The sequence below is a fragment of the Mustela nivalis genome (assembly GCF_964662115.1).
Source record: "Mustela nivalis genome assembly, chromosome: 6".
NCBI classification, from domain to species: Eukaryota; Metazoa; Chordata; class Mammalia; order Carnivora; family Mustelidae; genus Mustela; species Mustela nivalis.
This window is the reverse complement of record NC_139025.1, coordinates 10,862,896-10,966,622: the sequence shown is the minus strand read 5'-3', so window position 1 is coordinate 10,966,622 and position 103,727 is coordinate 10,862,896. Positions and strand designations below refer to the sequence as shown.

General features: G+C 48.4%; 4 protein-coding genes and 2 long non-coding RNA genes across 24 annotated transcripts; 3 read left to right on the top strand and 3 right to left on the bottom strand.

Moving 5' to 3' along the window:
* Nucleotides 1-1,136: 1,136 nt before the first annotated feature.
* Nucleotides 1,137-20,546, top strand: OTUB2 (OTU deubiquitinase, ubiquitin aldehyde binding 2). Its single transcript, XM_082733317.1, has 6 exons — nucleotides 1,137-1,353; nucleotides 10,702-10,797; nucleotides 12,176-12,294; nucleotides 15,537-15,621; nucleotides 16,397-16,591; nucleotides 17,598-20,546. The coding sequence occupies exons 1-6, from the start codon at nucleotides 1,351-1,353 to the stop codon at nucleotides 17,802-17,804; spliced, it is 705 nt and encodes a 234-aa protein (XP_082589443.1). The 5' UTR covers nucleotides 1,137-1,350; the 3' UTR covers nucleotides 17,805-20,546.
* DDX24 (DEAD-box helicase 24) lies at nucleotides 19,981-55,868 on the bottom strand. 13 transcript variants are annotated; one of them, XM_082733304.1, is made up of 11 exons: nucleotides 55,436-55,831; nucleotides 48,899-49,066; nucleotides 45,370-47,067; nucleotides 43,464-44,180; nucleotides 32,232-32,744; nucleotides 31,035-31,188; nucleotides 30,249-30,764; nucleotides 27,842-27,917; nucleotides 25,925-26,113; nucleotides 24,505-24,634; nucleotides 19,981-23,022 (listed from the first exon to the last, which is right to left on the bottom strand). In XM_082733304.1, exons 3-11 carry the CDS (start codon nucleotides 45,542-45,544, stop codon nucleotides 22,742-22,744), a joined length of 2,751 nt encoding a protein of 916 aa, XP_082589430.1. In that variant the 5' UTR covers nucleotides 45,545-47,067; nucleotides 48,899-49,066; nucleotides 55,436-55,831; the 3' UTR covers nucleotides 19,981-22,741. The 13 variants fall into 13 exon arrangements, with proteins under 13 accessions (XP_082589430.1, XP_082589432.1, XP_082589424.1 ...); XM_082733306.1 differs by having other exon boundaries at nucleotides 45,370-47,062; XM_082733298.1 differs by having other exon boundaries at nucleotides 45,370-46,683.
* A 39-nt stretch (nucleotides 55,869-55,907) lies between these two features.
* On the top strand, nucleotides 55,908-63,074 carry LOC309866067 (interferon alpha-inducible protein 27-like protein 2). Of its 7 annotated transcripts, none has more exons than XM_082733322.1 (5): nucleotides 55,908-56,043; nucleotides 60,028-60,120; nucleotides 61,753-61,782; nucleotides 62,249-62,410; nucleotides 62,851-63,074. In XM_082733322.1, the coding sequence occupies exons 2-5, from the start codon at nucleotides 60,090-60,092 to the stop codon at nucleotides 62,925-62,927; spliced, it is 300 nt and encodes a 99-aa protein (XP_082589448.1). In that variant the 5' UTR covers nucleotides 55,908-56,043; nucleotides 60,028-60,089; the 3' UTR covers nucleotides 62,928-63,074. The 7 variants fall into 7 exon arrangements, with proteins under 7 accessions (XP_082589448.1, XP_082589452.1, XP_082589453.1 ...); XM_082733323.1 differs by having other exon boundaries at nucleotides 55,921-56,016; XM_082733324.1 differs by having other exon boundaries at nucleotides 56,001-56,188.
* On the bottom strand, nucleotides 56,717-60,021 carry LOC309866070. The gene is made up of 2 exons (XR_014312404.1): nucleotides 57,094-60,021; nucleotides 56,717-56,876 (listed from the first exon to the last, which is right to left on the bottom strand). It is a non-coding gene; the product is annotated as an uncharacterized lncRNA (long non-coding RNA).
* A 3,190-nt stretch (nucleotides 63,075-66,264) lies between the features above and the next one.
* On the top strand, nucleotides 66,265-68,709 carry LOC309866068. Its single transcript, XR_014312402.1, has 2 exons — nucleotides 66,265-66,631; nucleotides 68,313-68,709. It is a non-coding gene; the product is annotated as an uncharacterized lncRNA (long non-coding RNA).
* Nucleotides 68,710-71,431: 2,722 nt separating this feature from the next.
* On the bottom strand, nucleotides 71,432-73,340 carry LOC309866064 (interferon alpha-inducible protein 27-like protein 2). The gene is made up of 4 exons (XM_082733316.1): nucleotides 73,156-73,340; nucleotides 72,933-72,962; nucleotides 72,211-72,372; nucleotides 71,432-71,658 (listed from the first exon to the last, which is right to left on the bottom strand). Exons 1-4 carry the CDS (start codon nucleotides 73,157-73,159, stop codon nucleotides 71,450-71,452), a joined length of 405 nt encoding a protein of 134 aa, XP_082589442.1. The 5' UTR covers nucleotides 73,160-73,340; the 3' UTR covers nucleotides 71,432-71,449.
* Between the last annotated feature and the right edge of the window lie 30,387 nt (nucleotides 73,341-103,727).

The window sequence follows — 103,727 nt, the reverse complement described above, 5'->3', positions numbered from 1 at the left end:
AGGGAACACTGGGCTCCGGACCAGCTCTAGACTCTGCCAGAGTCAGGCTGCCTGGGATTGAATCCCACAGCATGCTAGGCGAATTTGGGCACGTACCTTAATATTCCTGTGCCTCAGTTTCCTCATCTGTAAAACAGGGATAATGGGGATGGTAATAATAGGACCTATCCCCATAAATTAGTTGTGAGAACATTAAGCAGGATAATACAGGTTGAGAGTTGAGGACAGTGTTCAGTACACAGTGAGTACTCAATAAAAATTAGTCTTTGTTGTTCTTTCTCCTTGAGCCACGATTAACCCCCAAATTCCCCATCACAGTAAATGATATGCACTTGGAAGACAGATGTTTGTCCAAGAGTCAAGCCTGATGCCTGGGGCGGGACAGCGAGTGTGGGAATGGGCAATTGCTTAATACACGCACCTGGAAGTATTAACACCTGTAAAATGGGCACATGCAATGGGCATTGGATTGGAAGGGGGCAAAGGCACCCCCTTCCCCAGAAACCCTCCCTCCCCCAACCACAGCATCTCCTCCAGGGGGTGAGGGCTGGTGAATGAATGTTTGAATAAGACATATTCCCGTGTTTGATGTTCAGTATTAATGAGCTTGTATGCAGGCTGAGTCACCAAACCTGACTCACGTCTGTGCCATACATAGATAGCCATACAATTTCAGAGGCACAGCATCAACGATCCTGGAAATTCATTCATTCAACAACCATTAATTGGATGCCTGGTAACCTACTGATTCATGAGTTGGAAGTGGGTAAAACATTATTTAGAAGCTACACAAGGGCAGGCAGTTTACTTAATGTTATTGGGCACGTGTTCCCTAAGCACCTGTCCTCTGATCTTGAACAAACTATTTAAACGTGGCCCTGTTTAGGGATTAATGAGAGCCAACTGATCTTTCAGAAGACCTCAATTTGCAGTTTTGGTCAAAAGCCCATCAGCCTTTACAAATGAAGACCTGTCTTTCTGGGTTGGGCTAACTCCTTTGCCAGTTAAAAGCTTTCTGTGTCTTTAAAAGGGGACGGCACCCTGTCAAATGAACCCTAAAGCATAGGCTGAAGGCACGTGAAGTCCCACCCACTTTCTGTGACGTCCTGTGTCCCGGCTTCTGATTGCCCACTTCAGACGTCAATCGCGGGGCGTGTGTCTTGCTGGGACACAGTGGAGGTCTACCCTGTGGTTTGCGGAGTGGTCGGGTGTATTCTCCGCTCGCCCCCACGCCCTCGAGGCCCCCGCCGCCCGACCCAACGGCGGAGCCAGCCCGTGGCTTCCGTGGCGCCCTCCCGCACCGGATCGCTCCTTGTTGGGGCGGGACCTGGCCCGACGGCTCCGGTCACTATGGTCAGTGTCGTGGGGGGAAGCGGTGGAGGAGGAGCTGGAAGGGGGGCGCGGTGGGCGGGCTCGCCGCTGGGGCGCATGTGCGCTCGCGGGACAGGGGACAGCGTCAGGCTCAGCCCCCAGCGCGGCTCCCGCGGCGTTCGGACCCCTCAGAGGGGTGAATCGGGACGGATGCTGGGGGGCCCCGTACTTCCTGGGAAGGCCCTGTAAGGCCCCGCCGTCCCCCGTGGACGCCCAGCGAAGGGGACCCAGCCTGGCCTCTAGGACCCCCGTCCCTGGAGCTCTCGTCCCCGGTGTGTCCGAGGGTGCCGCCCGACGGTGCAAGGTAGGCGCCCTCGACGGGAACGGGAACTGGGAGGCTTCAAGACTAAGGATCGTCCTCTTTGTTAAGTAGCCCTGTAGTAGGCAGCTCGGGAAGCCACCCACTCAGGGCCTTGGCCATCGGACACCTCCCCTCTCCCCCAGCCCCACAAGTGACTTAGGAGGTGCAGGAGCTGCGGTCGGGGGACATGCTCTCCATCCCGCACACCAACAGAGGGTGTGTGCATTAGGACGCCCATTGAGAGGCCGCCTCAAGTTGTGAGGCACACGAATTAGGGGTCTAGGCAGAGTGAAGACTAGGAGAACCCCTGATTCAGAGTCTTCTTGGAGCAGAAATGGCCCCACAGACAACCTGAGCCAGGTCAAACTTGGAACTTGGGTAGGTGGGGAAACTGAGGCCCGGGTAAGGAGGGGACTGGGACTGATTGTGGTGGGTCTGGGACTTGAACCCAAGCCTCTGGACTCCCAGTCCAGTGCTCCTTCAATCCATCTTCAAGGGCATGGGGGGAGGGGTCAGGCAGTCTGCAGGGGATTAGGTGTGAGGATGGCCTAAAATCCCTTAATCCTGAGCCCCCTGCTTTAGTGTAGAGTGTGAGGGCTGGGGACCCTTATGGTGGCTTGGTGTCGCACAGCTCTGAGTTCAGATGCCTCCTCCAGCCCTTGGAAAGCCAAGAGGCTTTGGTTGGTCTTCCCCCCTGCCCAGCTCCCCCTCACCCAGCACTATTTTGTGTGTCTGTACAGTGGGCGCTGTGAGGACCCACGTGGGCTGCTTGGCCCAGGTAACTAGCTGCAGCTGCTCCTCTGACAACAGAGTCCTGGAAGTCGGTGGGCACAGGTGTCTGGTTCTTCTTGGCCTCCTCCCTCCCGCAGCTGCACAGGGAGATGGTCACCCCTTCAGGATGCTGCCGATGGGGAGGGGGCAAGAACTGTAACATACTTCGGACGCGTACGAGGTGGCTGACTTGGGTCATCTCTCTGGCAGTGTGGCAAACACAGCGCTGGAGGCTCAGGCATTTGTTCGCCCGTCCACTCAGTCCGCATTTCTAGAGCATGACCGTGTGCCAAGTACTGGGGATCTGGTCTTGACAGGCATACAAAATCCCTGCCCTCTTGTTGTTGACATTCAAGTGGAGGGACAGACAGACTGCAAGGAAACGAGCGAACCTATGTGATAGCCGGTGCATTGAAGAAATAAAGCAAGTCAAGGTGGTGGGGGAGGGGTGACATAACACAGGGCGCTCAGGGAGGACCTCTCTGAGGAGGTGATGCCACCTGAGGCTTAAGAAGAGGAGCATCTGGGCAGCAGGAATAGCATGTGCAAAGGCCCTGAGGTAGAAATGGGCATGTCTTGTTGGAGGAACACAAAGAGGGTGTAAGGCTGGATCCCTGGGAGCATGAGGGAAGCAAGGCTGGCGTTGTAGGACTTGGGAGGTTGTCATCAAAAGGCTGAGTCCTTTCCTACATGAGGGAGCCCCAGGAGGAAATTGAGGACAGTTGTGCCCTCCTCTGGCTTGAATGTGCAGCAGCCTGGAGGATGGTGGGGAAGGGGGGCAGGAGCAGAAGCCAGTGCTATTGCAGCCTTCCTGAAGGCAGATGGCGGCAACTCTGGCCTGACCCAGGAACAAAGCCAATGGGGAAAAGAGAACAAGAGGGGTGCCGGGGTTCGCATAAGCTCTGGCTGGATGGAGGGGGGAGCTGAGACCCCTGGAGGGGAGGCAGGTGTGGAGCGAGAGAGAAGTTGCAGCACAGTAGCTCAGGGATGCTGGTCAGACATCCTGGTGGCTCCTGGCTGTTTTAAGCCAGAGCATCAGGGGGAGGTCAGGGCCAGAGACGAAAATCGGAGGCTCCTTTAGGAGATGTGTGAGTCCAGGCGTCAAATGAGAAAGTGGCTGGGGTCTGAGTTCAGGGTCTCTGCAAGGCTAGCGAATAATTGTGACCCAAGAAGGGTGGGCACCCAGACGCAGGGTCTTCCCTGTTTCCTTAGCTGGACAGCACAGAAGGGGCATGTGAGGGGGCAGGCTGAGGAACAGCCCCCCAAGGATTTCCACATCTGATCCCCAGAGCCTGTGAATAAGGTCTCTCACGTGGCAACCAGGGCCTCACAGGTGTGGTGAAGCTACGGGTGCTGAGCTGCGAGAGGCCCGGATCACCCAGGTGGGGTCTGGGATGGCATCACAAAGGTCCTTCTAAAAGGGCTGGGGGCAGAGGCAGGAGGGCTCACGCGAGGATTCACGTGAGGAGCGGTGGAAGGAGGGGGATCATGAACCAAGGAACGCAGGTAGCTTCTAGAAAGTGAAAAAGGTAAGGAAATGGGTTTTCCCCCAGAACCCCCAGAAATGCAGGCTAACAAATCCGTGTGGTTATTAAGTCACAGAATTTGCTCTCTTGCCATAGCAACAACAGGAAGCCAGTTCTGGACACTAGGTCTTCCCTAGATCTTTTGCCTGCAAACATTGTGATCACTCATCAGTAAAAAATGGATTATTCTATATCTTCGTGTATCCTCCATCCTGTCCTAATGCGGACCATTCAAAGGGAGCTTCCTTGTAGCTCCAGCGGCAGCCCACCGGGGAGACCCCAGTCCCGGGCAAGCAAGACCAGGGCTGTGGCCCCGGGGAGACTTGGGAAGTGACAAAGAGCTTCTGAGAGGAGAGGGGCGGTTGGCCAGGTTCTGAGCCCTGTCCCGGTGACCCTGGAAGCTCTGGCCTCTACTGGGAAAGAGCCAGTAGCTTGAGGTCAGGCCACGCGGTGAGTCGTGGCTTCTGGGGTACTGGGCCTGGTTGATGAGGCTGACTCAGCCTGCGGTCAGCCATGCCCCTGGAGCAGCCTCGGAGGAAAGTCAGGCTGGCCGAGGGCTGGCATTGCCCACTGGGGCCCACCAGCACCCCGGAGCCTGGGCTCGGGGCTGTGCACAGATGCAGTAAAGGGTATGTTGAGAGGGGCTCTGTAGGCAGAAGTGTGAGTCCTGACCATTGAGGAGGTGGCAGGAAATGACAAGTGGGCACACATGAGGGTCAAGTGGGTTCTGTTCCTGGAGGATAAGAAGGTGCAGGAAGGTAGCCAGGTCTGTCGAATACTTTTTTTTTTTTTTTTAAGTACACCCCAAGCCCGGCATGGAGCCCGATGCAGGGCTTGGACTTTCTGGACTCTGAGATCAGGAGTCACATGCTTTATCAGCTGAGCCCCCCAGGTGCCCCTTGTTGAATACTTTTGATGGGCTGGGTGAGCAGGGTCTGAGTCCCTACCAAAGACTGCCTCACTCTGTGACCTCAGGCAGATGGTTTGACCTCTCTGTGCCTCCATGTCCATTTGTAAAACATATTTCAAGGCTTAAAGGAGATAATCCACAGCACATGCCACAGTGAATGCCCAGCTACGGTGGTTTCATTTCATTCAGCAAGTGATCACTGAGTACCTGCTGGGCACCAGCTGCTGGAATGTTCCAAGGGCTTGGGGTACAACCTTGAACAAAAGGGACCAAGGACCCTGATCTTTTGGAGCTTTATTGTCTTACTGTTTTGCTTCTCATGAAAGCCCAGGGAGACTGAATTCAGACCTTGAGCTGTACCGATTCCAAGAGGAGCCTACTGAGAACTCATGGGAGGGCAGGGGTTTTGCTTGGGGTCACATGTCATCTCCTGAGACAGGCCTTCAGGGCCAGCTGGACTGAGCTACCGGAGCCCACTCCTTCTGGCTCTGCCCCTCCCTGTCCCGCAGCCTGTCAGCCCATCCCATCATCTCCCAAGGATACTTGGAGATCCTTGAACAGCTGGGCACATGGGGCTCCCTCAGGCAGGGAGGCAGAGCTGTGGGGCCAGAACTGCCCCATCACCCTGGCGGGGGCCGCTCCCTGTCCCCACTTGGAGGCCTCTTCACCAGAAGCTTTCAGGGTTTTGAACCAAAGTGGTTGGATGCGCAGATTGGGCTACAGATGTAGGGCTGGAGGAGCCTGGCTTTTTGCTGGTCTGAGGCTGCTGGAGCAGTGCTTGGGGTTACATGGCAAGGTTTTCGTACTGCAGGGGCTTTGGAGAGAAAACCAGAGGAAAATGGGGAACCTGACTCTCCCCGTGCTTGGAGGGGGTGTGGGCTCGGGCTGGGATCCGCTTTGCCACAGTATGTGCTTGGATTTCCACCCGGGGTTTTAAGGCTGCAGGAGGAAACCAGGCCAGGCTCCCAGTGAGGACTCAAACCTGGTCTGAATGCCGAGCCCACTCGCGAGTGCATGGGGCTGGGTCCCAGGATTGCCAGGGAAGAGCCAGTGATGGCAGAGATGTCCTTTTCTCACTCTGAAATGCAGGCCTCGACTTAACCTGCTAAGTGTGGTTTCCAAGCCGACTTGCCCTCTGCCTGACTTAATTAGCATGTATTTGCACACCAGCAATTAAAGGCTAAGATCCTTTCAGGTGTCCTGATTAGGTCTGACAGGACATTGCCAGGCCTGTCCTTTCAGCATAACATCCTGGAAATTTTCAGCCACGATTAGAATATAATAAAATAATACCAATTAAGAGTCAGCCAATATCAAACCCAGAGAGCATTGTGCCAGATATATGGGCCAGTACTTTGAGGCTATGCCCAAGTTCTCCGTGGCATTTGAGACTCTTGTTTTTCCCCAGAGCTGTGATGAGGGCAGTGCTGCTGAGGAGGAGGTGGTGGTGGCGGGTCGGGGGGCAGGGGTCGTGGGCAGGGACCTCAGACTTGGGACATTCTGGAAAACCCCATGCTCCACGCTGCCCCAATAAATCCACCTACGGCCACAGGGGGGGCGCTAGAGCGAACCCAAGACTCCATCACCTGTGGTGGAGGAAACCGACCCGTGAACCGTTTGCAGGAGGGGCAGATCTTAAAATAGTATTGTGTTTTTGTGTGTGGTGTAAGGAAATGGTCCAGTTTCATTCTTCTGGATGGACCTGTCCAATTTTCCCAACACCATTTGTTGAAGACACTGTCTTTTTTCCATTGGAAATTCTTTCCTGCTTTGTCGAAGATTAGTTGACCATAGAGTTGAGGGTCCATTTCCGGGCTCTCTATTCTGTTCCACTGATCTGTGTGTCTTTTTTTGTGCCAGTGCCATGCTGTCTTGATGATGACAGCTTTGTAATGGAGCTTGAAGTCTGGAATTGTGAGGCTGCCAACTTTGGTTTTCTTTTTCAACATTCTTCTGGCTATTCGAGGTCTTATGGAGGGTCTTATGCTAAGTGAACTAAGTCAGTCCAAGAAAGACAATTATCATATGATCTCCCTGATATGAGGAATTTGAGAGGCGGGCAGGGAGGGATGGGGGTCATGGGGGAAAGGGCAGGAAAAAAATGAAGTAAGATGGGACCAGGGAGGGAGCCAAACCGTAGAGACTCTTAATTTCAGGAAACAAACTGAGGGTTCCTGGAGAGGAAGGGGTCTGGGAGGGATGGGGTGGCTGGGTGATAGACATTAGGGGGGGGGCATGTGCTATGATGAGCGCTGTGAATTGTGTAAGACGATTCACAGACCTGTATCCTTGAAGCAAATAATACATTATATGTTAATAAAAAAAGTTGGGTGAAGCAAAATAAAAAGGCCACAGTATCTGTAGAATAATCTGTGTGCACATATAAGACACGTGCATACATAAAACAACTCTAGTTTTAAGAACAATGGATTCCACTTACATGAGGTCCCTGGGCTAGGCAGATTCAGAGACGGTCAGATGGCGGCAGCGGGGATGGGGAGTTCATGTTTAATGGGTGGAGTGTCAGGTGGGGAGGATGAAAAAGTTCCAGGGATGGAAGGTGGTGACAGTTGCACAACCATGGGTGTACAGAATGCCACAGAACTGCACACTTAAAAGTGGTTATGGGGGAATATTTTATATATACTTTCCCTCAGTTGATTCCCTCAGTATGAAGGAATCAATAATTTTGAGGGAAATTAGTATACTGTATACATTATACTGAGTATACTCAGTGCTGTGTCAATATCACTAATATTTGATATTGAGGTAAATTCAAATATTCCCTCAATACCTCAGTATTTGATACTTTCCCTCAATCAATTATATCAATAATATTGAGGAATGAAGTACCTCAATAAAAAGGTACTTATTGAGGGGTGCCTGGGTGGCTCAGTGGATTAAAGCCTCTGCATTTGGCTCAGGTCATGATCCCAGGGTTCTGAGATCGAGCCCCGCATCGGGCTCTCTGCTCAGCAGGGAGCCTGCTTCCCTTCCTCTCTCTCTGCCTGCATGTCCTCTCTGTCAAAAAAATAAATAAATAAAATCTTTTTAAAAGGGGGGGGGGATTTCCTTTAAAAAAAAAAAAAGGTACTTATTGAAACGTGCCATAGAAACTACCTATGAGGGGGACATGGGAACAGGGACGAAGGGGAAGCCAGTGTTGACAGTCAAACCCCGAGTGTGATGGGCTCCATCCTCAGCGGCCAAGAGGTGCCCCAAACTGCTATTTAATATTTTTCTTTTAAATTCAATAGCCTAAGGAAATTTGCCCCACAGGCCAAGTTTATATGGCCAGTGGGAAGACCTGGATCAGCTTTCCTGGTCCAGGGTGCGTGTCCCTTTCCCTGATCCAGTGCTATATTCTCATTTTGACTATTGATGGCGCTTTGTCACCATCTTCATTATTTCTCTTTACATTGTTACTCCTTTCCACGCCTCCGTCACTGTCCTCTCAGAAACGACGGAGTATGGCCAACTACACTTTCCCCCACCTGTTGTCTGCTGGGGTTTTGCTTGTAGCAGGCCAGGCAGAAGCAGCACTAAATACCGGTGGTACTGCTTTTAATGCACATTTAGAAAGACCTGAGCCAACGTTTTAAGTCCGCGGTCTATAGAAACAAGCCTTTTGTTAGTGAGGTGGGTAATGGGAGTCTGGAATGAAGCGAGAGTGTGAGGGAAGAGGGTGCTGTAGGGCCGGCACACCGGCTGTGTTGTAACCTAGCTGAGGGTCACCTTACTTTCTCTCAAAGCAGCAGAAGTGGATTTTTTTTTTATTCTGAAACTTACAGGGTCCTTTTTTAGCACAGAGTAGTAGGAGTGCAAAACGAACCGTACAGCAACAGTTGTTATGCCAATAATGGAACTCTTCCATGATTTAGAATAGATCAAAACATGTTCACATCTCATAAAAATGCCAACCAAGTCAATAAAACAGGCTTTTTTGTTTTGTTTTGAAATAAGTTCTGTGCCCAATGGGGGGGGGGGCTTGAACTCCTGACCCAGAGATCAAGATTCTCAGCTCTACTGACTAAGCCAGCTGGGTGTCCCCCAAAGCTGACTTGTTTTACATTTAAAAAGTACTGCAAATGAAAATGGAACCCTTTGGGACACCTGGATGGCTCAGTAAAGCTGTGACTCTTGATCTCTGGGTTGTGAGTTCAAGTCTCATGTTGGGTGTAGAGCTTAAAGAAAATGGAACACTTTTAGGCTCCCTGCTCACTGGCCAAAAGACACTAGCAGAGTGGAAAGGATTTAAAGGTATGTTGGAAGCTGCCTTTCTTCTTGGCATGATTATTATAAAAATTGAAGGAAACTGAAAAGAGAACAACTTTTCCTCCAGATGTCCTGTCTTTTAACATGTCCAGACATCACCTATAAATCTTTTGTTCCTTCTGTGACAAGTGTCTTCAGACTGGGGACACTGCTGTGGGCACTGAGCTGGGTAGAGAGCTAGGCTGTCTGCCTGGTTGGGACCCCAGGGGTGGGAGGTTAGGACCTGGCCTGATGATGCCGAGGCCCTAGTCTGCCCTGTACACAGTGTTCCTGTAAGGTCTAGCAGCTTTGTTCCCTCAAGAGCTAGACTCTGAGCTCTGTTTGCCTAGCAGTTTGGCTTATAGAATTCCCATGGGTTTCAGAGCCAGAATTGGATTAAATCACTTCCTGGCCCAAGGAACCTGACCTTGTCAGTAGAGTGGGTATAATTGCTAGTGGGGAGTAAATGAGATAATGGGGATATGTATGTCTCTGTCCCAGAGCTTGGCACATCATAGATGTACAATCATGGCATCTGTTATTCTCTACATCTTGGACTTAGGATAGCAGCAGATCTTCCAACCATTTCCCACATACTAGCTTTCAGCGTCATGGTCACAGGATGGCCGCTGTAATATAGACACTGCATCTGCATTGAAGACATTGAAGGCAGGGAGGAGGAGGAAGGAATAGGACATGCTTTGTCTCTGTTCCTTTTATCCAAAACCGAAAGCCTTCCCTCAGCTCCCCAGAATACTTGTCATGATCTGGTTGGCCAACTCTGGTTACTCGTACGGTATTGTGTAACTGTCCCCTTGAACACTTTACTTCTCTTAAAGTAAATGACCTGGGTCATTGGCTTTAATACCGATTCCTCGTACATTATTTTCATGCTGGAATCAGAGCACGTCTAGGGAGGGAGTGGAGGCAGGGGTGCATCTGCCACTTCTCTGGGCAGTCTGGGCAGAAACAGCTTGAGGCTGCAGGGAATTGACTGTTAGAACAGAGATGCCTCCTGCACTTTCCCTGGCTCCGAGGGCGGCTCCAAAGCCGCCTCCTGCCATTACCTGCTCCCTGCGGATTTCTTCTCAGCCCTCCAGAGCCCTGCCTCTGGGCCAGGAAGCTGATCTCTGGTTTGGAACTGACCAGACTCCAACTGGGCTGCAGTATGGACTTGCGCCGGTAGGTGGTGCCGCAGGTAGAACACCCGCCGGATGTTCTAACCTCTTACTTCCAGCTTATCCCACAGTGCTTAGTGCAGGCTGGATGTTCAGGAATTGGTGGCAAATGAAAGAATGAATGAGTGAGACAGGAAGGACAGGTGACAAGGAGAGAGCTCATACTCCAGCATGAAGGCTCAGAGGTTAAGGGATTATACTCGAAAATGAATCCATTTGGATGATCCCGTACACGATGGAGCCGACCGTGACTCCTTGTCCAGGGAACTGACATCCAAGATAACTGGTAACGTGCCTTTTGTGGCAAGGTCCCATTCCCTATGTTATGGAATTACGTGATGGAAGCCTATCCGTGGCTTTAAAATTGTCACAGCTTTGCTTCTTTTTCAGAGTGAAACATCTTTCAACCTAATATCAGAAAAATGTGACATTCTATCAATTCTTCGGGATCATCCTGAAAACAGGATTTACCAGAGGAAAATCCAGGTGAGAGAGGTTTGCAGGGGAGAGGATCTTAGAGCTAATGTGCTGGAGCTGGGATTGGAGTCCGAGGTGCCACTTTGAAAGCAGAATGTCCTAGCCTTGGGGCCAGGCTCCCGGGCAAATTCAAAGGCTCCCAGAATATTTTGATGTTGGTCATTTGCCTCAGTGAGAAATCTTTTAGTTGCAATATATATAGCAATTTTTAATTTTTTTTTAAAAGCTAGGCACTATCCTAAGTGCTTTATTTACTGAGACATTATGTTGCAAAGCCAGTACTTGTATTATCCACATTTTACAGCTGAGGGAAGGGAGGCACAGATATTAAATGGCAGGCCCACAGTCCTCCAGCTCATCCGTGAAGAAGGTAGGATGTGGACAAGGAAGCCAGATCTCGTAAGCTGCGCCCATAACCATAGTGCTAGGGCATCTCAGCAGCAAAGGGCCACTCCATTGGCCTTTGCAGAAGGGGTTTGCCAGAAGCGTGCGGGGGCACAGCTCACAAAACCAGAGCAGGAGCAGCAGCCTAGGCTCTGTCAACCTCAGGGGCAGCATGCCTTTGCTTCTCTCTGCTCACTGGGAAGACTGTCTCCTGCAGCCGCAGGGCCTTGTGTACCCTGAAGCCCTCTCGGGAGATGAGATGCGGTTCTCACGGAGCATGACCTTCCCTGCAGGGCTGAGAGGGGGCCCCATCAACCCCAAGCCTTCTCACTGCTGTGGTGGGAGGAGGGACTCCCCGACACCTTGAAGACCGTGCTTTGCTATCAAAACCTTGCCCATAGCTCCAGGAGGCACCCAAGGAGACTCCAGACATTTCAGAGGGAAATTGGCAGCTCAGAGCAGAGCTGGAGGTGGGTGGCCTGGGGAGAGCCACGCCTTTTGAGACATGTCTGAAGGTCTGGCCAGACTGCTTCGTTATGTCTGAGGAGGCCTCTTCTACAAACTCTGCAGACTCCTGGCTCACTGCTCAGCTACACCCCACCCCCCCAAGGGCTTTGCTTAGCTGTGCCTCCCCTGTGCCATGCATACCACTTCTGCTCCTCTCAGTGCTACTCCTCCAGGAAGCCTTCCTAGACTTCTGATGCCACTGCTCCGAGGCACCCCCGTGTTTCCCCTGTCCTGTCCTAGTTGTGTAATGGTCCATCTTCCCCAGACCATAGGCTGCCGGAGGCTGGGCCGTGACCCGTTCATCCCTCGGTGCCTGCCACAAGGACCGGCTCAGCGTGGTTTTACGTGCGATGGAGGGTAGCTGGGAGACTGTGAAGGCTCTCAGAGGAGGCAGCAGGTGCTACCTGGGGGAGGTAGGGGCCCTGGCCCCCCCACAGGACGCGACACGATGGGTGATGGTGGTGCAGACGTCCACATTTCCTTCTCTGCCCCACAGGAACTCAGCAAAAGGTTCACCGCGATCCGCAAGACCAAGGGGGATGGGAACTGCTTCTACCGGGCCTTGGGCTATTCCTACCTGGAGTCCCTGCTGGGGAAGAGCAGGGAGGTCCTCAAGTGAGTGGGTGTAAGGGACTGCTGGGCAGGCTTGGGTGCCCTGGGTCTCCCTGATGGGGTTTCCTAGGCACAGGCCTGCCAAACCCGGAGAGTGAGCTGCCGTGGGGGCGGGGTGGGGGCAGCCATGTGGTCTGGGATGGAACCGTGACTTAAGTTCGCCTAGGTGGGTTGCATTGGTTGCCTCTGAAGACTCACTCCAAGAGGAAAACAACGCTTTGCCTATTCTGAGTAATTTCAGCTGCCCCTGTTCTTAAAGGTGTGTAACCGGGTATCTACCTAGTCAGGCCTTGGGTCCTGACCCAATGCTGAGGAAGGTCTCTGTCCAGCAGCAGCTCCCAAGAGCGACCCTTTAGACCTTTGTGTTGAGGTTCAAGTCAGGGCCCCTACTGTGTCAGCATTTGCTCAAACTTCTTGGACCTTTAGAATGTGGTACCAATTCGGTCCATCTAGGGCAGACTTCTGTTTCTCCCCAAATCCCAGGAGATGTTGCCGGTCTCAGAACACAGCAAGGAGCTAAAAGACCTACTTCTTGATCTTGGAGCTCTCACTGCCCTGAGAGGATCAGATGAAGCCCTCCCCACTCCCCCCACCACACACACACACAGAGTGGCCGTAGGTCAGAGAACTCGGGCTTGATCCGTGGACCCTGGTGTCAGAGCTGCTTTGTGAGGGCCGCTTTCTCAACAGCAGCACTACTCTGGTATTTTGGGCTCGATCATTCTTGTTGTGGGTCGGTCCTGGGTGGTATAGGGTGGTTAGTAGTGTCCCTCGCATCCACCTACTAGATGCCCCTAGAGCACCTTCCGCCCCAAGCCATGACCATCAAAAATGTCTCCAGATTCCATCAGAAACCTCTTTGGTTGAGGAAAGTCAACCCTGATTAAGAATGGCTAGGTTAAGATAATCATCTCCTGGTCAAAATACAGATTCCCTCAAAAGGGATAGAAATTAGGCCACCTGTTCTTTATTTAGAATGTCATTCTTGGACAGACGGAGTCCCTTTTGATGGCGTCCCCTATCTCAGGTCACTTTCCAGTGCAGGGCTTTTCTCCCACTGTGTCCCCCAGAGCTGTGCCATGCTGAGGTCCGGGGCTCTGAGGCCAGACCTCACTCAACCTTACTTGCTGTGTGACTTTGGGCAAGTAACCGCAGATCTCTAAGCCTCAGTTTCCACATTTGCGGAACGTGGGTAATCCTGCATACTCCGTGTTTGGAGGACTCAGCAAGGTGATGCTCGCAAAGCCCAGCCCTGAATGCTGGGCTTCACCCCTGCACTCCTCCCAGGGCACCCTCCCTCCCTGCAGTCATCACCCAGCAGGACACCACACACAGACCCCCCTGTAGGCCCTGGGGATGCAGCAGAGAACAAGAGAGAAACTTCCTGCCTCTGGAGCAGGCATGCTAGCAGGAGAAAACAGACCGCATGGGATGTCAGATGGCAAGACGTGTTGTAGGAAAAAACCAGATGGGGAAGGTGGCCAAGTTGTTAGGATGGAGGCGGGGGGTGGGGGTAAGTGGGGAGTGCCTCATGGGCCTCTATAAAGACCCTGAATTTCAGCCTGAAAGAGATGGATCCTCTAAGGGTCTGAACAGAGCATCGCCTGGCCTGCTGGCCACTATCCACAGGACAGACTGCGAGGGCACAGCAGGGGATGTGCTCGGAGAAGGGAGAGGAGAGTGGCAGCAGGGGCAGGCGGAGGGGCTGGGCTGGATTCCAGATTCCTGGAGTCAGCAGGACTTGCTCATGGTTAGGTGGGGTGCGCGAGCTGAGAGGAGTCCAGGGTAACTGCTAAGTGTGTTGCCAAAGTGTTCTCAGGATGGAAAAGCCACTTGTTGCAGAGGGGGACTGGGAAGATTGGGAGCTCCGTGTTGATGATGCTGAGTCCAGAATGTCTGCGAGCCTTTCCGCAGGAGTGTTCAGGGTGGTGGTACCCCATTTTACAGTTGAGGACACAGAGCCTTGGGAAGGTTACAAGCCTTGCCCAAGGTCACAGTGAAGCTGGCGGTGCTGCAGAGAGCGCCTCGCCCAGTGCCGTCCGAGTGCCGTCCCCCTTCCCCGCACTCATCTTGCCGGGTGGGAGTCCTGGCCTGGTCTTGGCCGGGCCTGTGTGGCACTCATCAGTCCTCGGTACAGGGGTCAGCAGTCATAGGTGAGCAATCGATGTGGGAATGCAGCTGGGGTTCAGGGAGGGTAAGGGGGGGGACTAAAGCCCAAGGGCAGCTGAACAGCAGGGCTGCCAACTGCCAGCACAGGGGGTCCCCCCCACTCACTCTGGACAGCATTCACCTCCCCTCCTGGTTTAGATGTTTGCGCACCACACATGCCACCCCTCTCCTCTCTGTCCCCTCCCAAGACAACTGAGCCTCCCCCTCAGGCCTTTAGTCCCTTGTGAAAACCCCCTTCCTGTCCCATTAGGAGGCCAGCCTCCATTCCCAGGGGATAGACTGACTGCACTACAGCCAGTGGCAGCTGCCCCCCCGCCCCCCGCCCCAAGCCTCCTGCTGCTTGGTTCCTCTAGCACGGGCTGTTCCCTTCCCTCCAAGGACCAGTTGCTTGTTCTGTACCTCATGTCTGCTGCTAAACGTGTCCTGGGGCCAGGGGCTGCTAGGGCTCCTCACCATGCCCCCAAGTGCCAGGGCTGGTCTCGGAAGGGGGCGGCACCGTGAGGGGCCTGCCGGGGAGCAGAGAGAGATGAGCCAGCGCTGACAGAGCAAGGGCCACTGGACCAGGTTTAAAGGGTGGCCAGTGCCAACAAAGCTTTCACAGCTGTGGGGCACGGAGGCCTGACTGGTGGCGGTAACCCTTTCTGTGGTATAAATACTCCTTTCGTGACTGGTTTTCAGGCTACCACCGCGGGGTCACTGAGCAGGGAGCAAGGAAGAGATAAACACAGAGATGGCAAGAACTATGGGGACAGGAAGGACAGATTCAGGAGGCTTTGGAAGCTAGAAGCAACATGTCTGGGAGTGGGTAGTGACGGCCTCAATCTCCTAATCTGTGAAATGGATACTGTATATGCTGGGGAGGACAGAACTCCGTGTGTTACCCAGACTGTGGGGTGGAAGTGCTCTCAAAGGGAGAAGGCAGCTGAGGAGGGGTGTGTCCCTAACGGGGACTGCCTTCTCCCGTTAGGGACACACCCCTCCTCAGGTGTCGGGAGCATCGGCTGAGAGGGGGAAGACATTGTCACAGCAGTGTTCCATCATCACTTCCCCATAAGCCATCTGTCTAACCCCTTTAGGTTTAAAGAACGTGTCCTGCAGACCCCAAATGACCTTCTGGCTGCTGGGTTTGAGGAGCACAAGTTCCGAAACTTCTTTAATGCTGTAAGTTAACCTGGGCAGGATGGCTGAGGGTCCAGGTGCTTCTATGCTGGCAGAGCAGAGAGGAATGGGCAGGGGCTGGAGCCCCCCACAGCCCATGGCTCTGCTTTTGTGTCCCTGCTCCTCCCAGCTGGAGGACAGCTGCTTCCTGCGTGTTGGGACAGGGAACTCAGGGCCCTGCCCTCCCATAGGGAGGAAGTACCTCCTTTGGGGCAGTAGCTCTCAGGCCGGAAACACCCCCCTCCCCTTTATCCATTCCCTCTCCACCCTAATCCCGATCCCCTTAGTGAGGGAGGTGGGACTGGAGGGTTATAAATAAGAATCCCAATCACCACAGTGAGGGGAGGAGACCCAACTGCTGTCCCCTAGACAGGACTCTGGGCTAAGGTACACACTGCAGGGCATTTCCAACCCTCTACTTAGCTTTGGTCCCAGACTGACTTGGGTAACTCAATTTGAGGATTTAAAAATGGAAATACAGGGCGCCTGGGTGGCTCAGTGGGTTAAGCCGCTGCCTTCAGCTCAGGTCATGATCTCAGAGTCCTGGGATCGAGTCCCACATTGGGCTCTCTGCTCAGCAGAGAGCCTGCTTCCCTCTCTCTCTCTCTGCCTGCCTCTCCATCTACTTGTGATTTCTCTCTGTCAAATAAATAAATAAAATCTTTAAAAAAAAAAAAAAATGGAAATACACACTGAGGAGAGGGTCCGATGCAGAGAGCCCCATGGGGGAGGGTAGGTCTTGCCTGTGCCTGCCAGCTGACAGCCCGGCGGGGTCCAGTTTTACAGTGTGGTCGAGCTGGTAGAGAAGGATGGCTCAGTGTCCAGCCTGCTGAAGGTGTTCAACGACCAGAGCGCCTCGGACCAAATCGTGCAGTTTCTGCGTCTGCTCACCTCCGCCTTCATCAAGAACCGCGCGGAATTCTTCCGACACTTCATTGATGAGGAGATGGACATCAAGGATTTCTGTACTCATGTAGGTGCTCGGGGTCTCAAGCTCTGAGGACTCAGCCCACAGCCCTGGGACCTGCTGTGTAACCCCCAGCTCCTGCGCTTGTACACACTGGGGAGGACGGGGCAGTCAGTGTGTGGGCCATGGGGAAGTGCCGTGAAAGCCCCTCTCCCCTCAGGAGACTTGAATGCCATCATCCCTAGCCAGGGGACTTCATGTCACATCTGCATTTGTAATTGGAAGAACAAGATTAGCAAGCCAGAAACAGATCCTACTTAAACTGCCTGAACATGTGGCTCTGGGCAAGTACTTCCCCCATCCAGGCCTCAGATTTCCCATCCGAGAACCAAGGGCCTTGGACTGCCCTGTTTACAGAATTGGAGAGTAGCAGCCCCCGTGTCACATGTATCTTAAGATGTGTTTTGTTTATGATGGACGGTATTTATCTAAACGGATCTGCCAACATTTAAACCCTGGGCAGCTCTCTTGACTCTGGATTTCTGTTGGGATCCAGCTCCCAGGGCCTTATTCTGCATGGCTGCAATCAGCAGGAGTGGAGTGGCGGCCGCCCTAGGTGGGACAAACTTGCCAGCCGCCACCATCTCTGCCTCTCTGTGGAGAGAGGCAGACTCACTCACTCGCTAGCCCTCTGTGAAGTCCCTTCATGACCGTCCTTGTCTGCTGAGATTCTTTGGTTCTGTGCATTACCAAGCCAAAGCTTAAAAATTCTTGTCTACCTCCATCCCAATACTTCAAAGTAGTGTTCTCTTCTCACATACCACTAGAGTCTGGAATCTAAAAGATCTAGATTCCAGCCTTGCAGTGCTAATGCGTTTCTGGCTGCTCTTCCTCAGTCTCCTCTTCTAGAAACTAGGCATGGCAGTACCACCTGATGAGCTGTTGTGAAGATTATCTCCCAGCATAGATGCTTAGACCCAGGGCCATGAAAGCCAGGGATGGACTTCTCATTTGTCCTCTGCCAGGCCCCCTTCCTAATCTGGGTTTGTTTTTTTCGTTTTGGCCTTTGCAGGAAGTGGAGCCCATGGCCATGGAGTGTGACCACATCCAGATCACAGCCCTGTCTCAGGCACTGAACATCGCCCTGCAGGTGGAGTATGTGGATGAGATGGACACGGCCCTGAACCACCACGTGTTCCCTGAGGCTGCCACCCCTTCCGTTTACCTGCTCTATAAAACATCCCACTACAACATCCTTTATGCAGCCGATAAACGTTGATTACTTTTAGGCCATGCAGTGGAGCCTGTCACCTAACGGGACTGCATTCTCAATGGAACATTCCGACTTTTCAATTTTTTAAACAACTTAAAACTATAGTTAGAAAATGTACAGCCTTTTGGGCAAAGTCACTGGGAATGAGGACTACCCATCATGGACTGGTATAACTTAGTGGTACTGTTAATATTTATTTTCATGGAGGATCAAATGCTTTCTAACTCAGGGCTACAAAGCCAGAACCTCTGGCTCTGCTCCCAGTTCCCTGAGACCCTGGGCAGGTCCCCTCCCCTCTCTGGACCCATTTCTTCATCGGGACAAGGTTCTTGCCAGTACTGACATTCTGTTGTATAAAAAACAGGGCCCTCTGGTTTCCTTTCTGTGCCTCTCTAATGGGGAGGAAAAGCTCAAGGTTAGCTGTCTTCAGTGACTTTCCAGTTCTACAGAGAAGAATCCAGTCCAATCAGCTGTTAGACTGGACTTTGGTGGATGGCTGACTGAAGTGTTGGCTAGTTGGCCAATGTGAGGGCTTCAGCATGGTTCCAAACATTCACCAGGGGAGTGTTTTCTTACCCTAACCTAAGGAGAAAAGGACTTTTATGCCAAAGTTTAAAAAGGGGCCTTCAGCATGAAGCTCAAGTTGTTGTGGCCTCCCCTCCTCTCTACCTCTCAGGGCCAGACCTGCTTGCTTTTGGGCAGGCCCGTCAGGATTCTGCAGCTTAGCCTCACCTAACAGGCTCAAGGAAGGCTGGGGTCTGGGACCAGGAAGCTGTCTCGCCATCCCCAACAGCCTGGAAGTAGAATCTAGGTAATCTGCCAGGTGGAGACAGCAGTACATGCAGCCACAGACTCCAGCTGGGCAGGGCAGACATGTTTTGCAAGGTTGTCTGCAGCTTCTTTCCCTTTTCCCCCTTCTGCTCGGTGTTGTGGACTGGCAGGAAGTTAGGTGGGAAAGAACAGACAAGCTGAGGTAACTGGCAAGGAGGGAGATTTGCTGTGAAAACTGCCTAGAAGCCAAGAGCCCAGGCTGGCAGCCTCCTTCGTTTGTCCCCCTAGACCTTCCCCTTAGTAACAAGCCTTGTCACCTTGCTGCCCCAAGGACCTTGAAGAGCCCAGCTGATCTGGGGTACTGCTAGCAAGCGTTCTTCCTCTGTGGGAGGAAATGGAGACCGTCCAAGTGTGGAACTGCCCATGGGGCACTCCCCTAACCCAAGGTGTTTTCTCGCAGGTTCTCTTCTGCAGGGATTTCTGAAAATCCACACTGCATGTCTGCTGGCAGCCAGACCATACACAATGACTGGGTAGCAGACTGCTGAGGCCTTGTATACAAACGCAAGATTTGTATCATTCTTCTACCTTTGTGAAAACAGATATTAGGGTGCTTAATGCTAGGCAGGGACCCAGGTTCCCCTACTGCATTAGCTGGAGCTTAAACCCAAGGGTTCACACTAAGTGATCATGTCACTTTTCCACAGGAATGTAAACCTGACCTTGATCTCTGAATTGGTGATATCCCACCCTGCTCTGGGTAGGAATGCTAGATCTGCGACAAACACACTGGAAGACTGGGGGAAATATTATGTGACTTGTGACTATCAGGATTCCCAATTTTCAAACCAAAGGGTATGAACATGGCACATGCCCGTGGCTGCTCTTGAGGGTCTGTGGGACGGTCCATGCCTCCACCTGGGCTCTCACACCTGGCATAAGCAGCAATGGCCACTTCTTGGCATGTTCACAAAAGTAGAGATTTCTCTTTGGCAGACTGGCTGGAGAAATTCCCTCTCAGGCTTCCTATGTCGTGCTTCCAGGTCTAAGCCCACCAGTGCTCCCATGGAACCCTCTTCCAGAAGAGTTCCTATCAGTTTCAAATCAGAATGCCACAGGCAAATTATTCTCAAGTTCTTACAATGTGCTTCCCCCTTTTCCCACAAAACCACTGGTCCAATCCAAGCCATGGCTCTCTGCCCTCACATCCAACCTCAGATGGTCTGAGGCAAGCACCGATGCTGAAAAGGGAGTGACGGAATTCAGGAACTTGTTCAAATCCAGCCATCTGGGGAGGTTACTTTGCTTGTCTACAGCAGCCAGTTCTGCTGGCATTCAAACCTCCTGGACAGGTCTGCACCCACCTCACCAACCCCTCTCTGTCCAGACCAAAAGGAGGCGGGAGAGTTGCTTTGACAGTCTGTATAACTGCACATTTATTACTTTCTTTCCAAAGGGAACTTTATAAATGGGAACGTTTAGCAACAAAAAGAACAAACTGTCCTAGCTTTTGACTGGGTTCCTATTATAAGCACAGAGGGCTTCTGGAGCCAGACCCGCCTGGGTTTGAATCTCCCCTTTCCACAAGTTCTCGGCCAAGAACTTCATCTCTTGAGCCCTAATTCCCACGTCAGTGAAACGGAGACAGCACCTACGCAGCACAGGATCACTGCTTAAAGTGTAACAAGATTATGTGCGAGACCAGACACCCAGTGCTCTACAAGCCAGGAAGCAGAACACTTGCTGCAATGCGGGCAGGTACTTCCTTGGCAGGGAAACTCTGGCTTCCCCAACAGGGAAGTGTCAGGACCCATGAGACAAGTGTAAGAACTGTTCTCACACTGCGCAAAATAGGGGCAGCAGCTGTGGCTCAGTGAGCAGCTGGTGGGGGGAGGGGGAGTGGGATGGGCAGGGCCTACAGCTTCTCCGGGCAGTTGGTGGAAACATTTTCCTGCATTAAAATGGTTTCCATGACAACCTTTGTCCCGGTTTCTTAGTATTTGGTATCTGACATGCACTGAAGATCACCTCTCTCCCATGGGGCTTATGTGTATGAGTGGATTAGCAGAGAGCGGGTTCTTGTTTCGTGGAAGATCCAGATACTCAGGAACTTCTGCCTTTGGGCTCAAGATACCAAAGAAACCACAGGACTCACCAAAGCTTTACATCATCAGGTCAAAGAACAGAACTGCCAAGGATGCTATCCTTACCTTTAAAACTAACTCTCCTTAACGTAGGACTTGCCCTGCAAAAAAATAAGAGTATGTGCTGTTAAACGACGAGGGCTGCATGTCAACAGACATCAGTGGGTCTGTCTGGCCTGTAACCAGTAGCCTCAGGCCTCTCATGACTCAGGTACTGCTAAGGTTCCTGAAGGCTGCTCAAACTGCCACTGTATCCTCTGGATAATGGTGAGTCCCCTACCACCGCAGCTCCACCAGCTGTCACCCAAGAAATGATCTCACAGACTAGGACTGTTTTCTACTTCATTGTCCTCCCTGGGTCACTGGTGACCCTGGGGAGACATTCCTTGACAACACTGCTGTCCTTTTAAGACTGAAGCAGTTTTCTGAACATGCCCACAAGGAAATACCCACGGTTTTAATCGCAGGCCCGCCACTTGGCCGCTCTGTGATCTGAGGCAAGTCTACATCACTCAGTGTCAACTTTCTCAACTACAAAAAGGTATTAGGACTTGTATTTCGGAGGCCTGTTAGAAACTAAATGATGGGGGCGCCTGGGTGGCTCAGTGGGTTAAGCCGCTGCCTTCGGCTCAGGTCATGATCTCAGGGTCCTGGGATTGAGCCCCGCGTTGGGCTCTCTGCTCAGCAGGGAGCCTGCTTCCTTCTCTCTCTCTCTCTCTCTGCCTGCCTCTCTGCGTACTTGTGATCTCTCTCTGTCAAATAAATAAATAAAATCTTTAATAAAGAAAAAAAAAGAAGAAGAAACTAAATGATGAAACAGATGAAAATGCCTAACAGTGCTTGGTACTTCATCAGCGCTCAAGGACACTTGACTCTGTCCAACTGTAGTTACCCAGAGGGGCTGAGGGAACACTACTGCCATCCTGCCAACCTTGCCAACGATGAAGTCAAGGGGATATGTGTTTAGAAATCCAGACTTAGCTGTGAAGAAATGTATGCTTCTCCAGCAATTGTGGCTACTCACCTAGACTTACCTAGAGAAATCTGGGTTGGGGGAGGGGGCAGATGGGACACCAAGAGGTCACTTATTACCTCAGCACATATTTACATCATGCCCTGACCTAAGCCCAAGGGCTACAAGGGCTAATAAAGCAGCCTATGCTGTCAAGGAGCTTAGACAATACAGTCTGCCAAGTGCTACAGCAAGGGTAAGCACAACTACTATGGACACTGTGCCCTCCTGGAGGCTTGGCGACCTAGGGAATATGTGCTCAAGGATGAGCAAGCAGGCAGAGGGGAAAAGCTTGTATAAAGGCTCAGGACAAGAGAAAGAGCACATGGGACTGTGGAAAACCACCACTTCAGGACACAAGAGGAGGGGAAGGGAGACAAGGCTGCAGAAACTGGCTAGCACCAGATCCCAAGTGCCTCACAATGCCAGACTCTGCACACTGTTACTGGCTTCGCTACAGACAGCTCTGATGTTAAGGAAGCCGGTGTTCTCTTGAACCCAAGGACGCAACCTCTTCCCTACCCACCCGGCAGCGTGGCTCAGACAAGAGAATGTGAATGGCAGAGAGCTAAAGAGCTTTTAGTGGAGTGCCGTGGAGAAAAGCAGAACACAAGCGAAGACCCAAAGCTCCATCCCCACTATCCAATGGGATGAGATGTACCCCACGTGAACCCCTTGTGCAACCTGCCACCAGAGGATAGGACAGCTATATCTGGCTAAAAACTCTGGATAACACACTGGTTCTGACTATTTTTAATTAACAAAAACAAGCTGAACATACAAGAAGCCTATACACACTGGAATACAGAAAGATATAAGCTGCTGCACAGAATTCTTTCTCCAAAACACAAATGTGCATGAGGTCTCTCTTGCAATGGAGGCTGGTATGGAAGAGGGTTTTTGTAACCGGGGTTGACAGTGGCATGAAAGGCAAAGTGGGAAGATTATCCACAAAACCAGAGAAGAGAAACAATGTGCCGTCACTAACAGACTGACCTGGAGGGCAGTTAATCTAGCTAATCTGCACTTGTACTTGGCTGAGGTTGTTCCTGCTGCTGCTCTTTTGGCGGCGGCTTCTTCTTCTTCTTCTTCTTCTTCTGTTTGGCAAGGCAGCTCAAAGCAGACTCACCATTTCTTGGGGTAGCCATGAGTGTGGGCAGCTTGCCAGACTGAGTTGGATACTTCGTTTTCAGGTCCTCTTTGAATAAGGGCTGGGAGAGTAAATGGCGCAGCTCCTTCTTCAGGACCTTCATCTGCTTTTGTCTCCTACGCTCTTCTTGTTGGTCAGTTTTTCTTCCTTAAGACACAATACAGAACAGACCATATTCGCTATAATTTGTGGAAACTTTTTGTTTCCCTTGATGGATACTTGCGATGGAAAATGTTCTGGAACTCTTGAGGAATCAAGGTCCAAAAGTTCTCTAGAGAAGCTAGTATTGGCTAACTTCTAACATAGCTGGGGAGGGATACTCAGGGCCATTATATCCTTCATTCCTCAAAAAAAAGCCTCTAACACAGGAATGACCTCCCATTTTACTCGAGGGCACTTGCTGATGGTCACAGAGCTAACTAACTAGCTGTTAGTTAGTTAGTTAGTTGCTGTCAAACAGATTAGAATCCAAGGCTCCTGACTGGAAGATCGGTTTTCTTCCTATGACCCACTCAACTGCTACTTGCTAGTCGGGGTATGGTGACTCGACAGGTACAAAGACCCCGGGAGACTGTGAACACCGTCTGGGAGCCCAGCTCTCCTACCCCTCCCCACCAGCACTGTGACTGCACCTGTAGAGGTGGGCACAGCCAAAGAGCCCCAAGCCAACCAGTCCTCAGGGAGCAGAGCTCAAGCCCCAAGCTTGAGCTATCAGGGGGAACAGCTCATCGTCACCACGCCCACTGGTCTGGTTCCCAGCTTCCATACTAAGCAGACAGCTTGTCAGCTTCTGAATTTGTTGGCTTTGGCACTGAGATGCCAACACCTCAGGTGGGCTGCCCAACTGTGGGATGGAAAGAATACCGGATCTACTGTGATTATCAGTTCAAGATCTGATTCCACCACTTTTTAGATTCAAGAGCCTTCCTCGAGCAGGGACCACAGAGATTCATCCCTGAATCCCTAGGCTCTTGCCCAGGTTCAGAGTCGGGCTTCAGTAAAGGCCTGGTAATGGAGCTATTTCCCTGCACAAACAGCTTCTCTTCCATGAACCTCAAAGTTTCCATATGTAAAAGAATGATAATTCCTGCTCTGTTCATGTCATGAGACCATAGAAGTCAGATGAGATGATGACTGGTGTAGTAGAAACAATAATGATCATAAATAATAACTTAAAATGTATCAAATCCTTCCATTTGCCAGGTACTGATTAAGGCACTTTATATACATCAATTCAAGCCATCTTTTGCAATAACCCCATGAGGCAGGAACATTATGACCTGCATCTTATATATGACAGCCTAGGTATAAAAGCGAGATTAAGGAGCTCGACCTCGTCACACAGCCAGTTAAGTGGATGGACCAGCACTGGCCGCACAGCCTACCCCTGATGTCACTACCTTTCCACATGAGGGAAGCAGCTGAAGCTCCTGACAAATAAGACAGAGGCAACAAAGTCAAAGATGGTAGGCTCATCTGAGAGTAAGGCCTGTCACAAAGGAAAAGGCATCCTGCTGATTTTAACAGGACCTATGGTACTGGCGAAGTTCCAATAGGATAAAAGTTGAAGGAAAAAAAAATGAAAAATGCTGAATGTATTCTTCAAGTCCTGGAATCCAGCCCACTCACCCTTATACATCTCTTCTTCCAGCTCAATCTCAAGGGCGGCTGCTGCCTGTTCAATCCAAGAGTTGTGCAGACAAGCCTGGAAGTTCCGATATTCGGCCTTCTCAATCTGTCGAGCTAAATGGATTCGTTCCTGGGGGAAGGGAATAGAGTATTCATTTGACAGTGCTCAGGCCTCAGAATAAAAGCAGTGAGAGCAACCATTACATGAGTGTATACAAACGAAATCACAAGAGCCAGCTTTCCAAATGATAAACCTGAAGAGCCCCACCTGTGGGAAGCCCACCTCGGTTGGATGCCAATTTACAGGTGTCCGAAGAGAATTCTTCCCTAGACACCACAGATAGTTAGCATAGCCGAGCTAGGACCCTGACACACCCCAACAGCCCCAAGTTAGAGCCACACTGTGACTGATCACAGGGACCACAAACTCACAGAACCACCTTCCTTCTCCTTCCATGTTGTCCTTGCCAAAAACATTTCAACTCTCCTGCTCAAGGGTGCTGGGGTCAGACCGCAATGAACGGAAACACGGGTAAAATGGATGAGATACTGTAGTGTGGGGAAAGGAGCCATGACAAGCGAAGAGTACCTCCCAACACTTCTTACTAATGGGAATTCTCTGTCCTCTCCATCCTTCCAAGCTCCTCTCTCATCATATTTTCCCGCATGGGGAATACTCCTTTTAAGTCAGAGGAGCCAGGAGTCCTTGACCTGTTCCATGCTTTTGCTCCCTCATTTCCTGGAATTCCATCTCCTTTCCACCTCTCCATATGCAGGAGGCTTGGAGGAAACCTTGCCTCCTACCAATATAAGCATAATCTCCACCAGTCCCATGGTGCTCTGTTTGTACCTGAAATTCAGCATATGGGCTCAGCCTCCCTCACAAGCCAGTGGACCTCTCTGGAGGAAAACCCGCCTGGCTTTGGTACCTGACACACGGTGGCCCATAGTCGGCAGCAGCTACTCCACTGAATGCTGAGTTAAAACAAAACCACAACGGTAGAATTACTGCCATTTGCTTCAGGGATGTGGCAAAGCTTTAGTATCTGCCTCAGCAGACAAGCTGACCTTACTTCCCTACAACCACTGATGTCCAGGCAGCCACAATGTCCTTGTCCAGTGGAGGGAGATGGTGGTAGTGGAGGCTCCACGGGTAGGCAGTGAAGAAAGGGCTCAAGAGGAAACTCCTCGTGTTTCTGACCACTCACCTGTCTCCCTTCTCCCACCTACAGTGCCCCCATTCCCTCCATTTTGTTTTTCTCCCTCCCCAACCACTTTTTTAAAAAACAAATCTCCCTATTCAGCTGTTGGCAGAACCCTTAATTTCCAAGGGTCCTACTGCCAGAGCCTCACAGCAGGTCTGAAGGCACAGCATGATTCCTTCCCTCATGAGTACTAGATTTTTAACTTTTCTTTTTACCTTGACTGCGTCCATGTACTTAGTCTGCACAGGAAACAGTGGGATGTCCTCATCTTTCTTGAGGGTTTTGTAAATCTTCTTAAAGTTGATCACATCCTCAGGCCCAATCAGCATCAGGCTGAGGCCTTCATTAGTGGCACGAGCCGTTCGACCACTTCGGTGGACATAGATCTCCGAGGTGCGCGGGACCTACCAGAGTAACCAGGACATCAACGCACGGTTATCACCAAACAGTATTCTTCCCCTCAGGACCAGCTTCCCCGAGTTAGGCAGCTAGAAACCTCTCTAACACTGTGGACAGATCCAGCCCTTTTCCCTCAGTCCTAATTCTTCAGCCCATTCACTGTGCAGCGTCTGCCCTCCCGTGCCCTCTGCCCTAGTTTCAGGTGTCCGAAGAACACTGTTCAGCAGAACAGTGACAATCACTTATTTCATCTCTAGTCTTTCCCATTCTGCTTGACCCAGCCCGAAGCTGCCACTCCAATCTTCGTGAGTCAAAGCTCTGACCGTAATTCCCACTCTAACTAAAGCAACTCCACTGATTCTTCATTAACTCAACATGAATGACTGAGCATGGTAATTACAATGAACATTTACTGAGTGATTACAATGGGCCAGGCAATTCCAAGCACTCTACATGCACTTTTTCCTCCCAAATAGTAACACGAAGTGCTTTCATGATTATCCACATTATGGACAAGGAAACTGACATACAAGAGATGTTAAGCAATTCCCCCTAGGTTGAGGAATTAAATAGCGGAGCCAAGATCTGACCTGAAGCAGTCCAGCTGCAAAGACCACGCTAACCCCTAGGCTCCACTGCTTCTACTCTAAGATATGCTGGATATATTGTGCACGGGTGTGGCACGGGTGCGACAATCCCTCCCTCCCCTGCACCCGCGGCACATGCCAACCAAGAGCAGTCTTTTCCACTGAGCCTAGGTGAACACAACCACTTCCAACGCAGCTCTAAGCACTTAACTGTTCAAAATGGTGCTAGAAATGCGGTCTATTGGCCATTTTTCACTTTCTTCTCATCACATAATCCCCCACTGCAGCCAACTGCCCACTTCCACATGCCCTCCTCCTTCCCTTCCACCTCTACATGCCCAGATCCTCCCCATCCTTAAATGCAAAGCATCTTTTAGAAAGCCCTTTCCAACTTCCCAAACTCAAAGTTACCACTCTCTCCCATTATATTTTGCAACTTTCTAATATCTTCTGCCTTAAATGATGGCTGTGGTCATCTCATCTCCTTTAGTTGGGCTGATACTTCTCAGGGGCTAAGACTGTATTTTGTTCATGTGGATATCTCCCACGAAGACTGGTCCAGCCTCTTCCCCAAAAAGGAGGAAGAAAGATTTGCTAACTGAACTGGTACCCTGGAAGATTTTTTTGAAGATTTATTTATTGGAGAGACAGAGAGTGTGTGCTTGGGGGGTGGGGTAGAGGGAGAGAATCCTCAAGCGGACTCCCCACTGAGCTCAGGGCCCCACACTGGCTTGACCTCATGACCCATAAGATCATGACCTGAGCCAAAACCAAGAATTGGATGCCCAACTGACTGAGCTGCCCGGGCGGCGCCCTTACACCCTGAAAGATTTTTAAAGCGTGAGGGATTAGAAATGAATTAATAATGTCAGAATAACCATATCTTACTGAATATTTAACACTGTGCTAGGGGTTTCATCAGCAGGAGCTCATTTAATTCTCACAGTAACCCCAAGGGTTAGGCAGCATCATCACTCCCAGTTTACAATGACACTGAAACCAGAGATAATAAAAAACCAGATGCCAGTGGTACTCTGCGGCATGAGGCCTTGGGACTAATAATTCTTCTCCCTCCCACTCCTCCCTACCCAAACATTTGCTTGAAAAATCCCCCATTCGATGCAACAAATTCCCTAATGCCCCTACCTGGTAATGGATGACATGCTGGACTTTAGGAATATCCAGGCCCCGAGCTGCGACATCTGTTGCCAGGAGGACACAACTGTGGTAGAGAGATGAAGTTCATTAATAATAACTAATAGCTATCATTAATCAGATTCTTACCACCTCTTGAGTATGCCAGATGAAGCAACTGAGGCTCAGAGAGATTAACTTCCCAAGGCACAAACATGTCTATTCACTTGTGGAGCCAGGATCCAAAGCTGGGTCTCACTGGCCACAGTCAACCAGCCACCCTCTGCCAGTAATAAAAGACCACCGCCAGTGAATTAAATGAGGTCATACATATTCAGTGACCTCATTTTCTATCACCCTCCCACTCACTTCCCTCCAGTCACACAGACATCCTCGCTTTCTTTCCAATTTGTCAGACATGCTCTGGCCTCTAAGCTTCTGCACTTGCTACACCACAGGCCCTACAAGGCTTCCTCAGACATTCATGTTTCCTTGCTTTGTCCACACTCTGCTGTAACCCCTGCCTCTCAGGGAAACCTCCCTGACCCCGCTTTTGCACAACTCCCTGCACAACTTCACTCCTCAGCACTCAGCACCACTTGACAAACTACATTACTTGCTTTTCAATTTATGATCTCCCTCCACTGGAACGTAAACCCTGTAACAGCAAGGACTTTGCATTACTCACTGTTCTATTACCTACAACGGTTCCTGGTTTCCAGTAAACACTCATAAATTTCTTAATGTATGTGTAGTTCAAGAAAAGTCAAAAGCACCTGATCTGTGTCTTAAAAACTTGAAGATTCTGGGCTCTTCAGAATCCCTGCTCCCTATAGTTCTGAGGTAGGGCTGAAGAATGATGCAAATGCAAGTTTTTAAAATATTCAACTACTGCTCTAAGTCAAAAGCAGTAACTTTTTTTATAAAGGGCCAGACCATAAATTATTTTGGGCTTTGCAGGTGGTAAGTCTCTGTTGAAACTACTCAACTCTGCTACTGCAAAAGTAGCCACAGACAATACATAAATGGGTCTTGCTGTCTTCCAATAAAACTACTTGATTTAGCCCATGGGCCATAGTTTCCCATCTCCTGATTGAATAAAATGTAGAGGCCATTTGCAGGCAAACAGACTTGAGGAATGGAATGTAGAAAGAAAGGGCCCACAGCTACCACCTGGCTAGATACAGACAGACCCATCAGGGGACCCACCTCAAAATACCCACAGGCCCTAACTGACCAATAGGCTACTTACAACTAGGCAGTTACCAAGAAAGGGAGAATTCCGTACATGGCCATAATTCCTCATCTTCCCCCTCTAGAAAGAGCCCCATCCACTGCCTCACTGCAGAAAGCCTCTCCTCTGCTGTCCTGCTTGCCCACTCCCTTGTGGTATAGTCAATAAACTTCCATCTCCTTTGTTCTGCCTCAGGTGAATTCTTTCAATACCAGCGCCTTGGCTTCTACCAGATTGTTGCCCCACATTTGGGGTCCCCCATCCAATTAGACAAACACCACCATTTAGACACCATATAAACCACTAACTTCTACCTAGCAATATTCCAAGGGAGGTAAACCAGACATTTGTTCTAGAAATTAATCACTCTGTAACCTGACAAAACACAGGGCAAAAGTCAATCTACATTTGACCTCAATTTTTCCATATCCTGACAATATGCACACTGGTGAGCATCATTGCGCCCAAAAGGAGATGCACAGTGGCAGCATAGCAGGACAAAGCAAGAGCTCTGGGTCTGATCGGTCTGAGGCCGAGGGTGCTCTGACATTTTCAGGCTAAGAAATCTTGGGCAAGCTGATTAGCTTTTCTAGATCTTATTCTTATGAAATGAAAATAATGACAATATATGCTACATAGTATTAAAACATTTAGCAAGTACCTACTGTGGGCTAAACATTTGTTCTAAATGCTTTATATGTATAAATTCCCTTACTCTTCCTAACTAACCCTCTCAATTAGCTTCTACTATCATTCTATTACACTAATTATGAGAAAAATGGAACACACTGACGTAATTTGGCCAGCTTAAAGTGGCACAGCCAAGGTCTTAATCTCAAGCAGTCTGGTTCCAGTCTGTGTTCTTAACAATAAATCTATTCTGTTTCCTCTCAAAGATGCTAGAACTGAATGAATGTGATAACGTATCTAAAATGTCAACATGATACTTACTCTATTGTTAACATGTATTATTGTCACCGTTACTCATTAATAAGAGAGTTTCTGTTGGGCATTATCAGCAACCAAATGCATCAGATAAGAGTAAGCCTGCTCATGATGTGCAAAAAAGGGTTACCATCTACTGATAAGGCCTCCATGTCAGAAGGCAGCTTCCCATCATCTCCCCATCCTGGCAACCTTGATCTAATGACTAGAAACTGGGCTCTGGGTACAGGCCTGACTTACTCTTCCAGACGGGCAAACTGCTCCAGGTTCCTGAGCCTCTGCTTCTGGTGCATGCAGGCATGTAGGGTCAGTGGCATGATATCCAGGACTTTGAGGAGCCCAGAGAGGCGTTTGATACAGGAGATACTGTTGGCGAACACTAAGGTGCGGCCTGGATACTGCATCAGGAAGTAATACAGATATAAGTCTTTCTCATCCGTTTCACAATGAATCTTGGTCTCTGTCAGTGTCTCCACTGTGGCCTCATTTCTGGTCAGGTCAATGACTTTGGGCTTGCCCCTCATGCCAATCTTCTGCACGAGGAGGTCAAGTTTGGCAGTTTTGTCAATTTTCTTTATATGCTTCTTATGAAGGATTCGAGCAGGAGCTTGATGTACCAGGGTCAGTGTGGCAGAAAAAATAAGCGTCTGTCTCTTTGGGTTGTACTGGGAGTCACTGAGCATCTCTAGCAGCTGAGAGAGCTCAGCAAAGTGGCCTTTCTCAACCATCCGATCAGCCTCATCAACCACCAGACACCTGCAGATGCAGAGAGACCCACATAACCTGAGGAGTCATTTCCACAGCACACTCGACTACCAGCTCCACCCCCAACACACAAAGACATACACACACCACCACAAGGAGGGACTCCATCCCCTCATGCCCAGCTTTCTAGAGGCCAAAGTCCAGCTGGTACCACACCATGGCACTTAGTGACAGGGAGAAGGTAGTGCGTACACTATGGTGCTACCTCAGGCCCACAACAGAGAAGGGAGTGAAAGGGAAAGGGGAAGTACTGTCACTTACCTGAGCTGCCTAAGGTTGCTCAAATGAGGGTGCTTTTCTTTAATTAGCTCCCACAGCCGGCCCGGAGTGGCAACCACAATCTCTGGCTGGCGGTTTAGCATCCTCTGCTGTTTCTGCGCTGACATTCCACCAACCAAAATAGCAGTTTTAATTCCTACGACACACAGAATATAAAAGACCCTGTTATCCAGTTTGGCTGTGTATTTTCTGCCAAAACTAGGACAGGTGCCCCCAGATTGGCAAAGGCAATCAATCACCAGGACAGTTCCCCTTTGTGGGGGCGGGGAAGAGTGGAAGGCTAAAAAGCGGGCCTAGCCTGATTCTCTGCGCTACTCCTAGATCTGGGCCTTGCCTACTTCCCCAACCTCATTTCTTCTTAATCCTTCCCCTTTATCAACAACAGAAGAGCTGGATTTGAACCCAGGCATGTTTACCCAAAGTTCCAGGAAAACTAAGCAATACTGCACCACAGTGCTGGGAATGAGCTCACTCTGCAGCTGTGACAACACCTCCCTAGAAAGCCCTGCCCATCCCCTTCAATGAGAATTAAGATGAACCTCCTCTAATGCCAACTGTCTGTTCTGTTCTCTGATGGAGAACAGATTCTCAAGGTATCCAATGTGGAAAGAAAACACAGGATCATGTCAGCAAAGTGCTTACCAAAGCAGAAGCTTGGTAAGTAACTGTTGCTTTTATTATAAAGATAAAATTCTCACTGTGCAGCCCTTCCCGAAAGGAATTCCCTGAGAGAGTAAGTTCTAGTACCCCAAGGCAGAGGTTGGCATACACTTTCTTAAAGGTCAATATAAGCATTTTGGCCTTGTGAGCTAAATCTGTCACAACTACGAACTTTACTTCATTCTACCTTGGTAGTGCAAAAGCAGCCACAGACACTATGTTATTAACAAATGGGTGAGGCTACACTTTATTTACAAAAAGAAGTACTTTGCCAACCCCTGCCTTAAGCATCCATCATATCCAATAAACTAACTTCTTATGCATCTGAAGTGGCATAAGCTATGCGCATCCTTGGAAGAACTGAGAAAGTATTAACTCAAACAATTTTCTGTAAGGCTTAATTCTCTGGCAGGTGAGAGAGATTTCCCCTAGAGGGCAGGAGCCATAGCTTATTCACCTTTGCCACCCCAGGTTCTAAGATCCTCTCAGAAGTATTTATTAAATGGAATTAAACCTCACCTGTAAACTTGGCCACAGCATCAATATGTTGCTTGACCTGGACAGCAAGCTCTCTAGTGGGAGTCAGAACCAGCCCAAGCAGAGGGCGCTTTGGATGTGCTTTACAGGTGGCAATTTTGCCATCCAACTCTTGCTTCAACCTTCCAGTCTCCTCTTCATCAAGCTTTTCCTCTTCGTCTTCATCCTGTTTGGGGATGGCCTTCTCCCTCACCAGAGAAGAAGGTCCTTCACCAGCATCACCATCACAGAAGGGCAGCACCTGGTCAGGGACAGCAGCTCCGGACTTGACCTTGCTGGGTGGTGCTGTAGCCTTCACTCCAGCTTCACTGGGCAGGACTTCGCCCTTAACTCTAATCTCATCAGGCGGAACTCCAGACTCTGTTGTCGCCTCAGTTCTAGTCTCAACAGGTACTGCTCCTGTGTCACTTGGAGCTGAAGTAGGCTTCTTCTTCATCTGCCACTGGAGCACTGCATGGATCATTGGAATGGCAAAGGCAAGAGTTTTTCCACTTCCTTAGAAGTAAAACAGAAAACAAAAACAGTGTGAATCAATAAATACACATACTTTCTGTTTGGGCTTCTTTCTTTACCCAGAATAAGGGGCCTTTATTCTGGGTAAAGAATATAAAGAATATAGCCGAGTGCTACCCCAAACAACCCAAAGCTCCTACACTCAGCACAGGCTTCCCGACAGCACTGCAAACAGCGGGTATCTATAATTAAGAGCTTGAGAAAAAGTCTAGCAGATAAGCACTGAGGCCTGATATCACCAATATAAACTACACACAAAATCCAAGCACTGAAACTCTAGAAATAGACAAGTTTTGTGTGTTTTGTCATTGCTGTAACATACACTACCACATTAGTATAGGGAACGGAAATCTCTAATTTCCTAGGTGGAGAAGATGGGAGTAGAGGATAATTTTTTTAGTTTTTGAGAAAACCTAAAATTAGCACAATTTTATCTATGCTTGAACATTTTCAAACTGATCTTTGAATGTATATGAAGTCCAAATTCACATCTTCTGGGTAGTTAATACAAACAAATAAAACAGTTCAAGTCGAGAATTTATAGTAGTTCCAAAGTTATGTCCTCAACAAAAGCAAATTAGTGATCTCTGGAGGAAGAAACCTCAAAGAATTCTCACAAAGGGCACCTGGGTGGCTCAGTCTGTTGAGCTTTTTGACTCTTGGTTTTGGCCTGGTTCATGGGATTGAGCCCCAAGTCAGCACAGGGTCGACTGAAGGGATCCTCTCTCTCCCTCTCCCCCTGCTTCTTCCCCAATTTGATCTCTTGCTTGCTCTCAAATAAAAACTTCTTTTTTTAAAACCTATTAAGAAGAGAGTTCTCACAAATAATCTTTAAAGGAAAATGAGATCTCAGTTAAAAAAAAAAAAAAAGCCCACAAAAAAATAAGCATAAGAAAAAAAGAGAGCAAAACAGACCCTTAACACTTTAGATAAAACAGTTCTTTTTATCAAAAACCATCAAAGCTAGAAGACATTACTACATCTTCATTTGAAGACCTGAAAAAAAAAGCCAACCTTCAACTGTCTACTTAGCAAAAATTCCTTTCAAAACAAATGCAAAATAAAGACATTTAAGCACCCAAAAGCTGAATAATTTATCCATCAGCAAACCTGAACTACAAGAAGTACTAAAGGAGTCTTCCATGCAAAAGATGCTACCGGATGAAATTGTGGATCTGCACAAATAAAGACTACCAGAAACAGTCATGGTAACATGGGTAAATATGAAAGATTTTTCTTAAAACGTATTATTTAAGTTTAAACTAAAAGTTATTAAACATAAAAATGTATTTTGGATTTTTAAAAACTTATTATTAACATACACTGTATTATCTGTTTCAGGGGTACAGCTCTGTGATTCATCAGTCTTAAAAATTCACAGCAGTCACCATAGCACATACCCTCTCCAATGTCCATCACCCAGCCTCTTTATCCTTCCTGCCCACCTCCTCTCCAGCAACCCTCAGTTTGTATCCTGAGATTGAGTCTCTTGTGGTTTGTCTCCCTCTCTGGTTTCATCTTGCTTCATTTTTTCCTCTCTTCCCCTATGGTCCTCTGCCTTCCCAAATTCCACATATTAGTGAGGTCATATAGTAACCGTCTTCTCTGATTGACTTATTTTGCTTAGCATAACACTCTCTAGTTCCATCCACATCATTACAAATGGCAAGATACCTGTTTTTTGATGGCTGCGTAATAGTCCACTGAATATATACACCACACCTTCTTTATCTATTCATCTGTTGATGGACATCTAGGCTCTTTCCATAGTTTGGTTATTGTGGACATTGCTGCTATAAACACTGCAGTGCAGATGCCCCTTTGGAACACTACATATCTTTGGGGTAAATACCCAGTAGTGCAATTGCTGAGTCATAGGGTAGCTCTGTTTACAACTTTTTGAGGAACCTCCATACTGCTTCCAGAATGGCTGCACCAGTGTGCATTCCCACCAACAGTGTAGGAGGTTCCCCTTTCCCCACATCCCCACCAACATCTGTCATTTCCTGACGTCTTGATTTTAGTCATTCTGACTGCTGTGAGGTGGTATATCCCTGTGGTTTTGATTTGTATTTTCCTGATACTGAGTGATGTTGAGGACTTTTTCAAGTGTCTGTTGGTCATATGGATGTCTTCTTTGCAGAAATGTCTGTTCGTGTCTTCTGCCCACTTTTTTAAAAAAGATTTTTTTATTGGACAGAGAGTGAGTGAGAGGGGGAACCCAAGCAAGGGGAGTGGGACAGGGAGAAGCTGGCCTCCAGCTGAGCAGGGAGCCTGACGAGGTCCTCAATTCCAGGACCCTGGGATCGTGACCTGACCTGAAGGCAGATACTTAATGACTGACCCACCCACGCTTCCCATTCTGCCCATTTCTTGATTGGATTTTTTTTTTTTGGTATTGATTATCATAAATTCTTTACAGATTTTGGATACTAGACCTTTATCTGATATGTCACTTGCAAATATCTTCTTCCATTCTGTCAGCTGCCTTTTGGTTTTCTGTTTCCTTTGCTGTTTAAGTTTTTTATCTTGATGAAGTCCCAGTTCATTTTGCCTTTGCTTCCCTTGCCTTTGGCAATGTGTCTAGGAAGAAGTTGCTGTTACTGAAGTCGAAGGGGTTGCTGCTTGTATTCTCAAGGATTTTGATGGATTCCTGTCTCACACTGAGGTCTTTTGTCCATTTTGAGTCTATTTCTATATGTGCTATAAGGAAATGGTCCAGTTTCATTCTTCTGCATGTGGCTGTCCAAGTTTCCCAACACCATTTGTTAAAGAGACTCTTTTTACCATAGGACATTCCTTCCTGCTTTGTCGAAGATTAGCTGACCATAGAGTTGAGGGTCCATTTCTGGGCTCTCTATTCTGTTCCACTGATCTATGTGTCTGCTTTTGTGCCAGTGCCATACTGTTTTGATGATTACAGCTTTTTATTTTTTTTTTATTTTTTTTTTTTTAAGATTTTATTTATTTGTCAGAGAGAGCAAGCAAGAGCGAGCACAGGCACACAGAGTGGAAGGCAGAGTCAGACGGAGAAGCAGGCTCCCTGCGGAGCAAGGAGCCCGATATGGGACTCGATCCCAGGACGCTGGGATCATGACCTGAGCCAAAGGCAGCTGCTTAACCAACTGAGCCACCCAGGCGTCCCTGATTACAGCTTTTTAATGGAGTTTGAAGTCCGAAACTGTGATGTTACCAGCTTTGCTTTTCTTTTTCAACATTCCTCTGGCTATTCAGTGTCTTTTCTAGTTCCACACAAATTTTAGGATTATTTGTTCCGTTTCTGTGAAAAAATGCTGATGGTATTTGATAGAGATTGCATTAAATGTGTAGATTGCTCTAGATTTTCACAACATTTGTTGTAGATTTTCACAATATTTGTTCATCCAGTTCATGAACATGGAATGTTTTTCCATTTCTCTGTGTCTTCCTCCATTTCTTTCATAAGTATTGTATAGTTTTCTGAGTAGAGATTCTTTGCCTCTTTGGTTAGATTTATTCCTAGGTATCTTACAGTTCTGGGTGCAACTGTAAATGGGATCGACTCCTTAATTTCTCTTTCTTCTGTCTTGCTGTTGGTGTATAGAAATGCAACTGTTTTCTGTGCACTGATTTTATATCCTGACACTTGACTGAATTCCTATAGGAGTTCTAGCAGTTTTGGGACAAAGTCTTTGGGTTTTCCACATAAAGTATCGTATCACCTACAAAGAGTGAGAGCTTGACTTCTTCTTTGCTGATTTGGATGCCTTTTATTTCTTTTTGTCTGACTGCTGAGCCTAGGACTTCTGGTACTATGATGAATAGCAGTGATGATAGTGGACATCCCTATGGTGTTCCTGACCCCAGGGGAAAAGCTCTCAGTTTTTTCCCATTGAGGATAATATCTGCTGTGGGTTTTTCATAGATGGCTTTTATGATATTGAGGTATGTGCCCTCTATCCCTAAACTATTAAGAGTTTTAACTAATAGAGGATGCTGTACTTTGTCAAATGTGTATTTTGGGTTTCTAACACATATAAAGTGTAAAACAAAAAGCACAATGTAAAGGAGAAAAGGAAATACAGTCTTTAAGATTCTTGTACTATATAAAAACAATATATTATTACTCGAAGATATCACATTAAAGATATATACTATGAACCCAAAAACAACCACTAAAAAAGATTTAGGTATATAAATGTAACAACAGTTACAACTAATAAGATCAATAAAGGATATAAAATGCCATCACAAAAAATAATCAGTCTAAAAGAAGTTAAAAGGAGAAAGAGTATAGCAAATAACAAAATAACAGATTACAACTTAACCATTATCAATAACCACATTAAATGTATATGACCTCAACAAATAAAAGACAGACTGTCACAATGATTAAATACCAAGACCCAACACATGCTCTCTACAAAAATGCCATTTTCCCCCCTTACAAGTCTGTTTAAAATAAAGTATATGATAAAGGATTCAGATGGAAAGCCAGATGAAGAGGTACATAAGGCAAGGTTTGGAAGGGTTCCAAAGGCTTCTGTCCCTGTGGAACTGGGGGTATACCACCCTCCCAGCACAAGGATGGGTTCACCAACTGAGAAGCTCCAAGAAACCCACCTAAAATGCAATGACATGAATAAGTTAAAAGTACAAGTATGAGGGGCATCTAGCTGGCTCAGTTGATAGAGCATGTGACTTTTGATCTTGGGGTTGTAAATTTGAGCCCCACCCTGGGTGTAAAAATTACTTAAAAATAATCTTAAAAAAAATAAGTATGCAAAACATACCATGCTAATATTAATCAAAATAAAGCTAAAAAAGATACATTAGTATCAGATTGAGAAGATTTTAGAAAAAAAAGTACTTTGGGGATAAAGAAGGCCATTTCATAATTAAAGGAATAAATTCATTTAGAGAATGTAACAGTCCTAAACATTTATATACCTAAATATAACAGAGCTTCAAAACACATAGAATAAAATCTTATGGAACTGCAAAGTAACCTATCACTCAAGAAAAAATAAGTGACACAAATACTTCTAATACACTGAAGCAATTAAATCTGTAAGTTAAAACCCACCCTATAAAGCAAAGTGTATCCAAGCACAGATGAAATCTACCAAATATTTAAGGAAGAAAAAAAATACCAATCCTATACAAACTCTTTCAGAAAACTGAATACTTCAAAGTCATTCCAAGGCCTGCATTACTCTCATTCGAAAAACCAGACATTACTAGAAAACTACAAACCACTATCCCATAAATAGAAATTCAAAAATTATCAACAAAACTTTAATAAATCAAATCCAATATATAAATGGAATAATAGCACTGTAACCAAATTTGGTTTATCCCAGGAATGTAAGTTTAGTTTAGTATTTCAGAATCAGTGTAATTTACCATAATCAACAGATGCTAAATGAAAACCCTTAATAAATGCATAAAAAGCATTTCAGAAACCACCATTTCTGATAAAAATGTTCAGCAAACTAGGAACTGAAGAGAATTTCCTCAATCTGATAAAGGCCCAACTATGAAAAACCTACACCTAACATCATACTTAACGATGAAAAACGGAGTATTGTCCCCCAAAGATCAGGAACAAAATAATGGTGTCCACTCTACCACTTCAAAATTGTATTGGCGGTTTTACTGCAATAAGATAAAAATAAACAAAAAGCATGTGGACTGGATGATAACTATATAAAACCTGATACAATCTTTAAGAAACTACTTCATGGGAGTGTGTGGGGGATTGGGGGCATATGGATGGTTCAGTCAGTTAAGCATCTGACTCTCGATTTTGGTGTGGGTCATGATTTCAGGGCTGTGAGATCAAGACCTGTGTCAGGCTCTACGCTCAGTGGAGAGTGGGCCTGGAATTCTCTCTCTCCCTCTGCCCCTCCCCATTTGCACTCTTTCTCTCTCTCTCTAAAATAAATGAATAAAAATCTTAGAACAAACAAGCAAAAAAAATGACTTGATGGTACCAAGTTGCAGGCCACAAAGTCAATATACAAGTCTTCATATTTCTATTTATTTTTATTTAACAACAATCTGAAATAGAAAACTTTAAGTTGCCATTTACAGTAGCATCAAAAATACGAAATATTTAAGGATAAATCTAATAACAAATGTGTATACAGTATAAACTACAAAACACTGCTAAAAAAATTAAAAATCTAAAAAAAGGGAGATATACTACAATCATGGGAAGATTCTGTATTATCCAGATGTCATCTGTCCTCAGTTTGCTTTATAATCAAAGAAGTCTCAATCCAAATACTATCTGGCTTTTTGTAGAAATGGACAAGTTGATTTTAAAATTCAAATGGAAGCATAAAGGACCTATAGCCAAAATTCAAATGAAAACATAAATGACCTAGAATAGCCAAAATAACTTTTTTTTCCCCAAAGATTTTATTTATTTAACAGAGAGAGATCACAAGTAGGCAGAGAGGCAGGCAGAGAGAGAGAGGAAGGGAAGCAGGCTCCCCGCTGCGTAGAGAGCCCGATGCGGGACTTGATCTTAGGACACCGAGATCATGACCTGAGCTGAAAGCAGAGGCTTAACCTACACTGAGCCACCCAGGCACAAAATAACAAAAACGACTTACTCTACCTGATTTTAAATTTATTCTAAAGCTGCAATATCGACGCCTGGGTGGCTCAGCGGGTTAAGCCTCTGTCTTCGGCTTGGGTCATGATCCCAGGGTCCTAGGATAGAGCCCCACATCGGGCTCTCTGCTCAGCGAGGAGTCTGCTTCCTCCTCTCTCTCTCTGCCTGCCTCTCTTCCTACTTGTGATCTTTGTCTGTCAAATAAATAAATAAAATCTTTAAAAAACTAAATAAATAAAGCTGCAATATCCAAGACAGTGAAGTTTTGATGTAAAAAGACAAGTAGATCAAAGAGGGGAAAAAAAAAGACTCCAGAAAAAGAACCACACCTATATAGTCACTGATTTTCAGAAAAGATGCAAAGGCAATTCAGTGGAGAAAGGATAGTTTTGTGTTTTTGTTTTTGTTTTTTTTAACAAACAGTGCTGGATGTCTGTATGCAGGGGAATAAAAAGGAACTCTTGATCCACACTTCTCACTGTAAACAAAAGTAAGCCCAATAAAGATCAAAGACTGAAACATACAACCTAAAACTAGTAACACTTCTAGAAGAAAACAATGGAGAAAATCTTTGTGATCTTGGGCTAGGCAAAGGATTTGGAGATAAGCACACCTGCACAAAGGACTGTGATAATTTGAACTTCATCAAAATAAAGAACTTCTGATCTTTTGAAAGACTGTAAAGAAAATGAAAAGACAAGCCACAGACTGGGAGGAAAAAAATCATAAACCATGTATCTGATAAAGGGGGTATACCTAGAATATATAATGAATTTAGTAATAGGAAAACAACAACCCAATTAAAAAATGGGCAAGAGGACTGAAAAGACACCACCAAATAATACAGAAATAGGCACTTGAAAAGATGCTCAATGAGTCATTAGGGAGATATCAATTAAAACCACAAGGAAACCATGCTAAAAGTTTAAAAGTCTAAAATAAAACTGAAGGGGCGCATGGATGCTCAGTGGGTTAAAGCCTCTGCCTTCAGCTCAGGTCATGATCCCAGGGTCCTGGGATGGAGCCCAGCATAGGGCTCTCTGCTCAGCAGGGAGCCTGCTTCCCTCCCCCCACCCCCTCCCCCTGGCTGCCTCTCTGCCTACTTAGGATCTCGGTCTGTCAAATATATGAATAAAAAAATAAAAAATAGGGGCGCCTGGGTGGCTCAGTGGATTAAGCCGCTGCCTTCGGCTCAGGTCATGATCTCAGGGTCCTGGGATCGGGTCCCGCATCGGCCTCTCTGCTCAGCAGGGAGCCTGCTTCTTTCTCTCTCTCTCTCTGCCTGCCTCTCCATCTACTTGTGATCTCTCTATCAAATAAATAAAATCTTTAAAAAAATAAATAAATAAATAAAATAAAAATAAAAATAAAAAATAAACAAACAAATACATAAGTAAAATAAAATGAAGACTGAACATACCAAGTATCAACAGGGACAGAGACCCATTCAAACTCTAACTGTGTGGGTATGTAAAATGCTATAATCACTTTAGGAAACTCCTAAAAAATTACATTTACCTTAAGACTTAGCTATTCCAAAGGTATTTTTACCCAAAAGAAACTGAGGCATATACCCATACAAAGACTAACACAACAATATTTACAGTACTTTTTGTTTTTAAATTTTATCTATTTATTTATTTGGGAGGAGACAGTGTGGGAGGGGAAGATTGGTGGAGAAAGGGAGGGAGAGAGACAAAGAGCTCCTGGGCAACACTGTGCACAGGCACGGGGGAGGGAGAAGTAAAGGGAGAGAGAAGCCTTTTTTTTTTTTTTTAAAATATTCTCTTTATTTATTTATTTGACAGAGAGGGAGAACAAGCAGGGGGAGCGGCAGAGGGAGCAGGAGAAGCAGGCCCTCTGCTAAGCAAGGAGCCAATGTGGGGCTCGATCCCAGAACCCCAGGATCATGTCTTGAGCCAAAGGCAGATCCCTCAACCAACTGAGCCACCTAGGTGCCCCAAGGGAGAGAGAATCTTAAGCAGACTCCATGCTGAGTGCAGAGTCTGACAGGAGGATAAATCTCAGGACACAGAGATTATGACCTGAGCTAAAATCAAGAGTTAGAGGCTTAACCAACAGAGCCAGCAGCTGTTCCTATGAACAGTTTTATCTGTATAGCCAAAAACTATACAGAACAAAAATATCCATCAACAGATGAATAAACAAACTGTATTATATCTATACACTGGCATATTAACTATCAATAAAAAGGAATGAACTATTGGTACTTGCAGTAACATGGTTAAATCTCAAAGCATGCTGGGTCAAAGAGCCAAACACCCAACCCCTCTCAAAAGTACCTACCTAGTGTATGATTCCGTTATATAAAATGCTGGAAAATGAAAATTAATCCAAAGTAACAGAAAGCGTATCAGAGGTTGCCTTGTGGATGAACAAGGAGCAGGACCCAAGAGAGGCTTCAAAAGGGACTCAAAGCATCTTTTGGGGCTGATGGAAATATTCATTATCTGTATGGGAGTGGCAGCTTGTCCACGGACCCAAAAGTCTTTGTGAGTCTTGGACCTGCAGATTCACAGCATTCCACTGGGATAGCCTGAAAGGAGCAGTGGTATGAATCCAAATGTGAGGTTCTAGCCACAGTGGCTCATACAACCTTGGCTCTGTTTCCAGAAACCCACTTCCAGGCCTCTGCACAAACCAAAGCAATGTAGCAGAATGCTTAACAGCACACAGACCTAGTCCAGAATCCAGGCACTACCACTTTTCAGCTGCTGTTTTAGGGATACTGTCGTCTGTGAGGCTGTGTTTCCTCATGAGTAAGATGATAATAATAAATGCAACCTATTTCAGAGTGATTTTGAGGACGGAGTTCATCAATATGATGTACTTAATACAGTGCATGACAGATTTTAAATGCGAAGAAAATGTTCTAACTTACTATTACTTCCACTCCCGAGGCTTCCTTACTCTTCCATCTACGTGATTCTTCTACAGGATCTCACCTGTATTTTCCTGATCACCCTTTCTAGAAACCCAAGGCACACAGTGTCTAGATCGTCTACTTCTATCTCATACAATCTAACAGTCACTAGCCATGTATGAATGGCTATCAAGCACTTCAAATGTGGTTACTCTAAATTGATGTGCTGCAAATTCAAAATACATGTCAGATTTTGAAAACTTAGTATAAAAATAAGAATGTAAAATATCTCAATAATTTTAATTAAATATTGAAATTTTTATAAACTGATTAAATACAGCGTTAAAATTAACTTTTACCTATTCTTACCTTTTTAAAATATGGCTCCTAGAAAATTTAAAATTCCTACATGGCTCACATTATATACATATAATATTTCTATCGGTTACTGCTGGTCTAGTTGGATTTTAGTATGAGGCAGTACAAGCTCTATCGGTTACTGCTGGTCTAGTTGGATTTTAGTATGAGGCAGTACAAGCTCCTCCCTCCAATCAGTAACTTAAACTACTGAGGTCAAGTCAACCCGGCATTATTTCACAAAGTCTTAAGATGGCCCAGGGAATGAGAGAACTTTAAATAATGCCTAGTCCCAACAGTCACCTCAGGCCAACATCTTCCTACAAAATCCACCCAATGGTTACCTACCACACACTCAAACCCTTCCAGTAATGATAAACTCAGCAATTCCCAAAGCAGCCCTTTTATCTTTGGACAACTCTTGAGAATTAGTGAAGATGTACCTCTTTAGAGGGTTAATCTTAGTCCTACTTTACCCCTCTGAGTCATTTAGGAAGGCTCAAGAACAGGAAAAAACTACCATTTGCAAATCACTTGCAATGTACTGTGTACACTTTTCTGTAGCATTTACATTTAATCCATAAAGAAAGGGGAAAAACAGTAGTAGGCACTGGTGTTATCTTTATTTTATAACAGCACCTATGGGTGTCAGTGAGATAAAGCGACCTGTCCAGGGTACCAATCATAAAGTAGCAGATCTCAACTCAAGAGTTGGATGACTTCTAAACACCTTCATTCAACAATGCATTTGTGGTTTGGTTCCCAAATTCCCCTCTTCCCAAGCCATCCAACCTGTTAGCAGCCACAAGGTCAACCCAAAAGCAATCTTACCCTGGCCAGCTAAGGACGCCCTTACCTGTCTCAGCAGCCCCAAGGATGTCCAGTTTGTCACGGATGGCAGGTGCCAAGGTGAGAGCTTGGATTGGTGTGGGTGCAGAGAAGCCTAGAAAGCTGAGTGCTCGGAGAACTGGCTTGGGTACAAAGAGATCTTTCCATGCTGTTACATCTGCCTTCTGGTCATGCATTTCAGGCACCCATGTCTTTGCTTTCTTGGGCACTTTTGGAGTAGTACCCTGGGAAGGCTCCAATTTTTTTTTCCCTTTCTTTTTTTTCTTTTTTGGAACAGTCTGGGCTGAGCTTTCTGATACCATCTCCTCTACCTGTGGATTAGGACAAACTGTGCCATCTCCCTGAGGCTCTGGTTCAGCATCTTTGACTTCAAACTCTTCCTGGGCACTGATTCCTTCAGTTTCCATGTCTTTATTCTTCTTCAACTTCATCCTTTTCTTTGAGGAGCTGGACTCTCCTTCTTCCTTTCCTGAAACACTTTGTGCCTTTCTCTTCTTGGGTTCCTCCTTTGAGAAGAGGCTGGAGGAATTCTTGGCAGGGGAGACCAACTGGTAATCCGTCAGTTCCTCAAAGCACACCAAGTCATCCATCTGTCCCTCTGCAAACATATTTGGGTCAATCTCCACCTGCTTCCATTTTCCCACAACTTTGATTCCCTTTGTCTGAAATCTGCCAAAGCTTGGTGCCTTTGGCTTTGATTTTGTCTCCTGCAACTTCATGGTTGCTGAAAAGAAAAGGAGAGAAGCATTCCATTAGGTTGGCAACTGAAGCGCACAGGGGTCTGAGTCAACAAATATTTTCTAAGCAGCCTATAGTATCCTGTCCTGCAAAGAGGTGAGGACACAGAGACCCTGAAGATCAAAGAGAGGAAATATACCAACAGAGTAGGCCGCTTGGCCTGGAACAGAGGGTACACAGGGCATGGAAGGGCACAGACACATGAGCTAGATCTGGTTGGGATTCCAGACCCAACACTTACTGCTTGGGTGTCACTGGACAGTAGTGTTTAATCCGCCCTGAACCGCAGTGCTCTCATCCTTTAAATAAGGGAAAGGGTCCCAATAATATCTAAGGCACAAAATGTTTTATGCAAAGAAATAAAATTATGTAAAGCATGGAGCATGAAGCTCGCCATTCCCAAGTCATTTTGAAGGCCGAATTAAGAATGCGAAGGAGTGTTGCTGCTGTTGTTTTTTCTTTTTGGTTTGGGGGTGGGGGTTAGGGGGCCAGCTTTATTGCAAGGGCTCAAGCCTTGACCCAAGAAGGCAAACGCCTATTTCACCATGCTGGCCTTGGCCCATCCAGCATTTTTGTCACATTTTGAGCGATTTAACACACATTTCAACAGAGACGTTTGACTAGCACTCCATCCGCGGTCTCCCTTTCCAGAAAGACTAAGGAAAATAACCGGTCCCGGAGGGAAGCCCCAAAGTAATACGTGGTTGTTCAAATGCGGACCGGCTCCGCGTCCGTGGCGGACGTCTGAGCCTGTGAACCCCTGTCTCCTCGCCTGTAAGTGGGGATGATGAAGGTATCTGTCCCAGAGGGTCGTTACACCGACGCGAAAAGGTGACGCACTTCAGAACCCGCTGGGCATGGCGCCTCACCGGCTCTGCACGTCAGCGCGCACAGACGCTTCACCCCCGGCCCCGGCTCCACCACGACGGCAAACCACCCGCTTCCACCGCGGCGCGGGTGGTCAGACACCGGGGGCGAGAGACCCAGAGCCGCGCCTCGCCTGGGGCTTAACGGGCGCTCGACGCTGAGAGGCCGACGCCACCGGGCCTGGACGCCCACAGCAGGGACCCCCAGCCGTCCTCTCTGGACCGGAGAACTGAGGCCCATGTCCTGCACAGGCCCACCACGCCAGCCCCGGGGGCCGGCCCCAGCCCCGCTCCGTCTCCCGTACTCACCGCATGGAGACGCCGTCACGGCCTCCTCACACGCCGGCCAACCGCCGCGCACACCTCCTCTGAAGTCCCTCAGCTGCAGCGTCGACCGCAGTTCCGGGGCGGGGCTCGCATTCACGCACGCGCGCGCCCCTGAGATAGGAAGTCGCGCCCCGGAGATAGGAAGTCCCGCCCCCATCTAAAGGCTGCCGCGTGATTCGCTGCCGCTGCGGCGGTACTCCTCCGCTGGGCTTAGGGAGCCGGTGGAGCTGCTGAACCCGCGGTGCAGCATTCCCGCTCAGTGCCCGCTGGTGCACCGGAACGCGTTTCCTTCAAGTTTTAGTGCAGTGGCTGTCCGCGAATGAAGTACCTACTGGGTGCCTGCGAACCTTGCAAACGTTTTAGCCTCTAATTTATAACCCAACCAGCCAGTATCAGAGGTGCTGTTTTCGCTGTTTTTTTTTTCATGCCTCACCTATTGCTCACTGATAGGTGAGGTCAGGCTAGATCCACCTGACTCCAAAGCTCACGTTTTCACTGCCAAACTGAACTGGTTCCTTTGTTATATGCAGAGAAATCACCTTCACAGTAGAGAGTCGCCTTTTCAATGTGGGCGTCACCACACCACCTGGGAAACCTTTCCCACATGCTGTCTGGCTGGTGACCTTGAGAAGTCTTAAAGTCATTTCTAAAGTTTAGGTCAAGTGAGCCTCCCCACCCTGCTTTGGAGCCAACATGGGACAGAACTTGCCAGTGTGTCCCCAAGGGCCTGGGTGCATAAAACCTGTGCCCAAGTAGTGTCTGAAGAAGTCTGATGACCAGACACTGAAGCTGTCTGGATGGTAGAGTGAGGAGAAAGGGCTGCACGTCCCTACGTGGAAGGACAGGGTTTCTGTCCCCTCTGGCCTAGTTGGAGGATTCCAGCATTAGTCCTGACAACCTTGCCTAACAGGGCTGTTTGGTGGCAAAAGGGTCCTCAGCAGAAACCTACTAGAAATAGGACCCCTGCAGTGGTACTTAGGGTCATAATGGGGCATGGTGAAGATTCTCAGTGAAGGTCTCTGAAAAACTGGCAAAAGCATCTGTATTAGTTAGGATTCTCCAAAGAAACAGAAACAACAGGATATGTGTATGCAGAGAGAGAAATTTGTCTTAAGAAATTGGCTCACAAATGATTGTGGAGACTTGACATATCCAAACTTGGATGAGGTAGGCCAGTAGGCAGAAGACTCAGGGAGGAGTCTAAAGGCAGTCAGCTGGCGGAATCCCTTCTTGCTCAGAGGATGTCAGTCTTTGTTTTATTAAAGCCTTCAACTGGTTGAATGGGTCCTCCCCATACTGTGGAAGGTAATCAGCTTTATTCAGAATTCACAGATTTAAATGTTCATCTCATCCCAAAAAAACCTTCACAGAAACGTCTAGAATAATGTTTGATCAAATTTCCACGCACAGTGGACACATAAAGTTAACCACCACAGCATTCTAGGAGAGAAAAGAATAGTTTTTGATTGGACATCCCCCATGTTGGAGGAGACAACTCTGTTGGACAGCCAAGAAAGATTTGCAGACAGCACTAAGTTAAAATAGCTTCTCGCCCCTTTATCTCATGGTTTTGTGTAGTTGAAAGCAGCCATATGGAGAGGAAGTAGACGAAAGAGAGGTGAGAGCGGATTACGTCCCCTCTTCCCAGCTCTGTGTTTCAGAGCCCGGATCAGACCTAAACTGGGGAAAAGGGGGAAGTTACAAATTTGCATGTGAGATGGAAATTTTGACATCAGATTAGATGGTGTTTTTGTTTACTCACTATTATTTTTCATGAGGGGGTGTTTTCCCCCTAATTATTACAGATGAAATTTTATTTTATTTTTTTAAAGATTTTTCTTTTTTTTTTTTTTTAAAAGATTTTATTTATTTATTTGAGAGAGAGACAGTGAGAGAGAGAGCATGAACGAGGAGAAGGTCAGAGGGAGAAGCAGACTCTCCATGCAGCTGGGAGCCCGATGTGGGACTCGATCCCGGGACTCCGGGATCATGACCTGAGCCGAAGGCAGTCGTCCAACCAACTGAGCCACCCAAGCGTCCCAAAGATTTTTCTTTTTTTAAGATTTTATTTATTTATTTGACAGAGTGATCACAAGTAGGCAGAGAGGCAGGCAGAGAGAGCAGGGAAGCAGTCTCCCTGCTGAGCAGAGAGCCCGATGCGGGACTCAATTCCAGGACGGTGAGATCATGACCAGAGCCAAAGGCAGAGGTTTAACCCACTTAGCCACCCAGGTGCCCCTACAGATGAAATTTTAAAATGGCATTCTTTCCGAGTCAGTTTTAGCGGAGGCACAAAGATGGAAAAGAAAACAGTAAGAGCACAGTTTCCTTGCTCTCCAAAGCAGGTTTCTTAGAGAGTATTAGACCTGAAAAGGAAATTGTCTCCAAACAAGTTACATGCCACTTAGCTTAATATCTAGTTCTAAGTCTGAAAGGATCAAAATTGAAGAGGCTGAGAGAGAGCATTTTCTTGCAGAACTTACAACTTGTGGCTGAGGTTAAATAAAGTATAATTTGGACTTAAAATAATTTATTTCAGCAAGCATCTCCTTCTTCAGGATTCCCAGAGTGTCCTCTATGGAGTATAGCACTTTCTGCTCTGCATTATACTGGGAGATTTACTTTCTTGTCTTAGTTCTCCTAGATTACAAGTTCCTCAAAGAATTGCCCTCAGATTTATCTGGGTGTTCCCTAACATGCGTAGTCAGTGTCTAGATGATGTAGTGAGTCATAAGTGTTTGTTGAATGAATGAATGAGAAAGCCATTGACCTTAGTCTGAGGGTTGATACCCTCTGCCTATTTGTGTAGTTGAACCTGGCACCAGAAGTGATGACAAAGGCTGACTTTGTCCTATGGCATCTGTTCCTAGTTCATAGCAGCTTTTTTGGTTATGTCCCCAAGCTGGATACAACCAAAATGTCCTACGGTAGGTGGATGGTTAAACTGTAGTATGTGGATATATACATATATTAAGTCATCATGTTGTACACCTTAAGCTTACAAAAAGTTGTATGCTAATTATATCTCAATAAAGCCGGGAGGAATACCTATGGTATGTCTATTCAACAATAGAAAGCAATGAACTAGTAGCACAAACAACTTGGATAGATTTAAAGGGTATTATTTTGAGTGAAGAAAGCCCTTGTCTCCAGGGCATGTAGGACATGAAAGGACAAAATCACAGGATGAAGAACAGATTGGTGGTTTCTGGAGCTTAGGAAGGAACTCGTGGTTAGAGTGTGAGTATTTGGAGTATCTTACACAGATCTCCTAAATCCGTTGGAATTTCCTAGGTGACAGGAACATCTTTTGTTGTAATGGGTTGATTCTTAGTGGGACCCTCAGTGGGGGCTCATCACCAGACACTTGGAATGTTAAGCCTCACCCTCCAGAGAGGGGAAAAGGACAGAAGTCTGAGTTGATCATCCTGACATGAGGAAGCCTCTGTAAAGTCCCTAAAATGTGGTGTTCTCAGGACTTCCGGCTTAGTAAACAAGAATACCTCCTTACCAGGCACCTGGGTGGCTCAGTCAGTTGGGCATCTGCCTTTGGCTCAGGTCATGATCCTGGACTCCTGGGATCGGGTCCCACATCAGGCGCCCTGCTCAGCAGCAAGTCTTCTTCTCCTTCTGCCCTTCACCCCACTTGTGCTCTCTCTCTCAAATAAATAAACAAAATCTTAAAACAAACAAACAAACAAATCTATCCATGGGAACACCCAAACCATAGGACAGAAAGAAGTTCTGTGCTCAGGGCCTCACCCTATATAACTTTTCATCCTACTGTTCTTTTGTACCCTTTAATAGCCTTTGTAATTAATCAGTAATAGTCAAATCAATAATTTTCCCAAGTTCTATGAGCCTTTCTAGCCAGTTGTCCAAGCCAAGGAGGGGGTCATGGGAACCCCCAATGTGTAGCCAAAATGGACAGAACTTGTGGGTAACCTGGGACCCATTTCTTAGGATTAGAATCTAAGGGAGGCAGTCTTAGGAGCCTGAGCCCTTAACCTGTGGGGTTACTGCAGTTAGTACCAGAATAGAGTTAAATTGCAGGACACTGAGTTGCTGCCCACAGAGAAATAGAGCAGTGTTTGGTATGGAAAAACCCACACATCTATGTCAGGAGTATAGCAGCAGTACAGACACTGTTTGCAAATACTCCACTTCACTGGGCATCAGGGAAATACAATTCAAAACCACAGAGAGATACCACCTCACACAGGTCAGACTGGCTAAAATTAACAAGTCAAGAAATGACAGGTGTTGGCCAAGATGTAGAGAAAGGGAAAGCCTCCTACACTGTTGGTGGGAATGTGAGCTGGCACAGCCACTCTGGAAAACAGAATGGAGGTTCCTCAAAAAGTCAAAAATAGAGCTACCCTATGACCCAGCAATCACACTACTGGGTATTTACCCCAAAGATAAAAATGTAGTGATCCGATGGGGCACGTGAACCTGAATGTTTATAGCAGCAATGTCCACAATAGCCAAACTATGGAAAGAGACCAGATGTGCATTGACAGATGAATGGCTAGAAAAGACATGATATATATATATATATATATATATATATATATATATATATACACACACACACACGCACACACATATACGCACAATGGAATATTACTCAGTCTTCAAAAAACCGAAACTTTGCTATTTTCAACAACGTGGATGGAACTAGAGCGTATTATACTAAGTGAAATAAGTCAATCTGAGAAAGACAATTACATGATCTCACTCTTTTGCGGACTTTAAGAAACAAAACAGACTCACAGGGGAAGGGAGGGAAAAATAAAATAAGACAAAATAAGAGAGGGAGACAAACCATAAGAGAATCTCAACCACAGAAAACAAACTGAAGGTGCCTAGAATTCTGTTATGTGGAGGTACAACATTTTATTTACTTGATTTCCTGTTATTTCAAACATTTGCTGTCATGAGTAACACCATGGTAAACGTTATGTGCTAACATTTCGGGGTGTGTGTCTAATTCTTTTCTTAAATTTCATTTATTTGACACAGAGAGAGAGAGAGAGAGAGAGAGAGAGAGACATCACAAGTAGGCAGAGAGAGAGGGGGAAACAGGCTCCCTGCTGAGCAGAGAGGCCCACGTGGGGCTCGATCCCAGGACCCTGAGATCATGACCTGAGCTGAAGGCAGAGGCTTTAACCCACTGAGCCACCCAGGTGCCCCCTGATTCTTTTCTTTAAAAAAATTCCAGAAAGCAGAATTTCTGATCCAAATAGAATGGAGGCTTTTACTACATGTTTCTGCTTCTGTGGCTTTTGCTTTGGTTTTTGGTGCAGCAGAGAATTCCAGGGTCCTGTCCTTACCAAGATGCAGCTTTATTCTGGTGTACATGTTATCAGAGGCACTTTGGTCCCACAGCCAACAGGTAGACAGTGGCTTTCTGATACTACAGTTTTGTTTTGTTTTATTTTGTTTTTAAGATTTTATTTATTTGAGAGAGAGAGAGCGTGAGAGAGCATGAGCAGGAGGAGAGGGAGAAACAGGCTCCCCACTGAGCAGGGAGCCTGGCATGGGACTCGATCCAAGGACCCCAGGATCATGACCTGAGCAGAAGACAAATGTTTACCAACTGAGCCACCCAGGTGCTCCTAGATACCCCAATTTCTTTTTTTTTTTTAAGATTTTATTTATTTATCTGATAGAGATCACAAGTAGGCAGAGAGGCAGGCAGAGAGAGAGGAGGAAACAGGTTCCCTGCTGAGCAGAGAGCCCAATGCGGGGCTTGATCCTAGGACCCTGGGATCATGACCTGAGCCGAAGGCAGAGGCTTTAACCTACTGAACCACCCAGGTGCCCCTATACCCCAATTTTTTGATCATGGTAGCGGTTGCTGCACCCTTGGTGGTCTAGGACTTCAGCATCATTCTGAGAGGGTGTCCTTCCTGGAAATTCAACCTAGAACCTCCTCCTCCAGTCTTGGAACAATTTTGAAGTCACCTGATTCCCTGTGTTAAAATTCACTCTCCTTAAGTTAGCCCGAGTGACTTCTGTTACCCATGGCCAAACCCTGACTAATGGGTGGATTCACGGACTCGTGAAATACCCACACTCACTCACAGTTATCTCCTTTAACAAATTATTTTACTGTTAGTGAGATGGATCATCTTTTCAAATATTTATTGGCTATGTGTAATTCTCTCCTTCGGAGCGACCCCTGCTAGTATTAGAGTTTCTTTTTAAAAATCATTTTTTAGAGGCTCCTGTGTGGCTCGGTCCTTAAGCATCTGCCTTAGGCTCAGGTCATGATCCCACAGTCCTGGGATAGAGCCCTGCCTTGGGCTCCCTGCTCAGTGGGAGCCTTCGCACTCCCACTTCCCATGCTTGTTCCCTCTCTAGTGCTCTCTCTCTCTCTGTGTGTGTCAAATAAATAAATAAAATCTTTTAAAAAAATAAATAAAAATCCCTTAAAAAAATTTTTTTTGGTGCCTCTGTGTCACCAAACTAAGGCACATCAAGATTAATGAACTTGCCCAAGGTCACAACTAGTAAGGATTCCAACCCAGGCTACTGGTCAGAGGTCATGCTGTTCACCCCCAATGTGCCATAGAGGACTAGGGCTAAGTTCCTTTTAGTTCTGAGCTCTGCTCTCTTTGCATTGAGCTCCCCCTCGAACTGGTTCTTCAGTCCTGGGTTTAGTAGGTCGGCTTTCGCTGGCAGACCATTCTGTGCAGAACCTGAATCCCCAGCCCTTGGTTTAGTTCACAGTCCCCCAGTTGTTGGGGATTCCTTTCCCGGCTCCAGCCTGCAGTCTCCATTTACTAGTCTGCCGGGTTAGCCCACGCTGAGAATTGCTGGTGGTGTGCATGGCCTTCTCTTGGCCAGTCGCAGTAACATTTCTTGGGTACTGTTGGTATGTTGAGATGCATATATTTGTCTTGTGTTATATAGGTAAGGGTTATTGCTAACAGGGATCTCCAAAGCCAAAACGCCACAGAAATTGGTGGTCACGGGTCAAGAACTTAAGAGCTATTAGAGCAATTGCCCCCAAACCCAAAGACTCCTAATGTTAGGATAATCTGATCACGGAACAGGTTAAATTGACACTCTGTCACTCACCAGCCTCAAGAAAATTGCTATGAAGCAAAGTACGCTATGAAACACTGCACAACCGCAACCTATCCCTTTTAGCCCTCAAAACCCAAGCCTTGGCCAACAAGATTGTTAAATGTTAAAGAGTCAAATGTCTCACTTTCTGACATACCTGCTTATTCTGTGTCCAAGAACAAGACTCCTGTAACCTATAAATATCTACAAAGATGGCCAAGTCCTACTATGCTTGTTTTGTGCCCTGAGAACTTTCCTGGTAATCATCAGGTTGGGGCCCCAAAATACGGCCCAACTGAAATGTGGGTTGTACCTCACTTTCAGGTAGGGTCTTAGCAAACTGCTGCCAGTCCTTGGGGGCAATTATAATGATCATCATGAGGAATGTTCCAATTAGATAAGATCATTTAGGAAGTGCACTTAAAAGTCCCCAAATTAAATAAACAGAATGCTATACCTATTTTAATGGGTGTACAAACCCTCCAAAAGGCTTCGAAATTCCAAAATAGCTTTACTGAAAGATGTGTTGCAAAAAGTTAATGAAAAAGTTGAGGTACCTTGGGTGGCTCAGTCAGTTAAGCACCTGACCCTTGATATCAGCTCAGGTCGTGATCTCAGGGTCCTGGGATTGAGCCCCATGTCAGTCTCTGCACTGGACGTGGAACCTGCTTGAGATTCTCCCTCTCCTTCTGCCCCTCCCTGCGTCTCCCCCTCCTGCATGCTCTCTCCCTCTAAAATAAAATTCAAAAAAACTCCAAAAAATAAAAGATGATGTAGGTACTTAAAAGAAAAGATGGTTACACCCATGTGACTCCTACTGCTTCCTCCTTCCTCCTTTGTTTGAGGAGGAAGTAGTCTAGTGTTAAAAAACAAAACCAGGATGGAAGGACACCTGGGTGGGTCATTCAGTTAAACATCAGACTTCAGCTCAGGTCATGATCCCAGAGTCCTGGGATCAAGCCCCACAGCAGGCTCCCTGCTCAGCGACAAGTCTTGTTTCTCTCTCTCTCTCTCTCTCCCCCTCTCCCTCTCTGATCCCCCCCTCAAATAAATAAATAAAATCTTACAAAAAAAAAAAAACAAGAAAATTTGAAGATCTATTCAATATTCAAATATTCAAATATTCCTGAATAGGGTAGCATCCCATCTAGCTAGCAGAAAGGGGCTCTGAGGCACTATATGGGAAATGGGAGACTTTTACAGGCAGAAACAGGCATGACAGGAAGTTATTAGTGAAAGAAAACAAAAGATTGTTTCAGACCAGATCACCTTCCTTTGGAGGATAGGGAGGCAAGGTGGGTCTTCAGGAATTTCTAGATGGACTGCTTAAAGGTCAGTCACATCCCTGCAGTTAAGCTTCAGTTCAGTGTCATAGAGGCAAATGACTCCACTAGAGGCCTCTTGTTTCACTTTCTCACTCCCCCTTTATTTAGAGAACTCAGGAGAGAGAGTGGATCGTTGTAAGAGCAACGTTTGATCTTTCTGAGTAGGCAAGAAGGGACGAAATCTGTAGCAACCAGAAGTATAACCAGAGTAAACGGATACAGATGCTGGGGTTCCGTGGAACTGACATGGGGAAGAGAAATCTCTTCTGATTGCATCTAACTTCTTGATGAGATAATAAATAGCCATCTGAGAGTCAGTTGGGAGGAGACAGTGGGAGAAGTTTTAGGAGAAGTTGAATTTACTGTTGACATTTTGCAGAATTGTTGGATAAAAACCATGCCGACATGCCAACCATGTGTCATTCCATCTAGAAGTGACTAGAAGCCTCAGTTCCCATTCAACACCCCTGAAGAATCCAGGTGAGCTCCCCCACCCCAAATGTTGTTGGGATGTTGAGACTCATGACACAGCTTGCATACACGAACGTGCACATACAATCACACACACACACACAGACACACACACACATTCTTCCTGTGAATTCTCAAATTTCCTGCTGCCGAATGTAGCTGATGGGGAGAGTGTAGGTTCCTGAACAGGGCTTGGAGTGTAGCTTAATCCTCAACAGACTGCCATCAGAGTGTAGCTTAAGCTAACAAAAATAAAGTGTTTATGTCATGCCATCCATGCTGAATATTTAAAGCACACAAATTTCTTTTCAGTCTGTTCTTGGCGCAACAGCTGTTGTGAATCTGATGGTACCATTTCTCTCTCAGCCTCTCTAAGAGCTTCCCACTTTGCTCAGAGATCAAGACCAGGTCCTTGCCATGGTGTAGGGAGCCCCAGATGGCCTGGCTCCCTGTCAGCCTCTGTCTTTAGCTCCTGCCTCTCTCCCTCAACCACCTGCTGCAGCCACACTGGTCTCTTCCCTGTTCCTCTCATACCTGGTTCTTTGCCATCTCTGTTCCTTTTACCTGGAAAGACTTTCCCCCACAATTCTACCCGACTCCCTCCTCCACCTCCTTTTGCCTTGGTACTTCTTCAAATAATAGATCGCATAACTATATAGTTGTTTATCTTGTTTCCTCCTCCCACCACACTGGCTTATAAACTGTAAGGACAGGTACTTTGATCTTATCTGCCTTGTGTACTATCTCAGTGCCCAGATCGGTGTCTGCCATGATGGGCCTCCAAATAGCTGAACACTGGCCACTGCAAGGCTTAAGATTATTCTGAAAACCACCTCGCCTTTATTAGAAATCAATATTCATCCTTTTTTTTAGAACTTTCATCAGATTTCTTATGACCTTTATTATGCAGGGAGTACATCCTGTCCCCAAATTAAATGACAAAGCATTTTATATTAGCCGATGGTGGTGGATACAGTGACCAGATCCCCTCTTTATAATAACTAGATTCTGCCTTTGACCGGTGTAGGAGCCAAAGGCAGGCTGCTGAAAATGTGCTACTTGGGTACATCGATTATTTTAAATAAAAACTACTGAAGAAACAACGTATGTAGGGACATTAATACCCTCCTCTGTACACCTAAAAGTGTTACTGAACCCACGATCGATCTGCTTACCTCACGGCTGTCCAGTAAGTTGAGTGACAAGCTGTTGAAGCAGGCATAAAATCTATTTGAGAAAGCCCACTGTCCGGATGGCAGACTAATGTCCCAGATAAAGGTCTTGCCACGGGCAGTTGCTTTTCCAATGTGATCAGACACAAAAGGATGGGCGTCTGAAAAGTCTGCCAGTTTGCTACAAAAATCCTCACCTTCTGAAGGGATTTAATCAGTCTTGGACCTTGGCAGACCTCTGGCTCTGCTGGTTCTCAGTTCTGGGTGTGTCCTCAGCCTGTGCTGGTTTTCGGTGATGTCTGGTCTTAGAGAGGCAACACCCCTGGCTGCTTACATCCCTGCTTGACATGAATGACTCCATCTTGTTCTCTATATCCAGTCCCCACCCCTACCAGGTCAATTTCTATTAGTTGGCCAGCCCCCAAACCCAAACTATTTCTTGTTTCAGTTTCCAGTTTCGGTTTCGAATTCCCAGTAAAAATAAAACCTATCCCATTGGTTGTGCTCAAAGGGGGAGTCAAAGAGGAAGTTGCCATAAAAGCCGAGAGTCTGATCTGGAAAACACAGCCAAGCTCAGACCTCAGGTCGGTTACCAGAGGATCTGCTTCTGGGTAAGACAGGGGGTTGGGCAGAGGGGGTTCCTTCCTGAGACCTCCAGCTCTAGTGGGTGGTAGGCTCAGTGCAGGCAAGGGAAGGCCACGGGAATCCACTCCCAGAAAGCTCTTTTGTTCCTCATCAGGTCAGTCGGGAGGAAGGGTAAGTCCCTGCCATTTGACCTGGGGACTCTGGGACAATGAGCGTTGTTCAAGCCTGGGTGGCAGCGGGTGAGGCCAGGGGAGAAGACACATGTCAGGAGGATCAAACTGGAATCATTCCAAGCCCAGGCTTTAGAAGCAGCTGGACTTGGGATGTGTCACTTACCCTCTCTGTGCCAGAGGGGTTTCCTCATCTATAAAATGGGGATAGTCAGGGCGCCTGGGTGGCTCAGTGGGTTAAGCCTCTGCCTTCGGCTTGGGTCATGATCTCAGGGTCCTGAGATTGAGCCCCACATCGGGCTCTCTGCTCAGCGGGGAGCCTGCTTTCCCCCCACCCCCGCCTGCCTCTCTGCCTACTAGTGATTTCTCTCTCTGTCAGATAAATAAATAAAATCTTTAAAATGGGGGTAGTCATCTCTTTGTTCTCACTATCTTAAGTGGGGATAGTGCGGGATCACTGAGCCCAACAGTCAAGAAAGAATTCTTGAAACATTTGATGGTGCTAAAAGGTATTTTTCTTACAGCACAGGGACAGGACCCATAAGCAGAATGAGCTGCACTGGGATTGTGAGGAGCGACTGGTTATTATATATATTGTAATTAGTGAGGATTAAGGATAGTGTCTCTAAGGAATTTAGAAGCAAGGCTTTCAGAATTTTGAGGGGCCAACTGCTGTTAAGATCGGGTTACTATTGGGCGCCTGGGTGGCTCAGTGGTTAAGCCGCTGCCTTCGGCTCAGGTCATGATCTCAGGGTCCTGGGAGCGAGTCCCGCATCGGGCTCTCTGCTCAGCAGGGAGCCTGCTTCTCCTCTCTCTCTGCCTGCCTCTCTGCCTACTTACAATCTCTGTCTGTCAAATAAATAAATAAAATCTTTAAAAAAAAAAAAAAAAAAAAGATCGGGTTACTATTAGTCCTTAATAAGACGTACACAAATTTCAGGGTGCCTGGGTGGCTCAGTGAGTTAAAGCCTCTGCCTTGGGCTCAGGTCATGATCTCAGGGTGCTGGGACTGATCCTCGGCATCGGGCTCTCTGCTCAGAGGGAGTCTGCTTCCTCCTCCCTCTCTCTCTCTCTGTCTCTCTGCCTGCTTGTGATCTCTGTCAAATAAATAGATAAAATCTTTTTTTTTTTTTAAAGTACACACATTTCTTGAGGATTGTCATGTTGTACACATTTCAGGTATCTGTCAGTGAGCTCCAAGCTAAGGAGATTGAAGTTACATTTCTCTTGCTTTTGTTTCCCTCATCAAGGGGATGGCATGAGAACAGGAACCCAGAGCAACTGGACGACAGTTTATACCTTAAAACGTAACTGGTTCTTATTTCCTAACTCTGGTGCCTTTTAAACCGCTCTGTGGGATTTCCAGGACGCAGTGCTGCGTCAGGCTTCCCTGCTTAACAGGGAGCCTGCTTCTCCCTCTGACCACCAGCCCCTCCTCGAGCTCTCTCTCTGCCTCTCTCCCTCCCTCTCACTCTTGCTCTCTTGCTCCCTCTCTCTCAAATAAATAAATAAAATACTCTGTGGAAATTTAAGAGATTCCCAGAAATAGCTAGGAAGTTGGCGCTGGGCTTTTTGGGAGGAAGGAAGCAGCCAGCTTGGAGAAATCAAGTCCACTCCCCACCCTTCCTTCACCGTTTCCAGGACCCTTTGCGGACATCCAGCCCTGGCAAGTTCAGAGAGGTCTCTCTGTCCATACTGGACAGAGTTTTTCAAAGTTGTGGGCATGATCCCCTTCCTTCCTGGGGTCCCCTCCCTGCACCAAAGCTCCATCCTGCTCAAAAAGAAGGAAGCCCACATTGGAGTCATTGGCTCCCAACCGCAGCACACCAAGACTTCAGAACAACGTCAACCTGTCCCAGGAAGGTGACCTTTGGACAGTCCACCCGATCTGTCCTGCTCAGCACTAGTGAGGTCATTTGCCATCGGCCTGATACAAACCCTGTTTCCCCTTGATGTCCGGGCCTGAAACAATCCTTTCTTTCCTTTTACTGATGACTCCTCACCTTCTATTTTGCTGCTTAGGAAAGCCTTCATTTTTGCACAGCTTCTCCAAGCATCTCTCTACTTGCTCGATGGGCTGCTGTCCTGTAACCAGGAGTCAGGGCACGGGGCTAACTGCTGACAAAATCCAAAGGCAGAGAGAGAGAAAGAGAGAGTGTGCGCACACGTGCAGGGGTGGGACAAGAAAGGGATTTATTTCAGTTGAGGCCAACATGGGGAAGACAGTGGGCTAGTGTCCCCAAAGCTGTCTCCAAAGTGCTGAAAACATGGCCAGGTTTATATAAGGAAACTGTGGGACAGTCATTGAGTACTGCAGACAGGCAGTGAAGGTCATGGCCTCGGGGTCAGTCGCGGGGGTTTTGTTTGTTCGTTTGTTTTAGATTTTTATTTATTTGACAGAGAGAGAGATCACAAGTAGGCAGAGAGGCAGGCAGAGAGAGAGCGGGGGATGCAGGCTCCCTGCTGAGCACCTGAGCTGAAGGCAGAGGCTTAACCCACTGAGCCACCCAGGAGCCCCAGTCGTAGGGCCTTTATTGCTGGGGAGTTGGGGGTAGTTTGGTTTCCACTGCGGGATGCTTTGCCCACCCAGGCTTCTGCCCGAGTTAAAGATAAGCTGTAAGACGAACCAAATCAATTAGAAAGGAAAAGTGAGACAAAATGGAGGTGTTGGGCTCCTTTCAGCCTGACACACGCATGGCAATTTCTGTGCCATGCAATTCATCCAGGTGGCCACCTTGTCCTCTTCCCTGGTCTCTAAGCTAATGGGATCCAGAGTAATGACACGAGCATGGCCAAAGCCACAGAGGTGGTTTCCGGGGGTGAGCCCTCCTAGAGGGGCTGGTGGGGGGGGGGGCGAGGAGGGCGATGGGGAGGGGCGGAGTCTATTTCTAGCTTCACCTCCTTGGTTCTCACTGACATGTCCTGATGTTAACAAAATTCTTCATTCCGGGCCCGTTTTCTTCATTAGTTTGTGTGAGCTCCCTCTCCAGTCTTAGCTGTTTGTTCTTGCTGTTTATCTTCCCCCTTTTCCTCCGTTGTATTAGAAGAATCCAACCAAGGACATTTTAAAGATCTAATTGACTTTATTGGTAGTCAACTCATGCATTGGCCAGCTTCCCAATGAGCAAGGAGAGGGGAGCTCCCGAGGGCTACAGAGGATCCAAGTTTTTAAAAGGTAGAGAGAGCAGAAAACAAGAAATTATTAGGAGAGAAACCATTGTTGTAGGCAAGGTCACCCTCCTAAGGGGAACGGAGGGGGCCCATCAGGAAATTTCCTAGTGCTCCCTGGGAAGTCCCACATTGACTGGTTAAGGGATATATTCCTGGGGGACTGAAAGTGCAGTCAGGTTAGGTATTAAGTCTCAGTTTACACTTGGGGCCTTAACTGAAGGGACACCATTGTGGGACCTGTGGTTTTCTTTTTAACCACACGCCTCCCAACTACCCCTGCAATACTTCCCTTCCTCAGAGTCAGCCTTTCCAATATGCTTAATGTGTATCTGTTTTTCATATGTATTTTTGCAAAATGGGTGTTGGCTTTTTGTTTGCATGTGTTTTAATGTCTGTATAGAATAGTGTGCTGTTGAACTCATTGTATTGCTTTTTCCACCCTGAGATTGTCAGGGTCACTAGGTGAGTGTCTAATACTGGCTTCCAATTGTTGCAAACATGCCACTTCGCTTTTGCTCTCCTGGTGTCCACCCCGGGGTCCTTCTTCCTTCCCCAGCACCAACAGCAGCAGAGTATGGAAGGGGAGGGCGGGGCCTCTGACCACTGCTGACCTCTGACCCCGCGCACTCATCCTCTGTTCTTTCTCTGGACTCACCCTGTCATCCACAGTTGCCCTGAGCCAGGCTACAGCTTCCGTGGGATCCCTGCTGGGGACACTGAAAGCCTCCAGCATGGCAGCATTGACTCTTTCCAGAGCCGGAGGTAACTGGCCCAGGGTGACAGAGTTCTGCTTCTCGGGCCCCCACCCAATACTTAGACCGGTGGTGACAAGTCTCCAGCCAGCAGTCCTTCCTGTTTACCAGTAACACAAAGGACTCCTAAGCTTATGATAAGCAATCCTTAAAATAGTAAGGACAGATAGATTTTATTTAATGCTCTGCCGTCCTAGTCACTCTGCCAAACACTTAACATTTATCAATTGTTTTCATTGCCATAGCAACCCCAGGAGGTAACCTTTGTCCCCTATCTACAAATGAGGGAATTGTTTTTGGCCCTGGGCCTTTGGGCAGGGAGGTGGGGTTACTACCAAACCTAGGACAGGAAGTAGAACCAAAAGGCAGAGAATCTGGTGTAGGGAGGAGGCTTCAGGACAGAGTAGGTTCTGAATAGCCTCGAGAGACCAGGCCACCCTCCCACGGATCACCGTTGGGGGTGCCCCGCAGCAGGTTAGCAGGGGAACAGCACCTCTTTCCCATGGGCCTTCTGTGCACATCGAGACCCAGATAGGCCAAGCTGCCGGCCAGCCCGGCATCACCCTTCCAGCCAAACCATAATGTCCAGTTGCAAGGGTTTGACTCTCACCTTTTAACTTCCCTTCCTATCCCCGGAAAGCTCTCTTCCTGGGGAGCTGGCTGAATTCATTCCTGCACACTTTTGCAGGCCTGACCCCTTTGGGGGCAGCTGACCAGGACCTCTGCCCGCCCCCTAGGGACCCACATGTTGGAGAGACAGGCCGGTGCAAGCCGAAAGGGTCTTAGTGCTCTGAGAAGCTGTGGTCACAGGGGGGCAATGCTGAGTTCAGATTGGCTGCCTTTGGGGGCTTCTCAGACAAGTGGGCAACAGGTCCAGCCTTGACTCATCTCAAGTAGAGTTCAAGTGCTCAGCAGTGCTTGCCCTGACTTGCTGGGCAGCGCAAAATGAAGCTCATCTTTTTCCGTGAGGATTTATTGCTGTCTGGAAAGATCTGTGGGGCAACAGGAGAAAGTTATATAATCTCCCCCTAAAAAAACACTGACCCTGAACTAACATCTTTGTTCAGAGAGCAAGGCATCCGGTTCCTTCGCCTCGACCAACACCACCAAGCCCTAAACCACTCTGCCAAGTATCCCTTGTCCACCCGAGAAGGGATGCAGGGCAGCCTTCTGTAGGGGTGTGTTTGTCTTTGTTTTGTTTTGTTTGTTTTAAACAAATCAGGCTTGGACGGCAGAGAGAAAGAGAAAGATCGTTTTTGCTCTCCCCGCAAACAGGCTCCACCAACCAATCTGCAGACAGATTGAGAAAACAAAGCAGACTCTATGTGATCATTGGGTTTTCTGGAATGAGGACCTCAAACTCTGTCTCCAGATAATTTGAGGTCAAAGCATGCAAATCCATCTGGGACAAGTCATTTGAGTCTGGAATCTGACTCCCCAGCAATCCATGCCAAGCTCAGAAGAGGGGCCCCCTTTCCCAGAAATCCCCCTGTCTGAATGCAGTAGGCAGGTGTCAGATGAGGTCATTCCTTCCCATCTCCCAACATGGACAATGCCCTCCCTGTGGGTGGGCTGTAGGCTCAGGGAGCCAAGGGGAGGCTCAGGGAGCCAAGAACTTACAGAACATTCTTTTGGTTTCTAGTCAAGACTGTGGCAGCTGTGATAGGAGGAGGTGAGTCTTTGTAGGGAAGGGGTTCAAGTCCTTATCTGTTCCCCCGAGTCTGGGTCTTGGGAATCAACCATCTTGTCCAGGCCCAGGTCTGTCCTGGACTTTCGCGGATGGTGGGGAGGAAGTGGACTGGTGGAAATGGGGAGGAAGCCAGGAACTGGAAACAAGAAACAAGGAGCTTGGACCAGCTGGTGTCATGGAAACTCCACAGTGGAGGCGATCCCAGCAGGGGCCCCATCTCCTCTTTGCAGGCATTTACCCTGTGACATTGGGGGTGTCTGACTTTTCTGAGCTCCTGTTTCCTTTCTGAAAAATGGGCCATGCCCATAGTCTCTCCAGAGCTCAGAGTTCACCCCCTTGCCTGCGCCTCCCAAAGCCCCCTGAGCCTGATTGAGTGTGTGCAGGTCCCTTCCCTTGAGCCCACTCCTTAACCCAATCCAACCCAACCCAACCCAACCCAACCCGACAGTCGTGACCGTGGCGTCTGTGCCCACCGTGCTGGGCGCCGTGGGCTTCACTGGGGCCGGAATCACTGCCTCCTCGCTAGCAGCCAAGATGATGTCCTCTGCTGCCATCGCCAACGGGGGTGGCATCGCCGCTGGCAGCCTGGTGGCGACACTGCAGTCGGTGGGTAAGTGTCCCTGGGGACTTGCTGTGAGGGGCGAGGAGGACCAGCGCCTCGGTACCCGGCCCGGATCTTAGCCTCCCCCACCCTCCTTGTCTGCTCCTAAGCGTCACCCTCCAGGTTCTCCCCGGAGGTGCAGGAGGGAGGCCCCGGGCATGGGGCATGCTGGCTTCAGGCTGCGGTTGCTGGGTGCCTCGCGGATCTCCGCCCTGCCTGGGCTCAGCCTTCTTCCCTGGAGGGGGACAGCTCCCAGCTCCGGGCTTCTCCATGGCGGTGCTGGCCAGCGGGCTACGGGCAGTTGCCTCCCATAGCAGAGATCTGGAGGGCTTTGGGAAACGGGAGGGTGCTGACTGGGGCCCTGGAGTCTTTGACCTCTCGGTTTTGTCCCACGGAGCTGCCCCAGGTCTGCTCCTTACCACTCTGCCCACCCTCTCCTTCTCCCCCAGGAGCAGCAGGACTCTCGCTGTCAACCAAGATCATCCTGGGCTCCCTGGGCTCTGTGCTCACGTTCCTGAGCTTCTAAGAGTTTCCCTGCTCTCTGCCTGCAAAGAAGAGAACGGCCCTCCCCCACCCCTCCCCACACCCCACCCCCCCATGCAGGGAGGGACCAGTCCCTGGCTGAGAGTGTGCCCTGAGGAAAATAAGCAATAAAAATTGTAGTTGCAGCCCATCCTGAATTCCCTCCTCCTTGCTCGAAGTTGGGGGCGGGGGAGGGTGGGTCACACCTCTTTCCCAGTCCTGTGGTCCGGAGCAACGTGGTGTTGGAGTGCAGGGTGCGCTCGGCTGGGATGTGCCAAAACGTGGGGGCGAGTGGCTGCCCCCATCCTGCTTGTGACTCTGTGTGACTCGGGGCAGGCCACCTCCTCTCTGGCCCTCATTTGTCCCTCTGGGCATGGAGAGTTGGTCTAAATGACCTCAAAGGTCTCAGCCATGGGTGGGTGTTTGGCTCAGTTCCTGGGCAGTCTGGAACGGGGTTGGGGGAGGCGGGGGACCAGCGGGGAAGGACATCCCCTTCGGAGCCACCACCTCCCAGCTGCAGGTCTAATGGCTCTGTCCTAAGCGGCCCGGCTCTGAAGGCCCAGGCCCATATGAGTCATTGCTCCAGACTCAAGTCAAAGGCCACCGTCCAGCCTTTGCCTTTCTCCTCAGCAGCAAGAAGGGAGATGGAGTTTGCTGGAGGCTCTGACCTTTCTAACTTCAGGGCTGTGACTCACCCTTAAATGTCCTTCTCCCAGAACAAGATCTTCTAGAAACTTCTCTTTGCTAGGATGACTTCCAACTCGGAGCATCAGAAAATTGGCTGACGTGCTGATCTGTTCCTCTTTTCCACAACTCTCTGAGCACACACTGTGGGTCGGGCACTGGCTGGGGGCTACAAACTTGGACTTCCTGTGGGGAGTCGGGGAGGATTGACTGACCGGTAGACAGCCATCGACAATGTGCTCTGGGAAGTGCCATGCCAGAGGCCAGCCCAGGGATCCCAGGCCCAGCAGAAGACACAGAAAGTCTTAGTCTGCTCTAACAAAAATCCCATAAACTGGGTCGTTTATAAATAACAGAAATGTATTTCTCACAGTTCTAGAAGGTGAAAAGTCAGAGAGCAAGGCGCTGGTAACCCTAGGTTGCTGATGAGAAGCTGGTGAGAAGGTGTCCCTAGATGGCCCCCTTCTTGCTGTGCCCTCACATCACGGAAGGGCACGAGCTCCCTTTGGCCTCCTTCGTAAAGATACTAATCCCACCCAGGAAGTCTCCATCCTCAGGATCTCAGCACCTCCCAAAGGTACCACCTCCTGATACCACCATCTTTGTGGGGTAGGACTGCAACCTGAATTTTGGGATACACAAACATTCAGACCACAGCAAGCGTGTCGGGGAAGAGAAATTTAGGTTCTATCCTGAGGGTCATGAGAGACAAGTGTTTCCAATGTGACACTGACCTGATCGCAGACCTATACCCCTGCACGCTCTGTCTCGGGTGCTGTGAGCAGGCTGACAAGATCTTGGTTTCCAGCAAGAACCAAACTTAGGAGTGTAGTGCTCTGGACCTTGAAGGAAGTTAAGCGACTCGGCCATGTCTTCCAGTGGTGCCTCGTGGGGCCACTGAAGCTTGCTTGCTACTTAGCCAAAGAATACTCCCTTAGGGTATTAATTCAATACTTGGTTCTTTTTCTTTCTTTTCTTTCCTTGATGCCTCAGAAAATCTGATAAAGGCTGTGAATCCTCTCCCCCTAGAATCACAGGTTCCCAAAATAATGCCTCCAACTTCAAAGCCTTCTTTAAGACTTCTGAAGACCCTCCTTGCGGCTAAAGGTAAATGTCCCTGCTTTCACTGGAGGTCCAGGCCTCCACCCGGGCACATGGGTCTGCCTTGGATCTGGAAGGTTGGCCAGGCCAGCCTCCCTCCCTGCCGAGGCCCAGCAGACCATTCGCAAGACCACCCCTTGTTCTGGACACTGTGCTCTGACCTCCTTCGTCCCACTCAAGTTCCCAGGGAGCCTGTTGCTAATGCTGACCTGCACCTTCCCCTTTTGCTACCAGGTTTGGCCTCTGGAGTAGGTAGATTTCTAAACCTGGTGCCCAGTGACCCTGACCCTCATACACTGTCCTGTGTGGGGGGTCCTGTGGTGAGATGCCACTTCCGTAATTATGTTTAGTTATACACAAAGGGAGACTCTGCAGGTGAGTCTACATTCATCGTAGGAGCCCTTCAGAAGCAGAGAATGTTCTCCGCTCATCACAGAGGAGGAACCAGAGATTTGAAGCAGAAGGGGGATTTATTTCTTCCCCCTGGCCCCAAAGGAGAGCCCCATCTGGCTGAACACTTGATTTTGGCCTTGTAAAACCCTGAGCAAACAACTCAGGGAAGCCTGCCTGGACGTTGGCCCTACACTGTAACATAACAAATGGGTGTTCTTTGACGCTGCTGGCTTTGGGGTCATTTGCTCTGCTGGACTAGAAAATGAATAGGAGACTTGATACCTCTTCTCCCTTAACCAGCCTGCAGGGCCTTTGGAGGGAACTGAATGAAAATACTCCTGCGAGACGCCAGGATTCCTGAAATTCCTGGTTTCAGTTGGTCTCCTAACTCCGGGCCCTGCCTCTGTGGGATTCCAGGGGCCCCTGGTTGTCCTAAGGAGCTCCCCACACCGGGAAGTCAAGCACACTCCCTGCTCCCCATGTTCTGGTGCATGGTGGCTAACACGCTGCCTGCCAGGGAGAGCGTTGGAAAACACAGTCTTACTATGGGGATCGAGGACGGCTTTTTGTCGGGTCGGGCATGTTGCGGCCGGCGTGACAAATCGACCAGGAACGTGAGGGTAGGAGGATGGTGAAAAGAAATTAAGAGACAAAGAGACGGGGGCTGGAGGGACACGGAGGAGGATGTCCAACAGTGCTGATTTTATTCCACATCTTACAAGCATTTACAAGGCAGACCACAATAGAAGGAGTAATACATCAGTATCTAGTCAGATAACTGCAAGTTCCTATAACAAGTCTTACATTAACTACAAACAAATCTCGTGATGCCAGGTAATCACGGCTAATGCCATTAGCTACTATTGATATAAGAAGTTACAGTCAACCAGGGACTGGATCATGGAAAGTACAGGAACAACAAGGACCAACTAAGAATCCCTGACCCTGGGCGCCTGGGTGGCTCAGTGGGTTAAGCTGCTGCCTTCGGCTCAGGTCATGATCTCAGGGTCCTGGGATCGAGTCCCGCATCGGGCTCTCTGCTCCGCAGGAAGCCTGCTTCCCCTTCTCTCTCTGCCTGCCTCTCTGCCTACTTGTAATCTCTCTCTGTCAAATAAATACATAAAATCTAAAAAAAAAAAAACAAAAAAAAAAACCCTGCAGAATGTTTAAAAAAAAAAAAAGAATTCATGACCCTGACCACATTGTTCCCTTCTGTAGGAAGAACCTGTGGGAAGTCACCTAGGCGAGCGCACGACACACAGCACAGACCCTTTCTCAGTGTTCCTCGACTTTCCTGTCCTTAACCCCTTATCAAGGCGTCTGGGATTTAAAGGAGACACAAGTCGTGGTTTGATCCATGACTCCAACCGTGCCGTGGCCTCCAACATGGGCATCTTCCTCAACAGGGTAGAGGCTGCTAGGAGCAGCTCAATGTCTACTCCTTCCTTCATGGCTCCCATGAACAGAGCCCTGATTTTTGGCTAGGTGATGCTCCCAGCGGAAGGACTGCGTTTCCAGTATAACCTGCAGGTAGGTGCGCTTACTGGACGGGGTTCTGGCCAGTGAAAGATGAACAGAAGGAAGGTTGCCATTCTCTGGGCACGCAGGGACAGGGAGCAGGTGGGCCCACCCTAGCCCCTGGCCTCCTTCCCAGGAGCTCTGCTGCAGGCAGGGGAGTGACCCGTCTTGAACCTGCAGATGTGAGCAGCCCATCAAGGAAAGCAGAACAACGGGGCCCCTGGGTGCCTCAGATGGTTAACCATCTGCCTTTGGCTCAGGTCATGATCCCAGGGTTCTGGGATCAAGTCCGACATCAGGCCCCCTGCTCAGGAAGGAAGAACAAGACTGTGGGAGCCCAGGGCCCCCAGGAGCAGAGCCACCCCTCCACCACCCTCTCACGTGAGCAAAGAGAAGGAAAGAGAAGATGACAAGAACACAACTTTGGGAGCCAGAGGTCACACGGACCCATGGTTCCACTGAGCAGTCCCAAGAAAGCTGAATCTTAAGTTGTCTTTGGAGAAGGAGAGAAAGAGGCCGCTCTCCCCTCTGGAGAGAAGGAGAGAAAGAGGCAGACCCCCAAGGGCTCCGCTCCTGGAAGGCGGCATGGGGTGTCCCAGCACAAGCCTGTTGGATGTCTCTTTAAGAACCAGGCAGATTGGGCGCCTGGGTGGCTCAGTGGGTTAAGTCGCTGCCTCAGCAGGGAGCCTGCTTCCTCCTCTCTCTCTCTCTCTCTGCCTACTTGTGATCTCTCTCTGTCAAAAAAAAAAAAAAAAAAAAATCTTTAAAAAAGAACCAGGGAGATCCCTGTGGCTCCCCTCCAGCCTGCACTTTATTTTTGGAAGCTTTGGGTCTCTGGGACAAAGTGCAGCGGCTTCCTATGAGAAATGCTGACTTCCCATACCAGGGTGCAGACCCTCGATCTTCATGGATATCCGGAGCACCGGTGGCCAAGTGGCAACAGCCAGAACAAAAGGGGGAGGATTCTTCTTCTTAAGAATTGTACCTGCTCCCCAAAAAGAAATGTTTGCATTCTGACACATGGGGGAGGGGTGCTCGCTGAAAGGAGGAGCCTGGTCTGAAAGTGTGGAAAAGAGTGAGTACAGAAAGGGGTCCTCAGGCGGGGGGGGGGGGGGTGGGGGGGGTGGGGGTGTGGCGGGAGGGGCTGTGCCTGGCCCAGGAAGGATGCTCTGTTCCATGAGTTCTGTTAGCACCCTGTCTGGGCGAGAGTGCAGCTGCCCCTTGGAACAATGTGTTACTTAAACTATGGAGGATTTTACTAGTTACCAAGCACATTTAGGTGTGGCCTTAAGAAAAACATAGACTGGCAACAGGTTTTTGGGGAGAAGGACAATATACGACCGTGAAGCTGGGCCGCTGGGAACGCCTGGTCAGCTCAGGGCAGAACGAAATCCCACCTGCTTCCCTTTTCCTGTTGTCGCTCCTTTCCCTTCGCAGAAGAGCCCATCGTTAGAGGAGTCCTTTGAATGTGCTTGGTTAACTATAAACTTTACCCTCCTCCGCGTTTGTCCACCAGACATAGGACTAAAGTTTGACCTTCATCAGTTCCTCTGTTAGCTATTGTTTCTATCTAATAAAAGTGAGACTGTGGAGTTGCTCGGGGCAGCAGGTCTTTTTGACTGTTGTCCCCTGCTCCCAATCTCTGGCAGCTGACTTGTTTGTGCCTCATTCTTCTCCTGTTCGCCACTGGAAGCGGCATGAGAGGAGAAACGGAGGTCTGCCACCGTCCTCCTGCACCCCCACAGCGACTTCGGAGATGCCACAGAGGCACCCTGAATACGCACAGAGTGAGAACAGAGGGATCCAAGCAAGCAACGTTGAAACTGCACCTACTATGGTCAAGACATTACCTCATCCCATAGAATCTGCCCAGCATTCCAAGAAAGGCAATGGCTGCTGCCCCGGTTTTATAGATCTTGTTATGAGAACCTAGTAAGAGGCACCTGGGGGGCTCAGTCCGTGAAGGGTCTGCCTCTGGCTCAGGTCCTCGAAGGCCAATCTGCCTTTCCCTCTGCCCCCCCCCCCCCACCCATGCACTTGCTCGCTCTCTTTCCCGAATAAATAAATAAAATCTTTTAAAAAAGAAGAAAGAACCTGTTAAGAAATGATCCGAATTCTTCAGATCAATTCAGTTCCTCATTCCTGCTGCTGTTGAAGGGCGCCTCCTCTCAGAGCGAGAATGGCCGGCTTTGTGGGTTGTTTCCAGATTTGGAGCCTTGACCTGGCTCCCTGCCCACCAGCTCCCTCCGAGCTCCCTCTGTGAACAGCCAGCCTGTATTCAGGGAGATAAAATGATTTTCATAATGAACCAGCTGGTGAAGAGGTTCAGGGTAGGGGACCAGGAGATGGAAGGGTTCAATGGGTTCAGCGACCTTTGGGTGGCCTCATCCAGACTCTCCCGAGAATCTTTCATAATGGAGAGTTTTTGAGAGGAAAAGGACATTGAGAAGGAACATTTTCCAAACAGACATGGTGCCAGACTTTTTCCTGAGGATTGCAAAGACCTAGGGACTGGTTTGAGGGATTTGCCCTAAAGTCCTTAACCAGCCTCAAAGCTGAGCTGTGGTTTCTGCTGGAACGCCCACCACAGGTCTGGACCTGGCTGGGGTCTGGACCAGGGGGTGTTCCTGCAAGACAGACCTTAGAGCCTCTTGTCTGAGCCTTCCTCTTCTCTTAGAAGGATAAGGCCTGGACACAGCCAAGTTTCAGAAACAATCCAATATGGCGCTTGTTGTAGTTGTCATGGGCTCAGCCCTGTGGGCTCCTGAGTGGGCCTGAGGAGAGGGCAGGAAGTTGTCTTGGACTGACGCTCCAACATGAAGACTTGAGTGAAGGTGTTGGTTTGGGAGGTGACCCCAGGGGGCACCAGAGGAAATGAAAGATGAGGTGGGGAGAGACACAGCCAAGAAAGGGTCCATTCAGGAATGAGTTGGCACTGTGAGCGACTGAGGCCTGATCCTCCAGAGATCTCTGGGAATCTGGGGCATGTCTGAGTCATTCCACCTGATGGGTGTTTACACAGTTAAAATCCTGGCTAAGGTTAAAATCCTGGCTAAGGTCTCTTCTGGGGGATGGGGACTGACACCTGAACACTTCCACTTCCGGCCTGTCCTGTTGGCTGTGGGGGTGGGGGGCACAGGTGCTGGCCTTAAAGGCAGCAGGTGTTGGAGAGTGAGTGCTGGGGGTGGGGCGGGGGAGGGAGGAGGATGGGCAAGGCAAGCCTCCATTGGTCTGCTGCACAAGCCCCATGGAGACAAGGAAGTGAAGAGTATTTATGTCAAGAAACAGGTCTGTACCTGGGAACTCAATCTTACTGGGAACTGAGCAGGGGTTGGACTTGGGGTTGCTATGGTTCCCATCAGTGATCCATCAGCTTCCAACTAACCTTACCTTGTGCTTCCGGTGGAAACTGGTCTCTCTGTCTGTGCTCTAACCTTAGCTTTAGGCTTCAGTCTGGTGAATGCATCTTGGGGAAGGTCTCCGCATACCTGCTCCCCCTACAGTGTAGATGGCTATTGCTTATTCCTAGCCTGGTGGTGGTGGGAGGGCAGCAGTGGAGTTCTCTGTGGTCCCATCCAGCCTCAGTCTGGGCAGGCAGCATGGGTCCAGGCTGGGGAATGGGGTTTTCTCAATAGCCCTGTCTCTCCCCCAGGGGTGGGTGGGTTCTCCCTGGGCCCAGGAAGGTTTAGCACCCCAACCTTAGGCGGAGAGGTTTATCCTTTCTTTCCCCCATCTACAGTGATCTTCATCTGCGCTCTGGGATGCTTCAAGGTTTACTGCCCTTCCCCCAGCAGTGTGAGGCCTCTGTTCCCTAAGGGAGAAGGAAGGTGCAGCTGTAGCTCGCCTCCCTATCTCCTCCCAGCAAGGGAAGTTTTCTCCAGGTTTCCACCTGCCTCAATCTTTCTCAGTGGAGAACCTCCTTTTCAGCTCTTACGGGTTCATGAAAGGTTATTTATTTTTATTTTATATTCATTTTTTAAATTACTTTTTGTGGGTTGTCTGGATTTTTCTTGTAACCGGTTGGGGGTGATGCTCTTTCTGCATCCATAGGGGTCTACAAAATGCAGAGGGTGCTCCCAGAGACCTCCAGGCTATCTGCTGGGGTGTAAGCAGAAGTTTTAGAATTTTAAGGATGATAACTCATCCTTAAAAACCAAAACCAAACAACAAACAGAACAACTCCAGAGAATGAGACCTCTCTGGCAGGAAATAAGCCCTCAACTTGGACATGAGCAGAGACAAGTGACACCGAGAGCACTTATCACCAGGGTAGGAACTGGAGGGTTTTTCCAGACACAGTGGAGTGACCAACCCTGACTCAGTCTCCTTGACCAAAAGTGCCCAGAGCTTCACTGTGACATTCATGATACTATGTTGTCCTGCTGGTTTGCTTGTTGGCCTCCCCACCCACCAGACTTGAGGTCAGGCAGGGAAGGGACAGCGTCTGATTCATCTCAGGACATCTAGTGTCCATGCACCAGGAAGAGCAAAATGGTCAGTGGTTCCATATGTACCCTAGCTACTCTTTACCCTGGGTGCCCAACAGGAACCTTTGTCGACCCCATAGCTGAATGAGGGAATAAACTGAGGCCCAGCAAGGCTCAGGAAAGGCCCTGGGTGTATACAGCCCCTCCCTCATCAGACTAGGACCAACCAAAGCCTCCTGGCAACTGATTCTGTGCTCAGCCAGCCTGCCCCCGAGCCCGGCCCCCACCACAAGGCAGGTTGGGAGGACTGGGGATTTAGAAAACTCCAGCCTCCCCCTGCCCCCCACCACCTCCACCAGAGCTGCAAGGAGCAAAGTCAGGGAGGTGTGTCTGCATATGATCTTTATTTCTCCTGCTTCTCTGACTCAATGGGGGGTTTGGGAAGTTCAGCTTGGGATTCATTTTCTTTTGGCTCTTTCTCTTCAGCCTCTTTCTCTTCTTCTGCTGGGGGAGAGGAAGATGGTTCCTTTTTTGGACCTGCAAGCCAGGCTCCAAAAGCTGACCCAACAGAGCCCAGGAGGATGTTGGATGACGTGGAGAGTCCAGCTGCCCCTGAGGAACAGACAGAGGGTGAGCACAGGAACATTCAGTGGCCAGAGGCCCCGAACCGCACCCCCCCTTCCAGATCTGAGGCCCAGGAAAACCTGGATCCCTGCTCTAGGTTCTGAAACCCCCAGGGCTCCACTTTGGACAGAGGATGCTGGAGGAGGCTGAGAAGTGAGGAAGTGAGAGGCAGAAGGCTGTCAGCCACAGACCTGGACAGTGACACGTCCCCTCACCTTACCCAGGAGGCCACTGAGGCCTAGAGGGGAAGGGACCCTCTTAAGCCCCCTAAGTGTCAGATCTGGGCAGGGCTCCAGGAACCCTGGGCTCCTTCCCTTCTTCTCCCTCCCAGAGCTCCCTTAGCCCTCCACTCCTACGAAACCCCGCGCAGTAGGTGCCAGAAAGAGGTCAGGGAGAGTCAAAGGACCAGGAACCCTGAGGACCGCATCACTGAAGGGAGAGGGCAGGCTCCTCAGGCTTAGTCTCCGGGCTGAATCCCCTCCTGGCTATGCTCCCCGCCCCTCCTCTCCAGCCCCTCCCCCCACCTGTCCCCCAACAAACCCACGGACTGCAGCGTCGCCACCAGGCTGCCGGCGGCCACACCACCCCCGTTGGCGACGGCGGCGGCGGACATCATCTTGGCCGCTAGCGAGGAAGCGGCGATTCCGGCCCCAGTGAAGCCCACGGCGCCCAGCACGGCGGGTACGGCCGCCACTGTCAGAACTGCGGGGAAGAGGGGCTGGGTCGGGGCGTGGGCCGGGGAAAGGGGCCCCTCCGGAACCCCCTGGAGTTGTCGGGGCCCTGTCTGCGCTGAGCATCCGGGAGGCCGCTCGGAGGGGGTCCGAAGGCAAAGCGAAAGTGGGGGACATGGAGCCAGGTGGGTGCGCAGGTGTCACACGAGCCCCAGGCAGGCCCCGTTTGGGTCTCTAACTTGCTGTGCGACACCGGGGACGTCACTGCCCCTCACTGGGCCTCTTGCGCGCGCGCGTGTGTGTAAATGTGCGAGGGTGAGAACACAGCATTGCGGTTTCCAGCCGTCACCCCCCGCCCCCGCCCCGGCCCGGTCAAAGGCAATCTCTGCATGCTCGCTGGACAGAAGGACCAGGGCAGCAGCCAGGTCCCGGATCAGGTGTCCCTTTAACGGCGGGTACTGCGAGCGGGCTCTCCGCCCCCGAGATTCACCCGGGCGGTCCCGGGAGCCGAGGGGCGGCCCCTCCCAGCCGGTGCAGCGCCACATCTCCCAAGTCCCCTCCCTGGGGACCCAGAGGATCCGGGCAACTCACCTCCTCCCACGACAGCGCACGCCGCCCGTTCTTGGGGTCCGGAAAGGGAAGGGGATGGGAGGGGGAGAGAGAGAGAGAGAGAGAATTAATGTATGAGTCAGCTAGTTAGTAGTAGGTGGAGGGAGTGAGGAATAGAAGCGACCCCTCTGGCCCAGCCCGGGTTGGGGACAGGGAGGGCTGCCACCCCCCATCCCCACCCCCACCCCCGCGAAGGCAGACTCACTCATCCCTGAAACTTCTTCCGCACCCCTGCGCAGCTCAGAACCGTGTAAGTTCCACCGGGTATTATTTCCCTGGGCGAGCCAATGGGGACACCGCCCAGCCCTCTGGGGGCGGGCCCTTCCCTGCCAGTCAGCCCAGGCGGAAGCCGGGACGGTCCCGCCCACCGCCCCTACCCTTCCACTCCCTGCTCCGGGTCTCAGCAAGTGCGGCCCCGCAGCTCCTGACCCCACCCCTCCGCCGGCTCTTCGACCTTGTGGTGGTTTCCGTCTTGCTCGATGACTCCATCCGAGAAAGACGCCCTGGAGCATCCGAACAGAATTGTTTCCAGCAAAAAACAAAATGTGAAGAAAAAAAAAAAAAAAGAATACAGATGGCTGCTGAAAAACATGGGTTTGAACTCCGTGGGTCCACTTACATGCGGATTTTTTTTAATAGTACAGCACTGTAAATATATTTTAAGATTTTTTTTAACAATACTTCTTTTCCCCAGCTTACTTTGTTGTAAGAATACAGTGTATATAATACATATAACACAAAATATGTGTGAATCGACTCTTTATGGGATCAGTAAGGTTTCTGGTTAAAAGGAGGCTGGTTTTCTTTCTTTATTTATTTGACAGACAGAGATCACAAGTAGACAGAGAGGCAGGCAGAGAGAAAGGAAGGGAAGCAGGCTCCCCGCCGAGCAGAGAGCCCCGTGGGGGACTCCATCCCAGGACCCTGAGACCATGACCCCAGCCAAAGGCAGAGGCTTTAACCCACTGAGCCACTCAGGCACCCCAAAGGAGGCTAGTTTTGGGGGAGTCGAATTGAATTTTTGTTCGCATAAGTTATCCTGGCGTGAAGAGCTTAGGTCACCATACACAAATATTTTCTGATAATATGTTCCTAGAGGTGAAGTTGTTGGATCAGAAAATACGCATTTCTTATGGTACTGATATTTATTGTTAGGGTACTTTCCAAAAATACTGTTATCAGTCTATACTTCCGTCAAAAGTGTGTGAGATCTATTTTTTTCTACTACTCATCAACGGTTAACTTTGTCATAGAAAAAGAAAAGAAATCTTTGCTAAAGAAAGGTGAAAAATAATATTTTAATATATATATGTATACATATATACGTGTGTATATACATATATACATATATATATACATATATATATATATATATGACCACTAATGAAGTGTATAAATAAAAGGAAACCTCACTGAAATGGAGTGGGGAGGCCAGGAGGGGGTGCACTCACGCTCTACCACTCCTCATCAACTGCAAATCTCCAAGAAGAGACCTACTTTCCAAGTGGACACTGTTTTAGCTACTACTTTACTACTCCTGGAGAAAAAAGATTCCACCCCCCCACCCCCCCACCCCCACCCCTGCTCCTCTGGCAATAGACCAGCCAATGAGAGATTGTCACAACTCCAGCCACGGTGAATTTCCAGTTTACTCCAAAGGACTTTTTGTTTTTATGACAGCCCTCCCAGTCACCCTCTTGCCTCTGTAAGAGAGCTTACTTCTCCTTTTTCTCCAGATTTGCCTGTGTGCTCTCCAAAGTTCTGTATTGTAGATTGTAATTTTCTGCTATTCCTGGATAAAGCAATTTTTGCTGGTAAAAATATCTGGCAATTTATTTTTGAAGTTAACAGAGGCTAATTATTTTGGGGTCTATTAGGCTTATGCAATCCTCATGTTGTGAATTATCTTCCCACATTCTGGATTTTTTTTTTCCATCGAGGTGTCATTTTTTTCCCCTTACAGATGTATAGGAATTATATATTAATTCTCTTAATCCATTCTCACAGATGTTGCAGAATTTTGTTTCCAGTTCATCTCTTTTTTAAAATTTTTTAAAAAGATTTTATTTATTTATTTGACAGAGAGAAATCACAAGTCGACGGAGAGGCAGACAGAGAGAGAGAGAGGGAAGCAGGCTCCCTCCTGAGCAGAGAGCCTGATGCGGGACTTGATCCCAGGACCCTGAGATCATGACCTGAGCGGAAGGCAGCGGCTTAACCTACTGAGCCACCCAGGAGCCCAAGTTCATCTCTTTTTTTACACAAAAACTTTTTAATGCTTACATAAATTTGCCAATATTTTACTTTATTTCTTTTGTCTTTGTGTTCCCAAAGAGGCTGTTCCCGTCAGCTATCAGATACATCATCACCTGCATTTTCTTTAGGTTTTTCTGGGGTTTCACTTTTTAAAATTAACTTTTTAGGGGTGCTTGGGTGGCTCACCCAGTTAAAGTGACCGACTCTTCGTTTCAGTTCTGGTTGTGATCTCAGAGCCATGAGATCGAGCCCCCTGTCAGACTGTGCTTACAGCAATGTCTGCTTGTGAGTCTCTCTCTCTGACTTGCAAGATAATTGCAATTTCTGGAAAATTCCAACTATGTTAAAACGATGCTTATAAAAAATGCTTATAAAAAATACTTACCTGTAAAATTTAGTGACATTCTAGGTGCAGATACTTGTGAGTTTTTTGCTTACACGAAGGGACTTCTGAAATTTCTACAGGATAACTTCCAAGTGTGTGAGATGGTCCTGCATATTTCAGGATGTCAGGCATCTCTGGCCCTTATGTACTAAATATTGGTAACATACCACTGTCATTGGGACCACTTTTAAAAAATCAAATTTCTGAAATGTCCCGTAGGGGGCAGTACCACCCTGTTTAAAAACTCTCCTTTTGGACAGTAACAAAAAACCTAGGGATTTCGGGATGTTTATAATTATTTAAAGAAAAAAATAAAATAAAGCAAACCAAAATCTAATTTTGGGCATTCGTTTCAAGACTAATCTGTGCAAGTTGAGTATTTAACTTATGCATAAGAACTTGGTATATGTAACGCTAGAATTATGATTATAATTTTAATGGCATACTTCAATAAGAATTTAATCTTATGATTATAAAGTTGAAAAAGATTATATTTTCAACCAGTTTTGAAAATAAGTATTGTTTAAGAATACTGGAAGTGAAAAACTGTATAAGCTTATTTTATTAGATTTATATGATTCACCAGTGTTTACTCCGGAGGTTTTGCTTGTTAGAAACAAAGTTTCTTTAAAAAGGAAATTGAGTATATATGCTAAAAAAACAAGACAACAGGCCCCAAATGGAGTAACTTATGCTAAACCCTGCAACACCCAACTGAGATTTAACTTAATTAAATTTTTGTTCTCCCAGAAATGGACTCTTAAACCAGTCAGGAAGTGCCTGTTAACTCTAGCTGAGTCATCTGCTTGATAGACCCATGGCATTTCCTAAAGCAAAGTAACTTTATGGTAACCAATCTGCTTCTTTGCCTGGTATAACTTCCTTGTTCCCTTATCCTCTGCCTATACAAGTCTCTCATTTTTAAAAAAGATTTTATTTATTTATTTGAGAGTTGGAGAGAGAACACAAGTAGGCAGAGCAGCAGGCTGAGGAGCAGGCAGTGGGAGAGGGAGAAGCAGGCTCGCTGCCAAGCAGGGAGCTCAATGCGGGCCTTGATCCCAGGACCCTGGGATCATGACCTGAGCCGAAGGCAGAGGTTTAACCCACTGAGCCACTCAGGCGCCCCCAAAAGTCTCTGGGGGATCTCCCCAGATTCCCTTTCTATCTCCTAGATTGGGTGCTACCCAGTTTGAATCAATTCTTGCTCAAATAAACACTTGTAATTTTTAATATGCCTCAGTTTATCTTTATACACAGATACACACAAACTGAGAAATAAAATTGGCTATATTAAAATATACACAGCCTAAGAGTATTTAGGGGAATTTGATTAAGTTGCGAAGTCCTGTTAGATTGATAAGTAGAAATTCAGTTTTTAATTAAACCTAAATACTTAAGGAATGCTAGCTTTTAATTTGTTTTTCAATAAATTGAATATTAACTAAAAACTCCAGCCACAAAGAGCCTTTATTATTCTTTGAAGTTGCTTCCCAAGAAAACCTAAAACTGACATGTCTAGCAGCTACCTTCTCTGTCTTCCCTGAGCCTTTACCGATTTCCTCCAAATTGCAGATAAAGACTGTAAGCTTAAAGCAAGTACAAGCAAGCATTTAACCATTAAGGGAAAAGATGACTAATTTGAATACCTTTTTTTTTTTTAAGAGAGAGATGGCGCACATGTGGGTGGGGAGAGACGAAGGAGAGGGAGAGAGGGAAACCCAAGGATGCTCCATGCTCAGCGCGGAGCCCGAGGCGGGGCTCGATCTCACGACCCTGAGATCATGACCTGAGCTGAAATCAAGAGTCAGACACTCCACTGAGCCACCCAGGCACCTATGAATGTGAATGCATTAAAATTAAGAAGCTCTATTCAACAAAAGTCACTGAGAAAAGAAAGAAAGAAAACCCAAGCCATGCAGTGGGAGAAAAATATTTGCCATACATATAAGTAACAAACAATTGATAATCAGAATATATAAATTATTCCTACAAAAGAATAGAAAGACTTTAATGAAAAATTCTAAGTAATTTAGGAATGAAAAGTAACTTCTACAATCTGACAAAAGTTTTTCATGAAGAATATCATCAACAAATATAATTTTTCATGCTTATATTTTGAATTCCCCTTTTGACTGGGAGGAGGCAAGGATGTGGATTTTGTGCTGCTTTGCAGTATTGTGCTGGAGGTCCTACCCTGCACAAGGAAGAATGTGGGGGTGTGTGAGGAGAAAGGCACGAAGACTGGAAAGGAATCAGTAAAATTTTCTTCATGTACATCATTATTGTTTATGTAGAAAGTCCTAAGGAATCCACAAAAAACCCCGCTAAAACTAACACGTGAACTCAACAATATTGCCAGATCAGTTGTATTTATAAATGTTAGCACAAAAAGTCAAAATGATGCTTTGTAACATCAAAGGGGTTTCAAATGACATGATGGCATTGAAACCAGAAAACACTTAGGGAGACATATTATCAAAGGATGCTCAAGACACGTACATCGAAACCAGAAAATATTGCACAGAGAAATTTTAGGGGACCTCCCCTCCCCCCAAATGGAGAGATTAACCATACTCATGGGTCAGAAGATTGAATTTTAAGTTGCCAATATATTACACACTGACCTATAGATTCCAAGCATTCCATCAACTCCACTCCTAGGTGTTTACTCAAGAGAAATGCAGACATCTGTCCCCACTTACGGACTTGCACACGATGTCCAAAACAGCGGAATTCCGAATAGCACCCCCCCCCCCCGGGAAAGAACCCATAATGTACATTAAACAAGTGAATCGTGCAAGCAATACGTGGTCGTTAGAATACTGAGACGTTCTAGATAAGCAAAGTGGGGGAAAAAATCAAAGCCCTTAGTGGTTTCCTACCACTACCCCTGTTCTTGTCTGATGCAGAGCTCTCTCCCCGTTTTTCTTGCCTGCAATGTAGACCTTAGAAAGGCCTCTGGCTATGGCCTCCTGCCTGAGCTCTTCTGGAAATGACATTGGGTCGTGAGGCAATCATCCAACCCGTAACCAAGTGAGTGAATTTGCCCCGGAGGTGTCATTCTTCAAGAGATGTGGCAGCGCTGGGCTGAGGTGAGGTGGAGGATTGCTGAGACCCTGGGTCTTCCCCTGGCTCCCCTACCTGCAGCCACCGCAGTCGGGCCTGCGGAGGTCACTGCGGAGAAGAGGGTTTTCGGGGAGAGCCATCACTTCAGAGGCCTTGGTTTGGAGCGCCCTCTTGTGGCAGCGCGTCGAACTGAAGCCCGGCGACAGGTGGGCCGGGATGCACACCTTCGGATGGAGATTTGTTCTGAGCGCCGGAGCAGGTTTGTCACGAGGCTCCATCTGACTGGGCTGCAAAGGCAGCTCCCTTCATTGGAGCAAACATTGGAGCACTGGAAATATCCCAGTGACAGAGGTTTTCCAGTACCTTCTTTTTAGGATGTCTCCTCAACTCCCATCCAGGCCACGAAATGCTATTTCTTCCTCATTCACCCGGTGGGCTCCTGGGATCCCTGTTCGTGAACATGACATCACTTCCTGGACCACAGCCAGAGGACCTGGGTGGGCATCTGGCAGATCTGGACCACGCGGGGTTGTTTCCTTGGAAACTTGGAAGGAGAGCAAGACAGAGACACTAACTGGATTGGGTCTATAATAACGTGGGGAATGTGGGGCAGCGGTTTATTTAGTTCTACTTTGATACCTCCACGTGGATTGAGTAAGAGAGAGAGCTGGGGAAACAGAGCAAATGTGCAGAAAGAGGACAGTGTGTGTGTGTGGGGGGGGGGGAGAAAGCAAGAGAGCGCTCTCCCTGTGTTCTTTCTAGAAGCCCCTGAGGTCTGGCCGCATCCAGCTTTTGGGCTCTGAGATGCTCCTAGAACTTATTGGGTATGCTTCCTTATGTCTTAATGCTACGCATTCAATCCCTCCTTCATGTCTTCATTCAGCAAGTCACTATTGACCTTGTCTACATATCAAATGATACTGCTATGGAAACTAGGGAAAGAGCAGTAAACAACAAAAAAAATTTTTTTACTGTCATGTAGAGGTGATGGATATAAAACACCAAACCCGTAAGTATACAACATGTCAGACAGTGTTAAAGCTGTGAAGAAAAGGTAAGGAGAGTAAGGGGAACAGTGAATGTCCACAGAGCAGTCAATAAAGGCTTCTCTGCTTGGGTGGGACTTGAACAAAGATGTAAAGGAATTGAAGAAGCAGAAGGAGTCATGTAGCACCTTAAGGAAAAGCGCTGGGCAGAGAGAGCAGTAAGTACAAAGGTCCTGGGGCAGGAGGTATTTGAAGAACACCGAGGAAGTGACTTTGATTAATGGAGCGAATGAGGGCTGGACATGAGGTCAGAGGGCGTGGGTGTCGCAGGGTGGTGGCTTAGGGCCTTGTGGGCATTTGCTCTCAGTTAGGGGACAATTGGAAGGTTTTCTGTACATGTTATGATCCTGCTACATTTTTAAAGTTAATAATCAGACATTAGTGTTTATTTTGGGGAGATCAATTCAAGATTCTGGAAATGCAAAATCATCTATAGGCTTGGTGGGTAACACCCCCATAGGTGCAGGTCTGGGTCCTTGGCAGCAAATTGGCATGTATTTGTAGGAAGAATGAGGGCTTACCCCAAAATGGGCTGGATTTGGGTCCTGGCCATGGGATAGCTCTAGGCTTTTGCCCGTTTGACTTGTTGTTTGTTTGTTTTTTTTGTGTTTTCGGGGCTTCCGTCTTTCTTCTCCCATGAGACAGAGCTGAGGGATGGACCGAGTGCGATCTCCTCTTGCTTGGGAGGAGGGACCCTCTCCCCCTGCCCCGCCCTCCGTCAGTGGCCAAGCGGGGATTACGGAGTTATGGGAAGGGAAGCCTGTGCCAAAATGGAGTTCATTTATTTACTCAGCAACTCTTCATTTACGTATTCTACGTGTCAAACCCCGTGCCCAAAGTGGCGTTCATGGAGCCTTGACCAAGAGCCTTTCCCTGAACTGTGGGGCAAAAATACCATACATGCCGGATGAGAGGGGACGCTGAGGCCCCCAGTCTTCACTGATGCCCCCTCTCCCCGCCTTCTACTCTATGAAAGATGCTGTCGCGGGAAGGCGAATGCCAAGAGCACGAGTCCTCGTTTGCACAATGTCAGAACGGTCCCTTCGGAAGCATCTGTAATCTCACTAGATAGCCACTCAGCTGCGCGCTTCAAAGAAGTCTTTCAAAGTTTTGTTACCTGATACCCCAGACTTGCCCAGTAAGACCGCGCCTCTTCAAAAAAATCTGAAACCTTTTTTAACAATCCTGCCAGGTCACCCTTACCTGAAACCAGGCACCTGAAACTAGTTTTGACTTGGGAGGGGGGAGTCCCCCAGTGCTCTGCTGTACACGAGAAGCAAGGCCCCCCCTTGGGATGAGCTGTTTTTCACGTACTCAAGCACCCAGGGTGCCCTCAGTGCCGATCTTGTGCTGTGTGATTTAGGGGAGAATAATGGATTTGCCTACTTTGGGCTGCCTTGACAAGTGGCTACAAACTGCCCGGCTTTAAAAAGAAATCTATTTTCTGATTGACTTATTTCACTCAGCATAATAGTTCCATCTAGTTCCATCCATGGGGTTGCAAATGGCAAGATTTCATTTTTCTGATGGCTGAGTAATATTCCATTGTCTATATCCACCACATCTTCTTTATCCATTTATCTGTTGATGGACATTGGGGTTCTTTCCATAGGTTGGCTATCGTGGACATGGCTGCTGTAAACATTGGGGTGCAGGTCCCCCTTGGGATCACTATGCTTGCGTCCTTTGAGTAAATACCTACCAGTGCAATTGCTGGGCCATAGGGTCACTCTCTTTATGACTTTACTCCTAAGTGGAGTTTAAGAAACAAAACAGAGAATCATAGGGGAAGGGCGGACAATGAAATAAGATGAAATCAGAGAGGGAGATAAACCGGAAGAGACTCTTAACCATAGGAAACAGACTGAGGTTTGCTGGAGGGGAGGGGAGTGGGGAGTTGGGGTAATTGGGTGACGGGCATGAAGGAGAGCATGTGATAAAGTGAGCACAGCGTGTTATAAGCAACTGATGACTCCCTGACCGCTATCTCTGAAACTAATAATTCACTATATGGTTTGATTGAATTTAAATTGAAAAAAGAAGAAATCTACTTTCTTATAGTCCCAGGAGCTAAAGGCCTGAAATCGTGGTGTTGGCAGGGCTACGCTCGCTCTAAAGGCTCCAGGGAAGGACCGGACTTCCTCTTCCAGCGTCTGGGGCCTCCAGGTGTTCCCGGCTGGCAGCTGCATCACTGCTGTCCGCGCTCATTTCCCCGTGTGTTTATTTGCTTTGCTCTGTCTTCTACAAGGACACTCACTGTTGCATGTAGGACTGCCAGGATTGTCCAGGAGGATCTCATTGAGATCCTTAACTCAACTACTGGGGAGGTGGTTTTGTGTTTTTTTGTTTTTACCAAATGAGGTTATAGTCACAGATTCCGCGGTTAAATATCCCAAGCCCTAAGGTTCCCTAATGCAACCCCTGGGGGTTATTGTGCGATGCCCAAGGTTATGTATCAACTTGACTGGTCTAAGGGATGCCCAGGGAGCTGGTAAAGCACTCTTTCTGGGTGTGTCTGTGAAGGCATCTCTGGGAGAGATTGGCTTTGAAGCTGGTAGAAGGAGAAGAGAAGGGGGCTCTTGCCTGTGTGGGTGGCATCACACAGTCTGCTGAGGGCTTGAATAGATCAAAGCTGAGACCTTCACCTTCTTATGCCCCTGGATGTCGGTGGTCCCAGGTCTCAGGACTTTGGAATCAGACTAAATCATACCACGTCTTGGGTCTCCAGCTTGTAGATTATAGATCTGGGGACTTTCTGGTCTCCATGACCATAGTCATGGAAACCATAGCCATTTCCTATCATACATTTCCTCCTCTATCTATTTACGGATGTCTCCTGTGTGTTCTGTCTCCCTGGAAAAGCCTGGTGAATCCACTCTCTTTGACTTCTTCCTGCTCTCTCAAAGTCTTGCCTCCTAAAAGCCGGTACCTGTCTTGTTCCTGCCATAGGAGATGGCTTCAGGTCTCATTCTCCCTTGCTGCTTTGGCCTTGTCCTGCTTTGGCCCTGTCCAGCCTTCCAAAGCTGAGCCGGTGTCTCTGTATGGTGTAACTTGGGATCCCTGATCTTCTGCCCCCTCCGGCACAGTTCAGGTCCTGGCGGATCCCTGTGGTCCTGCGTGCTCCCAGCTCTGTGGCTGCTTTCCTGCATCCCTGAGACTCCACTCCTTCTGGGCTCCGTCTGACCTTTATTTCTCAGGATTCTGAGCAGCTGTTCCAACTGAGCTGCACGGCCCCAAAGTACGTTCTCACTACAGGCACCTGTAGCTGCGCACAGCCCACGGGTCACGCCAGTCTTTAGCTGCAAAGAGTGAACATGGTGGAAGGATTTCTTCTCTCAGTCCTGGTCTTCTTTCTCCCTCCCTATTTCTTTTCCTCCGATTCTAGTTTTTTGATTCTCTCACATGCTGGATTGCTTTGCTGTAACCTCCAGAATGCTGCAGAATAAGCTCTCCCTGACTATGGGGGCTTAAAGCAGCAATCTTTCTTCCCTCCTTGTGGCTCTGCAGGCAGGCCAGGGCACTTCTGTGAATTCAGGCTTGGCTGGGCTGGGTGACCACTTCAAGTGGTCATGGCTCCCGGGTTAGCAGGGGCAGCTCTGGTCTACGTGTATCCCTTCTGTAGTCCATTCTGATGGGGCAGCAGCTGCCCAGAGGAAGTTCTTTATAGGGGAAGGGCAGAAACACGTGAGGCCCCAGGAGACCTGTGCTTGCATCTGGCTTGCTGGTAGTTCTGTGCCTTCCAGTGGTCGGTCGGAGCAAGTCACATGGTCAAGGCCCAAATCAAGGAGTATGGAATTACCCTGCCCCAAAAGAGGCCACTGCAAGGGTGTGAATACAGGGCAGGGGGTAAGAATCAGGGCCAGTAATTCAATCCACACCTGGTCAGTGCTCAGTACGAGCCGTTCATCCTGTGTGTCGCCATGTACGTTCCCTGCGTTTTGAATGTGCCCCCAGGAGAATTTAAAACTGTGTGTCTGCAAGGGCTTGAATTTGATTTCCTCAAGGGACTGCTGTTGGCCGCTGGGAGCATAGGGGGCCGATCTGTTTGTGGTGCTTGAGAAAGACAGAAGAGCTCTTTCTGAAAAATAACAAAAACTGAAAAACCTCCCCCAGCATGACGTGGGGGTTTTAAGATCCAGGTCTGGAGCTCCATCCTTGTGGACCCGAAACTTCCATTAGTAGAGCCATTAGTGTGCAGCGGCCAAGGCTGAGGTCAAGGAAGAGGCCTCTGGGCCTGAGTGAAGCTTTTGATTCCTCTACAAGACTGCCAGGGAAAGACTCATAGGAGCCTGTGCCAAGAGCGGACCACACATTATCTCATTTAATGCTGGCCGCAGCCCTGGAAAGTGGTGTTTTGAAACCCACGAAATGGAGCACTTATATTTGGGCGATTATAATACCTCTCCCTGGGTTATTGCTTGAATGGAAATTTGTTGTGTGTGATTGCTGTCCATTTCCCAGCATTGCTGGAAAATTTTGAAACATAGGTCAAGTTATATCAGGAAGCTTGCTTAATAGAAAAGCTAGTGTCATAAGACTATCTCCAATAAGTGAGCCGGCCATGCCTCAGAGACAGCCAGCAAGACCTCATCTGTCCTCTTTGCAACTTGGAGGATGGGCCTGCTTTGTGCTTCTCCCATCATTGGCTGACGCCTGTCTTGTCTCTAGGACCCATGCGTGGGGTGCTCTGTGGTCTGGAAGCAGGCTGAACCCCCCCACAACTCTCCTGGAGGAACGGCCCCGAGCCTTGGAACATCGCTTTCCATTGGTATAGGTTGTCCCCTTTGGTTATCTGCAAGTCAAGCGAGGGCTACCCACTCCTCAGCTGCCTTTGGTCAACAGTTCGCTGGGGAATCAGTCAAGAGGCTTTGGTGGCTGGGGAGAAGACAGTGGAAGTGACAGGGGGCAGGCAGAAGGGCGCACCCAGCTCTTTCCTGTTTTTCTCCATCTTTTATCTTCTTCTCCAATTCTCCTCCAAATCCCTCCCTGGCTCCTTTCTTTCCTGTCACCACATTCTCCTACGGCAGCAGGGTGGTGCTCCTGCCCGCGTGAGGAGATCACATTCAGGTCTGGAGAGGGGCGTGGGTTTCTGTCGAGCTTCCGGATGGTGCTGGTCCTCGGACTGCACTTTGTGGAGCCAGAGCACCGTATTCTACAAAAGTCTCCTGCATGTATGACTCCTCTTGTTCCTTGCCGCCACCCAGAAGGGCGGGCAAGGCAGCCCTAGTGCTAGAGGCTAAGGATTGGGGAGTGGGCAGGACTGCGTTGGGAACCACCTGGGTAACGTCTAGGAATCGGAACCCAGTTTTCATTTTCTTTCTTTCTTTCTTTCTTTCTTTCTTTCTTTCTTTCTTTCTTTCTTTCTTTCTTTCTTCCTTCCTTCCTTCCTTCCTTCCTTCCTAAGATTTTAATTTACTTATTTGACAGAGATCATAAGTATGCAGAGAGGCAGGCAGAGAGAGAGAGGGGGAAGCAGGCTCCCTGCTGAGCAGAGAGCCCGATGCCAGGCTCCATCCCAGGACCCTCTGAGCTGAAGGCAGAGGCTTTAACCGCTGAGCCACTCAGGTGTCCAGGAACCCAGTTTTCTGATCAGCAAGTCGATGCCTGGTTTACGCTGCTAGACTAGGAGGACGGGCTGGCCTGAAGCCATGCGCTGCCAGGCACACAGCTCTGTAGCTACTTTAAACCACCGATGTGTTTGATGTCACCCACACCCCTGCCTCTGAGAGCAGCCTTGAAATGGAGGGGACTGTCCTATTATTCTGAGGTCGCATTGTTCCTGGCCTACTGAGGTGCCCCAGTAAAATGAAAGCTTTCAGAGGAGAGGTGAGTGGCCGTCGGCGGAGAGCACGTGCATCTCAGAGGGCAAGCTCCCGGTTTCCCTGTGCGAGATCGGGTGTGCTTTGTGGGCTGTCCTTGGCCACGGAAGTGGGCCGTATAAATTATACACGGAAATAATATACATTCTGCTGCAGTCTGCCAGACGCTCTAGCGATGGCAGAGATGACGGATTGCCTTGCTGGGGAGTGGCGGGCGGGCTGGGGGTGGGGTGATTGCTGAGAGAGAACTCGAGAACAGAGCGGAGGTTGAAGCCAGGTGTCCAACTTCTGCATTTCCTGTCAGCAGACCCTTATACTTTCCTCTTCGGCCAAAGCTTGCCGGCCTTTGGCAAAGGACCTACATTCTCAGAGTTGCAGATCGTGGGCCAGAAGGTGGAAAAGGGTCCAATCTGTGAGTGATGATTTCGGGTCCATTGAATATGAGGATGTCGGGTAGGAGGCCAGAGAGGCTGAGAGCCCAGCCCAGCCACTGTGCAGCTGGGGAAACAGAGGGCCCTAGACAGGGACATCCGCCTGAGGCCACCTGGCTTCTTGAGGGCAGCACTGGGGCCAGCGTGCTGGTTTCCTGACCATGACCTCCAGTTTCTCCTCTTGCTTCGTCTCTGCATTTTCATGGACCAGCTTTCGTCTGACTTTCTTAAGCAGGAGAAAGGGCTCTGGATTCAAATTGGGGCCGGGGGCGGGAGGGGGGTGGGGAGCAGCCTGTGCGGTCTTGGAGAGAAGGGCTCATTCACAGGGTGCACCTAGAGAAAGGCAAGATCTCTGGCATCAGGGAAAGACACTGGTTCGACCGGTTGTCACCCCCTTTAATCTCCTTTCTCGGGCCACTGTTCAGCTGCCATTTCAGCGTATCTCGAATTACAGTGTGTCATTTATTTGCCTGCCCCTCTGTAAACGCCATCGGTCTGAGGAGTGGATGAGCTGTGTGCTCAGGCCATTCCTCCCTGTCCTCTGTTTCTTCGCTGAGAAACCAGACATGACATCTCCCGTCCGCCAGCCAGTCCTGGGTGTGGTGCAGGCCACCCAGAGGTCAAGGCCATGCTCTCTGCCCTGGGTGACCGTTGTTGCGATGCTTCCGTATAAATAACATGCTTGGAACCTCATTCTAGAGTGATGCTCCTCAGAGCCCCTGTCTGCTTCCACAAAAGGAGCTTGCACCAGAGTGTAAGCCAACACGCCTGTCGTGCCACTGAGAAAGTCACTATGAGAAAGAAAAGTCTGCAACAGCCCTGGGGCTTGTGCTGAGCAAAGTAGCTGATCTACCTTCTTGCACCAGGTTCTGTCTCCTCACGGACCCACAGGATCTGTGGACCACACACTGGGAGCCCTGTTCTAGCACTTTCTGCGCATCAAGCACACCACTAAACACTGTGTGTGTGTGTGTGTGTGTGTGTGTGCACCACACATATACATGGAGACAATTAATTCCATTCCTTAAATTATGCTATAAAATTAACTTTTTCTCCTTTTTGGTATAGAGTTCTGTGACTTTTAACACTCATATAGGTTGGCATAACCCTCACCATAAGCAAGATACAGAACAGATCCGCCACTCCAATGAACTCGCTTCCTCCTCTCCCTTCCGTGCCCCAACCAGAACCCCCCACTACGCCCAGTAGGCAGACATAAGTGGGGAGCCAACTCGGATGGTGCAGAGGAGGGCGCCACCCTAGGGAAAGAAGGAGCATGGCCCCCGAGATGGCACAGAGCAGAACTCAGGGAGAGTCCTCCCCTGTGATTGTGTCCCTTTCCTTAAGGGCAGGACCTCAAAACTCTGCTCACATCTAACTGTGAGGGATCAGGGAACTAGGACCTTTGTTCTGGATGGCCCTTGTCTCCAGCCTCTCCTACAAAATAAGAGGGGTGATGGTTATAGTCACAGCCACAACCATGAAGTTCAAGAACTGTCTCATTTCTTTATTTTTTTCTTGGAACAAATCAAGTGTGGGGCTCCCTCCAGCACACCCGGATCTGTTTTCCAGAGCTATGTGCGGAGTGACCCTTGGTGTGTGCTGGTATTCCCTTGGTGCTCAGGGCAGATGACCAGGGCAGCTCTCTGATCTCTGGGGGACTCTGTGGCTCTGAGGAGGGGACAGAAGGTACTCTTTCCTGAAGGCCCACCTGTGGGACTCTGCCCCTGTCGTGAAGGTCACAGCCTTTCTAGAATGGCCTGTTCAGCATCCCCCAGCGCCCCTCATCTGGGGCATCACATGGCATTCTTGAGGAACCAAATCCCAGGGGTCCCTTGATCTAGTCTCAGGAGCCTCAAGATCAAATATTTAAAATTAGTATGAATTCTTGGGGCCGCCTGGGTGGCTTCATCAGTTGAGCGTCTGCCTTCGGCTCAGGTCATGATCTCAGGGTCCTGGGATCAGGCCCTGCGTGGGGCTCCCTACTCAGTGGGGAGACTGCCCCTCCCTCTCCCTCTGCCCACCCCCCCCCCGCTTATGCGTGGGTGCATTTGCACTCTCTCTAATAAAATCTTTAAAAAAATTTTTTTTAAATAGTATGAATTTTTAAGTTCACACTAATAATGATCTTAAAAATAGATATATATATTTAAAATAGTCTTTTAAAAAATAAATTTAACAGAGCCTCAGGGACACTGACCTATGACACTGGACTGAACCATGCATAGTTATATGCAATACTTACAAAGGAGATGTCCCAGTCAGGAGCCTGGCAAGAAACAGAGTGAATTCGAGGGATACCTGGGTGGCTCAGTCGTTGGGCAACTGCCTTTGGCTCAGGTCCTGGTGTCAGGGTCCTAGGATCGATCGAGCCCGAATGGTCTCCCTGCTCAGCGGGGAGCCTGCTTCTCCCTCTCCCACTCCCCCAGCTTGTGTTCCCTCTCTCACTGTCTCTCTCTCTCTCTCTCTCTGTGTCATTAAATCTTAAAAAAAAAAAAGAAAAGAAAAGAAACAGTCAATTGGGGTGATTTCAGGAGACTTTAATAAAGGGACCCCGCTTATATTTTGGAGCTAGTAACACGGGGGGAGTTGCTGAGAGGGTGAGGGGCGGGGCTAGGCTCAGCCCATAGAATTGTCCTGAGGGTTTTTCACAGGGTCATTGATTTAATCCTTGTTGCCCAAGCAAAGGGCTAGTAAAGCCTAAGCTAGGTGAAGATAAGGAGGCATTCTAAGCCACTTTTGATTAAAGTGACAAGGGAGGAAGTGGACCTGAGCAGGTCCCTGCCACTTGGAGTTGTTTGAAGAGGACACATGTGTGTGTGCAAACAACACTCCTGGATCAAAACCCACAATTTGTCTCAGGAACCAACAACGCGGTGTGGCATTTCCTGGGTGTGCAGGAGGGAGGGCCGGGGGGGGTGCGGGGGAGGAGGGGTTTGCGTGTTCAGACAGGATTGGGATGAGGAAGACGCCTGCCTTCCTGCCTGCTGCAGCCAGCAAGTCCGTGCTCTCACACTCTCTCTCTTTTTTTGAAGATTTACTTATTTATTTTAGAGAGAGCGTGGGTGAGTGGTGGGGGGGGGGCAGGGGCAGAGGGAGAGGGAGTCTTAAGTAGACTCCACGTGCAGGGCAGAGCTCGACAGGGGACTCAGTGTCACAACCCCTAGATCATGACCTGAGCCAAAGGCAAGAGTCCTATGCTCAACCCCAATGGGACGAACCAGGCGCCGGGGCCAACTGTCTTTAATCGGGTCCTTTAGGAAAGGCCTGAAGAGGGAGGGTTTGGAGGTCATTCATATCAATGGTGGCCACCATCCTTAAGGTCGCTGTTTGCCAGGTCCGTCAGTGCTCATTATCTCAAGTAATCGCCACAATCCTGCAAAGTAGACGTTGTTGTCCTTTTTTTAATAGAGAGGTGAAGTAACTTGCCCAAGGTCACACAGCTAATAGTGGCAGAGCCAAGGCTCAATTTCAAACCCTATAAGCTTCGTATTACCCTATTTTGTCTTCCACACCTAACAGAGACACAAAGCACATGGAGCAGAAGCCTGGAACAGACCGTGTGCGTACACAATAGGGGGACCCAGACTGAGGCGGGGAGGAGCCTTAAGGCCATCTGAGATGGTTGCAGGAGGAAAGCAGGCATAAATTGAACTTGGAAGGGCAAGGTGAATTGCTATGGGTGGAGCGAGGGGAAAAGCATTCCTGGTGAGGGAACAGCATAACCAAGTACACGGATGCAGGGATGGGCGAGGTGTCTAGCACAAGCAGAGACAGCAGTCCTGGTGAGAGCAGGAGGCTCAGCTGGGAGTGGGGAGGGGCTTGCAGTAAAAGTTATGGTGGCAAGATGGTGGACTGGCCTCCAGCAGTCCGCCATCGGCACTGGCTCAACTTCTTAACAGAAATGCAAAGGGGGTGTGCCTGGGTGGCTCAGTGGGTTAAAGCCTCTGCCTTCAGCTCAGGTCATGATCTCAGGGTCTTGGGATCGAGCCCCTCATCAGGCTCTCTGCTCAGTGGGGAGCCTGCTTCCTCCTCTCTCTCTGTGATCTCTGTCAAATAAATAAATAAATCTTAAAAAAAAAAAAGAAATGCAAAGGGATGGAAGCAGTGATTTAAGGAAGATTGAAATCCAGGTTACTCAGTTGACCCCCCACAGATGGGACTCTGAAGGGTGCTCTAGCTCTATAAATCGGGTGTTACTAGCAGGTGACTTCCAAACCCAGTCATCGTGTATTTTGCCTCTAGCCCCAGGTATAGCTTAAAAAGGGCTATACGTCATTCCAAATGTAGCTAAAACATAAAGTAGATGTTTTTCCCTTTTTCTGACTTAATGAGTTTTAACTGACACTTATATTGCTCTTCTGGAAAACTACTCCCCTCCCCATAAAACCTACAAGTCTGTGTGTGCCCACAGAGCTGTGAGAGGAGCCCTGTGGCTTTGACAATAGACGTGGTGGGCACTGGTGGCCAGCACCCTGACCTCTGCCCCCTGACAAACCTGAACTCCCAGCAGGTGCGGAAAAGGAGGGTTTGGTCTGAGAATCTTCAGGGTATGATGCCATCCCAGGGTATGGGCCCAGGGTGCCAGGCTCTGCTTAGACCCACAGTGGAAGAGCTCCTTTTCCAAGATATGGTGAGAGCCTGGAAGTGGCTTTCTTTTTTTTTTTTTAATCAGATTGTTAAATCAAAAGTTAAAGGAGCATAAACAAGCCTCCTGCAGGGCTCTGGAAGTGAGAAGGCTACAGAGGGGTGGAAGCAGGCATTGAGATGGTGAGGGGTCCTCTGAGATGCCTGAGTGGGTGGTGGTCCGAGGCCATGGTGATTCCATGTCCGCTGAGAATGAGGCTCTGTGCTGGGTGGGGTTGGATGGCCAGTGAGGCCAAGTCTCCTCTGGGATGGGGAAGCCACAGTCTGAGTCCTTTGTCATCACTTCTTCAAGGACCCCCTCTCTGCCACACACATACTTGTCCCCTACAGGAATATGTTCCTCTTCTGGGACCCCACAACCCCATGTGTTATATTGGTCACATTGTTCCTTATACTGGATTGTCCCTTGCTACGTCCCTGTCTCCTATGCTCTCACCGGTGCTGTGTGCCATTGCTTGGATCAATGTTTTAAAAAAAAATTGGTGGACCGGTGAAATGGGGTAAGGGAATTTAAGCCCAATGGAGGGAGTGAATGAATGATGTTATCTTAAGACCATTTGCTTTCCTAAGAGAAGTGATTCAAGAACTACCCTCTAGAAAGCTCAGAAAGAAACCATCTCGTGTATTTTGGGGCTCCGGGTGATTGTGGAATTCTGGGAAACTGCAGCCTCTGACAGGTTAATGGAAACTCAGTCACGTGGGGCAGGCTGGACAGTGGGGCAGAGCTACTAGGAGAAAACACCAATCACCTTTGACCCTCTCACTGCGGGGGAGGAGAAATGCAGCCATGTACCCATCACGCTTCATTCTCCTATGAGCAGGAGAGGAGCGTGGCTTAGGGTGACATGACTGCAGTCATGGGAATGTGTCGCCTCACTCTTCTGCTCTCCTGACATAATGGTGTCCAGTGACACGTGTCCACGCTTGACCAACATGACAACCCGGTATTGGAAAGGGAAAGAACAATGACTTGCTGCCACCCGGTGGGTAGGCCTTTGTGGATCGGCATGTGAAGAATCTTTTGTACTTCCTCCACATGATCTCAATTCTTCCTTGACCTCTCTGTTCTCTCACTAGCTCTGGAAAAGATTTCTCAGGCCTTGGGACAATAGTAGACTCACTGTGTAGGTGATGAAAAGTCATTGCCACATTCCATTCTCCAATATGAAGTTCACTCCAATCACGTGGGCATAATGAGTTGACACAAGACGCAGAGTGGTCATACACCCGTACCAGGCAGTCAGGGTTTCTTAGCAACAAACTAGAAACTGTTAAGTAGGTCTTGTTTGTGTCTGGGCTCCTGTGTATCGGTAGCTGTGTGGTCACTGCTGAATGTCGATGGACATTCTGTGCGTTTGTTGATATCTTCTCTCAACGCCATTGCAATGTAGTCACCTAACAAAGAGTTTGAAAGACTGTAGTATTTCTGAAATGGTTTCATGGGTCTAGAGCTAATTTTAAGAGAATCTAATCTTATCTGCTTATGTTTACCATTTAATGCGTGCTATGTTTTGAGTTTTAATTGCCTGGTGTAGCAGAGAATACGTATTCTGAAGACCTGCCTTAGTTTCTAAATCCATCAATCCACCCTACTTTCTGTTGCTTGAACGATCTTCATGGACATGGTTTACTTCCATTTTACCTCCTGCCCTAGAGCCTGGGAGAGGATCAGTCCCATACCCCTTGGTCAGGACTAGGACTCAGACCCAGATCAGCCCACATGCCATGTCAGTGGGGAAGGTAGGAGGTTTCTGAAACTTGGACCCGTATATATAGTGTGACTCCTCAAACATGGTGGCCAGAATGTTTTTGGGTGTCTGTGACCATCAGATGATCATTGTTCTGGCAGACCCTACCTGTAGGCCAAGATGTGGGAGGGAATAAAGCCAGACTCCAGATTCCAGACACCATGGGCCACAGTGCCTGCCCCATCGCTGGTAATCTATTGGGGTTGCTGAATGAATGAATGATTGCATAAAGGAATGAATGAGTGAATGAGTCCAATTCCATTCTCAGCGAAGGTTCCCACTTGCCCCACACACTGAAGCAGCACATAATGGTTTCCATTACCCAAACTCGGGAGATTATTTTGCTGTAAACAATGGTACTTTTGCATGTTACTGGAGAATTATAAGTTGCCATTGTTCAAATTATTGTTCTCAATAATTATTGTGGTGACACAGGGAGAGAAACGGAGCTGCCCCCTCTTATGAAACAGTGAGCCAGCATGAGTCAGGAATGAGCATTAGTGAGTATTATTGCAAACAGGTGGCAACGGTCTGCCTCACTTTGTTTGCCAAGGCAAATGTGATCACGGCGCACAGCGTTGGAGATCCTCGCACGGTCTTACTGAGAAACTGTGTAGACGCATCTGATATCAGCTGGATCCATTTCATCTTGAATGTGAGCCGTTTCAACCAGGCTTCCTTCCAAGGTGCTTTGAGTCTTTAGGGCCACAGTGTCTGCTTACAGTGGGGTCTCCAAGTATAAATGAACCAAAGCTCGCTTCACCTCGCCATCCAACCCACAGCAGCTGGAAGCCCTTCCTTGTGCACTCTGGGTCTCCAGCTTGCACCCAGTTGGGAGATCCAGAGCACTGGTGGAACATTATTCCTGCTCTCATTTGTGTCCGTTCATTAAACGTGTCTATTTGTTCTCTCTTATAATAAATACTCATCAATTTTTTGCCAAGTGCCAGGCACATGGGGAGATGTGAAAGTGAATGTCATTCTTCATGGTGAAGAAGCCCCACTCGTGGGGCACCATGCCTTGGTCACTGGGGCAGATCCGATTTAAATTTATTGGCAGAGAAGGAGCCTTTACAACTCAGCAATGCCAACAACTCAACACTGAATGTTGGACATCACTGTCTTTAAAAGTCTTTCTACTCCCATGCCTTGTGTTTTGGCTGTCCCCACTCTTCCCTTTCTCTCAGCTGGGAGGACTTTCATTCCTGCCCCCTCCCACCCAGATAATTCAAGGACTACATTAGATGGCTGGAGATTGACTGACGCGATCTTCTAGAACCGCAAGTCCCTCCCTTGGGTCGTATTCCCTCTCCTCCCTGTCTTTTTCAGGGGAAGGAGTGAGTAGGGTCAAGGTTTGATTTGCCCATAGATCTAAGTCACACCCCACACTCCCCAGTTTTGCTTGAGAAATAGCTCTTGCGTGACTACGATCAGTTTGGATTTTAAAGCACTGTCAGGGTCATTATGTGAACCTGTGCTTGTTAACAGTTTGCTCATCTTCTTCCTCCTCTTAAAGTTTTTATTTATTTATTTGTGAGAAAGAGTGAGCCAGAGAGAGAGCATGAGTAGGGGTGGGGGAGGGGCAGAGAGGGAGGGAGAAGCAGGCTCCCTGCTGAGCAGGGTGCCTGATGATGAGGGGCTCCATTCCAGGCAGGACCCTGGGATCATGACCTGAGCCGGAGGCAGACACTCAGGCAACTGAGCCACCCAGGCAGCCCTCTTTCTCCTCTTAGATCATAAGCTCATACAGACAGAGGGTGCATTGCCTAGCGCCCTCTTTTTTTCTCTTGGCTCCAAACATGGTGCAAGAATTCATGTTCTTGTTCTATCAAACAAGTTTTTCATCTTGGGCTTGAATAAAGGAGTCGCTTCCCTTATACAACAGAGCTGAGCACGCGGGACAGGAACCCTAGATAGCTTTCATGTCTGTGTTGAAGGAATCAACGAATAAATCCAAGGTAAAAATGTAGCCCAGTCACAAAGGTGTAAGGTGGCCAGGTATACGCCCGCAGGGGACCCGTGAGGCTGGCCCATCTTCCTTTCATGGCTTTGAAATGCAAATGACAAAACAAAACAAAATATTGTGCTGGCCAACAAGCACAGAACCCCAGCCACAGATGCCCATGAAACATTGCCTTCACACACATATTGGGCTAATCTGCTCTGCTCATGGGCGTGCCCTAGGGTCCCTTCGGACTGGGTTTACGAAGCATCAGTTCAAAGACAAAGCTGTTGGGATGCCTGAGTGGCTCAGTCATTAAGTGTCTGCCTTCGGCTCAGGTCATGGTCCTGGGATCGAACCCCAAACTGGGCTCTCTGCTCAGCGGAGAGCCTGTTTCTCCCTCTCCCTCTGCCTGCCATTCTGCCTACTTGTGCTCTCTCTCTGTGTCAAATAAATAAATAAAATCTTAAAAAAAAAAAAAAAAAAGGTAAAGTTGTTAAGGACTTCATGAAGCTGACAGGCGAGCACCCAGCCTTGAGGGGAGGGCGCTTCTGAGTGCCGGGCCCTCCCTGGGAGACTGTCCAGGCAGCTGCCCCATGAAGCTGGCCCTGCCTAGCCCATAGTAAGTACTCAATAAACATTTGGTGAATGAATGAATGAATGCCATCTTAAGCACAGGCATCTCATCAACCAAACCTCAATTATCAAAATTAGTCTGGGACCCAGTTACAACAGTGGGGGGCGAGGAGCTTTCCCCCCACCTTCCAGCAGGCAACTCCCCACGGTATCAGCTGTGGGAGGTCCTACAATTTAACTCGATTCTGAGGCAGCATCAGATCCTGCAGGTTAAGGCCTCAGGCCCACGAGACTGCCCCCTCACATCAGATGGCAAGTTCAGTCCAGGATGTCGCTGTGATTCTGATGGGTCAGCTACAAATCAGAGGTTCCCACAAGCCCTTCTTGGGTTTCGATTAATTTGCTAGAGAGATTCACGGAACTCAGGGAAATAGTTTACTTCTGTTTGTGGGTTTCTGGTAAAGGCATGGGATGGAGGATGCAGACGAACAGGCAGGTGGAAGACGTGTGGAGAGCAAGCTACATGGGCAGGGGCATGGAGCTTCCGTGCTCAGTCCACCTGTGCTCTTCCCACACCTGCACCTGCTCACCAAGCTGGAAGCTCTCCGAACCCCCGTTGCTGGGATCTTAGGGAAGTTCCCTTACTTAGGCATGATCAATTATAAACTCCTTTTCTATCTTTCCCTCTCTGGAGAATGAGGGACCAGCTCCCCTCCAGGAGCTTCCCAGGAGCCCACCAGAGCTGCCTCCATAGGACCAAAGAGGTTCCTCGTGCTCTTATCACTTAGGAATTTCCAAGGCTTTTAGGAGCTCTGTGCCAGGAGCTGGGGACAGAGAGATCAAGGCACATATTCTCTATTAGCTCACAATGGTCTATGAATGGCAGACGATGATTTTTAAAAAGAACTTCTGAGCCAAGAGTTTTAATCTCTTTCTCTCCTATGAGTTTTGTTAATCAGCTGCAATACTGAGCAGATTTGTTTAATCAATTCTGTCCTTCGCTCGAGAGAACAAGGCCTCAAGAGAGAGGAGGACAGAAATTGATGGGACATGAAAAATTCATGGTTGGGGGGAAGCAAGTCCCCGCTACAGAAAGATGAATTTTCGTGGTGTATATAATTTGATCTATTAATAACCACGGTGCTGTATATTACAGCTGATTCTCACACCCCTGGGAACAAATTTGTTGAGGCAATGCTACTGCCACACTTTGAGGGGCTGGAGAGTTCTACCTGCTATGTGTTCACATATTGATGGCACGGAGAGGGGCAGGAATGCAGTTTTTCCAAAGGGAATAGGTGGAAAGACCCCAAACAGCAGATGCCCGAAGTCCTCCTTTTATTTTGCTTCTCTCCTAAATGAAACTCATTGTTGGTAAAGAGATTTAAGAGAATCAGAAACATATCACGTTTACTTATTTATTCGCTCAACCACTATTTGTTGAGTGCCTACTGTATGCCTGGCATTGTATTAGGTCCTGAGGCTTTGGAGTGAGATTTGGCCAAGTCCTCATCCCGGGAGAAGCCCTCAGTTTATCCTGAAAATGACAATGTGGTGGTCAGGATGGGGTGGGCTTGGGGGTTCTCCCATCTCCTGGCACCTTGCTGAAATGGCCATTCGCAGCCAGAGCCCCCAGATGCTGGAGGAAGCCATGGCACCCCACAGAGGCTGGTAAGCTGGTCGTCATGACAACAGATGAGCTGGAACTGGGTGTGGGCACCCCTGCTCTGAGCATACCCTCTCCTCCCTCTGCCTGGGTCCTCCCCTGAGGAGTCTTTGCTTAACATTGGATCGGTTTCCTGGATGTGGGATTTGGCTGGAGGTGAACAAGCCGATGGAGGGGGCTGCCAGGCAGGGGAGAGGGTCGTAGAGACCCGACAGATTGGGACAGAATGAGAAGCTGAAAAGCCGACCACTCACTGGCCCCTTACCGTGCTCTGTGCTACCATGCTATATGTGGTAGCCGCTTCTCAGCCCCTTCTCATAATACCCTGTGTCCTTTCCCCATCAAGGAGGCAAAGAAACAGGTTCAGAGGGGCCAAGCTAAGGTGGGAATCTGCGCCTGTCTGATTCCCACGCCTGGGGGAGAGACGCCCACGTTGAGAGGCAGGGGTTCTGAATAGCAGGTGCAGAATTCCTGGGGGTGTGGCCACAATCCAGATTCCTGGGCACGCCCCCAGACCTGCTGCATCAAAATATCTGGAGGTGGGGTCGAGGAATCAGAGCACCAATGGATCTTGGAGGCCGCTTGGGCTGAGAGAGGCTTAGCGAGGAAGCCACCTGCCTTCTGTCCAGGGGCTGGTTAGGACCAGGGTCTGGGACCTCTGTGCCAGCTTAGAGTGTGGAGGGGGTGTGTTCCCAGGAAACCAGAAGAGGGGACGCAGGACCCAACCGCTGAAAGTTGCCCTTGACTTACGATGACGAGGCTCCATCTAACGGGTGCTCCAATCAAGAAAAAGAAAAAAGAAAGACAGAAGCCCTCACTGGGGCTTACTATATTTTCTTTCCAGCATTTCTGCCTGCCGGGCCAACCCACTTCCTCGCCCGGTCACCAGGGTAACCATCACTCCCACCTTGACAGTCAAGTGCGTACACAGCTTCTTGCACCCACATCCAGGGCTGCGGGACCCAGCCCTATAATCAGCATCCCGCTGCCTCTCTAGACAGCCCGCAGCATCAGCTCCCGCTCTCTGGGCCCCTCACCCCGTCACAGTGCTGCAGACACCCCTCCCCACGCTCACACGCTGAGCTCTGCTTCCCCCGCCCACTGCCTCCCAGGAGACAAATGTGCAATCTGCTCCCAGCGTGTATCATCACCTCTGGAGGGAGGAATCTGCCCTCCAGTTGGGACACAGCCCAACACGCGCGGCCCACACAGGAGGAAAAACAGCCCCTGCGAGGAGGCAGAGAGCCGCGGCGGTGAATGCCGTCTCTCCCTCCAGAGACAGTGAAGGAGGCAGCTGGAGTCTGCGAATGGTTTTCCAAGTGATGATGGGGGGAGGGGCCCATGGCCAAGGAGGGCGAGGGGGCGCTGGGGGTCAGATACTGTTGCTAAAGAAGAGGCTCCCTGCCCAGAACATCGGAGCCCCTCTGCCGCCGCAGACATCAGGAGTCTGATCCTGCAGACCATGCAGTTGCGTGCCCTTCTTCAAAACGCCCCTCGGAACAGTTCCATGAGGCGGGGCTGTTGGGGCGCTGGGGTCCCTGTCAGGACGTTACAGGGACCAGCTGTTTCCTTCCCCACTTCTTCCTTCCCTCCTCCCTCCTGTCTCTCCCCAGTCTCATAGGCCCTGAGCCACTTGCAGAGCCCTAGGGACCAAGGATTGCTGTCCTGATTACGCTCCTTTCCGCATTCCCAACAGCCTGAGGCCAGCCCCTTCAGACACCTGCCCCATTTCATGACTGGGCGGAAGCCTTTTTCCCGAGGACCTGGGCTCTGGCAACCCTAGGAGCTGCTTCAAAGGGCCCACTGAGAACTTTAAAGTGCAAGAGAGTTAGCCCTGCAATGAGCCAACGTTGACCTGGGGGAAGCAAAAGGCAGGAGGTAGATTTTTGCCTTCTTTCCACAGACGGGTCTCAATCCTGGGCTTCTTCAGAGCCTGTCTGGAGAGGTCCTATATGGGACCTGGCTGGGCTCCTCCCTGAACTGGGGGTCTGCCTGGTGGCAGGCTGCTGTCCTTGCATTTGTTTCCCATCCTGCCCCCCCCATCACCTCACTGTCCCTCACTCTGGCTACCCTGGGATTATACCTCTTAAGGAAGTGTCAGCACTTATGCCTCCCCTCAGACTTTTCTAGGGAATCTGGGCTAAGTTAGCGCTGAGATCCAGATAGAGCAGCTGTCTCATTCCAGATCCGTTAGCCTAGTTCTCTCCTTTGTCAGAGGGAGCCGAGGCCCAGAGAAGTTAAGTGATTCCACCAAGGTTACTGCCAGTGAGTGGAGATTCATGATGCCATTATTCATTACTTTATGTCTACACATTACTTTAGCAAATAATTATTGAGCACCTACTATGTGCCAGGCATTATTCTAGGTACTGGGAATGTAGGGGTGAATAAAATAAACAAAATCTCTGCCTTTATGGAACATAACATTTGAATGGAAGATGGGAGAAGAAAAAGACTATAAATGAGATGAATAAGTAAAGTATTCAGAATGTTAGACTAATCAGCGCTGGTGGCGGGGGTCTGGTAGGTGTTACAGGGGTGAATGGTGTTCCCTTCCCCCCAAATTCATATGTTGAAGCCCTAACCCGCCCCCCATGTCCCAATGTGACCATATTTGGAGATAGGGCATTTAGAGGTGCTAAAGTCAGAATGAAGCATTAGAGCCAGCCCTAATCCAAGATGACTGTGTCCTTACAAAAAGAGGAAATTCAGACACACAGAGTCCCCAGAGAGGTGAGCACAGGGGGAAGACCATTGAGGACAGAGCAGGAGGGCCACTAGGTGTAAGCCTCAGGAGAAACCAACCCTGCCTGCACCTTGATCTTGGAATTCCAGCCTCCAGAACCGTGAGAGGATACATTTCTGTTGTTGTCTAAGTTGCTGGATCTATGGTATTTGGTGATGGCTGCGCGAGCGGACTAACACGGTGAGATTTTGATTTCATACAAGGCATCCCGAGCTGGCCTCACTGAGTTGATGACGTTTGAGTAATAAACCCGAAGAATGTGATAGAGGGAGTTACCTGACAATCCTAAGGAAGAACATTCCAGGCAGATGGGAGGGCAGGCTCCGAGGCTCTGACGGGGATCAGACCTCCAGCGCTGGAGGAATAGCCAGGAGGCCAGAGGGCCTGGCAAGAGGAGAGTGGGAGGGCTGAAAACAGGAGGTGGGAGAGGTGAGGGGGTGTGGGAGGACGTCCTCCGTGTGAGATGGGGAGTTACTGCCGAGTTGAGAGCAGTGGTTTTCAATGGCCAGCTGGGGTGGGGGGGGGAGTGAGGGGAGAGGGGGGTGGGGGGAGTGAGGCGAGTTGGCGGGCAGGGGGGGGCGGGGGGGGCGTCATTTTGCTCCCAGTGGGCATTTGGCAATGTCTGAAGACACTTCCATTTTCAACTGGGAGGGGGTAGGTGAGGAGAAGTCAGGACAGGATATGGGCATCTAGCGAGGAGAGGCCGGGGTGCTGCTAAATAAGGCACAGGCCAGCATTTCTCTCCCCTCCCCCACAAAGAATCACCAGGGGCCACAGAGTAACAAGGTTGAAAAGGCTCGTTTTAGAGTAACTGAGTCTGACTTTCGTGGTAACAGGATCCCTCTGGCTGTGTTGGTAAGGCCTTTAAAAGCCAAAGGACAGAAACGGAGGCTCTGTTATCCAGGTGAGAAATAAGGGTGGCTTGGACCCCAGTGGCTGATCTCCTCCTGTTCCAGCCTCCCTGCCTCCTGCCTCTTTCTGTTTCTCAATAAACATGAACAGAGCCCTTAGTGGGTGCTAACCATCCTGTCAGGCGCTGGGTAGATTCTGGCAGACGTGGTCCACTAGGAACCTCATCTAGCTCACCCAGAACTAAGCTGAAGAGGAGGAAGCTACAGGGTCCCTGACTGGGCCAGGGTGTGGGGAGCAGGTGGCCCATCCCCTTGGGGCAGTGGGTAGAGTTCTATTCTGTGCCTGTTGTCAGAAGTTGCTTTCTACTCACACACTGCAGAAGGCACAGGGCGAGCACTGGGTGGGTAATGTCTCCATCCATCCAACAGCATAAGCCAAAAACGTGGAACTCATCCTTACTGCCTCTGCCTCTTTGACCTCCACCCCCCTCCCGCCCCCAGTCTATATCATGGGTGGAACAGTCCCTGAATATGTGCACCTGTTCACACCATTCCTAAAGGTCCTTCTCCATCAATATCCCACCACCTGTATTTTTTCATAGCAGTTATCATAGCTTGTAGCAGATATTTAATCCCAATAGATGATTACCAGATCAATTTCCATTGTTCTTAGGATGTGTGCTCTGTGGTGGGAGGGCCTGTACCTGGCTTGCTTCATCTCTGTAGACCTAGCCTAGAACAATGCTTATAATGTAGCCAGAATTCTTGAAATACATTTTGAATGAATGGATGGAAGGCAATGCTAAATTAGAACTGGAAACCACATAATCTTCCTGATGTCAAGAATTCTAAAGTATTTCATGCATAAAACATTTTACGGACTGCATATGTATATTTGAAGCATAACAATAAAACAAATATGTATCACTATCCAGTTCAGAAAAGAACACATCACCTATGACTTCTCTGCCCCTCCCTGATCCCATCTTGGTCCTAGAGATTAATAATATGCTATGTTTTGTTTTGTTTTTAGAGATTTTATTAATTTATTTGAGAGAGAGAGAGAGCATGTGCGCAAGCGTGAGTGGGAGGGGCAGAGCGAGAGGGAGAGAGAGAAAATCTCAAGCAGGTGCCACGCAGAGCGCAGAGCCTGACACGGGGCATATCTCATGACCCCTGAGATCATGACCCGAGCTGAAATCAAGAGTTGGAGGCTAAACTCACTGAGCCACCTAGCATCCCCAACAATATGCTATGTTTTTGTGTAAATCATCTCCTTTTCTTTTCTTGGCCATTTTAACCACATAGGGATATTATATACATATTACTGCTTTTGAACATTATGTAAGAGTTTCATACTGCAGATAATCTTGAGCAATTTGCATTTATTGCTCAATATGCTCATGAGATTTATCTTTGTTGGATTATGTACTTGTGGTTCATTTTCACCATCAGTTTTCCATTGATTTGAGTATGCAACAACTAACGTATCTATTCTCCTGTAAGAGAGGCATTTGAGTTGCTACCAGGATTTTGGTGCTGTGAACCTTCTCTCGCAAGTCCCTCTCTGCAGGTGTGGTACAGTATATGCCTTGAAGAGATTTATTCCATTAGACAAGTTAATACCAAATTATCTTCCAAAATGACTTCTAAAGCAGTTGTACCAATTTGCATGAACACCATTGCTCTGCAAGATTTGCTCATGTTCTATCTCCTTCAAACACTTGATGTGATCAGACTTGAAAATTTTTGCCCAGGTGTGTCCATTTACCCTTTCCTGATGATTAACATAAGGTTGCGCTTCTTTTCATAGGTTTATGGGCGGTTCCCCTTCTGTAAAGTGGTCATTTGGGTATTTCGCTCCTTTTTCTATCAGTTGTCCTCCTACTGATTTTTTGGAGTTCTTAATTCTGGGCAGCAATCTTTCTTTGATTAATTTGTTATAAATATCTTTTTCCAGTTGATCGTTTGTCTTGTCACACTGTCTTTGTGGTGTCTCTTCTGACGAATACCAGTTCTGAATTTTCAAGTCGTTAGATTTATCAGTCTTGTATTTTATAGCCTGTGCATTTTGTTTTGTTTAAGAAAACGCTCAGTCTTTGGGATGTCATAAAACTTCCCTTGTGTATTTTCTTGGAAAAGTTTGGAACATCTGTCTTTAGCGTTTAGGTTTTGCTGTTGCTGTTGTGATGACCTAGTGAACTGGCTTAGGCTACCTTCAACTGGTCTTGCAACTGATCACATGATGGCGGGATAGGTGAGGTAGGTCCGTGCACCATTTTCCTTCAGGAACCACAGTGCCAGAGCCTCAAAGCTCATCTCTCCATCTTGGTTTTGCCTCAGAAGGAAAAAATGCATTTGGTATGCTAGTTCATTTCTGTTTTCTTCACCATTTTCCTGAGGGAGATGCCCTCATGGGTCCTGTTTGTTTTCTGACAGTTTCTGACCTTCTTGGTGCTTTTAGCCAAGTGGATACTTATAGGTCCAAGCCCAGAGAGCCTTGTTTAGGTTTTTAATTCATAGGACATTGATTTTTACGTATGGTCTGAAGTAGTCATTTAATTTAAACATTTTCCTCATAGAGATAATTGCTTAGTTTTAGTTTTGCTGTTCTAGCAAATTCCAACCCATGTAGTGGCTTAAAAGCACACAAATTTATTTTATTACTGTTCTAAAAGCTAGATCTGGGTTTCAGTGGGCTAAAATCAAGGTGTCATCGGGGCTACATTCCCATCGAAGGGCCCTACGAGAGTTTATTTATTTCTTGTATTCATTTTCCAGCTTCTAAAGGTTGTCTTCTTGTGGACTGCTTCTGTTTTCAAAGCTTGCAATGGCCGGTCAAGTTTTCTCAAGGTGTGGTGCTGCCTTTTCTGCCTCCCTCTTTTGCTCATGAGGACCCTTATGATTATATTGGCTTTACATGGATAATCCAAGGTAATCTCCCCATCTCAAGATCCTTAAATGAGGCTCATCTTCAAAGCCTCTTTTGCCAAGTATGGTAACATAGTCACAGATTCGGGGGATAAGGACCTGGACTTTCCCGGCAGAATATTATTCTAGAATCATAGATTCAACAGATTAAGCACAAGAATCAACAGATTCAGCACAAAGTGTATTAAATCTTTTCTGAGCTGGGGGACAGGGGAACACTGATGGTAATAATGCTTGGTATATGCCGGGAGTTCCTCTAAGCGTTGTATACATATTATCTCATTTAAGTCATTTAAGAGGCTGTGCTGAGTACTACTGTTATTCTGACCTCAGAGATGAGTAAAATGAGGGACAGAGTGGTTAAGTACCTTGCCCACACCAGGAAGTAGCAGAGCCAGGATTCTAGGGGGTTGGTCAGAGCCAACCCAGGCAGTTGGACTCGGAGGTCCGCACATTTAACCACCATGCTTTTGTTGAATGAATACAGGAAGTGAATAAATCTAGCTTCTCTTAACTGTGTGCTCATGCCTAAAGACATGTAACCTCTCTGAGCCTCACTTTCACTATCTATAGTTTTGGAATAGTGGTGCATCTCATCTGTACTTCATGGGGTTGCTTCTTGGACACATTGAGACAAGTCATAAGGAAACAATTCAGACAAGAAAAA

Bases quoted from the DNA above. Each gene is read 5' to 3' on its own strand.
- OTUB2 (XM_082733317.1), top strand. The intron at 12,295-15,536 runs GTGAGTGGGTGT...TAACCCCTTTAG, and splicing joins AAGAGCAGGGAGGTCCTCAA to GTTTAAAGAACGTGTCCTGC. The intron at 15,622-16,396 runs GTAAGTTAACCT...GGCGGGGTCCAG, and splicing joins TCCGAAACTTCTTTAATGCT to TTTTACAGTGTGGTCGAGCT.
- DDX24 (XM_082733305.1), bottom strand. From the start codon at position 45,544: ATGGGGGCGGGACTTCCTATCTCCGGGGCGCGACTTCCTATCTCAGGG. The intron at 32,745-43,463 runs GTAAGGGCGTCC...TTTACTTCTAAG, and splicing joins CCTTGGGGCTGCTGAGACAG to GAAGTGGAAAAACTCTTGCC. The intron at 23,023-24,504 runs GTGAGTGGGCTG...TTGTGTCTTAAG, and splicing joins GGAAGAAGAGATGTATAAGG to GAAGAAAAACTGACCAACAA.
- LOC309866067 (XM_082733322.1), top strand. From the start codon at position 60,090: ATGGCAGCATTGACTCTTTCCAGAGCCGGAG. The intron at 60,121-61,752 runs GTAACTGGCCCA...TTTGGTTTCTAG, and splicing joins GACTCTTTCCAGAGCCGGAG to TCAAGACTGTGGCAGCTGTG. The intron at 61,783-62,248 runs GTGAGTCTTTGT...CCAACCCGACAG, and splicing joins GGCAGCTGTGATAGGAGGAG to TCGTGACCGTGGCGTCTGTG.
- LOC309866064 (XM_082733316.1), bottom strand. The intron at 72,373-72,932 runs GTGAGTTGCCCG...TCTTCCCCGCAG, and splicing joins GTGCGCTGTCGTGGGAGGAG to TTCTGACAGTGGCGGCCGTA. The intron at 71,659-72,210 runs GTTTGTTGGGGG...TCTGTTCCTCAG, and splicing joins GGCGACGCTGCAGTCCGTGG to GGGCAGCTGGACTCTCCACG.